Source organism: Bufo gargarizans, chromosome 3 (genome assembly GCF_014858855.1).
Source record: "Bufo gargarizans isolate SCDJY-AF-19 chromosome 3, ASM1485885v1, whole genome shotgun sequence".
Taxonomy (NCBI): Eukaryota; Metazoa; Chordata; class Amphibia; order Anura; family Bufonidae; genus Bufo; species Bufo gargarizans.
Genome location: NC_058082.1, coordinates 44,883,087 through 45,027,265, shown reverse-complemented (window position 1 = coordinate 45,027,265; position 144,179 = coordinate 44,883,087). Strand labels below are relative to the sequence as shown.

Sequence of the window (144,179 nt, the reverse complement as noted above, 5' to 3'; positions counted from 1 at the left end):
TGAAGCTTATCGTTGGTGCAAAGGAGCTACGTGAGAGGCAATGGGGGTCATTTATAAAGACCGGCTTTTTACGCCGGTCTTTGTTTCCCGGAGGATGCGTCTAATTTATGGCGAGGTGTGCGCCTGGTCCTGGCAGTCTGTGCGCGAGGAGTTAGCCTGCAGTTGTTCTTCGCCAACATTTACACCTGTGTCCAGGCCGTATGCTGTCCGCAAAAATGCGGTCCGTTTTTTTGCAGATTAGATGCGGCCCAATTTACTTATATTGGGCCCTTTTCTTCCATTCTATAGCTCCGCAAAACAAAACATGTCCTATACTTGTCAGTGAAAATCAGGACGTGTGCCCATTGAAGTCTATAGGTCCGCAAAAATGCGGAATTAAATACGTTTTTTTGCGGAAATGCTGAACTGTCCACAAAAAACGGATCCACATTTTTGCGGACAGCATACGGCTGTCTGAATGAGCCCTAAATCTGTCCGGGCCGATAAACCAGTCCCCTCCATGCCCCCACTACTCGCACTGTGCAGAAATGTCCGTGTGACAAAATATTTTTGCACTGGTGTTTAAAAAGTTACAAAAAAGGCCCTTACAACCTTTTTTACGCCAAGACCATGCGCAGCGCCGTTCATAAATGACCCCCAATATGACTGGTAATGGTGACTGTCAGACAGCTGCTTCTGGTGCTGGAAAATGACGGCAGAAGAAACAGCTGAGCTTCCAAGAGATTGAGACTGCGCCCAGGAGGAAGAGACTGCGCCCAGGAGGAAGAGACTGCGCCCAGGAGGAAGAGACTGCAACCAGGAGGAAGAGAGAGATATTGAACAACGGATGAAGAGACTGCGGATAAGTGGTCAGGAGCTCAGGCTATGCTACCAGTTGCTGTCATTATGCAAATCTTCTGGGCCGGTTTTAGAGGTGTGCAACCACCTAGCATGTGTACCCTGCATGACTGTATTTTTTGGACACTATGGCGGTCATTTTCAAAGAGCGGCTTTTCACGTTGGTCTTTGATAGCTCCTGCGATGCTGGAGGGGGCACCTAATAGAAGACTCGGGCAGTCTGTGTGCCTGGAGTGACAGCTACGCCGGCCTCTGACTGGAGTAGTTTGCGTTCCTCCTTTACCCCTGTAAATGTTAGTAAATTTACCGGGGCGGATATTCCAGGCTCCACCACTCCCAAGCCTAAAAAAAAGCCCATATGACCAAATTTAGTTGCACGGGCGTTAACTAAATCGCAAAACGGGGTCTTGGGAATTTTGTCACATCCAATACTAACATGGGCTTCTTAACAAATGACCCCCTATGGATGCTGGCCACAGTCGCCTGTGATTGGTCCTCTGTACCTCACTAGCATATTTGGATTGTCCCTGACCATGCTTCTGACTTCTGACTTTACCTCTGACATATCTTCTGGCACTGACCCTGTCTGGTATTGACCCTGTGTTTTGTCTCTTTTTCTGGTTCCGAATTTACTCCTTTATTTAGACTGGTTTTGGTTTGCGCTGTACCCTGATGTTCTGATTAGGTTTTGACCTTGTTCTGTCTGACTTCTCCCTCTATTTAGGCCTCATGCACTTAGATGGGGGATTGTCGCCCAGTTGGAGGCCGCTGTTTACGGTGGATCGTTTGAGGAAGAAGGGACAGTGGTTTGGTGGAGGCTAGGGAGTGCACTGTCCTCTCCCTGACGTGACAGTCTGTTGGGTATAAGCATAAGCTCCTCAGGATGCTAGTACATGGAAGGTTGGTTACCAGTAGAGTAAAGACAGAACAAGTGCAAACGACCAGCAGCTGAATGCAGCAGTGAGGGAAAAACAGATGACCTGAACATTGGCATATATTAACCAAAGGGGACGAGCCTCAATATGGCGGAGGTGCGTTTTAAAGTGGATTATGATATGCATGTAGCATTTAGTAGAAAAATGAAATTGTCAGGTATGACACTTTTCCTTGCAGATTAGTCTACTTTTTCCTGCGCTTGCCTTTGATTATGTCCCTTGCTGATGACTACAGATGCTTGAAAGATGTTGCCGCTGTGTCGGTATCTGTAAGACGCCGCTGCTGACAGTAATGGAGGGGGATTAATAATGTATTTGCATAATCTTAAACATCAGGGAATTCTCCAGTCTCCAACCCCTCCAAACCTGCTGGATTCTGTGTCGACATATCCGTATAAAAGGCAATCACTCATAGGAAGATCTGTAATCCCATTATTGTGGCAGACGGCCGCTCTGTGCCAGCTCTGACTTATGTTATCAGATCTCTCCTGGGCATTGGAACACATGCCAGTCTCTGTGTACAGGGTGGCATCTCCAGAGGCAAAATGTCTGCCTCTACGCTGCCAACTCACAAGGCGATGTTTGGTTCTTGCACTGAAGCCGCCGAGGGGAGGAAAGAGATGATGGAGCTCCTGAGTCTAAATCTTGTGTGGTCCTTGGTGATTCCCTTCAGCAAAGAAACTGAGGCCCAAACCTGCTGGGCTAAAAAAACGTTCTACGGTAGAGGCTCAGCCGTAATCCTCTGCGGCCTCTCTACATGTTATTGTCATCTAATTTCTACGAGGCGGCTGAAACCTTCAGATATAATCCCTCGCTGGACTGTGCAGTGTGAATTCAATAGATTTAAAGAAGAACTCTGTATGGAGTTATCAGGTCCATTAAACTATGCCTGTTGCAACTACTGTAGGTCCAGCTGCCTAAGGAGACCCCTCTATCGCATACAATAATCCAGTATTATAAATGGCACCTGATAGGTCAGGGGCCCGCTAAAGATTTTGAATTAGAGTCCAGGAGCTTCAAGTTACACTCTGCTCAAGTTTCTTAGCTTTGGTGAATACATTAAACTTTATAATATATCTTATTAGAAGAAAGTAAACATCTTCATCCCTGCAGAATCTTTGCAAATATTTACAAACCCTCCCAGTCACCCAAAAATCCATTTGGTGTAAAACAGTAAGTAACCGACAGGGAGAAGAGGGAAGAAGGAGATGCAGCTGCAGGTTCTCTCTCTTTATGTTAATCTGCATGCTGCGAGAGGGGAGCGGAAGCAAAAATGCGTCTAGGTTAAAACAAAAAGCAAAGGACAGAGAAGAGGTGGAAGAAGGAGGTGAAGCTGCAGGTTCTCTCTCTCTTTATGTTAATCTGCATGCTGCGAGAGGGGAGCGGAAGCTAAAATGCGTCTTAGTTAAAACAAAAAGCAAAAGACAGAGAAGAGGTGGAAGAAGGAGATGAAGTTGTTACACTCTGCTCAAGTTTCTTAGCTTTGGTGAATACATTAAACTTAATAATATATCTTATTAGGAGAAAGTAAACATCGTCATCCCTGCAGGATCTTTGCAAATATTTACAAACCATCCCAGTCACCCAAAAATCCATTTGGTGTAAAACAGTAAGTAACCGACAGGGAGAAGAGGGAAGAAGGAGATGCAGCTGCAGGTTCTCTCTCTCTCTATGTTAATCTGCATGCTGCGAGAGGGGAGCGGAAGCTAAAATGCGTCTAGGTTAAAACAAAAAGCAAAAGACAGAGAAGAGGTGGAAGAAGGAGATGCAGCTGCAGGTTCTCTCTCACTCTGTAAAGGCAAGTTCACATCTGTGTTGGAGGCTCCACAGATTTTGTCAAAAAATGCAGGCCTTTCTGAAAAAAAACGTGTTCCCCAGACAGACACTGAACAGATCTGTTTGCTCAGTTCATGTCAGTTATGTGCCAAATCCTGCTCTCATGTTATTTTCATTGTTCTGCTCCGATAACAGAAAAGAATAATGGAAATAATGAATGCTGGTGTGAACGAGCCCTAAGACTGCATCATGCTGTGGGAGGGCGAGCCTCAGATCCGTCTAGTGTAAAACTAAAAAGAAGACAGGAAGGAAAGGAGAGGACTTGTGCACCAGCAAGTTCACCCTCTTTGTGACTTTAAGACTGGATGACGTAAGTGGAAGGAAAAAAGAAATACATCTAATGTAAAACAGTAACAAGAAAACAGGAGGGAAGGTAGTGGGGGGATGGAGCTGCAGCTTCTCTTTTTGTGTTGCTGTGAGAGGGGAGGGAGAGCAGCAGGGGGAGACATCTGATCCATCCCACAAGAGAGAAACTGAGTGAGTTCACTATCTGCAACTGCCTAAGGGAGCTCTCACTGCTGCTCCCTGCTGGTTCAGTGTCTGCACACCACATGATGTCTTATGCAAGTCACAAAGGTCAATTTTTATGCCACTCAATCCACTAATATCAAGGGCACCCCAAACACCATCAGGCAGGAGACCCCCGAACCAGAGTGAAGAGTGTTCCCCTCCCTTCACTGTGTGAAGAGCCTGGGGAGAGCTGAAGCAGGATCGCCACAGTGAGTACTACCACCTCCATTCTCACTGCTGCCACCACTCCTATCCTCTCCGCCTCACGACTCCCCTGTGAGCGGCGGAATAGCATCCGTGCCCCTTATCCTAAGAGGTGCAGATGTCATGTGGACCCTCCGATGTCTACCGTATAACAGCAATGCCTGTTGTTGCGCTCAGCCCTAAGGCTTGATAATTGCACGTTGCCTGCTTCCTGACATACACTCACCTAAAGAATTATTAGGAACACCTGTTCTATTTCTCATTAATGCGATTATCTAGTCAACCAATCACATGGCAGTTGCTTCAATGCATGTTGGGTTGTGGTCCTGGTCAAGACAATCTCCTGAACTCCAAACTGAATGTCAGAATGGGAAAGAAAGGTGGGCTACAACAGCAGAAGACCCCACTGGGTACCACTCATCTCCACTACAAATAGGAAAAAGAGGCTACAATTTGCACGAGCTCACCAAAATTGGACTGTTGAAGACTGGAAAAATGTTGCCTGGTCTGATGAGTCTCGATTTCTGTTGAGACATTCAAATGGTAGAGTCCGAATTTGGCGTAAACAGAATGAGAACATGTATCCATCATGCCTTGTTACCACTGTGCAGGCTGGTGGTGGTGGTGTAATGGTGTGGGGGATGTTTTCTGGGCACACTTTAGGCCCCTTAGTGCCAATTTGCCATCGTTTAAATGCCACGGGCTACCTGAGCATTGTTTCTGACCATGTCCACCCCTTCATGACCACCATGTACCCATCCTCTGATGGCTACGTCCAGCAGGATAATGCACCATGTCACAAAGCTCAAATCATTTCAAATTGGTTTCTTGAACATGACAATGAGTTCACTGTACTAAAATGGCCCCACAGTCACCAGATCTCAACCCAATAGAGCATCTTTGGGATGTGGTGGAACGGGAGCTTCGTGCCCTGGATGTGCATTACTCAAATCTCCATCAACTGCAAGATGCTATCCTATCAATATGGGCCAACATTTCTAAAGAATGCTATCAGCACCTTGTGGAATCAATGCCACGTAGAATTAAGGCAGTTCTGAAGGCAAAAGGGGGTCCAACACTGTATTAGTATGGTGTTCCTAATAATTCTTTAGGTGAGTGTATATCGGGCACTCCGACGTCACATGCCTTATAGAAGGGGATTCTGACACTTCAAAGCATTATCCATTGCTCAGCAGAAATCCAGCATCAATGTCCTCTGTCATCACAGCTGGGCCAGATGCCGTGCTGAGCAATCACTTAATAAAATGCATCCCTAAGGAGGCATAATGGCTTGTCCAGCATCTGGATGTGCCTGAGGCCGTATGTCGGAATGAGCTTCAGCCCCTGTGGGTCCTTGGATGCCAGATTTGGCTGCCGTAGCCGTCCTGGCCTAACACTGCCTCCCCCCACAGGTCTGGAGAGGGAGCAGTCAGCGGCCATCTTCAAATAGAAAGCCAGATTTCCCATGCATTGCAGAGAGAGTGTGGGAACATGATTTAAGGTGTCGGTGTGAAAAAATATGAGCAATTTAAAACATGCATGGAGATGGTTTTGCTGCAGGGTGTAATAACCAGCACTGACCACTAAAACAGTTGGGTTCTTCTTCCGTTTTCACATTATTAGCAGCCCAGTATATATGGGGCTGGTGAACACGGAGGCGTAAATAACCGTTATGGTGGAAGAAGAGCATATATAACTCTATTTTCATTCACTGACAACAAGCAGAGGTCTTGACCACGTTACTGACGCGACACCTGGGTGACAGCCGCTCCCTGATCACTGGAGGGCAGTAACGGTCTGCATCCAGAAGCCGTGTTCATCGGGGAAGATACTGACGAGATGAAAGATCTTAGGGTTCTCGCTGGAGGAGTGGAAACTGGGGTGCGGGGACTGTGCAAGTATGGACTGTCCAGGCTGGGTCAGAGGTCCTCACCAGGAACAGTATATGGGAAACAGGAGGATGACATGAAGACATAATGTGAAGACGGGTCAGAACCAGGAGGTTGGACAGCACCACCTATGGTTAGTGGGGCACCTTCCAGTAAGAGCCTTCTATGCCCGGCAGCATACTGGGGACCCTGGCTTTCTCTTCTTAATAGACCATTTATTGGCCCATCCTGAGCTCCAGAATAAAGCCATGAATGACCAGCCAAAGTCTGCGCTGCACGCCAATGTCTGTTACCCCAACACCAAAACCTATTTCACTCTACAAGAGTCCCTGGGACTTCAAAGCGTAAGAGGAGCGTCCACTAAGCAGCAATTCTGCACTGATTAATTTCTTAAAATTGGTGTAAAGTAGTCGAAGCTTCATTTATCTAATATAGACCTCCAAATTGTCTGTGCTGACTTCTTATAACCACCACTAGATGGTGCTCAGGAGCTTACTGCATGTGATTTATACAGCCACCACTAGATGGTGCTCAGGAGCTTACTGCATATGATTTATACAGTCACCACTAGAGGGAGCTCAGGAGCTTACTGCATGTGATTTATACAGTCACCACTAGAGGGAGCTCAGGAGCTTACTGCATGTGATTTATACAGTCACTACTAGATGGTGCTCAGGAGCTTACTGCATATGATTTATACAGTCACCACTAGAGGGAGCTCAGGAGATTACTGCATGTGATTTCTACAGTCACCACTAGAGGAAGCTCAGGAGCTTACTGCATGTGATTTATACAGCCGCCACCAGATGGAGCTCAGGAGCTTACTGTATGTGATGTATACAGCCACCATTAGAGGGAGCTCAGGAGCTTACTTTTTGTGATTTACACAGTCACCACCAGATGGAGCTCAGGAGCTTACTGCATGGGATTTCTACAACCACCATGAGAGGGAGCTCAGGAACTTATTGCATGTGATGTATACAGCCACCACTATAGTGAGCTCAGGAGCTTACTGCATGTGATTTATACAGCCACCAGGAGAGGGAGCTCAGGAGCCTACTGTATGTGATTTATACAGCCACCACTAGAGGGAGCTCAGGAGATTACTGCATATGATTTATACAGCCACCACTAGAGGGGGCTCAGGAGCTTACTGATGTTTCCATCTAGTGGTGGCTGTATAAATCACCTACAGTAAGCTCCTGAGATCCATCTAGTGGTGGCTGTATAAGGGTCCATTAACACGTCCGTATGTGTTTTGCGGATCCACAAAACACGGACAACGGCAATGTGCGTTCCGCTTTTGAGGACCACACATCGCCGGCACTCTCATAGAAATTGCGGACAAGAATAGGACATCCCATGCAGTAAGCTCCTGAGCTCCCTCTAGTGGTGATTGTATAAATCACATGCAGTAAGCTCCTGAGCTCCCTCTAGTGGTGACTGTATAAATCACATGCAGTAAGCTCCTGAGCTCCCTCTCCTGGTGGCTGTATAAATCACATGCAGTAAGCTCCTCAGCTCCCTCTCCTGGTGGCTGTATAAATCACATGCAGTAAGCTCCTGAGCTCCCCCTCCTGGTGGCTGTATAAATCACATGCAGTAAGCTCCTGAGCTCCCTCTCGTGGTGGCTGTATAAATCACATGCAGTAAGCTCCCTCTCCTGGTGACTGTATAAATCACATGCAGTAAGCTCCCTCTCCTGGTGACTGTATAAATCACATGCAGTAAGCTCCTGAGCTCCCTCTCCTGGTGGCTGTATAAATCACATGCATAAAGCTCCTGAGCTCCCTCTAGTGGTGGCTGTATACATCACATGCAGTAAGCTCCTGAGCTCCCTCTAGTGGTGGCTGTATAAATCACATGCAGTAAGCTCCTGAGCTCCCTCTAGTGGTGGCTGTATAAATCACATGCAGTAAGCTCCTCAGCTCCCTAGCTCCCTCTAGGGATGACTGCAGGCAGACAGAATGTTATCAGTTTAATGAGAACACAGGAGATTGATTTGAAGCCGTATCACTATAAAGAAACAATAAGAAAAATAATCTGGACATAAAAAGACAGCCAGTCTCATAAAGGAGGACAGCTGTATATGGTGCCCAATAGCCTGTATAGGATATGTACCCAGATCACCCCCTGCTGGTGGTGACAGGTAAATGCTGCTCTCTACCATAAAGGAGGCAAACTCCCAAAATTAAATCATATAAATCCAGCAAAAATCAGTAAACATTGATATAAGGGGGTAACTGTATTGTATATATATCCAGCATGTTATTAATTAGACCCCTAAAATAATATTTTATTTGGTATACGTTAAAAATCCCTAAGGGATTCACTTATAAACTATAGGACATACATACACAAAGTGACCATAAACCACATCCAAAGAAGATATATCGTTATTTGGGGTAAGGGGAGATCGCTGTCCCTAAGTCTACCCCTGTCCTAAAGCCCTTTGCCCAGGGAGGGCTCCTGATGGTGGAGACCCCCTGTCCACGTGCCTATGCTGCTAGCCCTTCCTACTCCCTATAAGAGGTGAAGAGAGGCATGTGGACTGGTTTTGAAGGTAAGGGATTAGGATGTCGTATTGGTCAGCTATATAAATAGACTGGATGGGAATTAAACAATTAAAGACACACTGGTGATACGGACAGACACAAAAAAAAACACGAATATACGAACATACACTTATTTAGTATTGGTGTTATAACCATATACTATCTAGGGTTGACGTGGTAGTCAAACACCTCGCTTGCCTCGACGCGTTTCACCCACGTGTAGATTGTGGGATCATCAGGAGGTGTAATTATATATTACATATTACATGTGCAAGCCATTGTATGTGACTCAAAAGTTGCCAGTATAGGGCCGGGTCACATGAAATCGGTGCTCAAAACCAAATGCCGGCTTAGAGGCCTGAGTGCACCAAAGAAGAAAAGACGCTCTACCAGGGGTGGGGACATAAAGATATATCGATAATGATACTTATGCCTGTTTAGGACTCCATCACGTGTGATCCACATCTATATCCACATCCTATAAGGGACAGGAAACAGATGTATTCCACAGTCAAAATCAATGTATACACATCTAGATATAAGCGCATTCACTGGTAGGTGTAAACTCACGGTTTGGTGGGTATAATTGACCTCTGTTGGTCTCCTGTCATGGTAGCTTGACAAGGCATACACTATAGATAAAGTGCATCATTAATGGTGGGCATTGTTGCCAGTGCTCACAGAATATATATGGAGTTCGTGAGTCCTCTAGTTTCAAGTATATCCTACTTACATTGTGGAGTCTCTGCTGTGATCCATGTCCCCCCTGGTAGGCGAATTTCCACTGGTGCATCGGCTGTATTTAAAAGAGCCGCCACATCACGTCACTAATAGCTAAGTGGACGCCGGCTCTGCTCCATTTCCTGCTCATGGAACGCACGTGCGTTCCAAGCACCGGAAGTGCTCGCTCCTATGGGCTGATTAACTCAAACTCAGCCAGCAGCTCCTTCCTGGATGGTGGAACGCACGTGCGTTCCAAACACCGGAAGTGCTCGCTCCTATGGGCTGATTGACTCAAACTCAGCCAGCAGCTCCTTCCTGGATGGTGGAGCGCACGTGCGTTCCACGGGGCCACTTCCGGTCCTACAATCTTGCGATCTAATTCCCTACAGTTTCTTTAAAAATGGATGGGTATGTGATCAAGCAAGATAAACTATTTATCATATGATATTCAGTCCCTGATGGCTCAGTCCCACCTAGTTTTTAATCATGTTCAAGTATATGACTAATTACTCCATCATGGCTCTGATGGGACTTGGCAGGTATAGACTGCTGTCATTAACATACACTTGGCCATGGTATATGATCCCAGCATATAGAGACTGTCAATCATATCGGGGAAGGTTCATATTTTGGGCACCCAAATCAAATGATACCTCTTAACAGTATGGAGCACATGATTTAAACACTGAAAAGTATGTATTCCGGCATATGGTAAAGTAGATTTTATATGTGCATCCTATATAGAGATAACCAGAGTGCGTGGTTAACCTATGGACAGTGACCCGATATTGCGTCACTTATGTCCAATCTGATATGTTATTTTCATGCTTCACGCATGTGGTCTAATCTTCGGTACATTCCTTATCTTCACATGAAGCTAGGCTTATTTAAAGAACAGAAATAGGGAAATTACGGGCACTGTCATATCTCATAGAAAACAGGAAAATGTCAACCTTTCATTAATGCCAGTGGGTGCCTGAGAGTGAAATCTGTGTATCCACACACATTCCTTCTGCAGGATTTTCTTATCCCAATTACCGCCTCTGGGTGAAGGTGGTATGAGCTCCAGAACGGAGAATTTTAGACAGAGAGGGTCCCCTCCATGTACATCATTAACATGAGAAGCCACTGGAGTGATTTTTTTATTATTGACGTCATTTATGTGTTCACAGACCCTCCTGCGTAGTTCCCGTATCGTTTTCCCTATGTAGTCTTTCGGGCAGGGGCATTGGCAGATATAGATAGCCCCTTTACTGCGACAGTTACAGAAGTCCCTGATGTCAATTGTCAGTCCTGTGGCACTGCAAGTTATAGCCTTAGCCGTAGATATATACTGGCAGGCTTTACATGCGCCACATCTAAACATCCCAAGGGGTTTACGTTCCAGCCAAGTACCCTCCCTGGCAGGTGGAACGTAGTGACTATGCACCAGGCGATCTTTAAGGCTTTTGCCCCGCCTGTAACAGACACCCGGTTTTTGGGTTAGGACGTCCGACAGGTCCTGGTCCATCCGTAAAATGGGCCAGTATCTGTCAAGTATTCTCCTCACCTCCTGATTCGCAGAGTCATAGGTGGAAACAATACGGGGTGGTTGCACGGTATCTCCATCTCTTAATTTTGGGACTAATAATTTACTACGATCCTGGGATACTGCATGTTTAAATGCCAGGTTCAACGGTTGCTGTGGGTAGCCTCTTTCTCTGAACCTGGATTGTAATTTCCTGGCTTCGTTGAAGAAGGCTTGATTATCCGAACAATTCCTCCTTGCACGGAGATATTGTCCCCTCGGTATCCCTCGTTTAAGGGGAACCGGGTGGTGACTATCCCAGTGCAAGAGGGAATTGGTTGCGGTCGTCTTCCTAAACATGTTTGCAGTAAGCCTATCACCCTCAATCGTGATACGTACATCCAGGAAGGCAATTGATTTAGAGTCAATTTCTGATGTAAAATGGAGGCCCACATTATTAACATTAATGTCAGTGATGAACCTATTGAATTCATCCGATCCACCCCTCCAGACCAGGAACACGTCATCGATATATCGTGTCCAGACCAATATCTTGTCTGTCCACCACATGTCCTGGTCTGGAAAGATATGGGTGTCCTCCCACCAGCCCAGGAAGAGATTGGCATATGAGGGGGCACAGGGACTCCCCATTGCCGTCCCCCTGAGCTGGTGGAAGAACCGCCCATTAAATAGAAAATAGTTGTGGGTCAGAACAAACTCAAGCAGCCTGAGTACAAAGGCATTATGTTCCCTACAGAATATCCCCCTAGTCGCTAGGAAGTATTCCACGGCGTGGAGTCCTCTATCATGAGGTATTGAGCTATATAGGGACTCCACGTCAATACTGGCGAGTAGGCATCCCGGGTCCAAATTGATGGTGTCAATTTTATTGAGGAAGTCCATCGTGTCCCTAGTGTATGCCGGTAGGGACACGACGAACTGACTCAGGACACGATCAATGTAGATTCCACTGTTTTGAGTGAGTGAATCCACCCCTGAGATAATTGGTCTACCTTTTAGTGGATTCGTACCCTTATGGACCTTGGGGAGGCCATAGAAGGTCGCTGTACTTGGGAACATTGGCAGGAGAAAGTCATATTCCGTGGGTGATATTACTTTATTGCAAATACCTTCATCCAGTATATTTTTTAATTCCATCCTAAAGCGTATAGTAGGATTAGATGTTAAAGTACCATATCCCCCTCTATCTTTGAGGAGGTCCATACACATCTGCACATACAGGGGCTGGTCCAGGATCACTAAATTTCCCCCTTTGTCAGAGGGCTTTATGATGATAGATTTATCCCGTTCCAGCGACTGTAATGCAGACATTTCCTCCCGTGATAGATTATATTCCCTGGGTCGTATCTTCTCGATTTTCTCTAGATCTGATATTACCATCTGTAAGAAGATATCTATGCATTCATAGTTATGAGGGGGCGGCATCTTTTTACTTTTTAGCTTAAGGTCCGTATATGGTCCATGTCCCGGGTTTCTTCTATTCTCCTCCCCAAGGTCCATCAATGTCTGGAAGTCCGCATAATCGGATATATCCAGACCCAGACTGTCGCATGTTTGTTTATTGGATTGTTTGAAGAACTTCTGCCACTTGAGTCGCCTGGCAAACAAGTGTAGGTCCTTGGTCCAACTGAAGAGGCAGAAGTTCGCGGTTGGAACAAACCATGAGCAGGAAATGGAGCAGAGCCGGCGTCCACTTAGCTATTAGTGACGTGATGTGGCGGCTCTTTTAAATACAGCCGATGCACCAGTGGAAATTCGCCTACCAGGGGGGACATGGATCACAGCAGAGACTCCACAATGTAAGTAGGATATACTTGAAACTAGAGGACTCACGAACTCCATATATATTCTGTGAGCACTGGCAACAATGCCCACCATTAATGATGCACTTTATCTATAGTGTATGCCTTGTCAAGCTACCATGACAGGAGACCAACAGAGGTCAATTATACCCACCAAACCGTGAGTTTACACCTACCAGTGAATGCGCTTATATCTAGATGTGTATACATTGATTTTGACTGTGGAATACATCTGTTTCCTGTCCCTTATAGGATGTGGATATAGATGTGGATCACACGTGATGGAGTCCTAAACAGGCATAAGTATCATTATCGATATATCTTTATGTCCCCACCCCTGGTAGAGCGTCTTTTCTTCTTTGGTGCACTCAGGCCTCTAAGCCGGCATTTGGTTTTGAGCACCGATTTCATGTGACCCGGCCCTATACTGGCTGTGTCTGTCCGTATCACCAGTGTGTCTTTAATTGTTTAATTCCCATCCAGTCTATTTATATAGCTGACTAATACGACATCCTAATCCCTTACCTTCAAAACCAGTCCACATGCCTCTCTTCACCTCTTATAGGGAGTAGGAAGGGCTAGCAGCATAGGCACGTGGACAGGGGGTCTCCACCATCAGGAGCCCTCCCTGGGCAAAGGGCTTTAGGACAGGGGTAGACTTAGGGACAGCGATCTCCCCTTACCCCAAATAACGATATATCTTCTTTGGATGTGGTTTATGGTCACTTTGTGTATGTATGTCCTATAGTTTATAAGTGAATCCCTTAGGGATTTTTAACGTATACCAAATAAAATATTATTTTAGGGGTCTAATTAATAACATGCTGGATATATAAACTCCCAAAATGACTCATGACTGCTGGGCTGGTAGGAAGCAGCAGGCTCTCTTCCCCCATCGCTCTCATGTTATACGCTGGCACCATCCTTGTACACGGCCTCCCCTCTAAGCATGTGATCCCAGGGACGGGCACACGTCAGGAATTCTGCAGACTGCTGTGAAATGTTGCCTGAGGCAAAGCACTCGCTCAAGGTGTCCTGGGCTACAGCCTTGTGTATAGCGGTTATTACCATGAATTAGTGCAATATGTTTTGGTGACATTGTAGCATCTCTTGAAACACTCTGTGCTGCTGTGGGAATGTCTATTCTTCAATCTCAGCCGTGCATTATAATAAGGTTGGTCTAGCTGGATCCATCAGCAACACGGCCAGGCTGCAAACCTTGAGAGGTGAAGAGAAAAATGTGACAGCGTGCCTTCCACCCCCACTTATCAATGCTGCTGACGCATTTCATAGCCCTTATAGATCACTGCATGCAATATGTGAGGACTGGTCACCTCTCCTGATGTGTCTGTTCTCATAAATACTTGTGTTCCCCTTGACATAGCAATTCTGCACCATCTTGTCTTACAACCTCTGCATTGTGCTGTCCCTCAGTTATTCCTCCTGGAAATGTACAAGTAAATGTACGACTGTGTGTTATCAGTTGGAGGTGTGTCCTCTCACAGTCTGCCATTGTCCGATTGTGTAGCGACACATCCTTCTAGCAAGAGGGATGGTAACACCCACCTGTCAGTACAGTCATTAAATTACTAGGAGGAGTAACGGAGGAACGGCACAACACAAAGGTCTAAGAAAAGGTGCTTTGGAATTGATATTTCATAGGGAATACAAGTATTTACTAAAACAGACTATTAAAGGGGTTGTATGAGATTAGATAAAGGAATCTGCTTTTTTTTATTTTCCCAGAAACAGCGCCTCTCTTGTCCATGGGTTGAGCCTGGTACTGCAGCTTATCCCCATTCAGGCGGATACTAACTACAGCCCATAGTCAGTGGTTTCTAATCTCAATCAATCCTTTAAAACAGCAATAAGACTGGAACGCAGCTTTCCGTGATGGAGAAGGAGCAGCTGACATATTAGTGCCACTCCATTTGCAGTGACCCAGTGGATCCCTGCTAAAAGTGCTGGCCTATATATCCCAAATGGCTGCGTATGGACAACAAACAAACGGTGGCAGTCTTAGTCTGGTTTCCATGGCATAGGGCTGGCCCCGGCCCCTGGTTAGTGGAGTTGTCTGAGCCCAAAAAGAAGCCTAGTCCAGGAAACACCATTCCTGTGACCGAAAAGCTGCCAGAGGACAAGCGGACAGAGGACTGCCGCTGAGTGAGAGCGATCAGACACCTTAGAAGGTTTAGAGCCACTTTTCAGGTCCACACTGGGTTCAGACAGTAAGGTGCCGCACGTTTATGGCAATAAGGCTTTACTGCTTGTGGATAGGGGATATTGCTTCAGCGCCCACCACACTTGGAGAAGGACTGGCCGTCCAAATCTAAGATCCACACCCCTCAGCCTGGGAATTGCAGAAAGACCTAATGAGGATGGAATTGTACGCCTGTGGGTATTTGGCAGGACTGCAAAGTGAACTTAGTGTGAGACTACTACTACCATCATTGCTACTGCCAATACACAACTGTTGGAGGAAGCCTACTCTGTAACAAACTTCAGAACTGTGTCTTTTCTTGCTATATGAACTACTACTCCCATTATCTATTCAGTAAAGAGAGACTTTATTGAATGCAACCAAACGGGCCTGGTCATTGACTCCATCATATCTGCCTTCCCCCCATCCATGCCTACTCTCCGTCCTTGCACCCTACCAACCATCCACCATCAAGAGCACACCAGCCACCACCAGGCAGAAGACCCCAAAAGTCCAAGGTGTGTCCTGGGGGAAGAATGGGTGCACCCTTCCCCCCCAACATGTCGACACCTTTTTTTTTACAGATAATGTAGTAGATGTCAACTGCAGTCCTATGTAACGCCACAAGTAACACAGTGATAACTCTTTGAGTACAGATAATTTAGTAGATGGATGGGAGGCCCTAGAATTCAGAACACGCAGAGTGTCGCCTGAGTTCCCCCCCAAACCCTACCATGAAATAAATATTTGGATGGACATTACATATATTGGTACACAAAATACAGTAGAATACAGCAGCACATACCCCTTACATCCAATCACGTCTCCTCTGATGTAGACTCATTCCTCAACGTCTTCATTCGGAGATTAGACCGCCATGATACCTTCTTTCAGCCGCGTCTCGTCTCTACAGAGTTTATCACAGATTTTTCTTTAGATTCCTTACTTTACTATCGTCCTCTTCCTCCTGGTGCCTCAGCACTGTCATCCTGCTGTGTAGCTGGCCAGCTAAAACCTGTCCTAGGTTGCTAATATAACTTGTGTGTTTATACAGCTAGACCTGCCAATTACCTTAATATAGTTCTTATGTTTGTGTGTTAAAGACAAAAGCAGAATTATTTATAGTGACTTGATGTTTGGATGTCATAAAACTGTTATATATTGTGTCCACAGAAGCAGAAAAGATAATATGCCTTTTCATTATATGGATGTAAGGTAAGCTCAATGACACAGCAGAAACAACAGAAAGCATAGAGTTAAACTGTTGTTGCTGGGCAGGAGTCTTGACCAATCACAGCCAGCCTCACACAGCAGGAGTTTTGACCAATCACAGCCAGCCTCACATACAGCCTGTGTGGGAAATTCCCCTAGCAGGAGCTGCTAGAATCATTACACCAGAGGAGAGGAGCTGAACAAACATTCACTCCACTAAGAGCTGGGTTTTATGGAAGCAGAGAGGCCAAAATAGGTATTTAGAACAGTTATATAATGTTCCTACTGTTAATATAGTGAATAGAACTGCATACTGAACTGGTTATATGTGTGTTTACTTACAGTTCCACCAATTGCAAACTACAAATTCAATTGCAAACTACAAAGTTCACAATTCAAATTCCATATTGCAATCCAAATTGCATACAACCATAACAGATCATACTCAACCAATCTGCAAATAGTTACTCCTAACTGCATACTGCAAATTGCGACCAAATTCTGCAAGTAGAACTATTAGTTAGACCTCAGATATATCTCTCAGAGAGATAATAAAGTGCTTAAATAACTTAAAGTGAGAGTACAGATACTCAAGAGAGAAATATATCCACCATTTTATGTTGAATGACAAGATTGAACAGTTAAACCACCATCTTATGCATACCGCCATTTTGTGATATATTTTCAACACGTGTTATGTACATGGACTATCTGCTGCGGAGGCGGCAGTGTTATATATGAAGAAAAGTTGAAGTTAATAAAGAAGTTATTTCAAGTATTTGGTGTGCTCTTTAAACCTACTGTTTCCATAGAACGGCGCTAGAGGAATTACAGAGTAATAGACAGTCTGGTTAGACTAAAAGTCAGAGATACCAAAATTCTTCTAATGCCACAGCGCAAAAGGCACTTCATAGTGCTGCGCCTGCCACAGTGGAACTATTACCCTCAGAGGGCGAAGTGAGAGCGCTCCTCAACTTGCACAGTAAAGAGCGCATTAGAGCAGCAGAGCACCAGCATATACCGCTGCGCAGCAACTGTTCCCTGACCACGTACTGCAGCTAGCTAGTTTCCCGCCACTAGGCCCAAGGTCTGCAGCAGTGTATCCAAGCCAGTGCATCGCAAGTTAGCACAAAGAATCGCAAGTCAGCACAGAACATCGCAAGTCTGCACAGAGCATCGCAAGTCAGCACAGAACATCACATCACAGCAAAAAAAGACACGTCTCCTTTAAGACAGACATTTTTTCCTGCTCTTCAGAATAAGGTCAGAGCTTTCCTTATTACTTATCATTGCACATAGGTTTTGGTATAAAGTGACATTTTTGTGTTCAGGAATAAAAGACTTTAAAGTAAAACAACGGACAGTTTGTAGTACACAGACTCTAAAGTATTTAAAGTGAAAGTCATTTATTTCTGCATTTTGTCAGTATTGCATTTAAAGTGAAAGTCATTTATTTCTGCATTTGTCAATATTGCATTTAAAGTGAAAGGTCCTTTAATATTTGTATTGATTGTTATAGCATTTGAAGTAAAATGTCTGAGCCTGGTATTACCATGCCACTGTTAGAGGATACAAAGATAGATAGAGTAGAACAAGGAAACCTGTCTGTGGTAGAAGAGTCTGATGCAGCATTAGTCTTGCCTCAAACAAATATAGCCCAAACAGATGAACTAAGACGTTCATCAAGTGCCAGAAAACTGACCCCAAAGATGCTGGAAAATTTGGAGAAAGAAGCAGCATTAAAAGAGAAAAAGTTTACCCAGTTGTATGATAGGTGGAAATCATACATTAAAGACATTCGTAGAAAGCTAAAACAAGAAAGTATACAAAGTAACTTGAGTGATATGGTAGAGACGGTAGAAGAATCTGAATCAGAGCTTATGGCAGCATATGCCAACCTGCGGTCGTTTACGACACCTTCCCAGGATATTGTAAGGAACATGGACACGTGTACTGCGATCACTAAAGATTTAGTAAAGCTCATGAGAGAACTTGCTAGCAGAAGTGCAATCCACATATCAGAGTCCTCAAGTATTTCAGCACAAATAAAGGAATTACCTGAACTTGCTGTCAAGAGAGCAGAAATTGAGATGGAAGCTGCCATCGAGGCACAGCGCTGTCAAATGGAAGCAGCGCTGTCAAATGGAAGCACAGCACCATCAAATGGAAGCTGAAATGGAAGCACAGCACCAACAGATGAAAAGTCTGGAAAGGCAGAAAGAAGTTAAGATCATAGAAGCCAGATTCAGAGTACATGAAGAGGATATGAATCAGAGTAGTCATAGGTTGAAATCTGTACTAAGTGAAGAGGCAGACTCCTACTTTCCTACATACTCCCAGGAGAATGGAAGGAAATCTCCAGCACTTAGTGAGGAAATAACTCATTATCCTTCCATCCCTGCTCAGAAAGACAAAGAGAGGCCTAGTCCAGTGTTAAGAAAAAGGTGTGTGGATTTAACCTCTATCTCTACCGGAAAAGAAGATGAAAGGGACTTACCTAATTCAGAACTAAGTGAGAAAATAGAACCGGATCATTCTATTCCTAGATGCCATGGCAATGCTCAGGAGAATGGTACAACCATTGTCCCAGCAAGACCAGAGATAACAGTCCTAGCTAGCCTTCCCGTTCCAGAACCTACTGTATTTTCAGGTGATGTCCTGAAGTTCATAGAGTGGAAGGCAAGTTTTGAAATGATCATTGAGCATCATTGCTTCAGTCCAGTCGATAAGTTATTCTACCTTCAGAGATATGTTGGTGGTGAAGCAAAGGAAGTTCTTGAAGGTAACTTCTATAGAAAAGACGAAGACGCCTAGAAGCAAGCTTGGGAAAAATTGAATGCAAGATATGGTCATCCTTTCTTAGTATTGTGGGGATCCGCTCTGGTAGGCAGTGATAGCGAGTGCAGTATAGAGGCAACACAGACCGGTCTTGGTGTAAAACACGATGCTTTGTTTATTCACATGGTGCAGAAAAGTGAAAGGTGGTGCAGTTTATAGGGAGGGTGGTCACACACAACAGAAAAATAATAGCTTAATCACAGCAAGTTCCTGAATGGGCCCCAAACCTGCTGCAGGCTACTTGAGGCCTGTTTCTGTCACATAAAGCGAAATCAATTTAAAGCCAGGAGTAATGTCACCTTTTTTCTCCTTGGTGAAGTAAGTCCCTGGGTCTGGCTTTTAGCCACAGAACACGGATCCCTCCTGGGTTCAGCTGCAGGATCCTGCACAGTCCTTTACAGGCCTCAGCACACAGCACAGCTCACCTCCACTTCTCACTCTAACAGCCAGAGAACAAAAAAACCTCCACATTGCACACCACACCCTTGTTGCTGGTCGGGTTTTAACCCTTCCCTGCAAAACCTGGCCTGGACCGTGGGGAGACAGGCACCCACCCGCATTTCTGCCTGTTCCCAGTAAGAGCTGGCCCGGATCCGCTGTTTTAACAGCATAACCGCTGTAAAATGCACTTTTCCGGCTCTTACTCCACTGGGGCCAGGACCCCCGGTGGCATGTACCTACCGTCTACCACCGCCCCAGGTACTCTCCTACATATCCCCCCCTTTGTTGAACCCTGAAGGGTTGCACACCCTGTTCAATCCTGAGAGGTTGGACACATATACAACAGTGTACCTGGGACAGGGCATCGGCATTCCCCTGTAAGCGGCCTGCCCTGTGTTCCGACACTGAACTTTAAATTCTGTAGGGACAAGAACCATCTGGTGACCCGGGCACTCCCCTCCTTGGCCTGGCTCATCCACCGGAGAGGGAAATGATCGGTCACCAGACGGAACCTTCTCTCTAACAGATAGTACCTAAGGGACTCGAGGGCCCACTTAATGGCCAGGCATTCTCTCTCTACCACGCTGTACCTGGTTTCCGCTGGGGTGAGTTCGCGACAACAGGGTATTCCTCCCCACTGATTTCCTGAGAGAGTACTGCCCATAGGCCTACTCCAGAGGCGTCCGTCTAAACGACAAATTCCCGTGTGAAGTCGGGTGTCACCAAAACCGGGGACCCACACAGAGCCATCCCTGCTCATCCCAGCGGATCATCACCGCCTTCCCCCCCCTTTAAAAGTGTTGTCAACGGGGCCGCTACTGTGGCAAAGTTGGGGATAAAAGCATATAATATCCTATCATCCCTAGGAACCACTTGGTGGTAAAAGGTCCGGGCCAGATCTTGATCGCCTCAACCTTGTCTACCTGGGCTTTGACAATTACCCGCCCAATCACGTATCCCAAGTACCGGACTTCCTCGAACCCGATCGAACACTTTTTTGGGTTGGCCATCAGTCCGGCTTTTCTAAGTGAATCGACTACGGCCTGTACCTTGGGCAGGTGACTCTCCCAGTCCTGGCTAAACACGATGATGTCGTCCAGATATGCCGAAGCATATGGACGATGGGGCCGTAGGATGACATCCATCAATCGCTGGACGGTGGCTGGAGCGCCATGTAGGCCAAAGGCCGTTTTCTCCTTTGCCTCCTCCGTGAGAGGCACCTGCCAATATCCTTTTGTGAGGTCGAGGACCGAGAAACAGCGAGCTTTCCCTAACCGTTCTATGAGCTCGTCTACCCGGAGCATGGGGAAGGCATCGAATTTTGACACTTCGTTGAGCTTTCTAAAGTCATTGCAGAAGCGCAGAGTACCATCAGGTTTTGGGATGAGGACTATGGGTCTGGCCTACTCGCTCCTTGACTCCTCAATGACCCCTAACCTCAACATGGACCTTACTTCTTCTGAAATGGCCTGTCGCCGGGCCTCCGGTACACGATATGACTTTAACCGTACCCTGACGGGTTTGGTGACAATGTCATGTCGGACTACCGAAGTTCGACCAGGAAGTTCAGAGAACACGTCCCTATTTCGACTCACCAACTCTTTGGCTTCCTGAGCTTGTTTGTTCAACAGACCACCCGCTATCTTTACTGCAGAGGTGCCCTCCAGTACCTCGGGTGGGGCCGGGATCTTCCCCGCAGACAAGACCGGGCTTGGGCCGTCCCCAACGAGACACTCCCTATCTCTCCACGATTTCAGTAAATTTACATGATATACCTGTTCTGGCTTCCGCCGACCTGGCTGGGATATCCTGTAATTCACTTACCCTACCTTCTCTTTCACCTCGTAGGGACCTTGCCATCGGGCCAAAAACTTACTGTCATTGGTGGGGACTAGCACCAGTACCCGGTCACCCGGGTTAAATGTCTGGACCTGGGCACTCCGGTTGTATACCTGGCTCTGTGCCAGTTGGGCGGCCTCAATGTTTTCCTGGATGATTGGTAGGACTGTCTCTATACGGTCCTGCATCTTTTCTATATGCTCTATAATACTCTTGTGTGGGGTAAACTGTTGCTCCCAGGCCTCTTTAGCGATGTCCAGCAACCCTCTTGGACGTCGACCGTATAATAGCTCGAAGGGCGAGAATCCCGTAGATGCCTGAGGCATTTCTCGCACTGCGAACAATACGTACGGCAGCAACAGGTCCCAATCCTTTCCGTCTTTGGCTACGGTTCTTTTGAGCATAGTTTTTAAGGTTTTGTTAAAGCGCTCCACCAGTCCGTTGGTTTGAGGATGGTATACGGATGTGTGTAACCGTTTAACCCCTAAAAGCTTGGAGAGCTCCCTCCTTACCTTAGACATGAAGGGGGTCCCCTGGTCGGTCAGGATCTCTTTCGGAATCCCCACCCTTGCGAACATACCCATGAGTTCTTTAGCTATGAGCTTAGCCGAAGTATAATGTAGTGGGATCGCTTCAGGATATCTGGTGCCCTCTGGCCGACTTGTTTATGGGGCCTACCAGATCCATCCCTATTCTTTCGATGATGGGCATGGGTACTAGGGGACTGGGATAGTGGGGCTGGTGGCTCGTCACCTGACACACTGGACAGGATTGGCAAAACCTTTTGACCTCCTCATAAACCCCGGGACAATAGAACCTTTGCAGAATCCTCTCTTGTTTTTTTTTTTTATGCCCAAATGTCCTCCCAGCACGTGGGAGTGGGCCAAGTCCAGTACCATACGGCAGTATGGCTGGGGTACCACCAGCTGCTCCACTACCTCCTGCTGCACCTTGTCCACCCTGTACAGCAGGTCCTGGTTAAATGCCAGATGGGGAAACACTGAGTTGGCCCCAGGGTGCTGAGCCACCCCATTTACCACTGTCACCCCTTCCCTCGCCCGCAATAATGTCGGATCCTGGAGCTGGGCTGTCCTGAACGTGTCACGGGATACCTCCAGGTCCGGATTTGCCTGCCAACAACTTTAGGGGAAACCTATCGGGATGACACTCTACAGGTTATATGGTGACCCCTATGGCTGGTATCCCCGCACTGGGCCCGATCGTCGTCCGTCTCTAAGGGAAGGCATATTGCGCTTCCATAGATTCCAGAACAAAGAAAAAACCCTTCCCAGTATAGCGGCATAAGGGATTTGGAGTCCCACTCCGACGACATGCTGCACCTCTCAGCCCAACACGGACAAGGTAACCCTGGCAGTGGGGTATTCCCGGCGGTCCCCATGGATACAGACAATGGACAGGGTTTGCTTCTCTGGGAGTGTCTCAGACACTAAGGACTCATGCACGAGGGTCACCAGGCTCCCTGCAAAGCATTAATCGGATGCCCATTGACCAAGACTTGACACAGGGGCAGCATATGCAGCGTCCCACTACGTGTGTGTGGGCACTGCTTAAAATCACTTTTTACTTTATTAAAAGCACTAGATTGTAATGTATGATTTTGTATCTATGTATCTGCAAAATCCCTGTTATCAGGCCTATTAGGTGTAATTTATACATCCCACCACTAGATGGGGATAAAGTTCAGGTCCTATACATATATATATATATATATATATATACTCAGGTCAGGCCTTTCGGGTTGACCAATGCTCCTGCGGTGTTCCAACACTTTGTGAATTACATTTTTCATCACCTGGTGGGGAAGTTTGTAGTCCTGTATTTAGATGACATTCTAATGTATTAGAAAACACATCAGGATCATGTGAGACAGGTGTTACAGATCCTAATGGACAATAAATTGTATGCAAAATTAGAGAAGTATGTTTTTGCTGTACACCAGGTGCAGTTTTTGGGTTACCTGCTGTCATCTTCAGGTTTTCAAATGGATCCAGAGAATGTTTGTGTTGTATTGGAATGGGATCGACCCGAAAATCTGAAGGCTCTTATGAATTTTTTTGGTCTCACCAACTATTACCGAAAATGTATTAAGAATTATTCGACAATCACAATAGTAAAACCCTTAACTGACATGACTTATAAAGGGACGGATGTCTCAGTGTGGTCTGATTCGGCGTTGCAAGCCTTTTCTGCAATTAAGGAGTGCTTCTCTTCTGCCCCTATATTGGGGCAGCCAGATGTATTACAACCTTTCATTGTAGAAGTGGACGCTTCCAAGGTGGGGGTAGGAGCAATTTTGTCGCAAGGGCCGTCACCTGGTAAATTGCGACCATGTGCATTTTTCTCTAAAAAACTCTCTCCCGCTGACAGAAATTATGATGTGGGTAACAGAGAGTTACTGGCCATTAAATTGGCTTTTGAGGAATGGCGTCATTGGTTGGAAGGGGCAATTCATCCGATCACTGTGTTCACTGATCACAAAAATATGGCTTAACTGGAGTCGGCCAAACAACTGAACCCGAGACAAGCCAGACGGTCATTGTTTTTCACCAGATTCAATTTTACTGTCACCTATCGTCCTGGGGTTAAGAACGTCAAGGCAGATGTCTTGTCATGTAGTTTTCCTGGAGGTGGTGATTTTGAAAATCCGAGTCCCATACTGTCCAAAGGGGTGGTGATATCTGCTCTTTACCCTGACCTTGAGGTGAAGGTGTTAGAGGCTCAGGGTTAAGGACTATGTGTCAGTCTGTACCACCTGTGCGCGTGCTAAGGTGACACATACTCGGCCTTACGGATCTTTACTTCCATTACTTATCCCGTCCAGACCATGGACTCATGTATCCATGGATTTTATCACTGATCTACCTAACTCTTCAGGAAAGACATTTATTCTGGTGGTAGATGATCGCTTTAGTAAAATGGTGCAGTTTATTGCTTTACCCGGCCTACCTAATGCTAATACACTTGCACAAGTATCCTCTGACGTGGTCTCAGATCGTGGGACGCAGTTTGTTTCCAGATTCTGGAAAGCGTGCTGTACTCAACTGGCTATACAACTGTCCTTTTCTTCGGCTTTTCATCCTCAGTCAAACGGACAGACGGAGCGCACTAATCAGAGCCTGGAGACTTACTTGAGATGTTTTGTATCTGGGAACCAGGAGGAGTGGTCTTCCTTTTTGTCTTCGGCAGAGTTTGCCATAAACAATCGTAGTCAGGAGTCCACTGGTGAGTCGCAATTTTTTGGGGCATATGGGTTTCACCTGCAGTTTGGCACATTTTCTGGTTCTGATACTTCTGGTATCCCTGAGGAAGAACATTTTCGTCATCATTGTCATCGATATGGCGAAATATTCCAAATAATTTGAAGAATATGGGTAACAAGTATAAACATGTGGTTGACAGGAAACGTAAGAATGGTCCGGACCTAAGTGTGGGTGATTCTTTGTGGCTGTCCACTTTAAGTTGAAGGTACCATCTTTGAAGTTGGGTCCAAGATTTATTGGTCCCAGGCCCTGAAAATTCATAATGTGTTTTACAAATCTTTGTTGAAGAGATATGTTGAACCTTTGGAGCCGTCGTCCTTGCCACCCGCTCCTGTCATGGTGGACGGTAGTTTGGAATTTCAGATCGCCAAGATAGTTCACTCTCGAGTTCTCCATAGATCCTTTCAGTATCTTGTCCACTGGAAGGGTTATGGACCAAGGGAGAGGTTGTGGGTATCAGCATCCGACGTGAATACCAGTCGCTTGGTGAAAGCCTTTCACAAGTCTCACCCGGATAAAGTCGGTCCTGGGTGCCCGGAGGTCACCCGTAGACAGGTTCCAGGAGATCAGAGAGACTGGCAACACGTGGGTTAATCTGACTGGTTCCTTGTGGATCATTTGTGTCTGTGTTGTTTTGGTAATGACCACACCTCTTGCAGGTGTTGGTTTGGTCATTTAACTTCCCCTATTTACTACTGTTTACCCTTTTTGTGGGTGCGGTTTATAGCTTCAGTTTCTGGACTCTGGGCCAGCTGGTTGTTGGATCTCAGTTAAACTCCTGACGCTGCTTTTGCTCCACGTGAAGTTAAGTGTCGTCGTCCCTATTTGTATTTTGTTTGTTGTATTTCCCTGTCTTTGGGATCTAGGCCTGAGGGAGACACCTGTTCATCCTTCTAGTGGAGGAATAGGTTTTCTCAAGTCCTGTCACTATACAATGGACCTACAGGGCGTGTTAGGGCTCTGTGTATGAACTTTCCTACCTCCGGGGTCAGTTCATGCTGATCGCTAGTCAGGACTTGGATTGGGGTTGTTCTAAGAGGTGACCTTCTCCTCTACCCTAGTTTCCAGGCCTAGTTCCTGTCCCCTTTCCTCCTGTGCTCGGTGTTTCCCACCCACACCGCATCTGTGACAGCTATAAACTGTGGTAATGGCAGACTGCATAACTAGAGATTGGATGTTATACACCTGTTGTAATGGAAGACTGCATGGCTAGAGGCTGGATGTTATACACTGTGGTAATGGCAGACTGCATGGCTAGAGGCTGGATGTTATACACTGTGGTAATGGCAGACTGCATGGCTAGAGACTGGATGTTATACACTGTGGTAATGGCAGTCTGCATAACTAGAGACTGGATGTTATAGACTGTGGTAATGGCAGACTGCATGGCTAGAGGCTGGATGTTATACACCTGTTGTAATGGAAGACTGCATGGCTAGAGGCTAGATGTTAAAAACTGTGAAACTCCATATGGTGTATATAAAATAATGTATATAATGTCCTGTGGGGTGATATAAGGCGATACATTTGGTATATAATCTCCTGAGTGGTGATATAATGTAATAAGCGTGCAATTGCATGGCTATGTCTGCTTTGTGGACTGGAAACTGCGGATTTGCAAAGCATGGACGCCGGCCGTGTGCACCCTGCATCGCAGTTTGGACCTATTGATTTCAGGGGGTCGGTTTCCTCATGTTGCGGCCAAAGATAGGACATGCTTCCAGGTCTGTGCAGCCGTGCTGCTAAAGATAGGACATGTCCTATTTTTGGTCGCAATGTGTGGATCGAGGAGCCATTGCGGTCAGTGGTCCACGCTGCGGTGTGGGTGCACATGGTTGGTGTCGGTGCTTTGTGGACTGCAAAATAGACATGGCTCTTTGAATACACCCTGTGTTATATAATCTCTTGTGTGGTGATATAGTGTAAGAAATGTGGTATATAATGTCCTGTGTGGTGATATAATGTAAGATATATAGTATATCATGTCCTGTGTGGTGATATAGTGTAATATATATATATATATAGTATATAATGTCCTGTGTGGGGATATCATGTAATATATATAGTATATAATGTCCTGTGTGGTGATATCATGTAATATATATATATATATATATATATATATATAGTATATAATGTCCTGTGTAGTGATATATAGTATATAATGTCCTGTGTGGTGATATCATGTAATATACAGTACAGACCAAAAGTTTGGACACACCTTCTCATTCAAAGAGTTTTCTTTATTTTCTTGACTAGGAAAATTGTAAATTCACACTGAAGGCATCAAAACTATGAATTAACACATGTGGAATTATATACATAACAAAAAAGTGTGAAACAACTGAAAATATGTCATATTCTAGGTTCTTCAAAGTAGCCACCTTTTGCTTTGATTACTGCTTTGCACACTCTTGGCATTCTCTTGATGAGCTTCAAGAGGTAGTCACCTGAAATGGTCTTCACTTCACAGGTGTTATGGACTATTGATACAAAATGGATACTTGCTTGTTGAGCTAAGATGGCGGCCAGACATTCAGCCTACACCTATAAACTAGAATCTTACTTTGTGTTTTTATCATGTGTTTCTTTGTGGTTTCCGTTCAGCTCAAGCAAGCAGCTACAAAGAAAGAAGTAACGGTTTCACCCAGGAACAAGGGGGGGAGGGAGAAGGAATTTCCTCTGGCCGTCAAGGTTACAGAAAAGTAGAGAGTTCATAGCCAATAGAAAATATATACTTTATCTTTCACCCCCCCCCCCCCTCACTCCCTCCTCTCGTGAAACCCATGTTGTTTTCAGAAATAAACCAGAGATACTGATTAACTCCATGTAGTGAGTTGTCTGTCTGATCTCTCCGTGCACGTATCTTAATTAATTTGGAGCAGTACATCAAATCAAACTGGCAGCTTTGTCAGAACCAGAACAATTTTGGCACCCAACGTGGGGCTCGAGGATTGGACCCTCTGTTCCCGTACCCCCAGAGACCAGACGAGGAGAGGCGCACTAACGGACACCGGGATCGCAACCCGTGATATGAGGTAGGAAAATTGAGTCATCCTTGCCTATAAAGTGTCCCCTGGTGTAGCCTCTTGGTGTTCGTCTGAGGGAGGGGTGCGGAAGCAGTCTGGGACGTCCTCGAGGGCATGAAAGTAAGAACCCCATATGTTTTCTTAAAGTCTTGATGTACTGTGTTGTGCCTATAAGTTGTGAAGACCCTGTTGACAAGTATCATTGACTGAGACACGGAGTTCTCCTGTGTTCCTGTATCGGAGTTCAGCCCGGTGTCTGACTCAAATCTCCATAAAGGGGACGATCACAGATGGGTGGAGAGCGGTTCGCGGTAGCCCAGAGTGTGCTGACCGGAACTCAAAGGTCTTCACGTCCAGTGATTACTCTATGCAGAGGTCTTTAGGCGGCTTCAGTAGGTACGAGAGATAATGGGAAATGAGGAAAGTGTCCCGAAGGGTTACTGTTCACCTGAACAGTACGTGGCGGACAGGAGAGGCAAACGTTTCATAAAAGGATTAAGTAAGTTGGAGAAGAGTTAAAGGTGTCTGTAAAGGAGGCATCCTCATAAAAGGATTAAGTAAGTTGGAGAAGAGTTAAAGGTGTCTGTAAAGGAGGCATCCTATGTAGTGCTACCTGGCAAGTGTTGTTAAACGAGAAGAGAGGGAAGTTAGAAGATGATTAATTGACAGACATGGTCCGTGTGTGGTTGGACTGTAGTAAAGAATTTGAACAGACCGGGGGGGAACTAAATTTTGATGAGAAAAGACAGAGATATTTCTGTAAGCCTGGTGTTGCATTGATACATGAATTGCCACCACCCTATAATGGCGCCGGGAAGAAAGCAGGTGGGTGGACCTGCAAAACATGTGGTCAACAGAATCCCTCCTCCCGTGATACGTGCCTTCCCTGTGGGGTTCCCCACCCACAAAACCACACCTTGGTAACTACTCCCCGGCACGTCCCATCACTTCCCGTGTTAGCTACAGCGCCATCTTGTCCCCAGGCAACGCCCATGAACGGACCTTTAATATCATTCGGTCCGGACCCCCCCCGTCACTCCTATGTCACCCTTGCCCCTTCCTACTACCTTGTACCCGATGATAAACCCGGACGGTACATTCATGCTACCCCACTCACCTGCCACCCTTACTCCTATAATGGTAGGGGGGCAACCTGATGAAGCAGAACAGGGGGATGCAGACGGTGCTGCAGAATCCACAATGGGCATACAAAATGCACCGGGTAATATGCAGACTCCTTCGCGGGGTACCCCGACAGACTACGGTGATCCGCCAACTTTACCCCTGGCACCACAGTGGACTGTACCCATGACCGTGCGCCCATCACGACGTTCACAAGATCAAATACTGCAGGGTCAGATTACAGAGTTACAAAAGAACTTACAGAAAATTGAGCAGGGAAACCTTGAGACACTGAAAGAAGCCCTAGCACTTAACCGGCCACAGGGACCACCAAAATATGTGTCTTTCACCCCACAACAGTTATTCACCATAGTGAATTTACTGCCTGACCCTGAGACCCATCCCATGCCCTTTTTCAGGAAGCTGTCCCAAGTGCATCAAACCTATGGGTGCACATGGTCGGACCTGCAAAGTATAGTGGAAAACAAGACAGGTGAATACTCCACACTGATAATGGATCAAATCCACATCCCTGAACTTAAAGGTGCTAACTTTGACCCCCGGGATCATGAGTCTGGAGAATTCTTTATAGAACAACTACAGAAATGGACAAAAGCTAAATTTGCAGATCATTCCAAGCAGATCATTCACCACACTGCAGGACAGCTGCGGGGGATCAGTTGACCCCCACCTTTTTTCTTTTCACAGAAATGTTAGTTTCTGCTGTGTTAGTTTAAGCTCCTCTTTCTGATAAGAAACTGTCTCGCTTCTTGGTCTTTGTGGTTTTCACTCAAATTATGTGACACCCACGGCTGCCGGATGTCTGACAATAAAATTCTGCACTGATTTATATGAGCAAGGGGATTCGCTGCAAACCATTTTGCACCTCATCCCCAATACTCTCTGGGCCAGAGGACCCCAGGATATTGGATACCTCAGTGTCCCACCAGTCACTGTGACCCTGAAGGACCCCAAAGTCCTACCATACAAAGAGACTGGACCCAGTAGCCAGAGAAGCCCCTTCCTGTGTCAGAGCTATCCATGCTGCCAGCTCTCTTCTAAACGTCACATCTGACGTTGTGCTGGGTCATCCCCTCACTATTCTGGCTCCCCATGACATTTCTGCCATCCTCCAGCAGACTCAACCTAAACACCTCACTGCACAGCGCCACCTCCGGCTTCCGTGTAGTTTGCTTCTGCCAGATAATGTCGCCATTCAGAGGTGCCACATCCTCAATCCTGCTGCACTCCTTCCTCTTCCAAGGGGGGAGTATACTGGAGAATCTGAAGATTTTATTGATCTACAGGCACACTCGAGCTGACACCTCTGAAGCCAGAGGAAAGGCCCTAGCTGACCAAGCTGCGAAGGAAGCAGCAGTGAAAGAGGAAAGAGTCCAGTCAGACCAGATTATGATAACACAGGAAGACCTGGAACAAGAAGAAATCACATAGGACCTCCTGAAACAAATACAGAAACAGGCCACGCCACAAGAAAAATTGGATTGGCTAAAAGAGTCAGCCCAAGAAGAGAAAGAATCTGGACTGTGGACCCAAGGAAGGAGAGCATCTCTGCCCAAAGCTCTCTATCCTCTGATAGCTTCAATAGCTCATGGGCCCACCCACCAATCTAAGACCATCATGAAAGAACTAATAGACAATGGCCCCAGGGATAACCCCTGTCCTGGTGAGGCATACTCAGTCTTGCCTCATCTGTGCGCAGTGCAACCCGGGAAGACCTGAGCCTACACCAACCAAATGTCTCCCCAAAGCCCAGTACCCGTTCCAACGGATTCAAATTGACCACATCCAGATGCCAATGTGCCAAGGGTTTCAATATGTGCTAGTAGTGATAGACTTGTTCTCTGGGTGGCCAGAAGCCTACCCCGTCCGAAACCAGACAGCAACCACTACTGCAAAAAAACTGATGCAGGAGCTTGTCTGTAGGTTCGGAGTACCTGAGGTCATTGAGAGTGATCAGGGCCCAGCATTCACTGCTAGATTAACCCAAGAAGTCTGGAAGATGGTAGGGTCACACTTAGCCTATCACACACCCTACAGACCCCAAAGCGGCGACAAAGTCAAACGACTGAACGGGGTACTGAAGTCCAAGATGCTGAAAATGACTGGGGAGACAGGGCTCAGTTGGGTACAATGCCTGCCAATAGCACTATTTTCAGTTAGACACACCCCTAGGCCTCCACACCAAATTTTGTTTAGGACACGGCCTAGGATGGGACAGTACTTCCCACAGCAATTGCAAATGCATTATGAATCTGTTGCTAAATATGTGATTGCCCATAGTAAACAATTGTCTAATATATGTGCACAAGTTTTCTCTTCCATTCCAGATCCTGACTCCCTAGAGGGAATACACACTCTCAAACCTGGAGAGTGGGTGCTGGTCAAGAAACACGTTAGAAACACCCTCGAACCACGATACGAGGGGCCGTACCAGGTGTTGCTGACTACCCCGACCTCTGTGAAACTCGATGGAGGCTTACCTGGATCCACGCCTCACATTGTAAAAGAGTAAAGGCTGTCCCGACGATCCTGGAACAATAAGCCATGAGGATTCACATACTGATCATGACTTTGACAGTGGGCATATCAGCAGTGTTCACACCACTGGGTGATGAATGGGACAATTCACTGACACGGCACCATCAAATTCTAGTCCAGGGGTTGAGACACTCAGAGATTGTTGGATCTGTACCCACAGTCCCGTGAGTTCAACCAGTATGCCTTATGTTGCAATTCCCGTGGACCTTTCTGAACTGATTGACCTGTCTAATTCTACCATATTTCTCACTAGCATACACCAAGTTAAATCCAGTACAAACAAGGACAGGGAAGTAGCCTTACCTGTTGCAGGGTGGGCAGATGCCCCATGGCTCATGATAAACAGATCAGGCCCCTCGGTAGATTATAGCTCTACTCCTTGGCAAGAGGGACACTGGGCTAATGTCACATGTTTTCCTAGCTGGACACACTGTTATTGTCTCCAAGTACAAACCAAAGGTATGACATTTAGTCCACACATACACTCAGGTTGCAATGATTCAAAAACAGACAGCCACGTGCAGTGTATTGGTGTAGATGCTGAGAACGGAAAGGATCTGCCCTGTAACAACCGTACTGTACAGGATCTCCTGACAGGTATATTAGCTAACGACACCGAAAGTCAGTCAAAAGGATATGAGTTGGCGAAAGGGACACAATTAGCCAAACTAATTACCCGATTATTCAATGGCACAGCAGTAGCAGTTCCAGACGACATATACTTAGTTTGTGGACACAAAGTGTACAAATGGTTATCCGAGAATGTCACAGGACTGTGCACCATCGCCAGGCTTACTCCTGCCACCTTTATAGTACCACACTCTGAAATTGGCATAAATGCAGTACCTAAACACACCTTGTATCATAGGGCCAAAGATAACACACCCAGACCAAATGGCAAGCCACATGTAGTAGAGATGAGCATTACCAACCAAATTGTTAGTTCCATCTTCATATATCCCATGATAGCGCAGATGTGGGATCATCTGGTAGTAGCAACAGACCTGGATGACCAAATATGGGAAGATGATGAGACTTATGAATACCTCAAACATTGTGCAAAACCAGTTAATCATTGTCACCAACCAACACACATTAGTTCTAGATTATGTTACAGCTAAAGATGGAGGTATGTGCCAGGTTGTGGGACCCTCTTGTTGCCATTACATAGACCCGCAGGGTAATTTGCAAGTTAAGGTGGGTATAGAGAAAATGGCGGATTTAAGAGATAAATGGCTGGACGCGCATAAAGCTGATAAAGATACATGGTGGTCTGATACCTTCTCTTCCCTTAACCCCAATAACTGGTTCAAAGGTATTGGGGGTTGGCTCATGGGAATTGTCCAGGTAATATTGCAGGTAGCCCTAATAATATTGGTGATATATGTAGTGATTAAGCTCGTTCTTATTTGTGTGACCCGCTTTTCAAAAAGAATGAAGAAAACTGATGAACGACCTATTATGCTCCTCTACGATGAGGAAGGACAGAAGGAAACATCGTTCAACACAGCTCCCCCTCCTCACAATGATGCCTGGCTGAGATAGGGTGAGATGAATCCCAGGGTATTACCACAAGTCCGAGCAACCGGGAGCCTACCTATAAGGGGTAGGTTGTCGCCACTGCGGGTGAAGAGGATACGAATGGTATGCCCAGGGGATTCGCTAGGCGAAGGGAAAGTCTACAATCAAGTCTCCAAGGGGGGACTGTTATGGACTATTGATACAAAATGGATACTTGCTTGTTGAGCTAAGATGGCGGCCAGACATTCAGCCTACACCTATAAACTAGAATCTTACTTTGTGTTTTTATCATGTGTTTCTTTGTGGTTTCCGTTCAGCTCAAGCAAGCAGCTACAAAGAAAGAAGTAACGGTTTCACCCAGGAACAAGGGGGGGAGGGAGAAGGAATTTCCTCTGGCCGTCAAGGTTACAGAAAAGTAGAGAGTTCATAGCCAATAGAAAATATATACTTTATCTTTCACCCCCCCCCCCCTCACTCCCTCCTCTCGTGAAACCCATGTTGTTTTCAGAAATAAACCAGAGATACTGATTAACTCCATGTAGTGAGTTGTCTGTCTGATCTCTCCGTGCACGTATCTTAATTAATTTGGAGCAGTACATCAAATCAAACTGGCAGCTTTGTCAGAACCAGAACACAGGTGTGCCCTGTCAGGTTTAATAAGTGGTATTTCTTGCCTTATAAATGGGGTTGGGACCATCAGTTGCGTTGTGGAGAAGTCAGGTGGATACACAGCTGATAGCCCTACTGAATAGACTGTTAGAATTTGTATTATGGCAAGAAAAAAGCAGCAGTAGTAAAGAAAAACTAGTGGCCATCATTACTTTAAGACATGAAGGTCAGTCAGTCCGAAAAATTGGGAAAACTTTGAACGTGTCCCCAAGTGCAGTCACAAAAACCATCAAGCGCTACAAAGAAACTGGCTCACATGCGGACCGCCCCAGGAAAGGAGGACCAAGAGTCACCTCTGCTGCGGAGGATAAGTTCATCCGAGTCACCAGCCTCAGAAATTGCAGGTTAACAGCATCTCAGATTAGAGACCAGGTCAATGCCACACAGAGTTCTAGCAGCAGACACATCTCTAGAACAACTGTTAAGAGGAGACTGTGTGAATCAGGCCTTCATGGTAGAATATCTGCTAGGAAACCACTGGACAGGCAACAAGCAGAAGAGACTTGTTTGGGCTAAAGAACACAAGGAATGGACATTAGACCAGTGGAAATCTGTGCTTTGGTCTGATGAGTCCAAATTTGAGATCTTTGGTTCCAACCACCGTGTCTTTGTGCGACGCAGAAAAGGTGAACGGATGGACTCTACATGCCTGGTTCCCACCGTGAAGCATGGAGGAGGAGGTGTGATGGTGCTTTGCTGGTGACACTGTTGGGGATTTATTCAAAATTGAAGGCATACTGAACCAACATGGCTACCACAGCATCTTGCAGCGGCATGCTATTCAATCCGGCTTGCGTTTAGTTGGACCATCATTTATTTTTCAACAGGACAATGACCCCAAACACACCTCCAGGCTGTGTAAGGGCTATTTGACCATGAAGGAGAGTGATGGGGTGCTGCGCCAGATGACCTGGCCTCCACAGTCACCGGACCTGAACCCAATCGAGATGGTTTGGGGTGAGCTGGACCGCAGAGTGAAGGCAAAAGGGCCAACAAGTGCTAAGCATCTCTGGGAACTCCTTCAAGACTGTTGGAAGACTATTTCAGGTGACTTACCTCTTGAAGCTCATCAAGAGAATGCCAAGAGTGTGCAAAGCAGTAATCAAAGCAAAAGGTGGCTACGTTGAAGAACCTAGAATATGACATATTTTCAGTTGTTTCACACTTTTTTGTTATGTATATAATTCCACATGTGTTACTTTATAGTTTTGATGCCTTCAGTGTGAATCTACAATTTTCATAGTCATGAAAATAAGGAAAACTCTTTGAATGAGAAGGTGGGTCCAAACTTTTGGTCTGTACTGTATATAGTAGAATGTCCTGTGTGGTGATATATAGTATATAATGTCCTATGTAGTGATATCATGTAATATATAGTATATAATGTCCTGTGTGGTGATATATAGTATATAATGTCCTGTGTGGTGATATAATGTAATATATATAGTATATAATGTCCTATGTAGTGATATAATGTAATATATATAGTATTTAATGTCCTGTGTGGTGATATCATGTAATATATGCAGTATATATTAAAGGATTCGGTTTTTGTTCATTCGGGTTTCGGCACCAGTGGTACGTTTAACATTTATTGCAATGCGTGAAGGCAGATCTGATGAAATTGGAGAAGGATCCACATCCAGTCAAGGTGAGAAGAAAAAATTGGAAAAACATGCATTGACTAACCTTATAAATAATAAGGATATAATCATAAAGCCGGACGATAAAGGCTCAGGGATTGTGATCGTAGACAAGGAGGACTACGGAAGGGAAGTCCTGAGACAATTAGTGATACCCATACTTACGTAAAAATTGAATATGATCCAACAGCAGAGTTAAAATCTTCACTTTATAGAATTGTGACAGAAGCCCTAGAAAGAGGGACTATTCACAAAAAACTTGCTGATTTTCTTATAGTAGATTACCCTAGGGTTCCTGTGATGTATGTACTCCTCAAAATCCATAAAAGTCTAAGTGATCCCCCCGGCCGCCCTATAGTATCGGGATGTGATTTGATTTTTCAGTTATGCTTGATCAACTGTTGCGCCCATATGCACAATCAGGTAGATCTTTTCTTTTAGACACTACATATTTTTCTAAATAAAACCCAGAATCTAGAAGTCCAAGGGACTAATTATTTTCTAGCCTATATCCCTACTGAAGATGGTCTTACTTGTGTCCAGGAGGTCTTAGTACAACAACAAGACTTCACAGAGGATGAAAATTGTCTCATTTTGGATCTATTAAATTTTGTTTTGAAAGTAATTACTTTCCCTTTGAGGAGGATTTCTAGGTGCAGATATCTGGAACTGCAATGGGATGGAATGTGGCACCGACTTTGGCAGTGATCTATATGAACTCCCTTGAGGAGCGCTTTGTATACACACTCCAAAGACAGCCTGATAGGAAGCTTAGATTGTGAGCCCCACTGGGGACAGCTGGATGCTAATGTCCGTAAAGCTCTGCGGAATATAGTAGCGCTATATAAGTGCATAAAATACTAAATAATAGGACCCGTCTCAGTGTCCCCTCTGTATTAATAGTATGATGACCCGCTCTGTGAGTGCTGTTTTTTTGTGGGGTCAACTAGGGAGATTTTTTTTTATTTTGGGCGGTGACATAATTTTTTTGGTAATTTTTTTAGGATGGCTAAAAACGTTGAATCCTGCAATTGGCAAAGACACCCATTTTACCTACAAAAATTACCCCTCTGGGCAGCAAGCCCCGGTCTTAGGCCTCATGCACACAACTGTATGTATTTTGCGGTCCGCAAAAATTACGGATGATGTCCATGTGCACTCCGTATTTTGCGGAACGGAGCAGCTGGCCCCTGATAGAACAGGACCTTGTCCGTAATGTGGACAATAATAGGACATGATCTAATTTTTTGCAGAACGGACATACAGTAAGTAAACAGAATGCACACGGAGTAACCCATTGAAATGAATATAGAAGAAAAAAACATAGGGAGTCCAGCTTCCAAAAAGTGGCGTACTTTATTCCAAAAATATATTAAAATTCAACATGGCAACCCGGCCTACGCATTTCGGATATGCTAATACCGATCCTTACTCAAGAGATCCAAAACGCGTAGACCGGGTTGCCATGTTGGATTTGTAATATATTCTTGGAATAAAGTACGTCACTTTTTGGAAGCTGGACTCCCTATGTTTTTTTCTTCTATACTCTCAAGTGCGCCTTCAATCCCAGCGCAGTCCGTGCATCCATTTCAAGTGGAACCAGGTGAGCGCAGCTTTGGACTTTTCTCTTTTGCTTCTTGCTACATTGAAATGAATGGTTCCATATACGGTCCGCAACAAAAACAGAACTGACACGGAAAGAATATACGTTCGTGTGCATGAGCCCTTAAAGGGGACCTTTCACCGCTCCTCACATGCCTGTTTTAATAGCTCCATGCATTCCCCATGTAATAACAATCCTGGAGCATCTATTCTTATGTCTGTATGTTGTGCCGTTCCTCTATTATTTCTACTAGAAGTTATGAATGAATTGCTAGCAGTCTGCAGTAAGGGAACAGGGGGAGGTAACCAGTTGGGGGCGTGTACCTGCACAGACTGACTCTATCCAATCAGTGCTGCCATTGTCAGACTGTGCAGGGACACACCCCAACTGGTTACCTCCCCTCTGTACCCTTACTGCAGACTGCTAGCAATTCATTCATAACTTCTAGTAGAAATAATAAAGGAACGGCACAACATACAGACATAAGAATAGATGCTCCAGGATTGTTAGTACGTGGGGAATACATTACTCCTATCGGTGGCACAACTACCACTCTCCTCCTCCCAGCTCTCCCCTGCACGTTCATACAGGGAGACGCATGGCTCAATTTTTGTGATTGGTTGTGGCCCCAGTGGTCAGACCGTACCAATCTAACAGTGATCCCCTGCCATGCACTTGGCTATAATTGGGATCCGTGTCAAAGACTCCAGCAGTACACCCCCTGTCCTAATAGGTCCTTGTTACAGACCCGTAGTGTAGTCTGTGCACCATTGTGCACTGTATGTTGTATGGAACATGGCAGCTTTCTTCCAAGGACAGCGCCATTCTTATCTGTGGCCACGTCTGGTATTGCGACTCAGTCCCACTGGAAGAAAGTGATCCTAATCCAGCTTCTGGAGGTAAATGTTTCCATTCACTGACAGTAAGTGCATACTATTTGCAAAGTGACATCTATGCACCAAAATTGTCTGGGTCAGGGCTATGTGCAAGCGGCTAATTTCTGTGATACAACTGAACGCTGGGATATAAATGGCCGCGGTGCTGGTATCTGCCCATGCTTGCCGTACACTTCACGGTCACGGTGCGATGAGATCCAGATCCCCGAGCATTAAAAAACTGAGATGCTTGATAATTACCGCAAGTCAGTCCTCGGAGAGAGAGCCGAGGTGCGCTGCCGGAGCTTAGAACTCACCTGTAAATCAAAAAGATAATTACAACGCGGAGCAGAGAAGCCGGTGCAGAGGCATCTGATCACAGAATGCAATTAATGGCGGCGGCGGAGATCGATGAGGATGCGAAAGAAAGATCCCAAAATTATACAGCGGCGCCACGTAGACATCTCATCCACATCATAATGCACACCTCAGCTGCTGCAGAACCGCATAACTCTGCCGTGTCTGTCCCACTGCCCAATCTGGCTGCTAATATATCGATGAATTAAAACCTTTTCAATATACTCCTGTAAAGGTTTTACGAATGACGGTGTCTTGGGCAGGTTGGATTTCAGCATGCTCAGTCATTTCATTCTTGGGGAGATGAGCCGCCTGCCTGAGGTGTCTGACAGCGCCTTTCCCTCTTTTCTCATCCACGACAGATGAGCATGCATTTCTATGGGGGGCCCCAAGTCCCCAACCCTCTGCACTACAGAGGGCAGTTCAACCATCCCATGTTCATATGACATTAGGTTACATTATTTGACTCCTAAGATTAATATTTCGGATGCATTAGCCTCTCAGATGACCGGTAGGCACGGAGGCAGGCCAGGCGGTATCTTCTATCAGTGACCGCTGCAGGGGACCCCATAGGCAATCGTTTTGTTGCATCTTGCACGAGCTGGCAATATTTGCATGTAGCTATACCATGGGTCCCCAGAATGAATTTTACTGCTGGGCCCCTAGGCCTATAGTGGTAAATCTTATGTGTATGGCCGGTTTAATACCCCACCCCTCCTTTGGTCCCAGGGGCCTAGAAACGGGTTTGTGACATTTTCACGCCAGAAAACAAATATAAGGGATTGTTAAATGACCCCCACCGTGTGCAATAAAAAACACCAAGGCCCCTTTCACACGGGCGAGATTTCCGCGCGGGTGTAATGCGTGAGGTGAACGCATTGCACCCGCACTGAATCCGGACCCATTCATTTCTATAGGGCTGTGCACATGAGCTGTGATTTTCACGCATCACTTGTGCGTTGCGTGAAAATTGCAGCATGCTCCTCTTTGTGCATATTCCACGCAATGCAGGCCCCATAGAAGTCAATGGGGCTGCGTGAAAATCGCAAGCAAGTGCGGATGTGGTGTGATTTTCACGCACGATTGCTAGGAGACGATCAGGATGGGGACCCGATCATTATTATTTTCCCTTATAACATAGTTATATAATAGCATTCTGAATACAGAATGCATAGTACAATAGCGCTGGAGGGGTTAAAAAAAAGAATAACTTACCTTAATCCACTTGCTCGCGCAGCCCGGCTTCTCTTCTGTCTTCATCTTTGCTGTGCACAGGAAAAGAACCTGTGGTGACGTCACTGCAGTCATCACATGGTCCGTCACATGATCCATCACCATGGTGATGGATCATGTGATAGACCATGTGATGAGCGCAGTGACGTCATCAAAGGTCCTATTCCTCAAAGAAGAAGAGAAGCCGGGCTGCACGAAGAAGTGGATTAAGGTGAGTTAAATTATTTTTATTTATTTTTTTAACCCCTCCAGCGCTATTGTACTATGCATTCTGTATTCATAATGCTATTATTTTCCCTTATAACCATGTTATAATGGAAAATAATAAAATCTACACAACACCGATCCCAAACCTGAACTTCTGTGAAGAAGCCCGGGTTCGGGTACCCAACATGCCGATTTTTCTCATGCGTGTGCAAAACGCATTACAATGTTTTGCACTCGCGCGTAAAAATCTCGCATTTTCCCGCAACGCACCCACATCTTATCCGGGCCAAAAACATGACGCCCGTGTGAAAGAGGCCCAACTCAAAACGGTTGCAAGAAAAAAAATAAAAAATCATATATGCGGGTATTCTTGAGGTTTTTTTGTGGTTAAAAAAAAAAAACGCCAGCGCAAATTTGTGTGTGTAAAGGGGTTGTCCGATCCTGCAAAAGAAGTGACTGCTGGGAAACTGGGGGACTCTGATCCAGCTGGTACAGAGACTATTACAGGCTATCCAGCGCCACCTACAGGTAGCTTTACGCACTGCACATCTCATCAGCAGGTGCTATCATCTGTCGAAAAAATGTCACCTGTCAGGTTTTAGTTTCCGCCAAATTCGACCGATGATTCGTCACTTGGCGCAAGCCCGCTGTGTGGCTCCCTGATTGGTCAGCTTAGTGGGATCCATCCAAGGATAAAGTCACTGACCGGGTCTGAAGACTTCGAGGGCAACCAAAGAATAATTGTGAACCAAGTCCTGCAGAAGCCCCGGAGCCGCACAGCTCCACGCATTGTGTAGTGGCCAGGGCTGGTTACTGCAGCCTTGAAGTGTGTTACCAGCTCTGTCCACCCTCGCTCCTCCTACTTCCTGTACTAGCCCCTCCCTCTTCTTCCTGATTGACAGGGCCAGGTGAGATGACTGTACAGGAATTTGGTCAATCATGGAGAGGGAGGGGCTGGCAGAGGAAGCAGGAGGAGCGAGGGTGCACTGGGTCCCCTGGCCCCACCCTCGATGCACTTAACTGCTCATCTGCATAGGGATTGAAGCAACAGATCGCTAAGTGAAAGGTGTCATTAAAGGAGTGTTCAAGGATTGACGCCGGACCTGTGTGCCACTTCAGCCATTGACTGCCACCACTGAGATCAGTCATTGGCTGCAGCGGTACATGTGACCCCGTCCGTAATTCTGTCCGTCCGAACAAATATGACAGAGGCACTGATCCTAAGTGTGAACAGAGCCTGAGATTTCGCTTCAAAGCATCCGACGACAGGGGGCGGGGGCAGCCAATAGCAGGCCACGACAGGAACGAGCCTCCCTAGCGTCACCCGCGATACTAGGGAGGCTCGTTCGCGTTGTGGCCTGCTATTGGCTGTCGCCTTCGCCGGATGTTTTGATCCACGGGACGGAGAGATTCAGCGGCGGCTGTGCTGCGTGTACGGGGTAAGTATGACCAGTATGAGGGGCCCGGGAGTTATGGGGGGGCGCTATAGGGGTTGGATAACCCCTCTGATCCTGGTGCTGGCACAGAGCCCTCACAGACTGAGCTGAGGGAGTCCGGCACTAACTGAAGCCACGGCTGGGATGGAACATAACTCCGGTGAAGGCCACTGAACTCCCAAGGTGCTGCGGTCAATAGTAACTGCGGCATCTAGACAATTAGGGGGGCAGAGCTTCTTTTGCCACCATCGGCCATGACCTAACAAATGTATAACATGAAGCATGCTGCAGGGCATGTGTGAGTGCAGATGGAGCTAGATGGGTGGAGTAGTAGTTGTACTTACAGTTCTGAAGCTCCCTGGGCTCATGCAGTGATGGTGAGGTCGCACTGGTTCTTCCCTTTGGGGTACACTGTGGTTCTTGGGATCCTCCTACCTGATGGCAGTTGAGGTGCCCTCGGTGTTAATGGGTTTTATGGTGCAAGGCAGGGTCCCTGTTGTCGTGACAACAATACCATATTTACGGATCCTTTACATCCATTATAGTCTATGGGTCCGTGATAAACATGTACCCAACACAGACGCCATCTATGTTTCACGGACTATTTATAGGAGATGCTTTGAAATGTAAAACCGACACACGGACCCAACACGGAAACCTTCACGGATGGATCACTGACCGTCTTGTCACAGATTTCATCGCAGGCACTGTCCTCATATAGAGGGTGACACCAGCCCCATCTAGTGGTGGCTAAGAGTACGGCCTGTGATTACCATGTGCAGGCAGAATACACAGCACATTACACAGAAATATAGGATCTGCAGTATAATGGGATTCTCGGAGCAGAATGTCTCCTAGTGAGAAGAAAAACAGTCAAAGGTTAATAAAGTATATATTTTTCCATAAAAGTGGTTCTATTTTTGTATAAAAAGCCACACACGCACACATATGATATCACGCTGTGCTCGCCGGCCCCTTGAATGGAGCATAGCCGCGCCCAGGCCAGTGATGCTAGTCGTGCGGTAAACACTGAGAAGGCTGCAGCGCTACTGCCTTCTCAAACAGCTGGGGTCCCGGGTGTCGGACCCCCGCCGATCAGATGCTGATGATCCATCCAGAGGATAGATCATCAGGTTAAACAAAGTGCAGAACCCCTTCAATGCATATAAAAAAACACGGAATTGTCTTTTTTCTATTCACTCCTGCCCCCCAAAATAATAATTGTTAATCAATAAGTTCTTTGTACCCCTCAAAAGTGCCACCAATGAAAAGTACTTGATGCTCCGCAAAAAAAACAAGCCACGTATGGCTACAACAGCGCGAAAGTGAACGGGCTCTGCCTCCGGGAAAGCAGCGATTATTGCCCAAAAGTAGTAAAAAACACACTAATTTACACCGATCCCTCAGGGCTCGTTCACAGGACTGTATGTATTTTGCCGGCCCCTAATAGAACAGCGCTATCCTTGTCCGTAATGCGGATAATAATAGGACATGTTCTATTTTTTTGTGGAATGTAAATACGGAAACGGAATGCACACGGAGTAACTTCCGTATTTTTTTGCGGACCAATTGAAATGAACGGCTCCGTATACGGTCCGCAAAAAAAAACGGAACAGACACGGAAAGAAAATACGTTTGTGTGCATGAGGCCTTATAGTGAGGCCCTTCTACCCAGGGTCCGGGTCCTACAGGCTTTGCAGTGATACGTCTTCCCTTATAGCAGGCGTATTGGGGCCCCCCTGTGTATCCTGCAGGGTGATCAGGACTGGTGACAGGTATATTGGGGGTCCCTCCACTGAGTCTCCCCCTAAGAGGTAACATGTTTAGGCTTCCCCTGGTGTCCTGCATCCCCCCCCCCCCTCACATGTGGTGTATATTGGGGTCTCCCCCCTCACATGTGGTGTATATTGGGGTCTCCCCCTCACATGTGGTGTATATTGGGGTCTCCCCCCTCACATGTGGTGTATATTGGGGTCTCCCCCCTCACATGTGGTGTATATTGGGGTCTCCCCCCTCACATGTGGTGTATATTGGGGTCTCCCCCCCTCACATGTGGTGTATATTGGGGTCTCCCCCCTCACATGTGGTGTATATTGGGGTCTCCCCCCTCACATGTGGTGTATATTGGGGTCTCCCCCCTCACATGTGGTGTATATTGGGGTCTCCCCCCTCACATGTGGTGTATATTGGTGTCTCCCCCCTTCACATGTGGTGTATATTGGGGTCTCCCCCCCCGCACATGTGGTGTATATTGGTGTCTCCCCCCTTCACATGTGGTGTATATTGGGGTCTCCCCCCCGCACATGTGGTGTATATTGGGGTCTCCCCCTCACATGTGGTGTATATTGGGGTCTCCCCTCACATGTGGTGTATATTGGGGTCTCCCTCCTCACATGTGGTATATATATTGGGGTCTCCCCTCACATGTGGTGTATATATTGGGGTCTCCCCCCTCACATGTGGTGTATATTGGGGTCTCCCCCGCACATGTGGTGTATATTGGGGTCTCTGGGTGTCAGGGCCGCTCTCCGGGGTCACCCCGGGTATCCGGGGGTCTCCTCCCCCCACCCGGAGGTGACGTCACGGTGACAAGCTCCCCTCCTCCTCCTCCTCCTTCTCTCCGCCTTCTTCGCTCACACACAGGAGAGGACGGAGCTGACACCATCAGAACCGGACACGGCTGCGGTAGATTCGGGCACAGCGGTAAGTGTCCGCGGGGGTCCGGCTCTGGGGGCGCAGTATGTGGGGGGGTCAGGTGCGGGGGAGGGGGGCGAGGCAATGGGGGAGATGCTGCTGAGGGGAATATGGGGGAGGGGCGCTGTGAGTCCGGGGTCTGTGTGTATGATTGGGGGCTGATCCATCCATACGGAAAATAAACCTGTAAATATGGGGGGGGGGGGGGTCCTGTTATTAATATGGGTATGTAATTGGATAGGACCAGATCTGGGGGATGTGTGGTAGGTCCCAGCTGTGCGGCGCGCTGAGGTGCTGGCGTCTGGTTGCTGACAAGGTGGTGTGCAGTTTGGCGCGTTGAGTTGTTGGTGGCGTCCGGTGGTATGAGTCTAGTTATTGGTGGCGTCCGTCAGCACACGTTGAGCTTTTGGTAACACCCCCGGCCCTTGGCGCCAGTTATCGGTGGCGTCTGGCGGCATGGGCCGGGGGTACCGGTGGCGTCTGACGGCATGGGCCGGGGGTACCGGTGGCGTCTGGCGGCAGGGGCCGGGGGTACCGGTGGCGTCTGGCGGCAGGGGCTGGGGGTACCGGTGGCGTCTGGCGGCACGGGCCGGGGGTACCGGTGGCGTCTGGCGGCACGGGCCGGGGGTACCGGTGGCGTCTGGCGGCACGGGCCGGGGGTACCGGTGGCGTCTGGCGGCACGGGCCGGGGGTACCGGTGGCGTCTGGCGGCACGGGCCGGGGGTACCGGTGGCGTCTGGCGGCCTGCGCTCAAGTAAAAAAAAATGTAGATGGATAACATTATTCCTGTCTCCGCATCGGGTCACCTCACTGCTGTGCATGCGCCTCCTCTCTCCATTCACTTCTATGGCAGTTCCATAAATTGGAAGCCTGCTCCCATAGTGGTCAGTGGGAAGAGCGGCGCATGAGCCGGAGACCCCCTGATCTTGACATAGGTGGGGACCACATCTGTCGGAGGCTTATGGAACATCCAGTGAGCTTCAGTGGGGACAGGAACTGATGGGAGTAACGACAACTTCTGTACTGCGCTGCAGCGTATGTGAGCGCCACGTAATGGATAAAGTGATGCGTCTATGGTGTTTACTGGGATGCTACGCGGTGGCGGCGCGGGCTGGGATGCTACGCGGTGGCGGCGCGGGCTGTACTGGAATGCTACGCGGTGGTGCCTCGGGCTGGGATGCTACGCGGTGGCGGCGCAGGGTGTACTGGAATGCTACGCGGTGGCGGCGCGGTGTGTACTGGAATTCTACGCGGTGGCGCCTCGGGCTGGGATGCTACGCGGTGGCGGCGCAGGGTGTACTGGAATGCTACGCGGTGGCGGCGCGGTGTGTACTGGAATGTGTGTGCTGTTATCATACGTGATGTAATATGTGCTCCTCTACCACACTTGCTGCATAAAGTAATCTAAGACTCTTCCAATTCCAGATGAGTTGAGTGGTGATATGGGGAAGTAAGACCGTATAGCGGTGTAGCGCTCAGCGGTGACGGGGGGGATAGCGGTGTAGCGCTCAGCGGTGACGGGGGGGATAGCGGTGTAGCGCTCAGCGGTGACGGGGGGGGATAGCGGTGTAGCGCTCAGCGGTGACGGGGGGGATAGCGGTGTAGCGCTCAGCGGTGACGGGGGGGGATAGCGGTGTAGCGCTCAGCGGTGACGGGGGGGATAGCGGTGTAGCGCTCAGCGGTGACGGGGGGGGATAGCGGTGTAGCGCTCAGCGGTGACGGGGGGGATAGCGGTGTAGCGCTCAGCGGTGACGGGGGGGATAGCGGTGTAGCGCTCAGCGGTGACGGGGGGGATAGCGGTGTAGCGCTCAGCGGTGACGGGGGGGATAGCGGTGTAGCGCTCAGCGGTGACGGGGGGGATAGCGGTGTAGCGCTCAGCGGTGACGGGGGGGGATAGCGGTTGTAGCGCTCAGCGGTGACGGGGGGGATAGCGGTGTAGCGCTCAGCGGTGACGGGGGGGATAGCGGTGTAGCGCTCAGCGGTGACGGGGGGGATAGCGGTATGTTGTGTCTTGTGAGATGTAGCTGATTATACTGCTATGTGCGGTGTATCTACACCAGGGAAGGGCAGTATGGATTTGGCCGTCTGGCCACACAATCCTCTGAGAAGCCGGTGTGAGCGATCAGTGTCAGTGTGTTTCACTAGATGTTGCCGCTTATCTCCAGGACAGATGCCAATCCATCCAGTGGGACCCTGGTTTCCACTAGCGGGCACCTGTAGGGCGGTTATAGACATGTGTTTCCTAGCAACCGCTCCATTTTATGTCTGGGTGACCCCTGTCTGCTACACGACAGACTGCCTCCCAATGCTTTACTGGTATTCGGAGGCTGGCCGAGGTGGGAGGCAGGAGGTACCTCTTTCCGGGCGACTTCTAGCCTCTAAAGCAGGGGTGCACAACCTGCGGCCCGGGGGCCACATGCGGCCCTCGATATCATTCTGTGCGGCCCCCAACCATCTGTTGACAGACATGTATGACTATGTCTTGTGGCTGCTCACATGCATTTTTCATGTATTCTCCCATTAGAGGTGAATCCTGGAAGTGTAACCAGACATTTATAGTATATACTGTATGTACAATATGCAATAAATACAGTATATCAGTTGGTAATACCCCTTTAACTTTTATTTTTCGGCCCTTGGGATTCCTTCAGTCTTAAAGTGTGGCCCCCGACCAGAAAAGGTTGTGCACCCCTGCTCTAAAGTATGAGCAGGGTTCCTCCAGCTCTCTGCTCTGAGCGAGGACCCCTCCTTTATAACGTCCATGTACCCTGGTAGATTTGCAATGAATGGAGCACCTGGTCGAGCCACTCCATTCATTTCAGCAACAGAATAGGGAATGAGCGTCTGATTGGCGGCTGTCTGACCAGCGGGGCCCCTGCCGATCTCTAGAACGGGGCCCGTGTTCCTCCCGTTTTGATCGGAGCGGTGGATACGCGTTCTCTCGCCATTCATCTCTGTGGTATTGCCAGAGAGGACGCTCGCCTATCTCCCATAGAATTGAATGGCGCGGCAGCTCACATGCATGGCCGCCACTGCATTCAAAGGAGGGGGGGGGGGGGGGGCACGAGTGATCGTCAGGGGCCCCAGCGGTCAGGGCTCCATATGAGGCGCTGATATAAGCAGCGGTAATATGTCATGTCACCATGATCACCGCTGGATGACACCGGGGAACCGTAGATTGCGCGCTGCGAGTCGAGGGGCGACAGACTGCAGGTAGAGCGTTCCTTTCATCTTCTTGCTTGTGTGATTCCGGCCCCGGGTGACTCGTCTTCCAAGTGGAGGAGATCGGTGTTAAGCGCCTGCATTATTGATGAGCCCCCAGGATGCCCCTTCCCTGGAGCAGCTCGGAGGCAGCAAGGAGCGATCCCGAGGCTGCCTGGTGGGAGAGCGCTGCCCTTGGAGCAGTGTATGCAGCCCCCCCCACTGCAAGGTGCATGTCTGTGGCCGTCTCTGAACCTTTTGTTCCGGCTCCTCCACAGCTGTGTTTGCACCTCTCACCATTGTGTCCTCATTCCTCCCGACTGCCTTAATGGGATTTCAATGCAGTTGTCGAGTTACACGGAGCCCTTTGTGTCGTGAAGGATGTTGCAAAATGTGCAGCCCCTTCAAAGGAGCCAAGCCGGCGCGGCGGCGGCTGCTGCTGCTGCGCTGACCTCCCGGGAGAGGCGGCGTGTAATGTAATGCAGCTCCTGGATGCCTGTAGTGTTGCCGGATAATTATCCATCCTGCTCTCTGCGCCGAGAAAACACAGATTCGCATTTGGTATTCGGCATCCGCAGCGTGCGGCTGATGAGGCTGACAAGCAGTGCGTCCGCTCGCGGGATCCTCGCACGTGTCCGAAATGATTTATCATTGTGCGTTTCAGCCATTCCTGCCTGGGGTGTATCAGGGATGAAGAGACGGGGGATGCAACGCGCTTCACGGCCATGATAGAGGCGCAGGCTGCAGAGGTGCAACCAACTTACATGCCAGCGCCATCTGTTCTTCTCTATATTATTCTACCCCCACAAGGGCAGCAGACGTGGCGATTGCCAGCTGAAACTATTTTGGGCAGAACGCTGCAGAGGAATGGAGGAGGAAATGCACAGTCTGAATTACCTTCTGCAGCCTCGCGTTACGTCACCTGTATGTCCTGCTGCCCTCTGCTTCCTAATGCCACTTGACGTGCAGGAAATGCCCGCTCAGCCGATCACTGGAAACCGAGCATGAGCTGGTTTAATAGTAGTTTCGCTTTGCTGGACAATCCCTTTAACCCCCCCCCCCCCCTCGCCCTGAATCGCAGTAGTACGTTGCTGTTATGGCACAGGGGCTCAAAAGCCTTGTTTGCGACATCATTTGCGGTATTATACAGCTGGCACCCTACTCTTTAGGGTAGGCGTCACTATTGACGGTGGTCAGACGTCCCCCTCAGCCGCTGACACTGGCTCGACAGTGGACGGAGCGGGTTACTGCAGTATGCACTTCAGTGGGCGCCACACCGCAGTGATCGGCTCCATCTACGGCACGATGGACGGAGCTGCTGCAGAACAGCTGATCGGTGGGGTTTTTCTGCCATAGACGAGATGTTGGGGTTGGATCTGCTGATTTACAACGGGGTCTCTCGACAGTGTAATGGACAAGCCAACACTGACAGAAACCAGGTTCGGACATGTTGGATTTTCCTCTTTCTAGAGATGTCGTTGAGGGATATAGTCACTGGTCAAACTATGTTTTATACCTTAAAGGGGTCGTCTAACATTTTGAAACTGATGGATAATTAATCGATATGAGATTGGCGGGGGTCTGACTCCCCGGACCCCCAACGATCAGCTGTATGAAGAGGCTGCGTTGGAGCTCGGGCCTCTTCCTAGGCCGGTGATGTCACGTTCATCGATCACATGGCCAAGTTACAGCTCTGTCCCAATGCAATACCAAGCACAGCCACTATCCAGTGTATGGCGCTGTGCGGAGGCTGCTGCGCTCACCAGAGCTCCGCCGGGGTACCGGAAGTCAGACCCCCCCACCCCTCTCATATTGATGACCTGTCCTGAGGCTAGGCCGCTAATATGTAAATCCTAGAGCACCTCTTTAAGCCGTCCACCAAGAGTTATTCCTCTAACCCCCTCGTACACATGCAGGCTTGGCTCGGAGCGGTGCCGGACACCTGCTGGTGGCGTATTTCCAGTGAGAACAAAGGATCTGTCATGTCGAAATTGAACATGCCTGACCCTTTGTTACCCTGACAACTGCCGTTTGGGGGGGCATGCAGTAAAAAGCGGATTGACAGGCGTTGAGTAAATCCTAAAACAGTGTTATTATAGTTAGTGAGCCTATAAAACTAACATGGGAGCAACGCGTTTCGTCAGCAGTCCACCAACTTCCTCGGGGGGCTGGTTCTGCTGAGATTAGAAGGTTTGGCCTTATATCATGCAATGGGTATGGGCACCTCAAGGTTTTCTTTACACACAATGGCCTGTCCTAAGTCCTGGAGCTCCTGCAGAACAGAAGACCGTCAGGGGTGCTGGTCCCACTGATCAGATGAAGATGGCCTTCCCTGAGGACAACTTCTGCAGGATTGAGTAGACCTTAAATGATTTCCTGATGGATGTTCTTGCAACGTTTTGTTTGCAATGTACGACCTTGGTCAATCTCAATGTCGCACCATGTGCGCCTTCCTCTCGGCTTCATTAGAGGGAGTTTATTCCAGGACTATGGGACCATCCCAAACCTATTGAAGCCTGAAACCCATGGTGACCTTGAAGCTTGAAACCCATGGTGGCTATGGGACCATCCCAAACCTATTGAAGCCTGAAACCCATGGTGACCTTGAAGCCTGAAACCCATTGTGACTATGGGACCATCCCAAACCTATTGAAGCCTGAAACCCGTGGTGACCTTGGAGGTATAGCTGGAGCCACGTGTTCCATTGGGTTTGCAGTGAGGGCGACCCTTGTTGGCTGAGGACCAGAAGGCCCCTACAGTTAGGACTTGTGAAGATATTGTGAGGCCTTCTCTCTCTGATAACAAGTCTTGGTAAATCTAGCTCCAGCACCACGAAAACGTTGCGCGTCTGTGACCTGTAGAAATTTCAGTTCACGAAAAACGATTCAGCATGAAAATCGGCCGGCGCTCTTCCCACTTGCTATAGTAGTACTTGGCAGAGCGCGTGGGATCCTGTTACTGATGTAACGTTATCACCGCCATCCACAAGAGCCTCATAGAAATGGATCAACTTCCCATTCCCAAATTCTCTCGTAAGCCGACGCGCTTGTGTATCGGTGGGTGGACCACAGTCCCATCCAGAGACCACGGCGCACAATACACTGCGCTCTCGTCCTCTGCTTGTACTAGCCCCTGTGTCTGGTATCTCAACTTGTCCCGAGTAGCCCCATGTACGAATATGCCACAGGGCCCCATTACTCTGCTGTTTTTTGGGCCCCCTACTGATTCTAAGGTTAGGCTGTCAAAGTCCTGGAGGACCCCGTTCATTTGGGATATCTGTGCAGTAGGCCAACCAGTGAGCACCATTTCATCCACTTACTAGACCCAAAGGTTGACTGGTGGTGGTGAACCTTTACCTCTTGTCCTCATCAGTGGTCGTGGTCTCCTGAGATTTATAGGCGTGCAGAACTAGCTGGGATCCCATATTATTATTTTTTTGTATGTCCTAATATCTTAGCTTTTTCAGCTGTTCCTTGACATTGAGTAAATCTGCAACTTGACTGACTTCTTAAGGGCTCATGGACACACCCGTATGTATTTTGCATTCACAGATCCACCAAAAATACTAATGCCCGTCCTTGTCCACAAAACGTGTCCAAGGACAATAGGACATGTTCTATCTTTATTGCAGAACGGCCATGTGGACATACAAAAACGGAATGCACATGGAGTCCTTTTTTTTTGCAGACCCATTAAAGTGGATGGCTCCACATACAGGCCGCAAAAAAACAACAACTGGAACGCGCAGTTTACCCCATTGGCCTTGCGCGCAGATAGCACACTAAGGGCTTGTTCACACAACCGTGTGAAGCCCGTGCTGTGGACTTCAAATTGAGGTCTGCAATGCATGGGCACCGACCGTGGCCCAGCCGCATGGAGATCGCGCACCCTCTCACTTGAATGGGTCCGCGATCCGTCTGTTCCGCAAAAAGATAGAACACGTTTCATGCCTCCGCACTGCAAAGAGATAGAACGGAACCCCAGAAAGCACTCCGTAGTGTTCCGTTCCGCATCTCCGGATTTGCGGACCCGTTGAAATAAATGGGTCTGCATTCGTGATGCGAAATGCACACGGAACGGTGCCCGTGTATTGCGGATCCGCAAATGCGTTCAGCAATACGGGAACGGGCAGCACAAGTTCATGTGAATGAGCCCTAAACCATTGATTTCTGTGGGGCCGTGCACACATCCGTATTTTCCGTGAATCCACGTGTCTGTTCTGCGATTCTCGGAGCGTGCCCTGTTCTTGTCTGTATTTGCCGAGGGGAATAGCCGCTTCTGTTGATGGGAGTGAGAAAAATCCGGAGCGCACGCGGTAGGCCTCCATGTTTTGGTTCGGTTGTGTTCGCGAGGCGTAACAAAGTCCTTCCCTTCTGTGTCTTTAGTCGGGGCCGCAGACTATTTTCGTGTTGGTGGTGGGGGGGCACATACAATAAGTTTTCATCCCCCTCATGGGCTTGGCAGAGGTAGCGTGCACCCTCTCGAGTAACGTTTGGGTATCTGGAGACCGTTTAATCTTTTAAAGCTTTGCTTGCGTCGTCTTCCATGTTCTGTCCTCCGGGTCCGGTGTAGCTAGCGGAGCGGGCGATGAGCGCGGCGCTGGTGAGGAGGCAGGTACAGCTGGATTCGGATGCCGCAGGACGCCACAAGTCCTCCCTTTGTCTCATCGTGCTTCACAGCTGCCGTTTGACCTTCCGCCCGTCGCCTGATATCTGATTGTCCGTTCACTGCCGTCTTCGCCTGCTCTCGGCGCCGCGCTCTCTGTATCCAGCTCTCGTCTGAACGTTTCAGTAATTGCAATTATATTCATCCTGATGGGTTATTGTTATGGAGCTTTTCAGATTAATGAGTAACGCTGCGCACGCGGCGTAAGATGGAAATGAGCAGCACAAAGCTCGGCGATGTCCTGACGCTGCGTACGTGTTGTCGGATAAAGCTGTCTCGACCCTGTCACTAGGAATTGGCTGCTAGGAATTGGCTGTTAATTTAAAGGGGTTGTGCATGGTTAGGAAGCACATGGCTGCTTTCTTGAAACGGCGGCGCGCCTGTGCACAGGTTGCGTATGGCATTACGTTCACTTCAGTGGGCATGAACTGCAATACTAGACGCAACCCATGAACAAGCGTGGCGCTAGAAGAAAGCATTTGGTGCACAAGCTTGTTTTAGAAATGGAGACCGCCAGGTGCCCCAATACAAACCGAGGTATGAGGTTGCTGCTAATGGACCCCTCTTGGGAAGGGGGGGGGGGCGAGTAAGGCCAAACACATTACACGCAGCGATCTCCTCCACAGTATGGTGTTGCCCACAAAGAATAATGTAGGTGTCCGCACCAATGATCTGTAGCCGATGAGCGGTTGTAGTTGGCGGCCCTTTTACACGGGCCAGTAATAAACACTTGTTAGCGATAATCTGCCTTAAGGGGCATTTACTTACTGAATATACATTAAAGAAAGGAGGAGATGAAGAAAAAAAGACAATGTCTCCCGGAATCCAAATCAAACTCTATACAGACACTGAATGAGCAGGGAATGCTGAGGTATTCCAGCTCTGAAGCCTGCAGAATTATGAATGCAGCTCTGGAGGACAGTACAAGGTATACATTATACTGTGCCTGCGTCTGATTTGTTGGCTTCTCCTCCATTAGCTGATTGTAAATGTGAAATTACTTTGGAGGCGTTATTGTGGGACGACAGCCGGATTTTTAGAACCCCGCGTTGTGCGGTACGCGCCGTGGTGTTGGGACCACCCTGCTCTCGGTCTAATTCGCCAGCATCCTGGATGACTTTTCATTTTGCCTGCTTGCATGTGTGGACAAATTGGAGATTAATCCCTTCTCCCGGAACGTGCGCCTGCGTGGTCGGCATACCTAACAGTCACGGAGCCCGGCTGCTTGTCAGCATTTACCAGGACTTTTGGGGGGGAGATATTTCTACGGTGGCCACTAAATGTGCGCAACCTAGATCCCGGCGACCTGGAATTGAGACCTGCGTCAGCACAATGCAAGTGGATCCTGACAAGCCGCCGTAGATCCATAAGCCCTGGCCAGTGTCAGGTCTGCATCCAGGGGGCGCCTCATATAACCCTGCATTGATCGCTGCGTACCTTGTGCGAGCTGTAGAGCCGCCGCTACCGATGTTTCTTTCATATATTTGCTTGTGTCATCAGAGAGATGTTTGCAGCATCTTTTGTGCTGGCGTAGCACCCGCAGTGACCCTGATCGCCCGCTCTGAAGGGCACGTGGGGTGTATTATGGAGACTAAACCCAGACACGGCTGCGTCCATGGTCACCTCAGTTGTAACTGAGGGCTTCATACTTACTAGCCCTGGATTTCCACTGTAGGTGTACACACAGACACGGCCGTCGCCTGGACGTGCAACGCTAGAGATATCTGGTGACGTCATTCTGGCTGAGACACGATGCATGTGCAGCCTTAACAGGGTTTTACCCTCGGGATAGGTCATCGGTATCTGATCGGTGGTGGTCTGACCCCCAGGACCAACATTGATCATCTCTTCCTCAGTCATGTGGAGGCTGAGCTGCAATACCTAGCACAGCCACTATGCAATGTGCGGCGCTGTGAACAGGCTGCAGCAGTCATACCAGTTGCTGTGATCCTTCTCAAACAGCTGATCGGTGGGGTGCCACCAGTAGGTCATCTGTATTGATTTCCTGGAAAAAACCTTTAAGCTGAACCCACTGGTTAACGCCGACCATCTAATATTTATGGGGTCTCCTCTGTCCTCAACTGAATATAAGGAGAAGGATTGGGCAGCGGATTTTCAACATGTCTGATCCTTTTATTGCCGGGCAGATGGCTGTGGTGCCGACTTTCTCCCTATACAGGACACGTGCATGCTCGGCCAAGCGTGCACTTGTGTGGAGGGTTCAGGAAAGAGGGCTGAGAATAGGGGAGGGGGTCCTAATAAAGCCCTGTATGGTGATCTCCATCCAAACCACATGTTATGGTGACTCCACTCATCCAGGGAGGCCGAGGACTGTTCTCCGTCAGGGTGCTGGACGTCGCCATGGCTTGTTATATATATATATATATATATACTCTCCGAAGTGCCACCGACAATAAGTGAGGCTCATGGCCGACGTTCCACAGTGGTAGACGTCGAGGGATGATCAAGACGTCATCCTCTGAATGTCTACTGATCTGTAGTTACATCATGTCTTGTGCTCCAGTCACAGCCAAAGCTGTGTTTTAAAGTCTCTAGCTGAAGGACCACCTTCTCCTATTTACTAGAAATTTGAGAGTGACACTTGGATTTCTGCTGCAGAATTGCCGATTGATGTGCCGCTGATCCGCACTTATGTCTGTACATACCGTGCACTAGGTTAACGTAAGAAAAACAGGATCATCTTCCTCCGTGGCACAAGACAGGTGGTGTATTTTTTTTCATATTTCGCCCAGTTTTCACTGCCTTCCCATTCAGAGTGCCAACCACTGTGTATCCATTAGTGCCAGCCTCTGAGGGTTCTCCGTGCTCCCGTCTCCTGACCTTTTGAGGGTTCTCCGTGCTCCCGTCTCCTGACCTTTTGAGGGTTCTCCGTGCTCCCGTCTCCTGACCTTTTGAGGGTTCTCCGTGCTCCCGTCTCCTGACCTTTTGAGGGTTCTCCGTGCTCCCGTCTCCTGACCTTTTTGAGGGTTCTCCGTGCTCCCGTCTCCTGACCTTTTGAGGGTTCTCCGTGCTCCCGTCTCCTGACCTTTTTGAGGGTTCTCCGTGCTCCCGTCTCCTGACCTTTTTGAGGGTTCTCCGTGCTCCCGTCTCCTGACCTTTTGAGGGTTCTCCGTGCTCCCGTCTCCTGACCTTTTGAGGGTTCTCCGTGCTCCCGTCTCCTGACCTTTTGAGGGTTCTCCGTGCTCCCGTCTCCTGACCTTTTGAGGGTTCTCCGTGCTCCCGTCTCCTGACCTTTTGAGGGTTCTCCGTGCTCCCGTCTCCTGACCTTTTGAGGGTTCTCCGTGCTCCCGTCTCCTGACCTTTTGAGGGTTCTCCGTGCTCCTCAGGTGCTCCCGTCTCCTGACCTCTGAGGGTTCTCCGCGCTCCCGTCTCCTGACCTCTGAGGGTTCTCCGCGCTCCCGTCTCCTGACCTCTGAGGGTTCTCCGCGCTCCCGTCTCCTGACCTTTTGAGGGTTCTCCGTGCTCCCGTCTCCTGACCTTTTGAGGGTTCTCCGTGCTCCCGTCTCCTGACCTTTTGAGGGTTCTCCGTGCTCCCGTCTCCTGACCTTTTGAGGGTTCTCCGTGCTCCCGTCTCCTGACCTTTTGAGGGTTCTCCGTGCTCCCGTCTCCTGACCTTTTGAGGGTTCTCCGTGCTCCCGTCTCCTGACCTTTTGAGGGTTCTCCGTGCTCCTCAGGTGCTCCCGTCTCCTGACCTCTGAGGGTTCTCCGCGCTCCCGTCTCCTGACCTCTGAGGGTTCTCCGCCCTCCCGTCTCCTGACCTCTGAGGGTTCTCCGCGCTCCCGTCTCCTGACCTCTGAGGGTTCTCCGCGCTCCCGTCTCCTGACCTCTGAGGGTTCTCCGTGCTCCTTGGATGCTCACATCTCCTCACCTTTAAGGGTTCACACAGCAGGAAGACCCTCGGATTTCCACCGCAGAGTTGCATTGAGTGCCAAAGGGGAAGAAAAACGGCTTGGTGTATTCCCTTTGGTACCAATGGGCTGAAGATTTCGGGGAGGACTATGTGACCAGCTCAGCTGCAGGTGAAATTTCCACTGTGTGAACATACCCTTAAATAAATCTCCACAGTTACTTGGTGAGGACTTGTCTTTGCCGAGTATTTTGTATTGTTTTCTTCTCCATTCGCACCCAAAGTAAAAGTAAGTTTTGTGAAAAGGAAGTTTACTTACAGATCTATCAATATGACATTGGTGGGGGTCTGGGAACGCCCTTGTAGGTCTGGTGCAGTAGATGGAGCTCTAGGGGAGTTCCTCTAAACTTTAAGGCTGTTTTAGCCAATGCAGTGCTGACCAATTCCAAGTGGTGGGCAGCAGAATGTTTGACTGCAGCTTTGGATGTGACTGGAGTATAAGTATGTGTGATGTACACATGTGGATCTGGCAGCCGTCGTCCTGTCCCTTCTCCGTAGGTCTCTGTCCTGGTTCTGCTCTGTAGGATTTTTGTCTTAATTCTGTGTTTTTGTGTTTTTTTTTGCTTCCTGTCTTTCTGAAATCTCTATTTCTTTAGCCGTTCAGGTTTTTAAATGTCAGGGAAGTATTAGAAGGCTACTTAAAGGTCATACTCTGGGTATTAACTTGTATCGCAGAGAATGAATGTCTCCTGGACGGCCGAGCGATGGACTTCTCCGGCCGCCAGTGACCACATCTTCACAAAGCGTCACCGCCGGCGTCCGAAGACCCTGGACTCATTAGGCTGCGATAGAGACCTTTTCCTTGGAGATACGGACTCTGCGCTGCCTCCTACACGAGCGAGTGACTGCTGTGACCCACTGCTGAGGATAACTGTAAGAAAAAACAAAAATGCCAGAAAATACGGCAAAAAAAAAAACGGATTTTAAGCATGCTGTGCTAAAAAAAAACATTAGATAAGTGAAGGGAAAAAAGCAACACAAAGAAAAAAATCACCATAAAAAGGCAAAGCAAATGAAGAAAAAACAATGCAAGTGACAAAAAAAATCCCCCAAAAAACAATGCAAGTGACAAAAAAAATCCCCCAAAAAACAATGCAAGTGACAAAAAAAATCCCCCAAAAAACAATGCAAGTGACAAAAAAAATCCCCCAAAAAACAATGCAAGTGAAGAAACACAAAAAGGCAAAGCAAATGAAAAGAAAAGAAAAAGCAATGCAAGTGAAGAAATAAAGCAACACAAGTTAGGCCTCTTTAACAGTACCGTTTTTTTTTTCCGTTTACGGGCTGTTTTTTCCGTTCCGTATACGGAACCATTCATTTCAATGGTTCCGCAAAAAAACGGAATGTACTCTGTATGCATTCTGTTTCCATATTTCCGTTCCGTTGAAGGATAAAACATGTCCTATTATTGCCCGCAAATCGCGTTCCGTGGCTCCATTCAAGTCTATTGGTCCGCAAAATAAAACTGAACGCATACGGAAATGCATCCGTATGTCTTACGTATCCGTTCCATTTTTGCGGAACCATCTATTGAAAATTTTATGTCCAGACCATTTTTTTTCTTTTCTATGTAATTACTGTATATGTCATATGGAAAAGTAACGGAAACACAACAGAAAACAAAACGCAATAACGGATCCGTGAAAACGAAAAAGCCATATGGTCGGTGAAAGAGGCCTGCGGGGGGAGGGGGGGGGAGCAATGCAGCTGAAGAAAGAAAAATGCACGTTTGTATTGCATTTGCTAAATCGCATAAACTTCCCGCCAACATCTGGCGGTGCCGTTATTTTGCCTAAAGTGTCGAACACTTCTTAAAAAAAACAAAAAAAAAAAACACCCTTGCAGCACCTTTCTCCATTTTTTTTATCTTGTTTCGCCCCCAGTGTCAGTCTTGACTGTGGCCCTTGCATTGTATTCTGTACCCATCCTGACATTACGGGGTCATGTTCTTGGCCCTTCTGGAACGGCACAGAAAAGGGACTATTGGGGGCTCGCGGAAGGGATCGCCGGATGATTGCGGGCTATGTCATGTGACCTCAGCGTTCACATGACGGTAACCTGTGACTTTACACCGCGGAGCCGTCACGTGTGCTGGCGCAGTATTGTGCGGGCTTCATGGAATGTGAGGCCAGTGTCAGTAGGCTGTTGTAAAGGGAGCTCTGGTGCCCGACGCCGAGGGCCCCCGGGGCGTATTTTGCAGATTTCATTGTGGGAATTTCTTATAAAGTAGATTTTGCTTCCTCGGCCCGAGCTTCTGGTTTATTACGGAAGCCGATCTCTGCGGAGGTGAAGCGGCCATCCTGCCTGTGGGTGAACTGGCAGCAAGCAGAGGTGTGGTGTACTCCTGACCCCTGCGCGCCCCCCTCCTGTGCGCAGAGACGCCCTGAGGTTATTCAGCCTCGTATAATGGAGAGCTCAGTGGCTTTCTATAAACTTCACGTTCATTTCTGCTTTATTTTCAAGACCTCTGGTTGCTGTAAATGAAAGCAGGCACATTTAGAGGTTGAAAATCGAATTATTTTAGGGACGGCTCACATCGCGCTTCAGCCTGTGATGAATACGCCAGAACCTATGCCGCCGACAGCTGTGACGTATCCCGCTGTATGGGCACACTATATACGTTTTACTGTATACCGCTGCATGGTCAACGACTCTTCCATACTGCTAAAAAACAACAATGGTCTACTGGCGGAGGCCAAAAAAATGCCATCTTGCCTCCCGCCGGGTGAATGAGGCTTATGGATATGTTGGGCTGTGTTCACATCAGGGTTTTGCCATCTGTTTAATGTATAAAAATAAAACGTATACGGTAACGGATGCTTCAGACAGACGCCGTACAGCGGCATCCGTTCACCATAGAGTTCCATTGTAAAGACAGATTGTTTCCCCAAGGTATAAGTCAAACAGATGGCAAAAACATAATGTGAACCCGGCCTAAGACAGAGGAAGCTTCTAAGAAGGATGTGCCGCCATTGTCATTACAGGAGTTTAATATCATCTGTTTGGTGGCACATGGTCGAGAGCCTGTCCACGTAAATCTATATGTCCAGTCACATGGGAGCATCGCTAATATTATTCTGGTCTACGTTGTGCAGTATTATAGTAGTTATATTCTTGTACATAGGAGGCAGTATTATAGTAGTTATATTCTTGTACATAGGAGCAGTATTATACTAGTTATATTCTTGTACATAGGAGCAGTATTATAGTAGTTATATTCCTGTACATAGGAGCAGTATTATAGTAGGTATATTCTTGTACATAGGAGCAGTATTATAGTAGTTATATTCTTGTACATAGGAGCAGTATTATAGTAGTTATATTCTTGTACATAGGAGGCAGTATTATAGTAGTTATATTCTTGTACATAGGAGGCAGTATTATAGTAGTTATATTCTTGTACATAGGAGCAGTATTATAGTAGTTATATTCTTGTACATAGGAGCAGTATTATAGTAGTTATATTCTTGTACATAGGGGCAGTATTATAGTAGTTATATTCTTGTACATAGGAGCAGTATTATAGTAGTTATATTCTTGTACATAGGAGCAGTATTATAGTAGTTATATTCTTGTACATAGGAGCAGTATTATAGTAGTTATATTCTTGTACATAGGAGCAGTATTATAGTAGTTATATTCTTGTACATAGGAGCAGTATTATAGTAGTTATATTCTTGTATATAGGAGGCAGTATTATAGTAGTTATATTCTTGTACATAGGAGGCAGTATTATAGTAGTTATATTCTTGTACATAGGAGCAGTATTATAGTAGTTATATTCTTGTACATAGGAGGCAGTATTATAGTAGTTATATTCTTGTACATAGGAGCAGTATTATAGTAGTTATAGTCTTGTACATAGGAGACAGTATTATAGTAGTTATAGTCTTGTACATAGGAGGCAGTATTATAGTAGTTATAGTCTTGTACATAGGAGCAGTATTATAGTAGTTATATACTTGTACATAGGAGGCAGTATTATAGTAGTTATATTCTTAACCAAAACTCTTTTTATTGAGAGTGCATATGGTCTGGACAAAAAATCATGCATCAATATAAAGCCATTCGCAGATGGCAGCAGCATAATGGGTGCCAATATTCTCACAGACCATGTCAGATCTACTAACATAGTGAGTATAAACAATTTAGTAACAACGAATGAAAGAAAAGACACAGACAAGATTGGAGGGTGGGGGGTTGGGAGGAGGGGTAGAATTGGGTGGGTAGAGGAGGAGAGGGAGTTCTTCCAATTCACTCGGGGTTGCGGTATTTCTCCCATGGTCGCCACAGTTTGAGAAATTTGGAACGTGTGCGAGTTTCCCAATGGGCTAATTCCTCAAATCTAAACAGTTGATCTGTTTTCTCGGTCCACATTAACATTGAGGGTGGTGAGTCATTCTTCCAGAGAAGGGGTACCAACAAACGCGCTGCAGTAAGAAGCATGGTCGGGAGGTCAGCTTTGGCAGGAGTAAGGGAATCGTTGGGACACCAGAGGAGTACTAGTTTTGCATCCAGACGTACCTTAGAGGCGCATATCCGGTTAATTGTGTTCTCTATTTGAGACCAAAAGGGGCGAATTTTACTACAAGACCACCATATATGTGACAAAGAGCCAACTTCTGTTCCACACCTCCAGCACTGCGATGGAATGTCAGGGTTGAGCCTATGTAGGAATTCTGGCGTTTTGTACCAGCGGGTCAGTAACTTGTAGGAATTCTCCTGAATTTTGATGCATCGGTTGAAGCCATGTGAATGGGCTAAGATGAAGGCCTTCTCCGGCTCAGTCAGTTGGATTGTGAGCTCCTTTTCCCAGGCAGACATAAAGTGCAGTGCTGGAGGAGCAGAAGAGAGCAGCTCCCTGTAGAGTGTCGAGAGGGGCTTTTTCGGTAACTCGGGAACACAAAGCTTCTTTTCTAGCCAAGTAGGTGTATCATCAGTGGGGGAAGGTAGCTTGAGGGCTTTAACATCTCGGCTAAAGGCCCCAATAGAAAGGAAGGAGAGGGCTTTAACCTTTGGCAGAACCTGAATCTTGTCCCATGCCAAGTCCCCAGACGTGGAAGCTATATCTTGTAAGGTAAGGTCAGAGAGTATGCTCCAGACTCCGGAGGGTCTGAGTATATCGGGGTGGATATAGTTCTGTAGTAGATGTAGGGGGAGGTGGATATTAGGGAATCTGATGTCTCGGGATTTATACAGTTTGGCCCATTCCACCAACATACCTTTCCAAATGGGAGAGGCAAACTCGTTATTCGGGGTGCATGTGCGGATTCCCCATAGGATAAGTCCTTCTTTGTAGGTGAGAAGAGCACGTTCCAGTTGTACGCAAAGATTCGGGGGTTGGCGTGAGAGGAGAGAAAAGCACCTGTTCAGGAGCGACGCTGTGTAATAAGTTTGGATGTCGGGCATACCAAAGCCCCCAAATCTCTTTTCTCTTGTCAATATTGAGTACGCTATCCTAGAGGACTTGCCCGCCCACATGAACAAAGAGAACACACGGCGTATTTCCATAAAAAAGGAGCGGGGTAGCCAAATTGGTAGTGTCTGAATTAAATATAGAAGTTTGGGTACAATGAAGGCTTTAAGGAAGTTCTTCCTTCCCATCCAGGAGATGAAGGGGAGTTTAAGGGACTGTAGATGTGTTCTAATATCTTTGAGTAGGGGGCCATAGTTCAGACTAAATAGGTCATCTTGGTTAGCCGAGATTCGTATCCCTAGAAACTTAATATCACGGGGGGCCCAAGCAAAGGAGGTGGCGCGTTTAAGGTCCTTGACTACATATGATTTGCATGAAACATTCAGGGCCATGGATTTGCTATAATTAATCTATAGTAGTTATATCCTTGTACATAGGAGCAGTATTATAGTAGTTATAGTCTTGTACATAGGACGCAGTATTATAGTAGTTATATTCTTGTATATAGGAGGCAGTATTATAGTAGTTATATTCTTGGACATAGGAGCAGTATTATAGTAGTTATATTCTTGTACATAGGAGCAGTATTATAGTAGTTATATTCCTGTACATAGGAGCAGTATTATAGTAGTTATATTCTTGTACATAGGAGGCAGTATTATAGTAGTTATATTCCTGTACATAGGAGCAGTATTATAGTAGTTATATTCTTGTACATAGGAGCAGTATTATAGTAGTTATATTCTTGTACATAGGAGCAGTATTATAGTAGTTATATTCTTGTACATAGAGGCAGTATTATAGTAGTTATATTCTTGGACATAGGAGCAGTATTTATAGTAGTTATATTCTTGGACATAGGAGCAGTATTATAGTAGTTATTATTCTTGTACATAGGAGGCAGTATTATAGTAGTTATATTCTTGTACATAGGAGGCAGTATTATAGTAGTTATATTCTGTACATAGGAGCAGTATTATAGTAGTTATATTCTTGTACATTGGAGCAGTATTATAGTAGTTATATTCTTGTACATAGAAGGCAGTATTATAGTAGTTATATTCTTGTACATAGAAGGCAGTATTATAGTAGTTATATTCCTGTACATAGGAGCAGTATTATAGTAGTTATATTCTTGGACATAGGAGCAGTATTATAGTAGTTATATTCTTGTACATAGGAGGCAGTATTATAGTAGTTATATTCTTGTACATAGGAGGCAGTATTATAGTAGTTATATTCTTGTACATTGGAGCAGTATTATAGTAGTTATATTCTTGTACATAGAAGGCAGTATTATAGTAGTTATATTCTTGTACATAGAAGGCAGTATTATAGTAGTTATATTCTTGGACATAGGAGCAGTATTATAGTAGTTATATTCTTGTACATAGGAGGCAGTATTATAGCAGTTTTTTTGTCAGGGATACGTGTGGTTCCCACCAACAGCATTAAAAGTCCAGTTCAGCATCCTACCAAATAAGTCTTTTACTGAAATCCTCTAAACCTGCATAGAGACAGAATCTAAGGTACTGTGATCAGTTTATCATAGAACAAAACAAATACATGCAGGGTATAAGACAGTAAGCAAAAGTAGTACCTAACCAGTCATGGAGCACTGAGTTGCAGCAGTAATAGTAATACACTGTGTGTGTGTGTGTGTGTGTTAGTGTTAGGGGTGCAACGAAATTCCGGCAGCCGAAAATGGGCCTAATCCATTTCGGCCGATATGGTTATATACAGGGCTTTTTTTTCTGGCGGAACGCACCGAAACGGCGTTCCGCCACCTTTTGACATCGCAGCCTGCCATGCTCCAGCATGGCAGGCTGCGATGTATCAGCGGGGAGGGACTGGGAGGAGGAGCTGGGGGCCGGTGCGTTCACTGTGCTCCGGCCCCGCCGCTCCAGTAGTTATAAAATGTGTACAATTAATAAGGATTCTATTCATGAGGCCCCCTCTGCAGTAGAACATTCAATATGGCCACATCCTACTCACAGGGCTGTCATCTTAATGCTGGCCGGCCGGGCAGACGAGCGGCAGCGTCACGACTGATGTCATGTGCCCGGCCTACTTTCTGAATGAAGGAGGCGGCGCAGGCATGTGACATCAGTCGTGACGCTGCCGCTCGTCTGCCCGGCCGGCCAGCATTAAGATGACAGCCCTGTGAGTAGGATGTGGCCATATTGAATGTTCTACTGCAGAGGGGGCCTCATGAATAGAATCCTTATTAATTGTACACATTTTATAACTAGTCTGTACTGAGCGGCAATGGGGGGGGGGGGGGGTCTGTGGATGGCACTGTTATGGGGTGGGTGGGGGTCTGTGGATGGCACTGTTATGGGGTGGGTGGGGGTCTGTGGCTGACACTGTTATGGGGTGGGTGGGGGTCTGTGGCTGACACTGTTATAGGGTGGGTGGGGGTCTGTGGCTGGCACTGTTATGGGGTGGGTGGGGGTCTGTGGATGGCACTGTTATGGGGTGGGTGGGGGTCTGTGGATGGCACTGTTATGGGGTGGGTGGGGGTCTGTGGATGGCACTGTTATGAGGTGGGGGGGTCTGTGGATGGCACTGTTATGGGGTGGGTGAGTGGGGGTCTGTGGATGGCACTGTTATGGGGTGGGTGGGGGTCTGTGGCTGACACTGTTATAGGGTGGGTGGGGGTCTGTGGCTGGCACTGTTATGGGGTGGGTGGGGGTCTGTGGATGGCACTGTTATGGGTGGGTGGGGGTCTGTGGATGGCACTGTTATGGGGTGGGTGGGGGTCTGTGGATGGCACTGTTATGAGGTGGGGGGGTCTGTGGATGGCACTGTTATGGGGTGGGTGAGTGGGGGTCTGTGGATGGCACTGTTATGGGGTGGGTGGGGGTCTGTGGATGGCACTGTTATAAAATCATAAAAAAAAAAATATTTTAAAAGTATTTGGGCAAAAAGGCAGTTTCGGTTTTTGGTCAAGGGCATCCTGAATTTTCGGTTTCGGACCAGAATTTTCATTTCGGTGCACCCCTAATATATATATACTTGCACTGTATGTATTCTGTGTGCGGTTTAGTTGGTTGCTTGTACGTTTTCCTGTCTCATTAGATGTTTGTTCTTTCGCAGGGATATCTCTATCGGACCTTTTCTAGGACAACGATCTGAAATGACAGCGATCTGATCCTTTCTTCTTCTGTCTTCGCCTCATTTGATCTTCGGCTCCTTCTGTATCCGCTGCTTTCAGGTCTGAGCAGGATCCAGGACCACTTGTCTTTGTAGAACAGGTAAGTCGTCCCATTTTGTCTTTATTGCAGGTTTATTTGATTGACGTGTTGTTTATTACCGCTCATCCTGGCTTTAGAAATAGATGAGATGTCGCGTTTGACCTAAATCATTAGGATGATACGAATCTAGCGGAGGTCGGAGAAGGGGGGGGGGGGGGCGCGCTACATATTGTGTAGGGGATGGAGATCTTCCAGGAGCAGCTGAGGGGTCGCATTGTTTTTATTTACCTGAGATAATCTAGATCGGGCATCAGCAACCGCCAGTGAAACTACGACTCCCAGCATGCACAATAGCTTGTCTGTTCTCAGATCTCCCATAGAAGTGAAGGGAGCTTGCTGGGAGTTATAGTTTCACAACGGTTGGAGTACCAGAGGTTGCTGTTCCCTGATGTAGATGATCATCTCAGATTGATAAAAACAAGGCGATCCCTCAGCTTCCCCCTAAAGATCTCCGTCCCCCCTTTTGTGACCTCAACTTGCAGTACCGTACATTACCTGAGGACAGACGTGGCGCTGTTTTTAGAAGAAGGTATCCTTGGTATTCGACTTATTTGAAATGGCCACGAAAGCTAGATCTGTGGCTGCTGAATGCAAGTAAATGAGTCTGGGGAAGGGTCTTCTGTTCCAGGTGGTGGGACGAACTGGACCTGGGGTCTTTCAGCTGCTGGAACCTGAAGTTTAATTGGGATTTGTTCACATTTTCCGGATTTGTTGCGGACATTTCTATGATGTAAAATCTGCTCCATGCATATTATTGGAGTTGCGCATGGATTTAGCGAGGGTTACGTGTGATGCCGCCATCCGCAGCTGCTGATGGTGAATGTGGTTCAGCAGAAATGCGGAAGGAGCGATTATCTGCAGACTGTCAGGCTGCGACATCCTGCGGACGTAACGCCACTGCATTCACCATCATTAGCTGCCACGTATTAGAGCCGACTACTAGTGTAATATACTGGTCGGACGGTGTAATCCAGTCCATGAGAGCTGCTGGGAAGGCGCAGACTTGGGCCTCATGAACACGACCGCGGTCCGCAAAAAAAAATACATATGACGTCCGTGTGTTGCGGGACGGGACAGCCGACCCCTAATAGCGCAGTCCTATCCTTGTCCGTAATGCGGACAATAATAGGACATCTTCTGTTCTTTTGTGGAACGGAAATACGGAAACGGAATGCACAACTTCAGTTTTTTTTTGTTTGTTTTTTTGAGGACCCATTGAAATGAATATGAACGGTTCTCAAAAAGGAACGGACACGGAAAAAGAAAATACGTTCGCGTTCATGAGCCCTTAGACCTGAGAAGTAATGTAGATGCTACCAAGCAAATGCTGTTAGACTGAGGAAAAGGAAGATTTAGCTCAGCGGATATGTCCTGTCTGCTGCAGCTCTCTCTCTATCACAGCTCATGAAGCTTGTCCTGTCTGCTGCAGCTCTCTCCCTATCACAGCTCATGAAGCTTGTCCTGTCTGCTGCATCTCTCCCCATCACAGCTCATGAAGCCTGTCCTGTTTGCTGCAGCTCTCTCCCTATCACAGCTCATGAAGCTTGTCCTGTCTGCTGCAGCTCTCTACCTATCACTGCTCATGAAGCCTGTCCTGTTTGCTGCAGCTCTCTCCCTATCGCAGCTCATGAAGCTTGTCCTGTCTGCTGCAGCTCTCTACCTATCACAGCTCATGAAGCTTGTCCTGTCTGCTGCAGCTCTCTACCTATCACTGCTCATGAAGCCTGTCCTGTTTGCTGCAGCTCTCTCCCTATCACAGCTCATGAAGCTTGTCCTGTCTGCTGCAGCTCTCTCCCTATCACGGCTCATGAAGCTTGTCCTGTCTGCTGCAGCTCTCTACCTATCACGGCTCATGCAGCTTGTCCTGTCTGCTACAGCTCTCTACCTATCACTGCTCATGAAGCTTGTCCTGTCTGCTACAGCTCTCTCCCTATCACGGCTCATGAAGCTTGTCCTGTCTGCTGCAGCTCTCTCCCTATCACGGCTCATGAAGCTTGTCCTGTCTGCTGCAGCTCTCTACCTATCACTGCTCATGAAGCTTGTCCTGTCTGCTGCAGCTCTCTCCCTATCACAGCTCATGAAGCTTGTCCTGTCTGCTGCAGCTCTCTACCTATCACTGCTCATGAAGCCTGTCCTGTTTGCTGCAGCTCTCTCCCTATCACAGCTCATGAAGCTTGTCCTGTCTGCTGCAGCTCTCTACCTATCACAGCTCATGAAGCTTGTCCTGTCTGCTGCAGCTCTCTACCTATCACTGCTCATGAAGCCTGTCCTGTTTGCTGCAGCTCTCTCCCTATCACAGCTCATGAAGCTTGTCCTGTCTGCTGCAGCTCTCTCCCTATCACGGCTCATGAAGCTTGTCCTGTCTGCTGCAGCTCTCTACCTATCACGGCTCATGAAGCTTGTCCTGTCTGCTACAGCTCTCTACCTATCACTGCTCATGAAGCTTGTCCTGTCTGCTACAGCTCTCTACCTATCACTGCTCATGAAGCTTGTCCTGTCTGCTGCAGCTCTCTCCCTATCACGGCTCATGAAGCCTGTCCTGTCTGCTGCATCTCTCTCCCTCCCTATCACGGCTCATGAAGCTTGTCCTGTCTGCTGCAGCTCTCTCCCTATCACAGCTCATGAAGCTTGTCCTGTCTGCTGCAGCTCTCTCCCTATCACGGCTCATGAAGCCTGTCCTGTCTGCTGCAGCTCTCTCCCTATCATGGCACATGACGCTTGTCCTGTCTGCTGCAGCCCTCTCCCTATCACGGCTCATGAAGCTTGTCCTGTCTGCTGCATCTCTCCCTATCACGGCTCATGAAGCTTGTCCTGTCTGCTGCATCTCTCCCTATCACGGCTCATGAAGCTTGTCCTGTCTGCTGCATCTCTCCCTATCACGGCTCATGAAGCTTGTCCTGTCTGCTGCAGCTCTCTCCCTATCGCGGCTCATGAAGCCTGTCCTGTCTGCTGCAGCTCTCTCCCTATCACGGCTCATGACGCTTGTCCTGTCTGCTGCATCTCTCTCCCTATCGCAGCTCATGAAGCTTGTCCTGTCTGCTGCAGCTCTCTCCCTATCACGGCTCATGAAGCCTGTCCTGTCTGCTGCATCTCTCTATCGCAGCTCATGAAGCTTGTCCTGTCTGCTGCAGCCCTCTCCCTATCACGGCTCATGAAGCTTGTCCTGTCTGCTGCATCTCTCTATCGCAGCTCATGACGCTTGTCCTGTCTGCTGCAGCCCTCTCCCTATCACGGCTCATGAAGCTTGTCCTGTCTGCTGCATCTCTCTATCGCAGCTCATGAAGCCTGTCCTGTCTGCTGCAGCTCTCTATCGCAGCTCATGACGCTTGTCCTGTCTGCTGCAGCTCTCTCCCTATCACGGCTCATGAAGCCTGTCCTGTCTGCTGCAGCTCTCTCCCTATCACGGCTCATGAAGCCTGTCCTGTCTGCTGCAGCTCTCTCCCTATCACAGCTCATGAAGCTTGTCCTGTCTGCTGCATCTCTCTATCGCAGCTCATGAAGCCTGTCCTGTCTGCTGCAGCTCTCTATCGCAGCTCATGACGCTTGTCCTGTCTGCTGCAGCTCTCTCCCTATCACGGCTCATGAAGCCTGTCCTGTCTGCTGCAGCTCTCTCCCTATCACGGCTCATGAAGCCTGTCCTGTCTGCTGCAGCTCTCTCCCTATCACAGCTCATGAAGCTTGTCCTGTCTGCTGCATCTCTCTATCGCAGCTCATGAAGCCTGTCCTGTCTGCTGCAGCTCTCTATCGCAGCTCATGACGCTTGTCCTGTCTGCTGCAGCTCTCTCCCTATCACGGCTCATGAAGCCTGTCCTGTCTGCTGCAGCTCTCTCCCTATCACGGCTCATGAAGCCTGTCCTGTCTGCTGCAGCTCTCTCCCTATCACAGCTCATGAAGCTTGTCCTGTCTGCTGCATCTCTCTATCGCAGCTCATGAAGCCTGTCCTGTCTGCTGCAGCTCTCTATCGCAGCTCATGACGCTTGTCCTGTCTGCTGCAGCTCTCTCCCTATCACGGCTCATGAAGCCTGTCCTGTCTGCTGCATCTCTCTATCACGGCTCATGAAGCTTGTCCTGTCTGCTGCAGCTCTCTCTCTATCACGGCTCATGAAGCTTGTCCTGTCTGCTGCAGCTCTCTCCCTATCACAGCTCATGAAGCTTGTCCTGTCTGCTGCATCTCTCTATCACGGCTCATGACGCTTGTCCTGTCTGCTGCAGCTCTCTCCCTATCACGGCTCATGAAGCTTGTCCTGTCTGCTGCAGCTCTCTCTATCACTGCTCATGAAGCTTGTCCTGTCTGCTGCATCTCTCTCCCTATCACGGCTCATGAAGCTTGTCCTGTCTGCTGCAGCTCTCTCTCTATCACTGCTCATGAAGCTTGTCCTGTCTGCTGCAGCTCTCTCTCTATCACTGCTCATGAAGCTTGTCCTGTCTGCTGCATCTCTCTCTCTATCACTGCTCATGAAGCTTGTCCTGTCTGCTGCATCTCTCTCCCTATCACGGCTCATGAAGCTTGTCCTGTCTGCTGCATCTCTCTCCCTATCACGGCTCATGAAGCTTGTCCTGTCTGCTGCATCTCTCTCCCTATCACGGCTCATGAAGCTTGTCCTGTCTGCTGCATCTCTCTCCCTATCACTGCTCATGAAGCTTGTCCTGTCTGCTGCATCTCTCTCCCTATCACGGCTCATGAAGCTTGTCCTGTCTGCTGCAGCTCTCTACCTATCACGGCTCATGAAGCTTGTCCTGTCTGCTGCATCTCTCTCTCTATCACTGCTCATGAAGCTTGCCCTGTCTGCTGCAGCTCTCTACCTATCGCTGCTCATGAAGCTTGTCCTGTCTGCTGCAGCTCTCTCTCTATCGCAGCTCATGCAGCTTGTCCTGTCTGCTGCATCTCTCTATCGCAGCTCATGCAGCTTGTCCTGTCTGCTGCATCTCTCTATCGCAGCTCATGACGCTTGTCCTGTCTGCTGCAGCTCTCTCCCTATCACAGCTCATGAAGCCTGTCCTGTCTGCTGCAGCTCTCTCCCTATCACAGCTCATGAAGCCTGTCCTGTCTGCTGCATCTCTCTCCCTATCACGGCTCATGACGCTTGTCCTGTCTGCTGCATCTCTCTCCCTATCACGGCTCATGACGCTTGTCCTGTCTGCTGCATCTCTCTCCCTATCACGGCTCATGAAGCTTGTCCTGTCTGCTGCAGCTCTCTCCCTATCATGGCACATGGGGCGTGCCCTGTCTGCTGCAGCTCTCTCCCGCTATCAGTAATTATCGGCTTTTAACTGTAGATGATGGCAGTAGATGGATGAAACTGAGCATGTGTGACCACCTTCAGGATGTTACTGAGCTAAACAGAATGAGGAAAAGAACAAACAGCAGGTGGCGCTATGCAGATGCCCCCTTAATGCCAAGCTAAAAAAAAAAATCCATTTTAATTTCAGCACCCCCTTTTTTATTTTCTTGTGCTAGTATAAGAATTTGTTTTAGGGCGAGATTGTTTTTTATGTTCTTTGTTTGGCGGTGTATGTAAATTAGGGCGCAATAAGCTCAAAGATTAGAAAAAAAAATCTATTTTCTTTGTCTCCTCGCGTTTCACACTTATCCACTCGTGTGGGGGCCTAGTAGTTGCCGTTTTTTTGTTTTTCGTGCTATGTAAGCGCATCCTGAATGATTAACGAGCCGTAGTCCATATGATGCAATCGTATCGCCACGTTGTAAAGGGCATTTATCGGTGAGGTCTTGGAGGCAACAAAAAAAGACCCTTACTTTTGAGGAGCCATCAATAAAACTTAAATCGCATATAGCGCTGAGATACAGCAATGGTACAAACCGCGGTGCGTCCGGGAAACCGGTTCTCCGCCAGGTCAGTACACAACCTTCCTAGGGGAAGCTGCGCCCCCGGTCATGGAAGCTTCCCTGGTAGTCACATCTTCACACTTACATTATAGAGAAGTGCCATACCACGCCGTTATCTGTGCCGCCATCACACAGGTCACTCATCTCGGCCATGTAAGCGGCGGTTGGGGGTGCGCGCTGATACATAGACAGCCGAGTGGGGCGTTCTATGCGGTTTCTGCAGCTCCCATAGAAGTGATCGTGATATGGGTAATATTGATTGGGAAATGGAGCTGTGCTCCTGACCTATGGTCCTGAGACCTGGGTCTACACGGGGAGGCCATTTCTCTGCTCCATGGCTCCACCTTCCCATCAGCTCATTACTTCTCATAATCCAAGACCCCCCCTCAGCACCTAGTCCGCCATGGCACCCACACCTCATTAGGTTTTTAACGTCAAATAAGGGAAGCCATTCTGGCCTGGAGAATTTGAAAGGGTGCTCCACCATTCATGGGATAGATCAATCAGGGATGACCAACCTGCGGCCCTCCAGCTGCTGCAGAACTACCACTCCCAGCGTGCTTGGACAGCCTACAGTTGTTAGGGCAAGCTGGGAATTGTAGTTTTGCAACAGCTGGAGGTTCGCAGGTTGGGTATCCCTGGGATAGATCCTAAAAATGAAGCTTGTTTGCTATTTCATGTTAAAAATCCAACCCGTGTTAGTTATGACTTTTACTCGGTATGGCGCCACCTGGTGGTCATTTACTTACACAATATAGTGCCACCTGGAGTACATTTGCTTATGGAGTATGGCTCTACCTGGAGTACATTTGCTTATATAGTATGGCGCCACCTGGAGGACATTTGCTTATATAGTATGGCGCCACCTGGAGGACATTTGCTTATATAGTATGGCGCCACCTGGAGGACATTTGCTTATATAGTATGGCGCCACCTGGAGGACATTTGCTTATGTAGTATGGCGCCACCTGGAGGACATTTGCTTATGTAGTATGGCGCCACCTGGAGGACATTTGCCTATGTAGTATGGCGCCACTGGAGGACATTCTTATGGCGGCCACCTGGAGGACATTTGCTTATGTAGTATGGCGCCACCTGGAGGACATTTGCCTTATGTAGTATGGCGCCACCTGGAGGACATTTGCCTATGTAGTATGGCGCCACCTGGAGGACATTTGCCTATGTAGTATGGCGCCACCTGGAGGACATTTGCCTATGTAGTATGGCGCCACCTGGAGGACATTTGCCTATGTAGTATGGCGCCACCTGGAGGACATTTGCCTATGTAGTATGGCGCCACCTGGAGGACATTTGCCTATGTAGTATGGCGCCACCTGGAGGACATTTGCCTATGTAGTATGGCGCCACCTGGAGGACATTTGCCTATGTAGTATGGCGCCACCTGGAGGACATTTGCCTATGTAGTATGGCGCCACCTGGAGGACATTTGCCTATGTAGTATGGCGCCACCTGGAGGACATTTGCCTATGTAGTATGGCGCCACCTGGAGGACATTTGCCTATGTAGTATGGCGCCACCTGGAGGACATTTGCCTATGTAGTATGGCGCCACCTGGAGGACATTTGCCTATGTAGTATGGCGCCACCTGGAGGACATTTGCCTATGTAGTATGGCGCCACCTGGAGGACATTTGCCTATGTAGTATGGCGCCACCTGGAGGACATTTGCCTATGTAGTATGGCTCCAACTTGTGTATTTATGTAGTATGGGGCTGCTTGGGATTCATTTACATTTATTGGTGCCACCTGGTATACATTTACCCACATAGTATGGCGGTGCTTGGGGCACATTTGCTTATGTAGTATGGTGCCACCTGGTGCTGGTGGTCACACATGCTCGGTCGCTCTCCCCGCAGCCTGGTCTCTGTGTAGTGATCCTCTAGTTTTAGGCTTTCCGCCTGCTTGTCCGGAGGAGCAGGGCCTCTGCAGTAGATGGCGGTATAGCTGAGAAGATGGTGCCGGACATTGTACGTATGAAATCTTTACTTTTCCTCTGACTCTGAGGTACGGTGTGCAGGCGGGAAGTGCTGTGTGGCCTTAGCCGAAATGAGAGGCGCTAATCTGGTTGCCATGGCTACATCCATCATGTATGCATTTACTACGTGTATGACTAGATTACATGATACATGATTGTGGATGTTACCGTGACATCCAAAATGATATCCACCATTCAGACAACTTAAGGCCTCATGCACACGACCGTTGTTGTGTCCGTTTTTCCGTTTTCCGGATCACGGAACAACGGAACCCTTTTTATACTGTCGTGTGCATGAGGCCTAAGTGTAGTGCTCCTTTTAAGTCGGTCGCGTTGGCAGGTGCAGTTTTTGTCCGTTCCGCCTCCATTCTCTCGGTTATATATCCGTTCTATTCTTAGGGGTCACGTACCGCCATCTCCACGTGCTGCCAGCTTGGTCTCCACGCTATGTCCGCAGCTCCCTGGTGTCAGCAGATGGATAGTTCACCACTTAGTGATCGCCTGCAAGCACTGGGGACACGATGTAGGAGCAGCCACCGGCTGGTATGAGGGCGGGCAGCGTGTGCGCCTCACAGGGCACTGCCAGGGCCTCCGGAGCGGAGGAGGAGAGCGCCCTCGGCTGTACGCTGCTGACCTCTGAAGTGGTTTCCCAAGCTTCTGGTATTGATGACCGGGGGCCAAACACCTGGGACCCCCCATCCTATGGACAGGTCATCAATATTTTTCCCTTGAAATGCCCCTTTAAGTTCTCCTTCATATTTATTGTTGAAAAAAAAGTGAAAAAAATTAGTCGAGATGTTTTTTTTTTTATAGCGGCTTTTATTTTATTTTATTTTTTTTACTTGGTATTTATTATGTACATACATTTTCCCTGCTAAGTCCAATAGAGATGGGAGCGCATCTCCATACTACTACTAGTGGCCGTGGCCTGTATTACAGTTCTCTCCCATTTACTACCAGGCACAGCTCCATACTACTACTAGTGGCCGTGGCCTGTATTACAGTTCTCTCCCATTTACTACCAGGCACAGCTCCATACTACTACTAGTGGCTGTGGCCGGTATTACAGTTCTCTCCCATTTACTACCAGGCACAGCTCCATACTGCTACTAGTGGCTGTGGTCGGTATTGCAGTTCTCTCCCATTTACTACCAGGCACAGCTCCATACTGCTACTAGTGGCTGTGGTCGGTATTGCAGTTCTCTCCCATTTACTACCAGGCACAGCTCCATACTGCTACTAGTGGCTGTGGTCGGTATTGCAGTTCTCTCCCATTTACTACCAGGCACAGCTCCATACTACTACTAGTGGCCGGTATTACAGTTCTCTCTCATTTACTACCAGGCACAGCTCCATACTACTACTAGTGGTTGTAGCCGGTATTACAGTTCTCTCCCATTTACTACCAGGCACAGCTTCATACTACTACTAGTGGCTGTGGCCGGTATTGCAGTTCTCTCCCATTTACTACCAGGCACAGCTCCATACTGCTACTAGTGGCTGTGGTCGGTATTACAGTTCTCTCCCATTTACTACCAGGCACAGCTCCATACTACTACTAGTGGCCGGTATTACAGTTCTCTCTCATTTACTACCAGGCACAGCTCCATACTACTACTAGTGGCTGTGGCCGGTATTACAGTTCTCTCCCATTTACTACCAGGCACAGCTCCATACTTCTACTAGTGGTTGTGGCCGGTATTGCAGTTCTCTCTCATTTACTACCAGGCACAGCTCCATACTTCTACTTATGGCTGTGGCCGGTATTACAGTTCTTTCCCATTTACTACCAGGCACAGCTCCATACTTCTACTAGTGGTTGTGGCCGGTATTACAGTTCTTTCCCATTTACTACCAGGCACAGCTCCATACTACTACTAGTGGTCGGTATTGCAGTTCTCTCCCATTTACTACCAGGCACAGCTCCATACTTCTTCTAGTGGCCGTGGTCGGTATTGCAGTTCTCTCCCATTTACTACCAGGCACAGCTCCATACTACTACTAGTGGTCGGTATTACAGTTCTTTCCCATTTACTACCAGGCACAGCTCCATACTTCTTCTAGTGGCCGTGGTCGGTATTGCAGTTCTCTCCCATTTACTACCAGGCACAGCTCCATACTACTACTAGTGGTCGGTATTACAGTTCTTTCCCATTTACTACCAGGCACAGCTCCATACTTCTTCTAGTGGCCGTGGTCGGTATTGCAGTTCTCTCCCATTTACTACCAGGCACAGCTCCATACTTCTACTAGTGGCTGTGGCCGGTATTACAGTTATCACCCATTTACTACCAGGCACAGCTCCATACTTCTAGTGGCCGTGGCCGGTATTGCAGCCCAGTCCCTTTCACAATCGGGCACATTTACTGCCAGTGGGATGAAGCATTCACTGTGGCCCCTCTGTCAGCTGATTGGGGAGCTGGAACTTGAACCCAAAGATCTGTCCTAATAATTGCACATCGCTGTTGTAATCCTGTAAAACCCTGTTAAATATCTTACTTTATTTAATAATTTCCTTATTGCTATTAATCTAGTTATTATCTCTAACGAGCCGTCGCCCCCGGGGGCAGTGCCCACCATCACACGCCGCCCTCATATCTCTGGCTAGGAGACAGTAAGGTGTCATTATTTAATCATCGCTGTCTGAGAGCGTCCTTCGCTCCGCACCCGGTGTGGTGGTCGCTGTCTGGTGTATGCACGGTTGCTTGGTTACAGCAGAGGATTGTGTCTCTTGTCATTGGTGTATTGCAGACTCCCTCCGCTCCCTCTTCAAGAACCTTTCTCCGCTCTTTTTTTAAAGGGAAATCGACCTCCTTTTGTAGAGCTCTTTCCTTCCACTTATATCTTTTAATAAGATTGCTGGTGGGGAAAAAAAGCCTTAAATTACTGAAAGTTAGACCATCGGTGTACTGACGGTGATGCAGTGTTTAGGCATCTGCTCTAATGTGTAGTGAACAAGTCTAGCGCCCCAGCAGGGGACATGAGGAATTGCACTGAGTCCTCCGCTGTCTAATACATTTGGTGCTTTTCCCAGAAGTTACACTATTTTCGTTCAGAAAGTTGTGCCTTTTTTAGTTGGTATGCCAGACATCGTCCATCATACACTAGAGTGACGGTACCGTGCGGGCAAGTGATCAAAGTAACAATGATCACCTCGGGGTTACAGGCAGGTATTATTATAGGCAGTATTATAGTAGTTATATTCTTGTACATAGGAGCAGTATTATAGTAGTTATATTCTTGTACATAGGAGGCAGTATTATAGCAGTTATATTCTTGTACATAGGAGCAGTATTATAGTAGTAATATTCTTGTACATAGGAGGCAGTATTATAGTAGTTATATTCTTGTACATAGGAGCAGTATTATAGTAGTTATATTCTTGTACATAGGAGGCAGTATTATAGCAGTTATATTCTTGTACATAGGAGCAGTATTATAGTAGTAATATTCTTGTACATAGGAGGCAGTATTATAGTAGTTATATTCTTGTACATAGGAGGCAGTATTATAGTAGTTATATTCCTGTACATAGGAGGCAGTATTATAGTAGTTATATTCTTGTACATAGGAGGCAGTATTATAGTAGTTATATTCTTGTACATAGGAGCAGTATTATAGTAGTAATATTCTTGTACATAGGAGGCAGTATTATAGTAGTTATATTCTTGTACATAGGAGGCAGTATTATAGTAGTTATATTCCTGTACATAGGAGGCAGTATTATAGTATTTATATTCTTGTATATAGGAGCAGTATTATAGTAGTTATATTCTTGTACATAGGAGCAGTATTATAGCAGTTATATTCTTGTACATAGGAGCAGTATTATAGTAGTTATATTCTTGTACATAGGAGCAGTATTATAGCAGTTATATTCTTGTACATAGGAGCAGTATTATAGTAGTTATATTCTTGTACATAGGAGCAGTATCATAGTAGTTATATTCTTGTACATTTTTATTTTTTATTTTTTTTACTGTTCATTGACAGGAGTTGCAAAATCTTTAATAACTGAAATCTTGAACCGTTAGGATAGCTGCCAGTGTCTTAGATTTGTAATTTTTTTCTGTGTATCTGCAGTAGGTCAGGAGCGGACCTCACGCTCGTGTCGCTGCTCCAGTTTGTGTTCTGCAGCTTCCTGCTTTTTATTCTGATTCTCTCCCCAGGGTGGTGCAGCGTATGTGCCGCCATGCTGGGCTGTACTGCAGTGTCCCCTCACTGCTATCCATCAGGATGCTCCTGCAGATCATCTTCACCATCCATCTTATGTGTCAGGGGGTTTCATGTCCTACCAGGTGCAGGCGTCTCGGGGACAATGCACAGAATCCCATGTAAATACTCGCCCTCCCCTGTGCTTAATGTGTGTCACCTCCATCCGCCTTCTGTATGTTGTCCCTTGGAAGGATGCAGCCTGATAAAAAGTGGAAGAATTTTCTCCTTCGTATTTTCACATCCAGACACCATTTTAGGAGTTTCTGCAGCAGCCGAGGTGTGCACTAGGAGGTACTGCAGCAGCCGAGGTGTGCACTAGGAGGTTCTGCAGCAGCCGAGGTGTGCACTAGGAGGTTCTGCAGCAGCCGCGGTGTGCACTGGGAGGTACTGCAGCAGCCGCTGTGTGCACTGGGAGGTACTGCAGCAGCCGCTGTGTGCACTGGGAGGTACTGCAGCAGCCGCTGTGTGCACTGGGAGGTACTGCAGCAGCCGCTGTGTGCACTGGGAGGTACTGCAGCAGCCGCTGTGTGCACTGGGAGGTACTGCAGCAGCCGCTGTGTGCACTGGGAGGTACTGCAGCAGCCGCTGTGTGCACTGGGAGGTACTGCAGCAGCCGCTGTGTGCACTGGGAGGTACTGCAGCAGCCGCTGTGTGCACTGGGAGGTACTGCAGCAGCCGCTGTGTGCACTGGGAGGTACTGCAGCAGCCGCTGTGTGCACTGGGAGGTACTGCAGCAGCCGCTGTGTGCACTGGGAGGTACTGCAGCAGCCGCTGTGTGCACTGGGAGGTACTGCAGCAGCCGCTGTGTGCACTGGGAGGTACTGCAGCAGCCGCTGTGTGCACTAGGAGGTACTGCAGCAGCCGCGGTGTGCACTAGGAGGTACTGCAGCAGCCGCTGTGTGCACTAGGAGGTACTGCAGCAGCCGCGGTGTGCACTAGGAGGTACTGCAGCAGCCGCGGTGTGCACTAGGAGGTACTGCAGCGTTGGACCCCCACTGGTCTGATACTGAAGTCCTATCCTGAGGATAGACCATCAATATTGAAGTCCTGAAATACCCCTTTATCCTGCTGCTTGGCTTGAGCCTTTCTACATGTGCAGACTGATATAGTTGGATTCATTGAAATCTCCAGGACCCTTTAGGCTAGGACCACGGGTGGGCCTCCTGCGGCACTCCAGCTGTTGTGAAACTACAACTCCCAGCATGCATATTTGCTATTCTCTACTCTGAACTCTCAGAGAAATAAATGCTGGGAATTGTAGTTTCACCTCGGCTGGAGTGCCGCAGGTTGCCCACCCCTGACTAGGCCACCAGTGTGTGATTGATGAGGGTCCTTCCTGCTGACAGGACCCCCGCCAGTCGCACACAGACGATGGGACTTACTGACCTCTTCTGATCTGGAGTTTGTTCAGACAATCGAAATTGATTTGGTGAGTTTGGCCAATGGTAATCTTATGTGAAGGAGGAAGGGGGGGTCATAAATATTTTAGATACAGGAAAGTCTGTTTCCATCCAAATATAGATAGTACCCTTGGCCTAGCCATGGTATGAAAACATAAAACAACCGCCATACTTTACACCACAGACTGTATCCAGTGAACAATAAATTAGTGCAAAATAGAGAATAGTGTTTTCTTATTTCACAACTAAATAAATAATATAATATTACCGCTCCCCCTGTATTGGCGGTATGAAGGAGGTGGTAGTGTAATAAACTCCGCCTAGGTGGTGACATCACTGCTGTGGGCGGAGTTAGGCTGGTGCAGGAGGAGGAAGGCTCATCCAGGCTGATCTATGGAACTTCTTAAAGGGAAGCGGTCACCGGGATTTTGTGTATAGAGCTGAGCACATGGGTAGCTAGATGGCCGCTAGCACATCCGCAATACCCAGTCCCCATAGCTCTGTGTGCTTTTATTGTGTAAAAAAAAACCAATTTGATACATATGCAAAATAACCTGTGATGAGTCCTGTCCCTGGCTCATCTCAGGTTAATTTGCATATGTATCAAATTGTTTTTTTTTTACAAAATAAAAGCACACAGAGCTATGGGGACTGGGTATTGCGGATGTGCTAGCGACCATCTAGCAACCCATGTCCTCAGCTCTATACCCAAAATCCCGGTGACAGGTTCCCCTTAAAGCTGAATAATGGATACTAAGCAGGTGGCTCACTCAGGTTTATCACGATCGGTGCACAGGTTCAAAGAAACACCCCTAGTTCTGATTGATATATGAATATGGAATAGAACTGGCACTCAGAACATTGGGAATTCACGTGGGACCGAGATGTATGGTTAAAAGTTTTATTAAACAATATACCCTGTGAACACTGGGTTAAAAAAATACTTATAAAATAGAACAATAAAAACATCTATTTGAACACACTGCCCATGTAATTCTCTATGCCAGGGAAAGCTGCATCCGTATCTTCCCCAATGGGTCCGACTCGTTGGATCGCAGCCGTCTGTGGCAAAGTGAATCAGGGCTGATTGTATCCCAATGCGGTATACAAATAGCAAATAGTACGTGCATGCAAATCAAATGTATAATCTAAAATATAAATACACTGTATAAAAGATGTCACAATGCAAATGCTGGCTCGTTCGGGTGTTTTTTCTTAGTGTCGAGATTGTCCATCCGCTGTAATTGTCTCAAAATACCGAGTGTACTGGATATTGTTTCAGTTGTCCAGCAGGTCTGTGTTACACACTTATTTAGATCGTTTTTGTTGTTCAACAATATGGTGCAACTCCACTTGTCTTAGAATTGTTTGTACTCACTGTGGTCTCAATGTAGCCATCCCGCGGGAGGGTTACTGCCGTGGCGTCCCACGCTTCCACCTTTCTCCGCTGTAGCTGTGGTGTTTCCGGTTCTGTCCAAGTCTCGTCTCTGATCTCGCGACAGACCTATCTCAGCAGCTATACTTTCGCGAGTCCTACACCAATTCTTGTAAAAGTTTACCCACTGAAGAAGAGATCAGACATCTTGAAACGCGTCTGGGCGTAATACCTCTGAGATATACATCCCGGCGGTGCATGGCCGTGTACTGAAAGACAAAAAATTCATCTATCACAAAGACGTGGTTTTGCCACATACGCTACAAGAATTGGTGTAGGACTCACGAAAGTATAGCTTATTTAATATAAGTATAACTTATTTTATAAGTATTTTTAACCCAGTGTTCACAGGGTATATTGTTTAATAAAACTTTTAACCATACATCTCGGTCCCACGTGAATTCCCAATGTTCTGAGTGCCGGTTCTATCCCCTTTAAAGCTGATCACAGGATTTTGGCACAACCTGTATACCCCCTTTAAATGGCAATTACAACTACTGTTGGAGACATTTAAGTCTACGTGTTTACAGCCATGTGTGAATGATATCCAATGCTGCACCTTTGTAATCTGCAGAGTTTAGGGTTGCTGGCCCTTTAAATTCGCACCGCCATCCATCTTTTCCTGAATGGTGCTCGCTGGTTTTCCTCCTTCTTCCATCCATCTTGTCATGTTACTAGGCTCAGCATGTCTGACTATTCCTAGACTACTAAAGGGACCAGCTGCGCCCGCTGGATGATGGGTGTTCTCTCTGCCGCAGCACTTCATCATTCAAGTTTTCTAAAAGTATGCAAAGTTTTTTTGTTGTTTTTTTTCCTCTTCATGTGCCAGACGCTAGAGAAGTGTATTTACTTATATAGTGGACTGCTTATCCGTCATCCCCATTCGTAGGGTAACGCTGTTACTGCATCTACAGGGCTCGGTGTACTAAGGCGTGATAAATACTCATTTAGACGAGTAGAAAATCGTTACAGTTCAGACACTAATGACTCATGTTGGATGATGATGGTGTAAATGTGTGTAGTGACTGAGTGATTGTACTGGGAATGCTCTTTTGATGCTTGTAAAATCATTTATACTGATGAATAAATTGTTTTTATTGAATGTAAAGGTAAATCATGGGGTCTTGTTGGGAGCGCTTTTTATGTAGCGTTTTTTGCGGATCAGTCATGTATCTGCAAAAAACGCTACCGTTACCATAATACAACTGAGTGCATCCGTCATGAATGGATCCGGTTGTATTATGTCGGATCTCCATAGCGGACTTGAAAACACTAATGTGACAGTAGCCTAATTCGTTAGTGTCTAAAGTAGAAAAATCCTCTATTCAGCAAGTACATCATTTAATAAATTCTTACATGATTATCCATGCTGCCCCCAGTGCACAGCAATATAACTACTATAATACTGCTCCTATGTACAAGAATATAACTACTATAATACTGCTCCTATGTACAAGAATATAACTACTATAATACTGACCCCTATGTACAAGAATATAACTACTATAATACTGCCTCCTATGTACAAGAATATAACTACTATAATACTGCTCCTATGTACAAGAATATAACTACTATAATACTGCCTCCTATGTACAAGAATATAACTACTATAATACTGCCTCCTATGTACAAGAATATAACTACTATAATACTGCTCCTATGTACAAGACTATAACTACTATAATACTGCTCCTATGTACAAGAATATAACTACTATAATACTGCTCCTATGTACAAGAATATAACTACTATAATACTGCCTCCTATGTACAAGAATATAACTACTATAATACTGCCTCCTATGTACAAAAATATAACTACTATAATACTGCCTCCTATGTACAGGAATATAACTACTATAATACTGCTCCTATGTACAGGAATATAACTGCTATAATACTGCTCCTATGTACAAGAATATAACTACTATAATACTGCTCCTATGTACAACACTATAACTACTATAATACTGCCTATAATAATACCTGCCTGTAACCCCGAGGTGATCATTGTTACTTCGATCACTTGCCCGCACGGTACCGTCACTCTAGTGTATGATGGACGATGTCTGGCATACCAACTAAAAAAGGCACAACTTTCTGAACGAAAATAGTGTAACTTGTGATAGTGACACTGCCGCGTCATTGGCGTCTGATGAGATCTCCCTTCTCCAGCGCAGTGTAAATCACGCCATTCGTCATATATACAGTTTCCCTCACGAGGAGGTCGGTGTCATTGTCCTGTCCGTTGTTCAGACCTGGTGGTAACTTCTACGTTGAAGGAGTTAGGACGCCATCTGTGAAGACCAGGCTTCTTTATTCCCAGCATAAACAATCATTGAGTCTTGCTTTATTTTCCTTATTTTTATTTGCTGGTTATCCTCGCTGCCCTTTTGACATCCGCTTTTATCTGGGAAGGCATGCAGATGGCCGCCGGGTCACAGGGTGTCCTCAGGTGACCTCACAGCAGAGATCTTAGGAGATCAGTGCAGGTGCCCCCGTCCAGCTGTATGGTGAGGAGAACCTTATCTCCTCTGCCACGCTCTGCACACAGTATGATTAGGTCTTCTGATGTCACTTAAGATATCCCCTTATCCACAGTCAGCAGAGCTGCCGCAGTGTTTCATGGATCAACCGCGGCTCTTCAGGATTTCCCATAAATCTCGGAGAGGAGCGAGTGCATTTATTTATTTTCCTCTAATATTGACTAGAAGGCTGAGTCCTCCACCGCCGTGCCTTGAGATGTTCTGGAATTCTGAGACTCGGCAAAAGAGGACTAGACATGGTGATCACCAGTGCCCGTCATGCCCCTGCCAGGTTCTTGTTGGCCCGCCAGGCTTTGTGGCTAGATGTGTTCCGTGAATTCTTGTGTGCATTGTTCCATTATCCTTATTTATTTCATTGTGTTTCTTGTTTTCTTGCAGAGATTCCCGTCTTCCACCATGAATCCGGTTTATAGCCCTGTCCAGCCAGGGGCTCCCTACGGAAATCCAAAAAACATGACCTATGCAGGTAAGAAGGAAGGGGTGATGGGTCTATACAGCAGAAGTGTTTGGCGGTGGTGGCCGGTGACTTCAGTAGAAATGACTGCCATATTGTACATCCAGCACATGTGAATGGACATCGTTATTTTCAGGGGAGCAGTTCTTTGGCCGAGGAGTGAACCAAGGTCAAATGTTTGAAAGACCACTATCACCAACGCCTACTTGAGAGAGCGGTTAGTTGGCCGACAGTCGAACCCAGGTCAACTGCTTGGCAGACCACTATGCCCACCACTATACTACCAATGATACTGGCAATTCTATTCGGGGTCTGCCCTTTTGTGCAAAGTTCCTTAGCGTAGGGGGCGCATAACTGCCTGAACCATGTAACTGAAGTCTTGTTGTGGAGGTTGGGTTGCAAAAACGTCATCTTCTGTTCAGAGGGAATATGAGGTTTAATCCTACCTTCTTTGTGACGTGAATAGTGGCCTTATTGTATACACCCTTCTGGACATGCATTGTACATGGACAGCTCAAGTCAGGATTTTAAAGATGGCGTCCATTTGGGAGCTGAGTGGGCGTCAGAAGCCTGCTGTTCTACACACGCCGGTTATGGACCTTTTAACCCCTCAAATGCAGTGGTAAGTTGCCCCCCACGGCATCAGAGCAGAGTTTCTCTGGGAGCTCTGTGCTCCCGAGGACCAAGCGGCAAATACTGTGCTGAGATCGAGGGAGCCTTTGGCTTGCTATGGCAGCCTTGGGAATTCTGAAGGCTCTGAGGTATGCCATAGTGAAAAACAAAGGGAGCCCGAGGGCCTGATCGGAACTTAGTGAAAATCCCATAGGCTGCAATGGTAAATTATTGCAGTCTATGGAAGAAGGGAACAGGCGATGTTAAAGTCCCCTAGGGGTGCTTAAAATAAGTGCTAAAACAAATGGGAATGAAGAGTATTTAAAAATAAAGCTCAATATCATTGCCGCATTACAAGATGCCCATACTTTTAAAATACCGTATGGTGAGCGACATTAAAAAATCTAAATGTCTAATCTGCTGTTTTCCATTGCTTCACCTGCCCTCCCCTAAAAAAAATAAGTCCTTAATAAACTACAGCTCGCCCTGCAAAAAATGAGCCCTCACACAGCTGTATAGACGTAAATATAATAAAGTAATGATGGGCAGAATATGGTGATGTAAACAAATAATTCGTTTTTAATGTTTAAGTATTAAAATAAGAAAAACTATAAAAATGTGGTATCGCTGTAATCGTATTGTCCCAGAGAATGAAAGAAATAGCTCAGCTTTATCGCATAGGGAACGCTGTGAAAACGAAACCCATTATACTATGGTGGAATAGCATTTTTATTTTTTCATTTTCCAACTCCACCCCACTTGGAATTTTTTAATTTTTTTGTCCAGTTTCTCACTACAATATTAAATGGCGCTATTATAAAGTGCAACTTGTCCCACAAATAACAAGCCCTTGTAATCGTATGTGAACGGAAAAATAAAAGTAATAGCTCCTGGGAGGCATAGAGTTAAAAACAGAGTCATTGGGTTCTTTAGGGGTTAAAATTCCCATTTAGAATTGGCCATTTACAGGTTTTTTTTTAAAATCCTAAAGACCCACTGCAGTCAGCCTCACTTCCAGGGAATGCTCGAGGTCATGGTGTCACAGCAGCTGTAAACCTCCAGATTGGTGTAGCGATGCTTCACGAGAAAAACGTGTCCTCCAGGAAGAAGTAAAAGTGAATTTCTACTGGACGTAGCTTTCCTCTGAGTTCTGCTTATTCTTGGAAGAGAGCTGCTCTTATCGACGCAGAAAAAATCCTGCACCAGGAATTAAATGAATCAGTAACATTATTAGTGGGAAAAAAGGAGAAGTTTATTGGGGAAACTGTACAATTAAAAGGAGGCTCTAGGACCCCATAGGCCACCTCTAGCCTGGGTAGGAGATGAGATACGGCCTCTACCCTGGATGCAAGATGAGATACGGCCTCTGGCCTGGCTAGGGGATGGGAGGCGGCCTCTGGCCTGGCTAGGGGATGGGGGGCGGCCTCTGGCCTGGCTAGGGGATGGGGGGCGTCTTCTGGCCTGGCTAGGGGATGGGGGGCGGCCTCTGGCCTGGCTAGGGGATGGGGGGCGGCCTCTGGCCTGGCTAGGGGATGGGGGGCGGCCTCTGGCCTGGCTAGGGGATGGGGGGCGGCCTCTGGCCTGGCTAGGGGATGGGGGGCGGCCTCTGGCCTGGCTAGGGGATGGGGGGCGGCCTCTGGCCTGGCTAGGGGAGAGCCAGGGGAGAGAACATTATCCTGCTGAAATATTCCACTTGGCAGCCCTGCGATGAGAGGAACACATGTGGCGGCACATATTACCTAGCGATTATTGTCCCTCTTATCACTACTAGGGGCGACTGACTGTCTTATGCGATGGCTTCCCAGATCATCCCACCAGCAACTGGGGCAGTATTTCACAAAGGCAGGATTGTACTTTTCTCGCCAAGAGGTACAATACCCAAAAGTAGTCTCTGACTTAGAGAAGGTACCCCCAATAGGTGGCACTAGAGAGACAGTTTAACTTCTTCCTGAAGCAGAGCAGCTGGAAAGCCACAGGTAGCAGACTGTGCTCACACAGTGGTCATCGACGGTTTAAAGAGGACCTGTCACCTCTCCTGACATGTCTTTTTTACTAAGTCCTTACATTTCCCAAGTAATAAGTGTTGGAACATCTTTTCTTATAACCCAGTGCAGTAACATCCCTCAGGGGCGTGTCCCTGAGCAGTCTGACACTATCCAATCGGTGCAGTCAGTGTCAGACTGCAAACCCCTCCCACCCACACTGGTAACACCCAGGCGGACCTTAATTGCAGACTGCTGGCAATTCATTTGTAAACTTCTAGTAGGAGTAATAGAGAAATGGCTCAACATAGTCATAGAAATTAGAATTATGGAGCAAGTAGTTACTAAGCCAGACATGTCAGGAGAGGGTCCTCTTTAACCCCTCGGACTATGACTGCCAGCTCTGCACACCTGGTCCTCGCAGGGAGCCGGTCCTGGTATGTAGTAAAGCATTTGTCCTTTATGCCCTACAGTTATGGAGGGCGGGCAGGTCTTCCTGCTGTTGGTATTTTCCCTTTTTGTTCTGTTCCTGCCCGGCTGAGAGGTTTTGCTGAGCTGGAATGCGGAGAACGTTGTGTTCTTTGTAAGGTCGGCCGCACAATGTGCTGATCTCTCACTAAATGCCATCACTTTCTTAATACATTAAGAACAGCATGTACCCAGGCGCAGGCAGAGTACGGAGCTGAATGCCAGTGCCTCATTCGGGCACCCAGCGTGGCGTGGAGCCGTACCTGTGCACAATCATGAACTCGCTTGTGAAGGTGTCACGGGTTTGTTTGCATCTGATTGATATTTGCTTATCGTAGATTTAACAGTATTCACCTCCAGTATAATGTTGAGGTCATGGCAGTCCAGTGGGTCAAAGCGTTCATCCAGATAAAAGATCAGTTTTGTTTTTTCAGGTGAGCAGCAAAAAGTTGACTGGTAGTCGCTTATCTTTCCGGCCTTTTGTTTGTTGGCAGCATCATGGCGGATAGTGATACCTTTTATTATATATTGTATTTTTTACCCTATAAGATGCATTTCTTTCCCCCCAAAAAAGTGTGTGTGGGGAGGGGGTTAATGTCAGTGCGTCTTATGGGCGAATACTAATGATCGCTTTCATTATGGAACTGGAGGACCAGGGAGCAGTGAATAAATCGCTCCCTGTGCTGGCTCTTTACTCGCCGCTCCCTAGTTGTCTGCGGACACTGTGCTGTGACCTGCATGCAGCGTGAGGGTGTAGGTGTGCTCTGTGACCTCACTCTGTGCGACGTCAGATCACAGCACAGCGTGGCAGGAAGAGTGCGGCGTCCCGAACAGGAGAGGCGAGTTGATTTTATATTTTTATTTTTGTCTGATCTGTGGTCTGATTAACATTGGGGGGAATGATATGAGGTCTGATTTAACACTGGGTGGTCTGATCCCAGGTCTAAATAACATTGGGGGTCTGATCCCAGGTCTAAATAACATTGGGGGTCTGATCCCAGGTCTAAATAACATTGGGGGTCTGATCCCAGGTCTAAATAACATTGGGGGTCTGATCCCAGGTCTAAATAACATTGGGGGTCTGATCCCAGGTCTAAATAACATTGGGGGTTTGATCCCAGGTCTAAATAACATTGGGGGTCTGATCCCAGGTCTAAATAACATTGGGGGTCTGATCCCAGGTCTAAATAACATTGGGGGTCTGATCCCAGGTCTAAATAACATTGGGGGTCTGATCCCAGGTCTAAATAACATTGGGGGTTTGATCCCAGGTCTAAATAACATTGGGGGTCTGATCCCAGGTCTAAATAACATTGGGGGTCTGATCCCAGGTCTAAATAACATTGGGGGTCTGATCCCAGGTCTAAATAACATTGGGGGTCTGATCCCAGGTCTAAATAACATTGGGGGACTGATCTAAGGTCTAAATAACATTGGGGGTCTGATCTAAGGTCTGACTAACATTTTGGGGTCTGAGCTGAGATCTGGGTGGCACCAGGATGTACTATGGGTAGAAGACAAGCCTGCAGAGGTAATGGGCAAAGTTCTGCTGGAAACCTTAGGCCCTGGAATCATGTGTGACCAGCACCACCTACCTGTGTGCCAGATCCCGCAGGACACCTTTAGAGGTCCTTGACGGGTCAGAACGGTCTTGGCAGTAAGAGGGGGAGCTACTTGCTGGTGATTAGGTAGATTATCTGTGCTGTGAAGGGTTAAGCCCCCTATAGGCTCCTCATCCTGGCTGCAGTCCTCCTGATCTCATCTAGACACAGAGCTGGTCTGGAATGTTAATGCCTCTGCAGTGGAATGATTTATACCGTCCCGTCCTGGTGTGCGGCCCACAGGAAGCGAGTATTACACCGGCGGCTCTCTCTTCATATCAATGAGCCTTGAAAGACTTCTTAAAGGAGCTGTTTGTTTTCTTAGTTCCCCTTCAGTCTTCTCTCTTTAGGTTCTGCTCTTTCACCTCCTATCATCCCTTTGTTTCTTCAGTGTCGCACTGCACTTTCCTTCCTGTCTATGCCCTTCCTCAAGTAACCGGCGTCTGTCCTTCAGCGGTTTTTGTCTGGCTGATTTCTGGTGTATTAGGGGCCGGATCTCTGCCAGACCCCGTTATAGTCGGTGGGATCTGGTGGGAAGGCGGTGGTATCCGGCAATGCCGGATCCGGAGAACTCCTCAGACTGATCGCTGCTGCACACGTGAAACTGGGCTTATTCATCCCCAGCCCTCTCACTGCGGTCTCTCATCTTCATCCCCAGCCCTCACATGGGTCTCTTTTCTTCATCCCCAGCCCTCACATGGGTCTCTTTTCTTCATCCCCAGCCCTCACATGGGTCTCTTTTCTTCATCCCCAGCCCTCACATGAGTCTCTTTTCTTCATCCCCAGCCCTCACATGGGTCTCTTTTCTTCATCCCCAGCCCTCACATGGGTCTCTTTTCTTCATCCCCAGCCCTCACATGGGTCTCTTTTCTTCATCCCCAGCCCTCACATGAGTCTCTTTTCTTCATCCCCAGCCCTCACATGGGTCTCTTTTCTTCATCCCCAGCCCTCACATGAGTCTCTTTTCTTCATCCCCAGCCCTCACATGGGTCTCTTTTCTTCATCCCCAGCCCTCACATGGGTCTCTTTTCTTCATCCCCAGCCCTCACATGGGTCTCTTTTCTTCATCCCCAGCCCTCACATGGGTCTCTTTTCTTCATCCCCAGCCCTCACATGGGTCTCTTTTCTTCATCCCCAGCCCTCACTTGAGTCTCTTTTCTTCATCCCCAGCCCTCTCATGTCGGTCGGTCTTTTTCATCCCCAGCCCTCACGTCAGTCTCTTTTCTTCATCCCCCAGCCCTCTCACGTCAGTCTCTTTTCTTCATCCCCCAGCCCTCTCACGTCAGTCTCTTTTCTTCATCCCCCAGCCCTCTCACGTCAGTCTCTTTTCTTCATCCCCAGCCCTCTCACGTCAGTCTCTTTTCTTCATCCCCAGCCCTCTCACGTCGGTTTCTCGTCTTCATCCCCAGCCCTCTCACGTTGGTTTCTCGTCTTCATCCCCAGCCCTCTCACGTTGGTTTCTCGTCTTCATCCCGATCACCCTCATATCGGTCTCATATCTGCCATGACTTCTCAATATAAATCGCCGGAACTGCCTGCCGGATTTGGCAATCCAGACGCAAACTGATGGCATTTGTCAGACGGATCCGTCTGACAAATGCATTGAAATACCGGATCCGTCTCTTCAGTGTCATCCGGAAAAACGGATTCGGTATAATTTTTTTTTTTTTTTCATTTTTAAAGGTCTGCGCATGCACAGACCGAAAACCGGATTTGTTTTGCCGGAACATTTATTGCATCTAATACGCTTCAATGTAAATGAATGCCGGATCCGGCGTTCAGTATTTTTGGCCGCAGAGAACTGTAGCATGCTGCGGTATTTTCTCCATCCCAAAAAAACGTAAGAGGGACTGAACTGATGCATCCTGGATGGATCGCTCTCCATTCAGAATGCATTAGGATAAAACCGATCAGTTATTTTCCGATATTTTGCCCCTAGGACAGAACTCAATGCCGGAAAGGAAAAACATTAGTGTGAAAGTAGCCTAATCCTTCTCGGGAATTCCTGACAGAGGGACTGAGCTCCGTCGTCCTTCCCGCTCCCACCCGCCAGTGTCTAATAATAGTCTCTGCAGATTTCGCTGGCGGGGATGGATACGGAAGCTGGCGTCTCAGTGGCATTACCGCAAGGGTTACACCGCCTGCGGGGGAGCGTAGCGTTCTCACTCTCTTGCAAGAATGTAATGGATTTGTCAGTGATGTGTTACAACTCTGTTACATGTTTTATTCTGTTGTCATGGTAACGGTGTATAGCTCCATCCGCTCACTATAGACTCCTCTAACAGAGTGCAGGGGCTCGGAGATCTTCTTCACGGATCCGACTCTGGAGGCTGCTGACGGACCTCCCAGCTGCAAGGATCTGACCAGTTTGCATTTTACCAGTCTTATGTTTTGCGACGATGAGTGGTATCCATGAACGAGACCACGACAGGACCACGTGTTCAGAGCCACTTTCACATTTTATGGTGGTTGGAAGCCACAACCTTCTTGGCTCCTCTGTATTATGAATGTAGGGACTTGAGACACGTCTCCAGGCTCTTGAGGATGGCCGGTGCCTAGGTCATCGGCTTCACTCTGTGCTTAGGATAGGTCATCGGCTTCACTCTGTGCTTAGGATAGGTCATCGGCTTCACTCTGTGCTTAGGATAGGTCATCGGCTTCACTCTGTGCTTAGGATAGGTCATCGGCTTCACTCTGTGCTTAGAATAGGTCATCGGCTTCACTCGGTGCTTAGGATAGGTCATCGGTTTGCACCTGACACCCGGCACCCCCACCGATCCGCTGTTCTCTGCAGCCACGGTTTCAGGAAGCAAACTAGAGCCTTGACACCACAGCGCCAGGCACCGTGTAGTGGCTGTTTTTGGGTACTGCAGCTCATGGTGAATAACACAACTTCATTATCCAGTCTCCGTGCTTTCATGGACCCTAAATTTAATTTTCCACGACTTGGGCGCCTTTCATTTTGGTATGTGGAAACACTTGCGCACACACAACCCCCACAATCTGCCCCCCCCCCCCATCCCCTTATGAAACCTGATAACAGCTGCATCGTTGTTGAGTGTTTCTTGCTTTACTGTTTAATTTGCTGCTCTATCGATATTTCACCACCTCGGCTGACGATCGTCTCCTGTTGCGCTCCTCCCTGGCATTGATTGCCCATATGTCTATAGTATGATGTGAACGTGAAAAGTGCTGCCACACGTGAGCCGTGATATTGATGGAGGGAACGGGGGAAAGGGTATATCCGCAGGGGACGGAACACAATCCCTTGTGTAGGTCGATGCAAATTTTACAGCAAATCTACATCAAAATGTGCAGGTTTTATCTGCTCTGCGAAGAGTGAAATCTGCGATGACGATCCCAGAAAGGCTGACATGCTGCGGATTGAGGTCCGTTTATGCCTGGATATTTTCCGCAGTGTGTGAATTAAATTGCTTAGTCTTTTGTGGTTACTGGAAAACGCTGCTAATTTTATTTATTTTTTCTGTCCACAAATCCAGAGAGTAGCATTTCTATCTGTGGATGTAGAAAAAGTGTCAATCCTGTGACTATAAGTCTTTTAGGTACAGAATAGAAATATAGTCCTCATTTATAGGTGAGAGGTTTAGTCAAAATTGCCCAATTTTGAACAAAAACATCAGGGAGATTACTGAAGTGATGGGCGGCACTGCAGCGACGTATGGTAGAGGTCCCAATGTGTGTTCAGACCTGGTCCTCGAATAACTACAGACCCAGACTACATTCAAGAATAAAGACCCCAGAATAAACACAGATTAATTAGATACCAGAATGTCCTGCCGGCTTCCCGGGCCAGAGCCCGCAATGTCCTGCCGGCTTCCCGGGCCAGAGCCCGCAATGTCCTGCCGGCTTCCCGGGCCAGAGCCCGCAATGTCCTGCCGGCTTCCCGGGCCAGAGCGTAGCACTTCTATCTGTGGATGTAGAAAAAGTGTCAATCCTGTGACTATAAGTCTTTTAGGTACAGAATAGAAATATAGTCCTCATTAATAGGTGAGAGGTTTAGTCAAAATTGCCCAATTTTGAGCAAAAACATCAGGGAGATTACTGAAGTGATGGGCGGCACTGCAGCGACGTATCGTAGAGGTCCCAATGTGTGTTCAGACTGTCCGTGCGGCTCCCGGGGTGCTCCAGAATGACGTCGGAGCGCCCCATGCGCATGGATGACGTGATCCATGTGATCACGTCATTCATGCGCGTGGGGCGCCCCGGGAGCCGCACGGACGGTAAGTATGCTGCTCCCCCGCTCCCCACTACACTTTACCATGGCTGCCACGACTTTAGCGTCCCGGCAGCCATGGTAACCATTCAGAAAAAGCTAAACGTCGGATCCGGTAATGCGCAGAAACGACGTTTAGCTTAAGGCCGGATCCGGATCAATGCCTTTCAATGGGCATTAATTCCGGATCCGGCCTTGCGGCAAGTGTTCAGGATTTTTGGCCGGAGCAAAAAGCACAGCATGCTGCGGTATTTTCTCCGGCCAAAAAACGTTCCGGTCCGGAACTGAAGACATCCTGATGCATCCTGAACGGATTTCACTCCATTCAGAATGCATTAGGATAAAACTGATCAGGATTCTTCCGGCATAGAGCCCCGACGACGGAACTCTATGCCGGAAAAGAACAACGCAAGTGTGAAAGAGCCCTAAAGGGGTTATCCAGTACTAAAACAGTGGCCCAGACCTGCTCAACCCAGGGTGAGGGTGATGCTTTCTTGATCCCCGCTGCTAGATCCGGTCTCTTGGGCTCCCGGCCACGCAGTTCCGCTCCCACATAAACATTCGTTGACGGGGGCACAAATGACCGCTGAATGTAATCGCAGGACTTAGAACGGAAGGAGCGCCATATGGCTTTTGCAGCACAGATTTTGATGGATTGGTTTACGGATGCCATTGGTTTTCATTGTGGGGGCTCATTTTTTGCTGGAAGAGGTGACTTTTTCATTGGTACTATTTTGGGGTGCATGAGACTTTTTGATGACTTGGTATTACACTTTTTGTGAGGCAAAGTGACCGCAAAATGGCTTTTTTTGTCACTATTCTTTAATATTTTACGGCGTTCACGTGACTGGGTGGATCATTTGATATTTTTATAGAGCCGGTCGATAAGGACGCGGCAATACCTAATGTCGTTTTTTTTTTTCACTTGAAACTTTACATTTAAACTTTACGTTTTCATCACTTGCGCCCAGTAGTCCAGCAGGCGGCCCGATGCGCACAGTATCATAGTAACCTATGATGCCGTGTGCTCCCATGCGCATGATCAGTGCCGCTCCGGGACATATGGCCTGCTCACGGACCTTATGTCTCGGAGGGAATACGGTCGAGTGCATGAGCCCTTAGTGCCATTCGCTGCAGTGAGACGACCCCTTGTAGTGTGCCCTAGGGCTCATGCACGCGACTGTGCTGGGTCTGGAAAAACATGGCCTGCGTGTTGTCTGCATCTCCCGAATGCGGACGACCCTCGCTGCATTATAAATCGCTATGATGCAGTGAGTTCTTGTCACAAGCTCAGTGGTTAGCGCTGGGGTCCTGGGTTCGAATCCGACCAAGGACAACATCTGCATGGAGTTTATGTTCTCCCCGTGTTTGCGTGAGTTTCCTCCGGGTTCTCCGGTTTCCTCCCGCACTCCGGACATCCTGATGGGGGACTAATGAGCCCCCCTGGATTGTTTCAGCCGTGTTTTTTTATATTTTTATATTTTTTTATTATGGGGACCCATTGTAACAATGCTTATTCTTGTCCTCCAAACAGACAAGAATAGGACATGTAATATTTTTTTATTTTTATTTAACGGACATACGGATGTGGGCAGTATCCGGCGTGCTGTCCGCTTTTTTGCAACCCTGTTGAAATAAATAGGTCCGCCTCTGATCCGCAAAAAAAAGCGAGCACAAATACAATCGTGTGATTAGGGCCTAAAGGGGTTGTCTGGGGTCAGGATATTGATGGCGTGTCTCCGCAGGAGCACAAACTCACCATCTCCCACAAATCACCGGCGAACCAGCGCCAGATAAAACGTTGCCGTCTGGAACAGATCCAAGAGCGTAATACACGAAGGGGGCACTCTCAGAAAAGCAACGCGTTTTGAGTTTCATGATCCTTTTTCACAGCCGTTGGCATCTTTTATAAGGCAGGGTAGTGCGCACGAAACCGCGTGCGCCATCACCGGCCCGTATCTGTATAAAAAGCGGGGGGAAGTGGGTGAGGGCTCGGAAATAATTCAGTGGGGTGAGCAGAGAAGAGTCCCCGGCAGGGCAGAGTGTTTCAGGAGAGGCAGGTCCTGATCTCTTTAGGAAGCCAGAGACAGAAGCTGCACAGCAGCACAAAGTATTTCAGGATAGGAGTGCACTGTTCTAGGAGTCTGACACCTCTCCCCCACAAGAAGGTGAAACTGTGGATCGAACATCCACGTTATGCATTCATCTTATAGCAGGGATGCTCAACCTGCGGCCCTCCAGCTGTTTCAAAACTACAACTCCCAGCATGCCCTAATAGCTGTAGGCTGTCCAGGCCTGCTGGGAGTTGTAGTTTTGCAACAGCTGGAGGGCTGCAGGTTGGGCGTCCATGAGCTATAGCTTCTCAGTATAATTAAAAGGGTTTTACGAGATTTTTAACTGATGACCTATCCCTTGGATCTGATGATCAGTATCTGATCGGTGCAGCACAGAGTGTTTCAGTGTGCCGATTTTGTGCAGGGCAGTGACTTGACCACTCGTGGTAATGTTGTTGAGGAGAGGTGCTGCCAGGTAGTGTTAAGTGGGACACTGCAGGTGGATCTTAGCAGCCCAGCAGCACAGAGTATGTCAGGGACAGTAAAACAATGACCTCGGCCTCCACCACTCCGTGTTTTATCTTGTAAAGCAGAGTTGTTTCCGCGCACGTAGCTCTGCATTAAGTGGAGCGACTCTCGGCTCTGGATCCTCTTTATAGTTTTATTGATTTTCACCACTGACCTGCGAGACCTCAGAAATGCAGCCCGAGTGTAATGAAAATCTCCTCGAAGCCTCGCAGGGCCCCAGGCGGCCATCATTCCTCCCCGGTACACGAGGACAATCGGAGAAGTGCAGCCGCTCGCTCTCCCAGGAGCTGGACGCGAGGAGAGACTGCTAATAATGCTGGGAATTGGGGACCTCTGTGCTGGTGATGAGGGCCCCGTTGGGGGTATATATGGACTGCCTCTGGGGAGGACGAGAACTAAAGGACCTTTAAGTGTCCGCAGACTAAGCTTCGGGTAAGAGCTGAGCCCCCCCAGCACTACGTGGCTCATTGTCACCACTGCTCGTTGCTTTGTATTTGAAGCCGCTATCAGTCCAGACAGTAAGTGGATATAACGCTGCAGATACAGATCGGGGTCGCCGTGACCGATACCTTATCCGCCGTCGCTGCTGCCGGCCTGATATTTTAATAAAGCTGTATTTTTAGCGTTAGTAGATATAACCCTTTACAAATTCTTCGTACCTCCTTTTTATGATCACACTTCTCACCTACTTTTGTCTTTGCCTCCAGGTTACCCTGCAGGATACCCCACAGCTGCCCCTACCTATAATCCCAACATGTATGCCACCAGCAGCCCAGGCTATGCCCCAGGTAAGACCGCCATCCGCTGTACACGGTGTGCTGCCGGGGGAGACACGAGCATCCTCCATGTATAATCCTTCTTGTCTGAGAGGAGAGGGAAAGGCTGTTAGAACTTTACAATTCACCTGCAGCATCTGAGGAGGGAGCGGTGGGGGGTGAGGAGCAGCTGGAGCAAAGGATATCAAGCTGTGATATGTAATAGAATCTGTTGGGAAAGACTTATCCTGTACTGATCTGAGTTACATCCTGTATTATACTCCAGAGCTGCACTCACTATTCTGCTGGTGGTCACTGTGTACATACATTACATTACTTATCCTGTACTGATCTGAGTTACATCCTGTATTATACTCCAGAGCTGCACTCACTATTCTGCTGGTGCAGTCACTGTGTGCATACATTACATTACTTATCCTGTACTGATCTGAGTTACATCCTGTATTGTACCCCAGAGCTGCACTCACTATTCTGCTGGTGCAGTCACTGTGTACATACATTACATTACTTATCCTGTGTTACATCCTGTATTATACTCCAGAGCTGCACTCACTATTCTGCTGGTGCGGTCACTCTGTACATACATTACTTATCCTGTACTGATCCTCAGTTACATCCTGTATTATACCCCAGAGCTGCACTCACTATTCTGCTGGTGGAGTCACTGTGTACAGCCGGGGACCCTTTCTGCTCCTGCTACAGTTCGGGAGCAGGAGCTGTTGTCCCTCGCCGTGTGGTGCTCTGGGCAGAAACACAGCTGATCTCAGAATCGGCTATGTTTCTGCTCAGCAGGGGAAGGGCCACAAAGCTGCCTCTGGGGGCCGCAGGTTGTGCACCCCTAATGTACATAGTGACTCCACCTGCAGAATAGTGAGTGCAGCTCTGGAGTATAATACAGGATGTAACGCAGGATCAGTACAGGATAAGTAATGTAATGTATGTACAGAGTGACTGCACCAGCAGAATAGTGAGTGCAGCTCTGGAGTATAATACAGGATGTAACTCAGGATCCGTACAGGATAAGTAATGTATGTACACAGTGACTGCACCAGCAGAATAGTGAGTGCAGCTCTGGAGTATAATACAGTATGTAACTGCATGATTTTCCTAGTCTATGACGTAAAGTCACGGTTTTATTAAAGACACGGAGACGAGTATTGCTATCCCTTTCTTTACACCAATAGCAGCAAAGAATACATTTTACAAAATGAATCAAGAACAAGTAACCATAGTAACCAGGTCCCTCCCCTGACAGCCCCCTATAATAGGCAGCTCCTCCTCTGGACCTTCCTCTTTCTTTGAGACTCTGACACCAAGGCCAGAATTACAAACAGGAACCAGGAACCGAACCCTGAACTGGAACCGTACACTGGAGGAAAAATCGCCTCCGCACCAGCAAAACTGCACGATGGGGCCAACTTGTGGAAAGGCGAATCAAAGATGTAATAAGTCGCAGTCGGTAGGAACTTCAACCTGAAAGGAGAAAACAGAGAATATAGGGAAATAAATAGAGCGTAGACACCAAACTCGCTGGCCAATCAAAATCATCTAGATGCATGAAGAATAAATAATATCAATAAATAATACAAATATAAACTTACATCATAATAAACAAGGGAGGGAAAAAAGGGTGGGCAATACTTGCCTCCGTGTCTTTAATAAAACCATGACTTTACATCATAGACTAGGAAAATCATGCAGTTTTACATCAAGACACAGAGGCTCCTATTGCAAGTTTAAAGCTGTTCAATCATGGCTGAAAAAACATGAGGGGGAGGACGAAAATAAAATTCCCTGAATGTCGTCACTCTAGACCAATCAGCTAGGCGTGAAGATGTCCTCAAAACGAGCCCCAGAAATCGCCAAAGAGGTCGCAGACAAATCTCTCGCCGAATGCGCGGTGAAAATGGAAGTATCCACTCCTGCCAGGGACGTAACCCACTCAGTCTGGAGACTGGGCCGAAAGGATGGCGAATGGAAAGAAAAAGTTGAGGAACCGTAGGAGACCGATGAACCCTCGTCCGCGATTCGTACTACCGTAAACAGGCAACCGGACAAAGAGCCGGCGCAGACAGGAAACTGGGATACGATACCGATCTGATGTTGGTCGTAGTGCGTCTGGAAATGTTGACGGTGATGCCTTCAGGAGTAAAGGATCTGGCATCATGATCAAGAGCCCGGACGTCAGAGACCAGTTTGCACGAAATAAGGCAAAAGAGAGTCACTAACTTGGCCGATAACTGCCGCAAAGATAGGTCCGGATTATTGGGCCATGAAGAAAAGCAAGACAATACGGAAGGAACATAGTAGTAAAACGAGAGACCCACGCAATAAACGACAAACCGAAGGATGCTGCCCAGCAGGGGTGCCCTCAAAACCCTGATGCGTGGAAAAATGGCAGATCTAAAGAGGTTACTAGTCTGATAAGACTAAGGAAGTGAGGAACTGTAAAAGGTGTCTCACAGGTGCCGAAACGGGATCCAGGTCCCATTCCAGGCACCAGCTAGTCCAAGTTCTCCAGGCTGCCCTATAAGATTTTCTGGTGCTGGGAGCCCATGCATTGTCCAGGAGGCGTCTAGTTGCGTCCAAAATGCCCTCGACCTCTCTGGGCGTCCTGAGATCCGGCAGGCTAGCAACTGAACGTATCCGTCCAGTAGGAGCTGGTGGTGTTGCCCCTGAGGGTCGCGGAGAAGCTCCACTTGGCAGAAGAAAAGGCACGTCTACGATGAGTTCCAGAAGAGCTGGGAACCAGGCCTGAGCCCCCCAGAATGGGACCACCACTACCAGATCGGCCGACTGGCGACGTGTCTGAAGTAGCATCCTCGGGATCATAGCGAAAGGTGGAAACGCATAGAGAAGTGAATCGGACCAGTCCTGCAGAAAAGTTCCAATACTACCGGATCCGGGCGCCAGCTGAAGAAGCGAGGGAGCTGAGTGAGTCGCGAGGCGAACAGGTCTGTGACGAGAGGACCCCAAACTAGTGATATTGCGGAGAAGACCATCGGAGCCAGCTTCCAATTGCTGCCGTCCAAGAAGTATCGAGAACTCCAATCTGCCCGACTGTTGTGGAGAATGTACTCCGCCTGGACCATGATATCCTTGGATAGGCAGTAAAACCAAAATTCTTTCGCCAAACGTGCTAGAGTCGCAGAGTGGGTTCCGCCCAGAAGGTTGACGTAACGTACGGCTGAGACATTGTCCATACGAAGTCTGATGCATGTGTGGGCAATCCCATTGGTGAAACTCCGAATGGCAAAGGAGGCGGCCAGAAGCTCCAAGGCATTGATGTGGAGAAGTGTCTCGACTTCTGACCAACGGCCGCCGCTAGAGATCCCGTCGCAGTGAGCCCTCCCAGCCCTGGAGGCTTGCATCCGACTCCACTGTGAATTCGGGCTGGAAACCGAAAATTGCTCTGCCGTTCCACGCCTCCAGATTGTTGTTCCACCAGTGGAGTTCCTCTCGGGCTTCCGAATCCAGGCCCACCGTATCTGCAAACGCAGCACCGGAACGAAGGTGTGCTATCTTCAGACGCTGAAGTGCACAGTAATGCAATGGTGCCGGGAAAACGGCTTGAATAGAGGGGGAGGTGACAGAGCATGTCGAAGTTCTTTGCGTATAGAGTGTAACTTCGTTGTCAGGAGGCTGAGTGACTCTGCAATCGAGTCCACGGTGAATCACAAAAACTCTATCTGTTGTAACGGGGTCAGGCATGATTTCTCCAGATTGAGGAGGAATCCGAGGCGTGAGAGGAGATCCGAAGTCCAATGAAGGTGTTCTAGTAGGGTCGTTCGGGACTGATGCATAAGGAGGATGTCGACGTCCAGATATACAATCAGCCGCACTCCCCGACTGCGTAGCCATGACATGGCGGGACGCATCAGCTTTATGAATCACCAAGGAGCTGATGACGGGCCGAAGGGTAGGCAGGTGAAACGCCAGACCTCTCCTCTCCAACGGAAGCGCAAGAGGTCCTTGGATGGTGCGGAAACTGGAACCATCAAGTAAGCGTCCTTGAGGTCCAGTTTCACCATCCAGTCCCCAGGAAGATGATGATCCTGGAGTAGGTGAATCCCCTCCATCTTGAATAACGAACCACTGTATTCAGAGCCCGAAGATTTATGACCGGGCGCATCTGACCACCTTTCTTCTGCACTAGGAAAATATTGCTGAGGACACCCTCGGGGGAAAGGGGAGCCCTCTCGATCGCTCATTTGCAAAAGATGCCATTTGCAAAAGACAAGAGACATAAGTTCCCTGTCTAAGAGTGCACTGTGACAATAGAAGAGGCGGTGGAGGGGGAACTAGGTCTGGGGAGTCTACTAGCTCGATGCGGAACCCTTTGACCGTGGCCAAGACCCAGGGGTCTGATGTGATGGCTGACCAGGAATGGAAAAAATGACAGAGTCTGCCCCCGATGTAATGTTCCGAAAAAACCCAGTCTGGGGAAGGACTTACCATAAGGTCTCCTGGAGTTGGGAGTTCCTCTGAACGACCTGGAGCGCCACTGGCCACCTCTGGCCGGGAAGAAGGGTGTTGGGTTCCTCTGCTCTTGGAAGGGAGGTCTTTGGTTGAAGGAGCCTCTGCCCACGCTACGGGCGTGGAAACTGGATCGGCCGGACAGGCGGCCCCTGCTACTGCCGGCCCTAGTGGAGACCCTTCCCTGAAAAACTTCCCTCATAGAGGACTGGGCCTTATCGAGGGCCGTAAATACCCCCACAAAACGACTCAGATCCTTAATGAACGAGTCTCCGAATAAGAGGCCTTGGGCGTCTTTGCCTGCCTCAGTTAGGGCCAGGTTGGCCAGTTCAGGGTCCATTTTAAACAAAATGGTTTTACTCCGTTCAATCGCAACGGAGGTGTTGGTACTACCTGCGATGCAAATCGCTCTCTGGACCCAGCCCCTAAGTTCTTCCGGATCTACCTGAGAGCCTTCTGCTCTGGCAAGCAGTTTGTCCTGGCAACTGCGTAGAGCGGAATCCAACCCTTTTTATAGGGGTTCCAGCCGGACTTGGAGAGGAACTGCGTGACTTTGGGGTGAACGACAGGAGTCTCGCACACTCTATTGGGGACTAAAGGTCTGGGGCATTCCTCCCTCAGCTTACTACGTGCCTCCTTACTGAGGGGGCGACGCACCCAGTGCTCTAGGTATTTACCCACGTGATCGGCCGGGAGCCACTCCGCCGATCTTTGGTGATGGAGGGCATCTGGATCAAACATAGGCTGACCCGCTAGGTCTACCAGGGGGGTGGCTACATTATTGACGGAGGAGGAAGCACCGTCTTTGACCAGCGAAGTGGAAGGAGTGGGGCAGGCTGGGGCCGAATATTGATAAGGGGTTTCCTCCTCCGAATCATGATGTGCATCCGTGAAAGCCTCCTCGTCTGAACCCTTTTCGGAGCCAGACTCGCTGTCATGTTGCATTTCCATATACGCGCCCGTTCTGCCTGGCACAGTATGGCTCTCTTACGTGAACTCTGCACGTTTTCAGGGGTGGCCGTATGCACATCAGTCATTGTCCTCTGTAATACAGGAGGATCTAAATTGGTAGGCTGCGGAGCATTAATAGGGGCGGTTTGTAAATTCCCTCTAGGAGGGTGAGCAGACAAGGCCTGAGAAATGCTCTGGGATAAGATGGTAGACATAGAGCCCATGGCTGCCATGATGGCACTAGAGACAGAGCGCTGGAGCGCCAGCGCCTGATCATCACTCCCGGTGTGCAGGGTTCCCTCAGGGGATGAGGGGGGGCTATTTGCGTTGGGAAGGGGGTCAGAGCGAGGCATAACTATGACTGATAGCCCAGGGGGGAACACAGTACAGGACCAAAAAAAAAAATGAGGGGCAGGAGGACTAATAGAGGGGCAGGAGGACTAATAGAGGGGCAGGAGGACTAATAGAGGGGCAGGAGGACTAATAGAGGGGCAAGAGGACAAATAGAGGGGCAGGAGGACTAATAGAGGGGCAGGAGGACTAATAGAGGGGCAGGAGGACTAATAGAGGGGCAGGAGGACTAATAGAGGGGCAGGAGGACTAATAGAGGGCCAAGAGGACTAATAGAGGGCCAAGAGAACAAAATAGAGGGGCAGGAGGTATACTTATACAGGGTTAATCACCCTGGACGGCGCAGCAGGATGAGACGGAGCTAACCGGACGAAAAGCAAGCCGAGGGAAAATGGCCGCCGAGATCTCGCGAGAGGGCGGCCCTAAGAGGCCGACGAAATTCCGCGAGATCCCGGGGCAACCGTGCAAGAACATGCGCGCAAAATGGCCGCCAAAATCTCGCGTGCGGCCAGAGTAAAGGCCGAATGAGAGGAGCAAGATGGGTGCCGAGATCTCACGAGATCCCGCGGTCGACCGGGAAAGATGGAGGAAGGGAAAGCGGACAGCGCAGAGAGATAAGGGACTGCTAAAATCTGCAGATAAGAGGGGCGGGTGGGACCGGCAGCAGGGGTAGCGGAGGCTACAGAGTGGGAGCAAACTGCAATAAGGAAAAACAAACCATAATGCACACTGAGAATAATAGACACCTCAAGAGGTATCATACAGGTGCACTGATCTGGTGGCAGCAGCAAGGAGAGGAGCGGCCTGTTATAGGGGCTGTCAGGGGAGGGACTATGGTTACTATGGTTACTTGTTCTTGATTAATTTTGTAAAATGTATTCTTTGCTGCTATTGGTGGACAGTAAAGGATGAGATAGCAATACGAGCCTCCGTGTCTTGCTGTAAAACTCAGGATCAGTACAGGATAAGTCATGTAATGTACACAGTGACTGCACCAGCAGAATAGTGAGTGCAGCTCTGGAGGATAATACAGGATGTAACTCAGGATCAGTACAGGATAAGTAATGTATGTGCACAGTGACTGCACCAGCAGAATAGTGAGTGCAGCTCTGGAGTATAATACAGGATGTAACTCACGATCAGTACAGGATAAGTAATGTATGTACACAGTGACTGCACCAGCAGAATAGTGAGTGCAGCTCTGGAGTATAATACAGGATGTAACTCAGGATCAGTACAGGATAAGTAATGTAATGTGTGTACACAGTGACTTCACCAGCAGAATAGTGAGTGCAGCTCTGGAGTATAATACAGGATGTAACTCAGGATCAGTACAGGATAAGTAATGTATGTACACAGTGACTGCACCAGCAGAATAGTCAGTGCAGCTCTGGAGGATAATACAGGATGTAACTCAGGATCAGTACAGGATAAGTAATGTAATGTGTGTACACAGTGAGTGCAGCTCTGGAGTATAATACAGGATGTAACTCAGGATCAGTACAGGATAAGTAATGTATGTACACAGGGACTGCATCAGCAGAATAGTGAGTGCAGCTCTGGGGTATAATACAGGATGTAACTCAGGATCAGTACAGGATAAGTAATGTAATGTGTGTACACAGTGACTTCACCAGCAGAATAGTGAGTGCAGCTCTGGAGTATAATACAGGATGTAACTCAGGATCAGTACAGGATAAGTAATGTATGTACACAGTGACTGCACCAGCAGAATAGTCAGTGCAGCTCTGGAGGATAATACAGGATGTAACTCAGGATCAGTACAGGATAAGTAATGTAATGTGTGTACACAGTGAGTGCAGCTCTGGAGTATAATACAGGATGTAACTCAGGATCAGTACAGGATAAGTAATGTATGTACACAGGGACTGCATCAGCAGAATAGTGAGTGCAGCTCTGGAGTATAATACAGGATGTAACTCAGGATCAGTACAGCATAAGTAATGTATGTACACAGTGACTGCACCAGCAGAATAGTGAGTGCAGCTCTGGAGTATAATACAGGATGTAACTGAGGATCAGTACAGGATAAGTCCAGGTTGTCCCCAGCTTTCCCAGTTACATATATAGCCATAGTGTATTTAGATGCTGGGTGGGGGTTGCCCTTTAAGTGACGCTCACACACGAGGACACAGCCGCATGTTCTCTCTCTGAGACTATAATTAGACTTCTGTGTGCTCGCCCGCGTCACCGCGCTGCAGATAAGTCATGTGTGCCAGAACTTTACATTCTGAAATTAAATATTTTATGAAAACCATTTCCACATGAGGGCACTTTTTAGAATTAAAAGGCAGCCTTGCCGTTATGCGGCATCTGTACGGAGGTGCAGTCAGGGCTCCCCTCCCCCCATGCCGTTCAGCTACAGCAAGATGCTGACATCCAGGCATTGTTAGCTAATCTGCAAACCACAATAAACCGCGTGACGCTGTCGGGCTGCAGCCGCTCCACATCTCAGCATTTTAAGTGGGACAGTCACATGAAGCGGAAAATAGAACCGGCTCCCTGCCTGCCGCAGGATTGTATGTCACTGGTTACGTCCTTATGCCTCCTTCTAAAAACCCTCCACAGAAACCCATACCGCACTGACGGCTTCATTCTTTTATCCATGGGGTTTTCTCCAGTGTTATAATTCCTCGTGTAATACCTTGTGTGGGCTCACTATTATGTCATCATCCATTACTTATCCTGTACTGATCCTGTATTATACTCCAGAGCTGCACTCACTATTCTGCTGGTGCAGTCACTGTGTACATACATACATTACTTATCCTGTACTGATCCTGAGCTACATCCTGTATTATACTCCAGAGCTGCACTCACTATTCTGCTGGTGCAGTCACTGTGTACATACATTACATTACTTATCCTGTACTGATCCTGAGCTACATCCTGTATTATACTCCAGAGCTGCACTCACTATTCTGCTGGTTATCTGACATGGGAATATGTTTCTTTTTATCTTGGGCCTGAATTTTTGTCTTGTCGTAATACTTCTCACAGCTGGGGGTTTGTTATACTTGGATCCGGTTTTGGGAACACATCAAGCAGCAGTAATTGGGTATGATCAGGAATGATGTTCAGGCTCTGGGTGTAAATTAAAGTTGTTCAGTTCACGGATTGCAAGCAGAGATCTTGAAAATTATAATGACTTGAAAACACAAAGGGGGTTGATATGATGACCCGTGGGCTGATGTAATACTTTATGGATGTGGAGATCACCATGAGCCATTGTGCTTTATCCCCTCCCCCTCTACGGTATCGGTCATCACATGTCATAAAGGCCGAGCCAATAGGAAGTCGCTCGTTTCCCGCTTCCTTTATTAGTTCCTGTCGGATCTAGAACAAAACCACTGGACATATGCAGAATGTAGGATTCCTCAAATACACTGCAGCGCTACTGGGTGACCGCGTATTATACTGGTCACCGGAATGCTGGCGGGCATCCTGCTAGACTCTACTGGGTGTAGTCTGATGGCAGACCTGTCCCCAACCCCCCAACTGCCATAGCAAGCAATGGGCACACTGCAGTAGCATCACAGAGGGGTCTAACGGGGGGAGACGGAGCTTTGACTAAGTGGTCAGCATGGTGTACAGCATCTAAGAGGTTAAATGACCAGGGTTGTATTGAGGCGTACTACAGCTGCCCTTCACGAGTGATGGCTCCTTAGCCCGCACCGTCACTTGCGATTACAGAATTTCATGGAAACAACCCTCTTACCATAGTTTAGGGCCAGGCACGGGGCGCGCAGGGGCAGGGCCAGGCACGGGGCGCGCAGGGGCAGGGCCAGGCACGGGGCGCGCAGGGGCAGGGCCAGGCACGGGGCGCGCAGGGGCAGGGCCGGGCGCGCAGGTGCAGGGCCAATTCCATTTTTAACCTGTCTTCCCTCCAGTGGGTTGGAGCGTATCTGACACCTGTATTGCTGATATGGAAAAAAGCATCCTATGGCTGCTACGGTGTAGAAACCATACTGTAACACAATCGTAGAACATATATAAGAACTGTTTACTTTCCGCCTTGAGGTTTTTTGTTTGTTTTTTACATCGTGCTGTTCAGAGCGTCTATAAGATAAAGCGAAGCGGCGTCTGGTGACCGCGTGTGATTGACGCTCGGGGGCCACACTGATGAAGCCGCGCTTGAATTGCACTTTTTTAGGAATCCTTTTGTCTGTCATTCAGAAATGACAGTCTGTGTGTATCTGCCAGCAGCGGCAATGTGAGCCCTCACCAAGCTGTCATTGCCCGAGTGATGCCAATTCTGGATGGCAGCGAGCTCCCTGGCAGTCATGATCTGCGCTCATCCAAAACCCACTAAGTTGGATGGCGGGTGTTTGAGCAGGTGCCCAGTTTTCTGCTCCTTGCCCCGTGTGCCTGGCCGCCCGGATCGCAGCCCCTTGCCCCGTGTGCCTGGCCGCCCGGATCGCAGCCCCTTGCCCCGTGTGCCTGGCCGCCCGGATCGCAGCCCCTTGCCCCGTGTGCCTGGCCGCCCGGATCGCAGCCCCTTGCCCCGTGTGCCTGGCCGCCCGGATCGCAGCCCCTTGCCCAGTGTGCCTGGCCGCCCGGATCGCAGCCCCTTGCCCCGTGTGCCTGGCCGCCCGGATCGCAGCCCCTTGCCCCGTGTGCCTGGCCGCCCGGATCGCAGCCCCTTGCCCCGTGTGCCTGGCCGCCCGGATCGCAGCCCCTTGCCCCGTGTGCCTGGCCGCCCGGATCGCAGCCCCTTGCCCCGTGTGCCTGGCCGCCCGGATCGCAGCCCCTTGCCCCGTGTGCCTGGCCGCCCGGATCGCAGCCCCTTGCCCAGTGTGCCTGGCCGCCCGGATCGCAGCCCCTTGCCCCGTGTGCCTGGCCGCCCGGATCGCAGCCCCTTGCCCCGTGTGCCTGGCCGCCCGGATCGCAGCCCCTTGCCCCGTGTGCCTGGCCGCCCGGATCGCAGCCCCTTTCCTCTCGCCCCGTGTGCCTGGCCGCCCGGATCGCAGCCCCTTGACCCTCGCCCCGTGTGCCTGGCCGCCCGGTTGGCAGCCCCTCGCCCTGTTTTTCTGGCCGCCCGCTCTGCTCATGCTTTGCTTATTGGCGGTAACGCTCCGCCCATTGTGTGTGCCCGATGTCAAAACCGTTTTTTTTTTTGTATTTTGGTTATAAGCGACCCTCCTGATGAAACAAGCGTGGCCGCAGACTCCTTCTTCGTCCTGTGCCAACGAGGGCACGTTCCACCTTCCTGTCGATTCTGGGACCGAGAACAGGACTTATCAAGCTTCTTCTGCCGCATTCAGTAAATACAAGACTTTCTTTCATTTCTTTTTTTTTTTTTGTCTTGTTTTCCACATCATTACATAGAGAAGTGCTGACGACGGAGCTCTCTGGGTTTCTGCCAACAACCATAACTATTATACGCAGCACCACCTTGTCTGGGCATCCTGCTCTGTGAATAGAATGCCAGAATTGCAGTATAGACTGACACAATCATGCATAACAGTAGGAGAGAGGGAGTGACTTAGGTGTGCCTGGTCGTTACAGCGTGTGTATCGCTAGCTCAACATGTTACTTTCACACTAGCGTTCGGGGCTCCACTTGTGAGTTCCGTTTGAAGGCTCTGACAAGCGGCCCCGAACGGATCCGTACAGCCCCAATGCATTCTGAGTGGATGCGGATCCGCTCAGAATGCATCAGTCTGGCACAGTTTGTCCTCCGCTCCGCTGGCAGACACCCGAACGCAGCTTGCATCGTTCGGGTGACCGCCTGGCCGTGCGGAGCCAAACGGATCCGTCCAGACTTACAATGTAAGTCAATGGGGACGGATCCGTTTAAAGTTGACACAATATGGTGCAATTTCAAACGGATCCGTCCCCCATTGACTTTCAATGCAAAGTCTGGACGGATCCGTCTGACTAACTTTCAGACTTAGAATTTTTTCTGAAAGATAGTGCAGACGGATCCGTTCTGAACGGATCTGATCGTCTGCATTATAGGAGCGGATCTATCTGCAGACACCAGACGGATCCGCTCCGAACGCAAGTGTGAAAGTTATGCGTCCAGTGAGCCCATGACAGTATGGAAGGGGTGATAAAGCAGCCATTAGCAAGTGGTAGTGTTCAGCCAACAGCTACATATGAGCGCCGTCTTCTAGATAAGACTGTATATGGAGGTAATACTGACTCCCACCACTCTTCTCACTGCATATGGATTTGTATAGTTATTGTGCTCGATGAAAGCAATGTCTCCAGTGAGCTCCCCCTGGTGGTGGCTGTATAATTCTGTCTCCAGTGAGCTCCCCCTGGTGGTGGCTGTATAATTCTGTCTCCAGTGAGCTCCCCCTGGTGGTGGCTGTATAATTCTGTCTCCAGTGAGCTCCCCCTTGTGGTGGCTGTATAATTCTCTCCCGTGAGCTCCCCCTTGTGGTGGCTGTATAATTCTGTCTCCAGTGAGCTCCCCCTGGTGGTGGCTGTATAATTCTGTCTCCAGTGAGCTCCCCCTAGTGGTGGCTGTATAATTCTGTCTCTAGTGGGGCCCCCCTAGTGGTGGCTGTATAATTCTTTCTCCAGTGAGCTCCCCCTTGTGGTGGCTGTATAATTCTTTCTCCAGTGAGCTCCCCCTTGTGGTGGCTGTATAATTCTGTCTCCAGTGAGCTCCCCCTAGTGGTGGCTGTATAATTCTGTCTCCAGTGGGGCCCCCCTAGTGGTGGCTGTATAATTCTTTCTCCAGTGAGCTCCCCCTTGTGGTGGCTGTATAATTCTGTCTCCAGTGAGCTCCCCCTAGTGGTGGCTGTATAATTCTGTCTCCAGTGAGCTCCCCCTAGTGGTGGCTGTATAATTCTTTCTCCAGTGAGCTCCCCCTAGTGGTGGCTGTATAATTCTGTCTCTAGTGAGCTCCCCCTAGTGGTGGCTGTATAATTTTGTCTCCAGTGAGCTCCCCCTAGTGGTGGCTGTATAATTCTGTCTCTAGTGAGCTCCCCCTAGTGGTGGCTGTATAATTCTTTCTCCAGTGAGCTCCCCCTAGTGGTGGCTGTATAATTCTGTCTCTAGTGAGCTCCCCCTAGTGGTGGCTGTATAATTCTGTCTCTAGTGAGCTCCCCCTAGTGGTGGCTGTATAATTCTGTCTCCAGTGAGCTCCCCCTGGTGGTGGCTGTATAATTCTGTCTCCAGTGAGCTCCCCCCTTGTGGTGGCTGTATAATTTTGTCTCCAGCCCCCCCCCCCCCCTCCCCTCCCTAGTGGTGGCTGTATAATTCTCTCCCGTGAGCTCCTTCTAGTGGTGGCTGTATAATTCTGTCTCCCGTGGGCCCCCCTCGTGGTGGCTGTATAATTCTGTCTCCAGTGAGCTCCCCCTAGTGGTGGCTTTATAATTCTGTCTCCAGGCGCCCCGCCCCCCCCCCCCCTTCTTAGTGGTGGCTGTATAATTCTGTCTCCAGCCCCCCCCCCCCCCTCCCCTCCATAGCGGTGGCTGTATAATTCTGTCTCCAGTGAGCTCCCCCTAGTGGTGGCTTTATTATTGTCTCCAGTGAGCTCCCCCTAGTGGTGGCTGTATAATTCTGTCTCCAGTGGGCGCCCCCTAGTGGTGGCTGTATAATTCTGTCTCCCGTGGGCCACCCCTAGTGGTGGCTGTATAATTCTGTCTCCCGTGGGCCCCCCTAGTAGTGGCTGTATAATTCTGTCTCCCGTGGGCCCCCTAGTGGTGGCTGTATAATTCTGTCTCCCGTGAGCTCCCCCTAGTGGTGGCTTTATTATTGTCTCCAGTGAGCTCCCCCTAGTGGTGGCTGTATAATTCTGTCTCCAGTGAGCTCCCCCTAGTGGTGGCTGTATAATTCTGTCTCCAGTGAGCTCCCCCTAGTGGTGGCTGTATAATTCTGTCTCCAGTGAGCTCCCCCTAGTGGTGGCTGTATTATTCTGTCTCCCGTGAGCTCCTTTTAGTGGTGGCTGTATAATTCTGTCTCCAGTGAGCTCCCCCTAGTGGTGGCTGTATAATTCTGTCTCCAGTGAGCTCCCCCTAGTGGTGGCTGTATAATTCTGTCTCCAGTGAGCTCCCCCTAGTGGTGGCTGTATTATTCTGTCTCCCGTGAGCTCCTTTTAGTGGTGGCTGTATAATTCTGTCTCCAGTGAGCTCCCCCTTGTGGTGGCTGTATAATTCTGTCTGTCTCCAGTGAGCTCCCCCTAGTGGTGGCTGTATAATTCTGTCTCCAGTGAGCTCCCCCTAGTGGTGGCTGTATAATTCTGTCTCCAGTGAGCTCCCCCTAGTGGTGGCTGTATTATTCTGTCTCCAGTGAGCTCCCCCTAGTGGTGGCTGTATAATTCTGTCTCCAGTGAGCTCCCCCTAGTGGTGGCTGTATTATTCTGTCTCTAGTGAGCTCCCCCTGGTGGTGGCTGTATAATTCTGTCTCCAGTGAGCTCCCCCTGGTGGTGGCTGTATAATTCTGTCTGTCTCCAGTGAGCTCCCCCTTGTGGTGGCTGTATAATTCTGTCTCCAGTGAGCTCCCCCTTGTGGTGGCTGTATAATTCTGTCTCCAGTGAGCTCCCCCTAGTGGTGGCTGTATAATTCTGTCTGTCTCCAGTGAGCTCCCCCTTGTGGTGGCTGTATAATTCTGTCTCCAGTGAGCTCCCCCTAGTGGTGGCTGTATAATTCTGTCTCCAGTGAGCTCCCCCTAGTGGTGGCTGTATTATTCTGTCTCCAGTGAGCTCCCCCTTGTGGTGGCTGTATAATTCTGTCTGTCTCCAGTGAGCTCCCCCTTGTGGTGGCTGTATAATTCTGTCTCCAGTGAGCTCCCCCTAGTGGTGGCTGTATAATTCTGTCTCCAGTGAGCTCCCCCTTGTGGTGGCTGTATAATTCTGTCTGTCTCCAGTGAGCTCCCCCTAGTGGTGGCTGTATAATTCTGTCTGTCTCCAGTGAGCTCCCTCTAGTGGTGGCTGCAGGCGAACAGTTTTCTCATGTCCAGTGTTTCCCAACCAGTGTGCCTCCAGCTGTTGCACAACTACAACTCCCAGCATGCCTGGACAGCGTTTGGCTGTGCGGGCATGCTGGGAGTTGTAGTTTTGCAATAGCTGGAGGCACACTGGTTGGGAAACACTGCTCATGTCTATACCGGGGTTCTATATTTAGAGATTGCATCTGCACAAAATTTAGAGTCTATTTACAATGGAAAATAAAATCTGCTGTTTTGTTAACTTTCTCTTTTCTCCTTTTTTAGGGTACACCGCCGGAACCCCATACAAAGTCCCACCTGCCCAGAGTAATAGTGCCCCACCACCATACTCTCCATCTCCAAACCCCTACCAGACAGCAATGTACCCCATCAGAAGTGCCTACCCTCAGCAGAATTTATATGCCCAGGTAAGACCACCACAGCTTTACATGCAAGGGGCTCAGGAAATTATCTATTTGTCATATCTGTCTTATCCATCTAACTATCTCGTATCTGTGCGAGAGAGGGGGATGGGGAGAGAGATGTTGGATATGTAATAGACAGATCTGAGCTAATCCTATAGATATGTGGCTCCATTCTATAGGCGTACTCTATGGTGAGGGATTGAGCGCCACCTACAGTCTATTAGAAGCACAGCACACGGTGACTATGCTGCGACTCTGTGTGTGTGTGTGTGTGTGTGTGTGTGTGTGTGTGTGTGTAGCCTGCAGAGGATCGTGTGCTGGGGGTGGGGTCACTTCTGTCCTGTAGCCTTAAACTGCGCATACAGCTGAGGGTTTGTTACAGTTGTATCCATTGCTCCATGAGCTGTACAGATGAATGTTTGTCTCCTGTCCAGAAGTTTTGCTACAGTGTATCAGTCTGAAGTGTAGACTGTCTAGCTCCCAGTCAATTGCCACACCATTCAGAAGACTGGGAAAGCCTGGTGCCCTCTGCTGACACCCTGCTTCCTCTTTGACGCCTGCAGTCTGGTTCAAACGGTTCTGTATGTGTTCGCGTATCTCTGATGCATGTAATTTCCGTGTTCCCCAGGGTGCGTACTACACCCAGCCTGTGTATGCGGCACAACCCCACGTCATCCACCACACCACTGTGGTCCAGCCAAACAGCATTCCTTCTGCAATCTACCCCGCCCCTGTAGCTGCACCGCGAAGCAATGGAGTCACTATGGGAATGGTCGCTGGGACTACCATGGCCATGTCAGCAGGTAAGCTACATAGAATACCCATCCAGATGTTCCCAAAAAACTACAACTCCCAGCATGCTGCAGGCTTCATTTATGGTTTCAAATAACTTTATTGACTCCCTAGAGCCACAACAATGTAGAATTGTGCTGCAGACCATGTCCGGATAACCGCTATTATCTGTATTGATTTTCTTCCATCAGGTACATTGCTGACCACACCTCAGCACACCGCCATAGGAGCACACCCCGTCTCTGTGCCAACCTACAGAGCCCAAGGGACCCCAGCTTACAGCTACGTACCCCCCCACTGGTAAACCTGCTGGCCTGTCCGTGTAAGTACCAACTGCAGCCATTGTGCTGATCATAAATGATGCAAGGATGACCTCTGCTGGACAGTTAGCGAACAACCGGACTCTCGCTATCATTTTGTGTATTGTGTGACAATCGCCACCTGCAGGGGCCTTGTGTGGCACTAATTATGGACTACCCATGTGCCCCTATTGTTGTGGAGTTTCGGCTTATTTCACCTTTGCTAAGTGCAAAGTCTACGTCCCCCAGTTATTAAAATTGTATTGTCCAAATGCTTCTAAAATCTGAAATAAAGCAACACGCCATAGGGTTGTCATGAAAAATCTCATACAGTCTTGTTGCTAAAGCTGTATAGCGTCTCCATGGTAACAGACTACAAACAAACCCTGTGTAGTCTGATCCTGTAGTCCTACTCCCTTCTGTCTGTCCTTCACTTCTTGCTAACCTACCAAACCTATGGCGACAGGGTCAGACTACACAAGGTTTGTTGTCTGTTACCGTGGAGACACATACGTCTGTATAGGAGCTGTACACAGAAAACGACTGGAAACTCTTTATGAAGACCAATGACTCCATCAAACCACATTTGACCGCAAAGGTTGGACGTAGGCAGTGACCTCGTATAGCTCACACTAGAGATGGTGACATCAGAGATCGGTGATGTCACTTAAAGGGGATTTCCAGTCTTACAGAAATAAAGCTTAATTACTGTATAATAAATAAAGTTCTGCAATTTTCACACAGGTTTTGTTTCAGCTCCTCACCGTTTTTCAAGATCACTGCTTGCTGTCAGTGAATACTCTTAACTCTTGGCTGTCTTGCAGGTCCGGAGTAAAACCTTGTATGCAAACTGCTCAAGTCTTACATCGGTGCTGGAACAACCGGCCGACGGCACCAAGTTTGTCTACATGAACAAAACGACGAAACACAAAAGTGCAACGGTCACTTTAACTAATCTTTAGTGTTTTTTTTTGTTTAGTTTTTTTTAAGTTTTTTTGAAAAAAGCTGCTTTTTCTGTAACCTCTTTGGTTTTTCCCACACACCACCGCAGGCACAGCGTCTCCTCCACCATTTATCTAGACGCTCGTGCCGTCACAGGTTCCTCCACCTTAACCATCGTCGTAACTTTGTTTTCATCGAAGTCATTTTATTACACTAGACATTTCAAATATTTTTTTTATTTCTCCAAGAATCCTTTCATTAAAAAAAAAAAAACTGTCTTCCAAAAGCTAGAATTATGTCTAAACGATAACAGCATTGAGAACAGTTTAGTTTTTTTTTGTTTAGTTTTTTGTGATGGTTGTCATAAGAAAACTGCAATTTTTTTTTTTTTTGTGGTTTTTAAACGTGCAACGAATTTCAAGGCTGCTATACTAGTTTTTTTCATGTGGAAAAACTATCGGTATTATAATAAGAAGTTGTGTAATAGCCACCAGTTTGTGTAAAAGCACAAAAACACCTTCGTGTCTGTTATTTCATCGTTTTTTTTTGTTTTTTTGGAGGGCGTAAAAATCGCTATAGGGAGACTTCTACACTACCACAAATGTGCTGGGCAACCAGACAATCACAAATACACCCGCACCACTACTAAGTACCCGACATCTGGCGATGACGGCGGGCGCCAGGGGCCGCTCACGGTCAGGTTTTATTCTAGTTATGACATGTTGTATTTGTGAGACGTGTTGCAGTAGAAAGCCTGAGTGTTCTGTAGATAGAACAATACAGTTTGCATGTGTTTTTAGGCATTGAAGATTATTTAGTCATAAACCGCTAGTCCTCGGCAGCGCACCGGGGGGGGGAGGAGAAAAGACATTTTTTTCGAAAAAACGACTTCTCCTCACATCACCGGACTTGACGGTCACACGTTTTGATATTTGCCTAATCTACAGATAAGCAAGTATACAAAGCCTTAGTCTACGCCGTATTATTAGCCGGTTCCCGACTGTAGCCCAGTATTTATTTAGCAACGTCTTGTACGTGACTCCGCCCTCTGTCCCTCCCCTAGCGCACAGTCACTCTGTTACCTCAGCTTTGCACTGGATTTCCTAGACATCAGAATCGTAGAACCTCACATCCCAACTGAGCAATTCTGCAGTGATTATTATATATATTTTTTGTTTATATATTTTAGCACTGGGAAACAAAGCAATATATTTCATAATTGAAAGGAATCATCTAGCAGGATTACTATTTTTTAATAAAAGGTAGAATAAAAAAGAAGCATTACTCACCTCTCTGATCTCCTGCATTGACTACCCAAGTCTCCACTTCCTGCTTTTGGCTCATCATTCTGAAAATGCTAGCTCAGCCAATCAGTGCCTGCCGTGGTAACCCGCCTCAGCCAGTGATTGGCTGAGCAGCCATTTCCTGTATGTTGAGTGAGGAGCAGGAAGTGGAGACCCAGTAAGCATCGTAGGGGATCAGCGAGGTGAGTAATGTTTTTTTTGTAACCCATTCTGCCCCATATATATCTAAAATAAATTTTTTAATCCCTCTGGATGACCCTTTAGTGTAGAGCAGTGATTTGTGCTGCAAAACGACAACTCCCAACAGGTTTTGCAGTGTGGAGGTGCAGACCAGAATCCCATCAAGATTCACAGCTCTGGATGTAACTGGAGCATAATGTATGATGGTGAAATTGGTCAAAACCGGTAGCTAGAAATTTACTGCAGTGCTATGGTTGTGGATTCAAGTCCACCCATGGGCACCTGCAAGGAGTTTGTATGTTCTTTGCATGTTCTTAGGAATTTCCTTCAGGTATCTCCCCCCGCCCCCCCAACCATCAAAAACATCTTGGTAAGTTTATCAGCTTCCAGTGAAATTGACCTTGAGAGGGACACTTACCTTTTATAATAGGTCATTAGATCTTGGGTTGTCAGTGACAACAACCCTCGTCATTTGTAAATTGCATGTATGTAATATCAGGAAGCTGATGCTTCCCTTCACACTGGCGGCCATGTTTGGGGGGGTTGCCGGCGCAGGTGACTGTGGCTATAATGGGACGGCCTGGAGGAAGGTGTCGCAGGAACATAGGCAGAATTTGCATTGGTCCTGGGAACAGGCAGTGACATAATAGCAATAAATTCTTGCATTTCACCTGTTCAGATTCTCCCAGCTGGAAAGGTACTGTAGACGTACGCACAAACTTTTGCAAAGGTACATGAGTTCATAAAAATCAAGGTGTTGCGTGTAAAGGGATCGGGGATAAAGCAATACATTATGTGGGCACCGCAAGAAGTTTTTTTTTTTGTTTCCTCTTTAGTTTCTAAATGTAGGATTAAATTAGTGGATTTTCCCAAAAATGTAAAAAAATGCCTAAATATAACCTCTATCTATAAGCTCCCTGTGTCCTGTTATTACTTCTGCAGTATATATGGGCCTCTAACATGGGGGCAATCACTAACCAAAGGTATAAAGAGTTATCACTTCTCTCCACTGCCTGTGTGTCAGTTTTCACTGTCTCTGGCATTCTATTCATTGCTCGGGGATCAGTGACAGCAAAAGAGTGTTGAAAACTGTTGAAATGATGATGAACCGTGAATGTCGTTGTAGGGGGGACAGTGTAGGTGTTCTGTAATGGTGGGTAGCAAAACGTTAAACGTAAATTGCGGTAGATTTATTGGAATTAAAAGGAGAAATGTCAGTGTCTGCTGGAAACTTAAAGTGGTCCTACACAAAACATGGCGGGGGGGGGGGGGGTGTATTATAGAAGGGTTAGGGTTATAGAAGGGACCCCATCCTGATTGTTTCTTAGAGGGTCGCGTCTGGATTCATTAGCGGAAATAGTTTTCAGACCATCAAATATCAGATTAAAGGAATGTTGCCAGTTGTAGTGGAAAGCTCCTTTTAAAGGGGTTGTCCAGGTTCAGAGCTGAACCCGGACATACCCCCATTGTCACCCAGGCAGCCCCCATGACTTGAGCATCGGAGCAGTTCATGCTAAATCGCACAGGGCAAAGGCATTTTTAGGAGTTCCTGTGACGTACCGGGCTCTACATGGGGCTGCCAGGAAGCCCGGTGACGTCACCGGCACTGATGGGTGGCCTTTAGTGCTGCCCTAGCCAGTAAAACGACTAGGGCAGCGCTAAAGCCCTCCCATCAGAGTCGGTGACGTCACCGAACACATGGCCGGGTGGAAGCTTCCACCCGGCAGTGTGTTATGATAAACAAAAGGCTGCCTGGGTGAAAATAAGGGTATGTCCGGGTTCAGCCCTGAACCCGGACAACCCCTTTAAGAGTTTTATACAATAGAATCGACTATAACTATATTATACCATATTACACCTAACTAGCTAATTCTACACCGATCATTAGGTCACACGTTAAGAGCGTAGAGACCAAATTCTGGTGGGGATCAGTTGCACTCAAAGGATGACCCCTCTAAGTGCCAATCAAAAATTAGCTCCACCCACTAGGAGCCAAACTCCTGCTGTCTATTAGGAGTCAGACCTGTAAGGGTCATGTGACTTCCTTTGGCCCTGCTTATTGGCTGAGATGGCTCACAGGAGAGGAGGGGCATTTGTGAAGAGCTACATCCATCCCCCCCACCCCCTTGTAGGTTTCCTTTAAGAAACTGTTACAAATCCATCACTGTAATCATGAGCGTATTATACAGGGCGGTAGATGTTCTATGGCACTGGACAGTGTTATCTTCTAGGATGTCAGTATTTTGGGGCAACTCCAGCACAGAAGGGGGCAATTAATGGCGCCGGCCATACCCGAGGCAACATGTCCTCCAAAAGACTGGAGTGTTATGAATAAAGCTGCAGTGGTCGAATCAGTTACTGTAGTAGTAAATTCAGGTAGTTATGATTGTTCTGTCTGGTTGTATATGTCCACCTTATGTCCTTCTGTAAATGTCTTTGTAGGGTCCAGAATTCCCTTCCTCCTTTCGTTTTGCCACCTCTCCATTCACAGCCGCTGTGAGACCGGGTCAGGGGAGACATTTTTAATGGTAGATGTATAAAATCAGTGCGTAAGAGCTCCCCCTAGTGGTGGCCGCAGCCTGCCAGAATTTTGGCTGCATGAAAACGAGAGGATTTGAGCCTCCAGCCCGCCCCCTAGGAAGATATATTATGGAGTTAATAATGAGCAGGGGTGGACATTTACTTTAAATTTATATAGATTTTCTGCAAATCTGTACCACTGCTTATAGTAGACAAGCCCGATCTTTAGAGGAGGCCATTTACCTGCAGGTGCTCGCTCACACAGACCGCTCTGCTTTCGCGCGTGTTCTCCGCATTTGGAGACTCCTCAGTGGTATTCACTTTATTATTGGCCGTGTTCGACCCATATTCATCCTACCGTTCACCCTTCTCTTGATCTATGTCCATGTTGGTATTTGAGGGTCACACAGGAGCAGGAAAGGGATCCTCCTAAGGGCCGAGACGTGTCGAGTACTGACCAAATACAGAAGCGAAATAAGACAAAGAAAACCATTCCTTTATATTTTCGCACAAGACTGAAAAAACGTGAAAGTGTTCTCCAGCCTGGGGGTCTCCCATTGGTTACTAAACTACAACTCCTATCGTGCCCTGACAGCCACCATTGCTAGTCATATGTGTCCCATTGAATTTCCAAATATGGATGATAACATGACCACAAAGCTGCTACGGGACCCATCCTGCATCGGGTTCATACCGCTCCTGTGTTTCAATATGAAGAATTTTATTTTATTTTTTAACTTTTTCAATTTTTGGAAAGGTAAATAATAAAGGCAAAGATGGTTTCCGTTCAGTAAAGTGAATCTGTCGTCGCCGTTTAGCGGATTACTGCGCTGGATAGGGTTTTGGAACAGCCATGCAAACATCCCTCTATTGATGTGGACCGAGGCCTCAGTAGGGAGAGAATCCAGTATGGAGGAGCCTATTGGGTGATGTCAAAATGGGTCTCTCCCCTACATTCTCTGCCCTGCCTTCATTGACCGTTTCAATATACTGAGCAATCGTGGGACTGCACATGCGCAGTACTCTCCAGCCTATGTCTATCATATGTATGCGGTGCATCACTAACCCAGGCAGAATAATGCTACGCATACGCAAAATTGAACACAGACTGGACATCACGGTCTACGCACAAGATTGGACATGGGCTGGAGAGTACTGTGCATGTGCAAAAATGGATACATGGTGGAGACTACTGCACTTGAGCAAGATCGGGCACGGGCTAGAGCGTGCTGTGCATGCGCATAAATGGATACAGGGTGGAGACTGCAGTGCATGTGCAAAAATGGGACATAAGGGGACATACTCTATAAGATTTATAGAGTACTGTAAATGCGCAAAAATGGAGAGATTGGAGACTACTGCGCAAGATTGGACACAGGCTAGAGAGTGCTGCGTATGCACAAAAATTGATACAGGGTGGAGACTACTGCGCATGTGCAAGATTGGACACAAGCTAGAGAATGCTGTGCATGCACAAAAATTGATATAGGGTGGAGACTACTGTGCAAGATTGGACACAGGCTAGAGAGTGTTGTGCATGCGCATAAATGGATACAGGGTGGAGACTACAGTGCATGTGTAAAAATTGGACATAGGCTATAGAGTACTGTAAATGCACAAAAATTGAGAGATTGGAGACTACTGCGCAAGATTGGACACAGGCTAGAGTTCTGCGTATGCACAAAAATGGATACAAGGTGGAGACTACTGCTCATGCGCCAGATTGGACACAGGCCAGAGAGTGTTGTGCATGCGCATAAATGGATACAGAGTGGAGACTACAGTGCATGTGTAAAAATTGGACATGGGCTATAGAGTACTGTAAATGCGCAAAAATTTAGAGATTGGAGACTACTGCGCAAGATTGGACACAGGCTAGATAGTGCTGTGCATGCGCAAAAATGGATACAGAGTGGAGACTAATGTGCAAGATTGGACACAGGCTAGGGAGTGCTGCGCATGCACAGGATTTCTGCTGCGATGAGTGACGTCAGACAGCGAGGCGCAGGGAATGCAGACGGGAGACTGAGCAGCTGCAGTTATTGGGGGCCACCCACTGGGAACTCTTGGCCCATTTGCAAATTGGATAAAACCTCTTTACCTCCGTCGCCCCCTGTCCATTAGAGGTGTGATTGCTCGTCTGTCTCACACTGACCGGACGCTCTAATTAGTTCAATGGTGACAACGGCTCCGACAGAACATTGAACACGTCGCATCTTATATGAAGGGGGTTCAGAAGTAGTTGTATCGGTGCAGTACAACATATATCCCATAACTACACTGACCCTTATCTATATATATATATGATAATAATAAAACTATATATTTGCTTTAAACATACTGTAATGGCAGGACTTGAATGAAAAACGCATATTCATAGTTTTCTTGGCCCGAATGTTAGCGTCTCGGGGAACACGTGAACACTTCATGAGACTGATCGGCTTGTATTATGACGAGTATTTTCTCTTGTATTTTATGAGCAGTTAGTAATTTTGGTTTTTGCGTTTTTTTTCTTTTCTGTTAAGTAATTTATGACACTTTTCTTTTCTTTTTTTTTTTTTTAACCGTAAGTGTTATTTAAGTTTTGTTTGAGCAGTTGATGTTTATTATACTTATCTAGAGGAAATTTGTGCTTACAATTCATTTCAGAACACAAGACTGGGGGGCTTTCTAGTTTTGGGGCAGGAGCAGTGAATTATTAGATTTATTTATTTTTATTATTTTTTTGTTCCAACCGTATTGCCACTTTTGCAACCACAAAACCCGAAGCCTCTGTGGAACCGATCAATAATAAAACCCAATGGTGATCAAATTCAGCTCTGTAGAATACTGGGGTGTCCGGGTATTATACTGATGATAGGGATTGGGGTGGATTCACACGCGGCAGATTTGTTGGACTTCATCCAAATGGGGCTTACCGAAAACTGTCTGTGCAGAAACGACAGCAATCGCTTCTGAGAAAGTGATTTTCAGTCCCAGAAGAAAAAAAAATCTTCTGTGTGCACGTTTACTCTTATTCTTCTAGTATAACCAAGGAACTTACGCCGGGTCACCTGCCTATTCTCTGTTTTGCACCTTGACCAGCAGAGGACAGTAGATTATTATCCGGAGTCTAGAACTGGGAAACATGGCTGCTCTCCTCCAAAAAACAGCACCACTCTCCATGGTTTGTGCATCAAATTGAAGCTCTACTGCGTTCACTTTGGTGGAGCTCGGCTGCAGTACCTGATACTACCCATAGAGGGGTGTGGCACTGTTTTCGGAAGACAGCAGCCATGTATACCGTACTTGGTAATATACAAAAAATATACTTTCTTCCACAAACGGCGCTTCATCCTCCAGTGAGTTGTGCTGTAATACTGCACACAACCTGCGGACCGGTGAGGCACTGTTTTAGGAAATGAACCATATTTTTTTTTAATCCTGGACGATCCCATTAGTTTTCTTTTAAAAAATTAAATGAGATCTTGAAATAGATTTTTTTTTTTTTGGGGGGGGGGTTTATTGGGTGGGATGAAATAAATTAAGCAAAGTGTCTTCCAAGTATTGACATCCGGCTGCTCCCGGAGATGAACTGTGAAGGCCCGACGGTTCTTGTTTGTGAATATGAGGTGTAAATCTGTTTCTGTTATTTTAAAGATCATTTCTAGATCTCCCTGAAACATTTAAGCCAAGAGTTTGTATCTGTACGATATTTACTGTAAGATGTAGAACATTCAATAACTATTAAAATGTTTCCATAAAACCAAATCTCCGTTATTTAAGAGCTCTACCGCCAGCGGTCAACTCGTGTCCAGTCCATGTTAGGTCGGATTCTAAGGAGATCCGACTAGGCCAGTGATGGCTAACCTCCGGCACTCCGGCTGTGGTGAAACTACGACTCCCAGCATGCGCCATTAATTTCGATGGAGTTCTGAGAACAGCCAAGCAAATGTGCAGAGTCGTAGTTTTACTGCAGTTAGCCATCACAGGACTAAGCAATTGTCTTGGCACTTCGACCAATATGAGGCCTAATGCACATGGGCGTACTGGGGCTTCATACATCCTCGGCCTATGTGTGGTCCTCACAAGGGTTTTAAAAAATTCTGTATGAATTGAGCAACAACGAAAAATTGTGCTTGCCCATCTGACACTAATTTGAAGGTAGTTTACCCAACCAGGCAAGTAGAGATGCTGTACACTGGGTAGGACACTTAGCCGTCTAATTCGACCTTACTGCATTATATAAGACAGATTATAAAGTTCTGAGTGTAAGACTCATCAGGAGTGTCTGTAGCATCAGGTCTCTGCCTCTCCTTCCCCTCTCAGATCCAAGCTGAAAAAAACCTGCCCTAAGACATGCCGTAATTGGTGACATCGACAGTCCTCAGAGGCAAGCTCATTGATGCTGTTGTGTCAACTGGTCAGAGTCTTCGAAGCCTTGCCATGCCACAGATGTAGATGTGATGGAATTGGGAAACACCGCAAAAAATGTCATGTTACTGTGATGGATGAAAACAGGGTATTCCGATAAACAATGTCTTGTTTCCCGTCAGTTGATGATGAAAATTGCAAAACTGGAATACTCCTGTAAGGGTGATTGGGAAAGCTGTGCAGATTGCATGACCAAGAGATCTTTGTTTTTATCCCTGTGACAAGTGGTGGCCCCTTTGTGTTCAATGCCCAGGGCTCTATGCACTGAGTGCTTCTACTCTGGGTGACAGGTCTAGCATCCAATGAGGAGGCGGCTGGAGTTGTCACTTAGAGGAGAGGGGCCACCTCCTGGGCATTTGCAGTCCTGGCATCGGGGTGATTAAAAATGTTGACATCTAAACCATGTAACCTACATCACCATCTCTCCGGGTACTTCTAGTGTATTAAAAATGGTGAATTTATTTGTAAGTGAATACAAAAGCATTTCCTAAAAAATATATTTGATAGAAATAATATATAAAGCATAACAATATAATGTGACGAGTGATCACCAGTAAAACAGATAAAGTATTTAGTCACATTGAAAAAATAGACTTTGATATGTTACAATTACATCTGTGTACAAATATTCAGGAAACCTGCTCCTGACATATATTACATACAATGTTAAGTTCAGTCGGACAGTCCATATTACACACAGTCCATTCATAGATCAATATGGTTATTCTACCGCTTCAATAACGGGGCCTGTGCTGCTGCCCTGTCTTGCTTGGGCACTGCAGCTGGTACCAGGCATTCCTCCTGGCATCCCACTTGCGGTGACTCCTTGGTACAGTTTACTGGTGATGGGATTGCACACCTTTTCCAGCTCCTTCTGCTGATGGACGTACTCCTCCTTTCTCAGCCAACTGGTTCTTGTCCGGCCATGATAGGGTCTCACTACATTTTTCCATAATGCTCTTCTTATCCGCAGGACTTTTCTTGTTCTTCACATTGTCATCTTCCACCACGCTCTTCCTATTGAAGATGTAAGCTTCCAGGCAGTTCTTAGCAGCAATCTTCTCTCTTTGGACATTATCATCCTCCTTATTCTTCCCAGCCTCCTGCATCATCTTCTCAATCTCCTCTTTGCTTAGTCTGCCCTTGTCATTGGTGATTGTGATTTTGTTCTGTTTACCCGAGCTTTTGTCCATGGCGGAAACGTTGAGGATACCGTTGGCATCTATATCAAAGGTCACTTCAATCTGTGGCTCTCCACGTGCCGCTTGAGGTATCCCGCTCAATTCAAACTTGCCAAGAAGGTTGTTATCTTTGGTCATTGCTCTCTCACGCGCAAACACCTGGATGAGGACTTCTGTCGGGTTGTCAGAAGAACTGTCATCACTCCTCCAGCTGAGAGTGGCGCCACATCTAGTAGCAGAAGATCCTGGACCTTCTCAGACTTATCGCCAGTTAAGATGGCAGCTTGCACAGCAGGTCCATATGCTACAGCTTCATCAGGGTTGATGCTTTTGTTCAGCTCCTTCCCATTGAAGAAGTCTTGAAGTAGCTTTTGCACCTTGGGTATACGCGTAGATCCTCCAACCAAAACAATGTCATGAATCTGGGACTTGTCCATTTTGGCATCTCTGAGAGCCTTTTCTACTGGATCAAGGGTTCCCCTAAAGAGGTCTGAACATAGTTCCTCAAACAAGCCCTAGTGATGGAAGTGTAGAAGTCAATGACCTCATACAGAGAGTCAATCTCAATGCTGGTCTGGCTGCTGGAGGAAAGGGTTCTCTTGGCTCTCTCGCAGGTCATCCTGAGCATTCTCAAAGCTCTCTTATTCTGGCTGATGTCCTTCTTTGCTTGCGTTTGAATTCTTCCACAAAGTGATTGACCATACAATTATCAAAATCCTCACCTCCCAGATGGGTATAACCAGCTGTGGCCTTTACTTCAAAGACCTCATCATCAATGGTGAGAATGGAGACATTGAATGTGCCCCCTCGTAAGTCGAAGATCAGGACGTTACGCTCTCCACGGCTTCCCATGTCCAAGCCGTAAGAAATGGCGGCTGCCATGGGCTCATTGATGATTCTCAGCACATTTAAACCGGCTGCGACTCCTGCATCCTTGGTGGCTTCACGTTGGGAATTATTGAAATAGGCCAGTACCGTAATAACAGCGTTTTTCACAGGCTGACCTAGATGAGCCTTGGCTGTCTCCTTCATCCTCAACAAAACCATGGAGGAGATTTCTTCAGGAGAAAAGGTTTTGTGTTCTCTTTTGTACTCCACCTTTTACTTTAGGCTTTCCCCCATCACTTACCACATGGAATGGCCAGTGCTTCATGTCAGACTGCACCACCGGATTGTCAAATTTACGGCCAATCAGGCTCTTGGCATCAAAGATGGTGTTCTGTGGGTTCATGGCCACCTGGTTCTTGGCCGCATCGCCAATCGGTCTCTCTGTGTCGGTAAAGGCCACGTAACTTGAGGTGGTGCGGTTGCTTATCAGCTGGCCGAGGAGAATGCAGCCAAAGTGAAGGAAGGAAATAAAAGGAGATTTGATCTTCGGGTAAGATACCCAGAATTGAGCCCTGGTGCCGACCATTTTTCGGGTCCGCATCCGAGCTGCAGTTGTTTGCGGCTTGGGTGCGGACTCATTCACTTCAGTGGGGCCGCAAAAGATGCGGACAGCACTCCGTGTGCTGTCAGCATCCTTTTCTCCGTTCTGTGGCCCCGCAAAAAAATATAGCATGTCCTATTCTTGTCCGTTTTGCGGACAAGAATAGGCATTTCTACAATGGGCCGCCCGTTCCGTTACGCAAATTGCGGAAGGCACATGGACGGCTTCTGTTTTTTGCGGATCCGCGGTTTGTAGACCGCAAAAAAACGGAACAGTCGTGTGCATGTAGCCTAATACTGAGGCTCTAACCTGGCTGGAGGCACTGATATACTTCACTTATGTTCCCACTCTTCCATTCAGTGAAGGCTCTAGGTCCCATTATACACACAGGTCAGCGCCAGAGTCTGTGGTGGTAGGGATATTACTCATTACCCCCCCCCCCCTCCCCCACACACACCCCCACACCAAATAGGGCTACATTTGGAGGCACTGCTGAGGTAAAGAAGTGGGAATAGTCATTGATATGGAGAAGCGATATGGCTCAGAGGGGCACCTCCCATTAGCTGGTACATGGGATTACTCACCTCCTGTTCCCCCCACTGGTTCAGGTTAAGGAAGAACCCCGGTCAGCCATTTACCGCAAAAGTCGCACGTTCTATTAAAAAGTCTCATAAGATAAGCATGGTCCTCACTGGAGTGAAATTGCGACTTTTTAAATAGTCCCAATAGTAAATCTGTCTAGAGATTCATTTACATAAGAAAACACGCCCACTTTCAGAAAACTGGCGAGCATAGTGCAGAGCAGAAAAAAGTCGCTAATTTGTGCGCAGTTTTAGCGTGTGGGACTTTTTCACTCCATTATTCTGACCTGAGCTAATGATAAATCTGGCCCATTGAGTCAGAGCCATGCGGGACAGAGCTGCAGAAAGGAGGACATCTTATGCCTATAGAAGTCTAAGGCAAGTGGCATGTGTAATCTTTATAACTAGGAGGAATAGATAAGCAGAGCTTCGAGTATCTATATCCTTAAGCTCAGCTAGTGAGGCTGGAGTGTATAAGAATAGATCGCCACCTGCTTCTCTTTATCTCCCGCACACAGAGCCGGTAGTTTTGCTCTGTGTTACTTATATATTCACAGAATCTAGCTAGTGATTGTAGTAAGGGATCAGTATATAGTTCAGGGTAGTGATAGTTAGAGGCCCGGTTGCACTTGTAGATTAGTTGTCAGGCCTGCATCTACTACTGTTGCTGCCCTGTTTGCTGCTTGGAAGAAATCCTTTCATCATCATCTGATCGGCTGTCTGTCATCTCCTGGAAGAATCCTGGATCCACAGTCATCTACAGGGGCCTCTGCACCTGGATCATATCGTCTGTTGTCTGGAGGTATCATGCACAGGACTATATATATATATATATATATATATATATATATATAAAAAAACATCAGATTGGTGCAGGATCTCTGGTTATTGCAATACTGCTGCGTTCTCCGTATACCGCATGTATGTACTATTATCATTCTTACTGTTATAAAGTTACTGTTATGACCTTTATGTGGTATCTGTAACGGATCTCCTGGCACCCCGACTGGGTACCTCCATTGATGAATTCTCCTAGTGCTTCCCGAGGACTCCAAGCACTCCACTCAACACTGTAACCACCACAGGAACAGCTCTTACAAGAGCTAGGGGTTATAGCCAGGGGAGTATACAGCGTATAGCAATCCCCACACACATGAGATGAGGCTCTATGTTGAATGTAAAACAGGAAGTCTTTATTCCAACAAGGGTACCACCCCTGTGGACCTGGTTGGGAACTGAGGACATAACATAGCAGCCAATCATTTACATTGTCTGTGATGCAATTAACAACACAATGGCATTGCCTGTGACATATTTAACGAACACAAAGGGTATTGCTTGTAATATATTTAACAAACACAATGGACTTAATTACTCACAGGCATAAAATACACATTTTCCAACACCGAAAACACCACATATCCCCATAAAAGTTACATCCCCTGATGGCCTCGATCTGGGTGAACAACCTATCCAAGAATCACCCAGATTGGTTCAGGAATTTCCTGGAAGTCTTATTTTTGCCCCACCGTGCACATGGTCACATGCCCCAAATAGTTTCAGTAGAAAGTCCACGGGGCACAAACAGCCTTTGAAAGCCAATATGCCCAAATAGTGTCACAGGGGCCATAGTCACAGAGTAAGAGGCTGGCAAGCAGGCCTCTCCAACTCCCAGTGACAAAGGTGCTTTCGTCACACATCTTCCCTCCCAGGGGGAGACTAACCAGGTACCTGACCTCCTGTTGGTCAGTACCTGAGTTAGTCGAGAAGCCCACCCACAACCAAGTACTGCACCTGTAATTCTCGGGTGTACAGCTTTGTTCGGTCTGTCCTAGGCTACAGAGGGTACTTCTGCTGCCCCTGGCCTCCCTTATGTTCCCAGGCATGGAGCTGTCGGTACGTGGTAGGCAGAGGCCAACTGCGCTCCGCCCTGGTGCCGGCGCATCTGCTAGGGTAGCCTGTGGGGTGTCAGGCTCTGGACAAGAAGATGGGGGAGGGCAGTGGCCAACTGCGCTCTGTCCAGATGCCAGCTCTTCCGCTGGTGTAGCCTGTGGGGAGTCAGGCTCTGGACAAGAGGATAGGGGAAGACAGAGGCCGACTGCTCTGCCCAGATGCCATATCTTCTGCTGTAAGGGGGTCAGTGGGTATAAACTTCTCCTCCACTACCCCCAGGACTCGGTTGAGCAGCTGCTGCTGGAGAGGGGGACCGGTTGTCCCCTCTTTCTGTAACGTACACGGCCGCTGGGGAATGGGACCAGGAGTCTCCACACCCTGTAGGATACACTGCCGCTGTAGAGAGAGACCGGTTGTCTCTTCTCCCTTTACAAAACACTGCCGCTGGGGAGTCAGACCGACTGTATGGACTCCGGGTAATGCTGCTTTGGGATTAACCGCCTGCTGCTACTGGGACCAGGGACCGTCAATCTCCTCTCCCTGAAATCCTGTCTGCTGCTGGGGAGAGAGACCGGTTGTCATCTCTCCCTGTAAGGTAAGCTGCCGCTGGGGAGTCAGACCGACTGTCGGAACTCCGGGTAACGCTGGCTGTAGTTGGGGATCTAGGCCGGCTGCCCAGCATCCCTGTAGGTTCGGTGGAGAGACTTCGGTCCCATCTCTACCTGCCGTCGGGAGGTCTTCCCAGAACCAGTCGATGAAGTTCCCTACTTTGGGAGCTGGTAGGGAAGCAGGGGGTATCGCCGCCCAGTCTTCCCAGTTGTAGGATGGCAGATCTGGCTCTGCTTGTTGGGTAGGTTGGGGCTGAACAGAGCTGAGCAGGTGGTGGTAGGTCTGTTCCAGCTCCCAATCCCTTGTTACCAGGTGGGTCATGTCTTTGCTCACCTCCCATCCATCAGCATAAACATGCATGCCCATCCGGTAGTCGTAGATGTCCCAAAACCTAGACTCCTCTGTGCTGCCAAGATCAATGTCTTCCTCCAAGGCCTCCCATAGTAACCCAGGTCCATCATCATACTTCCCTTCGGGTAAGATATGTTGAATGACATGCCACCTTAGGGCCTGGTAAGCATCCTCTAGCCAAAGCTTCTTTCATACCAGGCTCTGGAGCTCTGTTACCCACTCATCCAGGGAATGCTCTCCCAAGAGAGCCACCCGCATCGCCACACGCTTCTGTAGCCGCTGCTCATAACTGGGGAGACTCACCTCAGCGCTGCTGGGCATTTTCCAGGGCATCATACCAGACTTCCTTTCTGTCTGCATCCCTGTAGTCTGCGGCTGTCTCCTCATCATGGAACGCTGTCTGAAGACTAGCCGATTCTATCCTACCGTATCCAGGGGTGCTGTACGGATACTAGCGTTGCCCTCAATATACTCCACGAACGGTGTCTCCGAGCTGCTTCTCCTCGCACTAGGACGCCATCCGACCCCTGCCACCACTGTAACCGATTACCTAGCACCCCGACTAGGTACCTCAGTTGATGGATGCTCCTAGTGCTTCCCGAGGACTCCAAGCACTCCACTCGACACCGTAACCACCACTGGAACAAGGAACATGAACAGCTCTTACAAGAGCTAGGGGTTATAGCCAGGGGAGTATACAGCATATAGCAATCCCCACACACGAGACGAGGCTCTATGTTGAATGTAAAACAGGAACTCTTTATTGACCAGACAAGCATTGCCTTTTATACACATTTTCCAACACCCGTGGACCTGGTTGGGAACTGAGGACATAACATAGCAGCCAATCATTTACAGTTTAAACACAAAAACTTTACATTCAACAAACACAATGGCATTGCCTGTGACGCAATCAACAAACACAATGGCATTGTCTGTGACGCAATCAACAAACACAATGGCATTGTCTGTGACGCAATTAACAACACAATGGACTCTGCCTGTGACATATTTAACAAACACAATGGACTTAATTACTCACAGGCATAAAATACACATTTTTTAACACAGAAAACACCACATATCCCCATAAAAGTTACATCCCCTGATAGCCTCGATCTTGGTGAACAACCTATCCAAAAATCACCCAGATTGGTTCAGGAATTTCCTGGAAGTCTTATTTTTGCCCCACCGTGCACATGGTCACATGCCCCAAATAGTTACAGTAAAAAGTCCACAGGACAGAAACAGAGCCTTTGAAATCCAATATGCCCAAATAGTGTCCCAGGGGCCATAGTCACAGGGCAAGAGGCTGGCAAGCAGGCCTCCAACTCCCAGTATCTGTATGTATTCTTCAGCCTGTGAGATTAGTACAGTAATCCTTGTTAAGGCTGCTAACTATACTTCATAGGTAAGTCCCAGGAAGAGATCCTCCCTGTAATACTGAGGCTCTGACCTGGGTGGAGGCACTGATATACTTTATGTTCCCGCTCTTCCATTCTGCAAAGGCTCTAGGTCCCATTATACACACAGGTCAGCGCCAGAGTCTGTGGTGGGAGGGATAGTACTCATACCCCCCCCCCCCCCAATAGGGCTACACAGCCAATCAACACTCACGGTACCAAAAGCTGCTATGTGTCCATAGCAACAGTCCTGAACATTCACGAAGCTTCCTCTGCCGTCAGCCAATCACAGGAGAGCTTGGTGATGTGTCAATCAAGACTTCCATCTGATTCGAGAAAACAGAGTTTCTAGCCAATCAGATTTGCCGGTGATGTGACGTCACTGGGCGGGAAGCTGCTATTGGCTGGAGTTTTCTCAGTGATTCCGGCTGCTTCTCAGACGTTTCTAGAGATGTCAGGATGTTCCTTTCTGCGCTGAGTCTCCAGTTAATAATTCACTTGGCAGCAGCTGATGAGGGAGGGCGGCTCCCCCCACTCCTCCTAGTGGTACAGTCTGAGCAGAGGCGAGAAGCTGAGAGGAATGGACTGTAGTGGTTGGAGGGGGAGCGAAGCTGCAGTGTAATGGAGGATCTCTGAGTGTTCATTACATGGACTGAGAATCTAATAGGACAGTGTTAGGTCTAGGAGTCTTGTGGCTGATGTAGAAATACAGGTCGCCTGCATGCTCCACTTTTATCCCATCTCTGCAGTGGATTCACAGTTTGAAGCGCTGTGCATACGCACAAATGCAGAAAACATTACATACAGAGCTACGATACCTACCCGGTAATACAGCGCCACATACCTCTGTGGTGTATTGCGGATCCGCAATACACCCGGCCGGCACCCCCATAGAACTGCCTATTCTTGTCCGCAATTGCGGACAAGAATAGGACATGTTCTATTTTTTTCCGAAGCTGCGGATCGGAAGATCGGGGCCGCGCTCCGGAAATGCGGATGCGGAGAGCACATAGTGTGCTCTCCGCATCCATTCCTGCCCCATTGAGAATGAATGGGTCCGCACCCGTTCCGGATATTGTGGAACAGATGCGGAGCCATTCCACAGACCTGTGAATGGACCCTTACAGTGATGTCTCCTCTGTTCTCTTTCCTCATATTCTCCATTTGGACCAGACCACCATAATTTCCCATGGCCCGGCTGCTGCCCCTACTTGTCTCGACTGAGGAAATCGCCTCACCTCGTAGGCCGCGCGCCCTCGCCTCTGTATGATCTGTATATGCTGCAGAATTCCGAGGCCGAAAGTAGTTTGAACACTACAGGTCTGAAACGTAAAAAATATGCAGCTGTGTGAAGGACAGAAGAACAACAGGAGGTGCAATACACATCGAAATCTGCTATGTGAATCCTCCCTTAGGCTTATTTCGCATGAACTATACGGAAGGAGTCAGGGTCTGTCCAGGGAAAAACTGCATTAACCCTTTTAGCCCTTTTAGTTTTTGCATTTCCATTTTTTACTCTCTGCCCTCCTGGTATAATAACTTTTTTATTTTTTACGTTTACATAGGGATTTTTTTTTATTTTTTTTTTTGAGGGACAAGTTATACTTTCTCAAATCACCATTTAATATTGCATAAGATGTAGTGGGAAGAAAATTCTGAATCGGTTGGAACTGGGGGAAAAACCCACAATCCCACCAGTTTTTTATGGGTTTTGTTTTTACAGTCTTCTCTGTGTGGTAAAACTGACCTTTATTCTCTGGGTCAGTATGATTGCCACATATTTTTTTTTTCTTGTGTTTTAATACTGAAAAAAAACTTTGGGGAAAAATGAATTTTTTCTATTTATTCTATATTCTGGCCCCCATAACTTTCTTATAGTTGCGTCCACTGAGCTATGTAAGGGCTCATTTTTTGCGATGCAATCTGAAGTTTTTATTATTATTATTATTTTATTGGAGTCTGTATGACTTTTTGATCAATTTTATCCTTTTTTTTGTTGGAAGTGGAGCAATGAAAAAATTGTGAATCGGCCATTTGTTTTTTTTCCGTTCAAATGTTAACCGTGTGGGACAAATTTGTTTGTATTTAAATCGTTTGGGCATTTTGGAATGCGGTGATGCCTATAATTGTCGGGGTCCCAGTTGAAGTGTCCTTATGAGCGCTCAGAGAGCTGACACAGACACACTGCTGAATCAGATTCTCTCTACATTATTCCACCCATGTAAGGACAGATTGCAGAGCCTGTGTATACAGGGTCGGGGAGTTCTGAGCTCCCTGAGGGAGGACTGCGCAAGTAAATTGGTTACCCTTAAATGTAAAGGCAAACAGATACTGACAGTCTTGGTGCAACGGGACACTAAGGAAAGCATTTGCCAGGTCTATCGCTGTGAAACACGTAGCAGTGGATGGAACTTGTGACAGTAAGGTATGTGGGTTTGGCACTATTAGAGTTAGTAAAACTGTCACCTTGTTAACTTCTCTAAGATCGTGAACCATCCTGTAACTGACAGGCTGTCCCTTAACTGGTTTGTTCTTTTTTGGGGGGAACAGCGGGGTATTAGCGGGAGATACTGTTTTTATCAATACACCTGCTTGGATGGAAATCATCAAATTGACTGGCCACTGCTATGTCCTGGGCATGACTGAGGGGGGACTGCTTTACTTGAGGGGGCTGACATCCTGGCTTGATATGCACTGTGACCGGAGACACGGGGAGTTTCCCTATGTCTCAAGAACAGCCTGGTCTACAAGAGGTAATTCTGACGGTTTAGTTTCAGGCAGGGTCAGTGTCTCTTTTAAGGGACATAATACTTCCTCTGGGGCCCCAAAATCTACACGGGTAGTGCCATCGGGGTAAAAGCGTTTGTGGGCTCCCAGTGCTTGCAAAACATCAGTCCCTAAAAGAGGTTCTGGCAGGTTTTCTTTAACTAACAATTGGGTAACAACCGTACTGTCTTTTATCTTTAGATGGCTCAGATTCACGGACAAAAACTGTTTCTCCTGTAAATCTCACAGCCGGTACATAACAAGGGGTTAATTGATGTGGCCGCAAGAAACTCTGGTCTGCTACTGTTTTGGCCGCCCCTGTGTCAACCAGGAATGGTACAGCCTTTCTGTTTCTGAGTATACAACAATCTACCTCGTACAACTTCTCCTCTCCATCCCTCAGTTTCAACCTCACAAGCTACTTTTATCCATAGATCAACCACTTTTTCACATCCGTGATCCTTTATCCAACCAGAATGTGTTCTTCTGAATCTTTCCCAGCCTAGTTTCCTCAGAGCTTCCTCCCTAAATCAGGGTGCCACCGTACTAGTACTCCTAGGGTTAAGATTCCCATACTTCATCCCTGCCTTCTCCACCACTCCCTCCACATTCTTCAGACCCACTTTACCTCCCCTTTTCTTCACCAATGTTTTGGCTGTCTTATAACTTTCGGGTATACTAAAATTATTCCCCATTGCTCTTCAACTGTACCAGAACAACTATAGAAAGTAACAACATTCAGACGTCTATTTCCCCTCAGTTTCCTCAGGGCTTCCTCACTATATCACGTAGTGTGCTCTGTTTCTGAGATTTATTATCCTCAGTCTCCTCAGAGTTTCCTCTCTATATCACGTAGTGTGCTCTGTTACTGAGATTTATTATCCTCAGTCTCCTCAGAGTTTCCTCTCTATATCACCCAGTGTACTCTGTTACTGAGATTTCCCTTTCTATAATGTTCTGCAATTTTCCGAACACAGTAAAGAACAAACAAAATGTATACCGTGACCCCTAAAGCCAGACCAAAAACATCATCAATCAAAGTTACTCATGATCAGAAACTAAACCCGACAATCATACGTATTTTCAAATTTCAAGGTTCTTTATCAATATGGACTCGACTGTAAAAGGACTTTATATGTACGTTCCAGACAACCGGTCAGGGAGGCACATATATAATGTAAGATAAAGTCTCTTACCTTGCAGCGCAGTCTTTTATACCTGTCCATCCCAGTCCGGATTATCTAAGTTGTCGGGATCTACGAATGAAGTCAATGAAGTGTCCTTTGGTCGAGCCCCACTTTGGGCGCCAAGTTTTGTTGGGGAAAAACCCCCACCTCTATAATTGTCGGGGTCCCAATTGAAGTGTCCTTATGAGCGCTCAGAGAGCTGACACAGACACACTGCTGATTCAGATTCTCTCTACTTTATTCCACACAAGTATACATCTTTATAACACTACAGATAATCATAGACAAATCTGGCACATCGGCAAGGGGGCGGAAATCGAAACTAAAGATTTGATTTATTATTCATAAAAGGCAATACTTCCGCACCATACTAACCTTTGGAGTGTGGCTTAACTTGGCCGGTATTTTTTTATTTTTTGGGAAAGGTGGCACCCCTAACTCTAACAGGAGACCCGTGCAGCGCTTTGAGTAGGCTGCCGTAAAAAGGCGGCCGTATCGCCTAAGGCCACTTAGTGACCACCGGAAAAAGGTGTATTGGTGGTCACTAAAGGGTTAAAAAAAAATAGACCACCCCCACACGACTGTTACAGTCATTCACTTTCTAGTGGTCATGTACCGGTGTTCGCAACGTCATCACTGCAGGACAGCAACAGAGATTGGCTTGAGCACCAGAGAATTCTGCCAAATTTGTATCTGTCCCGGACATCCCCTTTAACTGCGATCTCATTTTGCATGACCAATTATCACTAAATAATAAATAGGTAATGTGGAAATAACAGTCCTCCATGAGAACTTAAAGGGGTTATCCCATCTCAGACATTGATGGTTCCAACTCTGGGACCCTCTCATCTCTACAACAGGCCCCTCTAGCAATATGCTGCCAGTGTCTGAAATGGGAATACTTATAAATCTTATATATAAATATTTCGGTCATTCTCTAAGGCTACTTTCACATCTGCGTTTTTGATTCAGGTTTTGAGATCCGGCAGAGGATCTCAAAACCTGAATTAAATGGATCAGTTTTGTGCCCATTCTTTGTCAATGGGGACAGAACTGATCAGGATGCATCAGTTGTGTTTTGGGGCCGGACACAAAACTGCTGCAAGCAGCGTTTTTGTGTACGGTTTACAAGACTGAACAAACCTGATCAGGCATGAAAATCAACAAATCAATGTTGCCTGGTCCGTTTTTTTTCGTTGCAGAAAAAAATAGATTAGGCGCCCATTGACTTAGGCCTGTTTCACACTTGCGTTGTTGTTTTCCGGTATTGAGATCCGGCAGAGGGAAAAAAATGGTTCCGTTTAGTCCTAATGCGTTCTGAATGGAAATAAATCCGTTCAGGATGCATCAGGATGTCTTCCATTCTGCATTCTGTTCTGTGACCAGCAAGCTGCAGTTTTGTGTCCGGTCATAGAAACGGAAAAAAACGGATCTGTCACTAAAAACAATGTAGGTCAATGACTTTCAATGTATTTAGTGACAGATCTAGTTTGTTCTGTTTTGATTTCACACAACCGCACCCTAACGGAACGGACACATCCTGATGTGCAAAATCAAAACGGACCCGTTTAATTCCGGTTTGGAGATCCTCTGCCAGATCGCAATACCGGAATTAACAAGGCAAGTGTAAAAGTAGCCTAAGTTCTATCTTCTTTCAGGAAAAAAGGTGACAATCAGTGTGACCTTTGCTTTCTTAGGCCTCTTTCACATGAGTGTGACGGATTGGCTCCGGATGCGTTCAGGTAAAATCGCACCATTTTGCAAGCAAGTTCAGTCAGTTTTGCCTGCGATTGCGTTCATTTTGTTCCGCTCGGGTGCGATGCGTTTTGATGCGTTTTTCATGCGCGTGATAAAAAACTGAAGGTTTACAAACAACATCTCTTGGCAACCATCAGTGAAAAACACATTGCACCCGCACTTGCTTCCAGATGCGATTCGTTTTTCACTGAAGCCCCATTCACTGCTATGGGGCCAGGGCTGCGTGAAAAACACAGAATATAGAACATGCTGCGTTTTTCATGCAACTTAGAACTGTTGTGTGAAAAAAAAAACGCTCATGTACACAGACCTATTGAAATGAATGGGTCAGGATTCAGTGCGGGTGCTATGCGTTCACGTCACGCATTGCAACCGGGGCCTTAGACGTCTTAGTGTCAGGCCCTCTTTCTCGCAAAGTGATGCGTTTCCTTCTCCATTATCCCGGTATAACATCCAGTGAGAGAAGCAAAGGCAGCCATATTAGTGCCAGCATTCCCTGAAACAGATAAAGGGAGGCCCACGAAAAAGTCGCTCACCTCCAGCGAAATGAATGAGCAAGGGGATTGTTTTTTTTCTTTTTAATTACCCACAAGTCACAAAAGATGCATGTGACAAAACCCCTGTTTTAGGAATGTCCAGACTCTTGTATTTCGTCTGCTGTTCATGTAGTTAACCCTATCTCGCCCTTTAAATGTACACAAACCACCTCATCTGCCTGTGACGCAGTTAGCGAACACAATGGACATTAGCGAACACAATGGATATTGCCCGTGACGCAATCCACAAACACAATGGGCATTGCCTGTGATACATTTAGCAAACACAATGGTCTGGGTCATCGACGGCATGGGACTATGTCCGGCCCCTTTATCCAATTATCTCCAGGATAGAGAGGAGAGATGTTACTGTTCATGTGGGAGTGTGTTATATCTTACTGTGTATTGATTGGTCACTGTATTTTGTGGGCCTGTTCCCCACGAGGGCCCCGTGTGAGTCACCCTTGCTGGAGGACTTGATAAAAGGCTGAGCTGTGGCCATCAATAAAGTTGATCGTTTTTACCCCCTTCCTGAAGTCCTGGATCCTGTTTGTGGGGGATTGGAAGCTATATATTCACAACACCTTCGGATTTACTTGGTTTTCGGGAGACGCTGTACGGATTTACTCAGCTGGAGTGTATCCGTAACAATGCGGAAAGTCCAGGTCTCTGCATCTTTGGGCACGGCGGATTCTGTCGGCTGATACGGTTTGCAGCTCTTCAGCAGTGACGCTGCGGATGGTGTTTGTGATGTTCTCCTTCAGTTCATCCAGGGGATGTGGATTGTTAGTGGACACAGATAAAAATGGCACGTGGACAAGTCTGGGGAACGTGGTGGCCTTGACCCCTCGCTCACAGTTCGCTCCTCCATAAACAGCTCATGAACGCGTTCAGTGAGGTGCGGCATGTTCCCCATCTTATTGGAAAAAGCAGGACGTTTTTTCTTCTGGTGTTAGTTGGTTGTAAAACTGTTCACTGATGTCTGGGTAAATTGCAGTTCCCGGACACACGTTATTTGGTACGGTTGGAGATATTGAAGGCGAGCTACTTTTTCGTGGGCCACCCCGTATAACTGAAGACATTTCTTCTGACCCCTTGGCTGAGCCTGCATGTATCCTGAACGTAAGGGTGGAGAAAGCCTCTGTCAGACATCTCTTGTGGCGGCGTATCTCCTCAAGAACGTCTGGTTCAGTCCCGCCATAATCATCCCGCCGGTATGGCTGAAATGCATCGCCGCAAGAATTTACATTTCTGATGTTGCTGGCAATATGTTGTTCCATTAAGTTTATGCATACAGACTGTTTAAGGGGGTTCTCCACCTGAATTAAATGAGCGTCAGATGAAGACATTCCTTATCTATCGGTCGTAGTAGGGCGTGTTGACGAACCCGGCTATGAGAAAGCCAAAGAAACGCATGGGCCATCCATATATTACATGGATAGGGATTCATCTCGATGGCCTCCACCACATAAAATATTTCCCTGTATACACAAGTCTAGTTAAAGTAGTACTCTGATTTAAAACCACCTCTTCTGTAGATGGCGAAAGTTTAGAATATCTCTTTAATAAAGCAATAAAAAATTTGGGAAGCTCTGGTTTTACGTCCTCCCAAGACTTCCTGCTCCTTTTCTGTCCTCGGTTTTTTGTTAATTCCGCCTTGTGCTGAAGACTTGATTCATTGTAGAATTCAGCGTCCATTGAAGTACCCTGACGCCGGATGTCGGCCATCCTAATTTTCTTCATGTTTACATGAGATGGTATTACAGAGTCGAGTCCCATAATTCTGACCATTTCCTACTTTCGATGTTGGCAACACATAGCTCATGGAGGAATCCGCGTGTGCTGAGCTGGCTCGGTGGGTATATAAGGTGTGCGATAGGCTGTCTGCACACATATCCCTCAAGGCGGTCATGGGTAAAAGGGACAAATTATCACAGTTACAAAGAGGGACGATTATTGGCTTTCAGGCCCCAGGTGGTGGTATTTTTGAAACTGTACAGTTTGTGAACTTTTTGTGTGTTGCTGTGGTAAAAGTGTATCATGAGTGGACAATTGGCACCATTGTGAATAAGCGACGGCGGAGCACCACGTGCCGTTGATGTGAGAGGTGAACGTCGGGTACAAGGTGCATGAGGGTAGACTGACGCTACAGTAGAGCAGCTCACCGCCAAAATGAACCAGGGGGCGACAACAGTTCGGTCAACCCTACTGCATGTGGGGCTCCGGAGCAGATGGATGGGCACTGTACCTCTACTAACGAAGTTTCATCCGCAGAAAAGGCTTCAGTTTTCGTGGCAGTATCTGAATTGGACTGCCCCAGATTGGCAAAGGGTTGTCTTCTCCAATGAGTCACGTTTTCTCCATCATTGCAAGGTTGGACGTTGGCGTCTCAGGCGAGAAACATCAGAGAACAAACACCCTGCAGCCATTGCTGGAAGAACACAAGCTGGTGGTGGCAGCGTTATGATCTGGGGATGGTTTTCCTCGCATTCTCTGGGCCACTCATCCATGTGGAAGGCGCTGAGTATGAATCCATCCTTGCAGATCACGTACACCCATACATGCTGATTGTCTTCCCTGGAGCAGATGGGATCTTCCAGCGACAATGTCACACGGCTAGAAACGTCTGAAATTAGTTGGAAGAGCATGACCAAGACTTCCAAGTACTACCCCGGCCCCTTAATTCCCCGGACTGGAACCCAATTGAGCAGTTGTGGGACCACCTTGACTGTTGTGTTTGCGCTATGGATCCCCTCAGGCCTCCAGGGGTGCACTGCAGTCAGCATGGCTCCACATACCTGTGTCAACCTCCTGTCTGTGCTGCACACGGCGGATACTCTGAACGGCCTCATTGTGACTGGTTTGTAATGCCGGAAACCAGTCATGCCTAGAAAGAAAGTTCTATTTTTATTTTAGGTTTCGAAATCTATCTGTTGAACCATCTTTGCTTAGGGTACTTTCACACTAGCGTTTTTCTTTTCCGGCATAGAGTTCCGTCCCAGGGGCTCAATACCGGAAAAGAACTGATCTCAGGCATATCCCCATGCATTCTGAATGGAGAGTGATCCGTTCAGGATGTCTTCAGGTCAGTCTTTTTGACTGTTCAGGACGGAGATAATACCGCAGCATGCTACGGTTTTTTCTCCGGCCAAAAATCCAGAACACTTGCTGGAATGCAGGATCCGCAGACCGAAAAAAATGTGAAAAAAATAAATGCAGGATCCGTTTTTCCGGATGACACCGGAAAGACTGATCCGATATTTCAATGCATTTGTAAGACGGATCAGGATCCTGATCCGTCTGACAAATGCCATCAGTTGGCATACGTTTTGACGGATCCGGCCGGCAGTTCCGGCGACGGAATCCTCTGCCGCAAGTGTGAAAGTACCCTTACTGAACTGCTGTCCTTTAACTCTTCAGTACTCCATGACGCCACTAGGGGGCAGCAAATACTTTTGCTTACTATCCATGGAAAGTTTCACGTTTCTGGTTAAAAACCTTTTAATCACTATCAGCCCGGAACATACAGTGTGTGAGTCGGGCAAAAAACAAATTCCCAGAAAACGGAATCTAGCATTTCAACCAGGAGGACGTGAAGGTCCCTTGTCAGAACAAAATCTTCTCTGTGGGTAATCCAGCAAAAAACACCTTACTTAAATCCAGAAATGCAGTTTTTATTTCCTTTTACAAAATTTTTTTTTTTTTAACCTGTAGCATAGTTGTCAAGCTTTAGAATTATTTGAATTCTGCCAAAATAATACTGTCATAATGTGCACATATTGCTGATTTAGAATGCCCAAATAATAACACTATACAATGACCAAATATTAATGGGGTGTGAAAATGATACCGCCATATACTGCTCAAATAATAACAATGCAATACATTCAGGGGTGCACCTAGCCTTTCTGCTGCGAAAACTGAAACAGAATAACACAGAAACACAATGTCCGCAAATCTATCCCTCAGATCAAAAAGAGGGACATTTAAAGAGAAAAAAGGGACAGAGGGACTTGGGTCAAAAATAAGGACTGCACCTCCAAAATAGAGATGGCCCAGCGGTCATTTCGCGATAAACGTTGCTCGTTTGCGATTCGCAAAACATGGCGATATTCGCACTCGAATATCGCCGAACTTTGACCCATGACACTTCCATCAGGTGGGACAGGACAGCCAATTGAGATGTTTCAGCACATGGACATATCCCCTACCCTATACCAGAACCCGATCTGGCAGCCATTTTACATTGGTTTTGTCAGTGTAGGGAGAGGTTGCATTTTGGAGCAGGGACAGTTAGGAACACCAAACACTAGCTAATAGGGCCACACAAGTCCTTTTATGGACTGGTATAGGTGTGCTATCGATAGTTGTGATATAGAGGGATGTGATATACTTATAATATACTTTCTAACATAGAAATGATATTATAGTGCATTTGTATTGTGCAGCAGTTGTGTGCGGTTCTGCTGCGATACTGCAGCTACACAGAGGGACAAACACTATTGGAGTAACTAATTGCAACGGGTGTGATATACCTGTTGCCCCCCAAAAAACTTCTTGAGGGCTGCGATACACCTGCTTCCACAAAATCCTGATTGAGGGCTGCGATGTACCTTCTTCCACAAAATCCTGATTGAGGGGTGCTATATACCTGTTTCCGCCAAATACTGATTGAGGGGTGCCATATACCAGTTTGTGCCAAATACTGATTAAGGGGTGCCATATACCTGTTTCCACCAAATACTGATTGAAGGCTGCGATACACCTGCTTCCACAAAATACTGATTGAGGGGTGCTATAAACCTGTTTCCGCCAAATACTGATTGAGGGGTGCTATATACCTGTTTCCACCAAATACTGATTGAGGGGTGCTATATACCTGTTTCCACCAAATACTGATTGAGGGGTGCTATATACCTGTTTCCGCCAAATACTGATTAAGGGGTGCCATATATCTTCTTCTACTAAATACTTATTGAGGGGTGCTATATACCTTCTTCTACTAAATACTGATTGAGGGCTGCGATATACCTTCTTCCACTGCTCTTCTCTACGGACTTAGGCAGAGAGTCATTTATAAAATGACAGGCAGAGAAAGAGGCAGACCGTTCCGCAGGGATGGCAGGGGTCGAGCAGGTGCATAAGGCCGGAGCCTAAGTGGGAAGTTGGAGAAGGCGCGTGCGATAACTTGAAAGGACGCACCAGAGTTGAATGGCTCACTCAGCCTTCCGCTTCTGCACCCTCCTCATCCTCTGTATCTGCACCCTCCTCATCCTCTGTATCTGCACCCTCCTCATCCTCTCTATCTGCACCCTCCTCATCCTCTCTATCTGCACCCTCCTCACTCTCTGCTGTGTGCACCCCCCAAAGACACCACCAACACCATAGCCCCTCCAATCGAGTCAGAGACCTTCCCGTTGCGCAGCCATTCTTGGCATCGGATGAGGAAGAGGAGGTAGCAACAGCCGCCACCCAGAGGTCTGACGACAGTACCCAAATCAGCCCAAGGTGGGTGGTCCCCGCTGTTGCTGCCTACTCCGAGATGTCTAATGTCAGTGGTGGTGAAGGTGATTATGATGACGTGTTGATGGATGTCGCGTGGGTGCCCACAAGAGAGGAAGAGGAGGGGAGTTCAGAGGGTGAGACTGAGCAGCAGATAGAGAGGAGAAGAAGGCAGAACTCGCAGTGCACAGGAGGCAAAAAGCAGACTGCAAATGTATCTGGAGCGAGCCAGCCACCATGCACGGTCACATCTGGCGCTCCCAGGACGCCGGCACATGGCTCCGCAGTGTGGGCTTTTTTTAATGTGTCAGCTGCTGTTAATAGTGTTGCCATCTGCAGCCTGTGCTGTCAACGCATAAGTCGCGATAAGCCCAACACTCACCTAGGGACGACCGCCTTAGGAAGGCACCTGGCCTCCCATCACCGAGTCCAGTGGGAGCAACGCCATCAGAACCCACAAAGCCACACTCCCGGCGCTCCACGTCCAGCCTCTTCTCCTTCTCCTCTCTCCTCCCATTTGTCCACCGTGCTGTCGTCGTGTTCATCTGGCACAAGGCAGGTTGCCGTGGCCCAAATGTTCGAGCATAAAAAAATATTGATGCCGGATAACCCTCTTGCCCAACAGCTGACCGCTGGCTTGTCGGAACTCCTAGCCCGCCAACTACTGCCATATAAATTGGTGGAGGCCTTTAGAAAATTTGTGGCCATTGGCACACTGCAATGGAAGGTCCCCGGAAGGAAATATTTCACCTAGCATGGCATCCTAGAGCTATATGGCCACGTTCAGCGGCAAGTGAATGTATCTCTGGCACACAGTGTCGGTGCCAAGATACATCTGACCACAGACACGTGGTCTAGCAAACATGGGCAGGGAAGGTACATAACTTTTACTGCCCACTGGGTGGACCTTCTGACGGCTGTCAAGCATGTAACATGTGGCACCCGTGTGGATTTGGTGTTACCGCCACGGATTGCATGCAGGCCTGCCTCTTCTTCTCCTTCTTCTCCTCCTCCTCCATCTCCCCCTCTCCTTTTCCACTGCTACCGCCTATTCCGCTCCACCCCCCCCAGCTCCCCAGAACCTATTCGACGTGCCAGGTGAGACGTTGCCATGCTGTGCTGCGGCTGTTGTGCCTGGAAGCCAAGAGCCACACCGGTCCTGCACTGCTTTCAGCTCTGCGGTCACAGACCGATCAGCGGCTAACCCCGCTCAATTTGACAGTTGGTAAACTGGTGTGCGACAACGGTGCCAATCTACTGAGCACGCCGAAACAGGGCAAAGTAACACACGTGCCGTGCATGGCACACGTCCTGAACTTCGTCGTGCAGCGATTCGTTGCCAAATACCCCGGGGTCCAGGACGTCTTGCGGCAGGCCAGGAAAATCTCTGGCCATTTTGAGATCACCAAACTGGCCAGTTGCAGCCAGGACGCCATCAGTGACATCGTACCTTACGCCTTCTTTCTGTAGCGTGCATTGCGTCGTGTCATTGATCAAGCCGTCGAGGAGGAGCAGGAAGATAAGGAAGTCGCAAAGCTGAATGAATTCCCAGGGGGGGGCAACTCCATCTGAGACAAGTCAGCGGGAGTCTGAAGAGGAGTCAGAGGAGGATGGTGGCTGGGGGGTGGAGGAGCAAGAAGAGCAGGCTTTAAACTTTTCGAGGATCCCTGGTGTTGTCCGTGGCTGGGGGGAGGAGACCGAGGACGACATTCTCCTGGGCGATGAGCAGGAGCCAGGGCGCTCCACTGCTTCCAATTTAGTGCAAATGGGGGCCTTCATGCTCCAGTGTTTGAAGAGGGACCCCCGTCTAAAAAGCATAAAGATCAAGGACCTGTACTGGGTGGCAACATACTTAGACCCCCGGTACAAACACAAAATGGCGAACATGTTACCAGCATCACAGAGGGCTGTCAGAATGCAGCATTTCCAGGCCTTGCTGCGAGAGATGGTGCATTCTGCTGGTGCGGACACTGGCAGAGGAATTTCCACCCACAGCGAACAGTTGCTGGTACCAATCCTACCACGCCTGCAAGAAGAGGGTGGTTTGAAGATGTGTTGGTCACTTCGGATATGAGATCATTCTTACAACCAACTCATCGACAGCCGCCATCCAGATCCAGCCTCAGGGAACGCCTAGACCGACAGGTGTCCGACTACATCGGGTTAACGGCCGATATGGACGCTCTGAGAAGCGAGGACTACTGGGTGTGCAGGCTTGACCTGTGGCCAGAGCTGGCACAATTTGCCATGGAACTCTTGGCTAGCCCCTAACCGAGTGTCCTGTCCGAAAGGACGTTCAGTGCAGCAGGGGGGATCTTGACCGATAAGCGCACTCGCCTAGCTCACGACAGTGTGGACTACCTCACATTTCTAAAAATGAATGAGGCATGGATCTCGGAGGAATTCAACACCTGTGATGACCACGTGTAATTGAATTTCCTCATGCCAGCCCACACATATCCGCCACCACACAGAACAAAGAATGGTCCTTGTCTTATGCATATACAGCCGCATAAAAGGCTTTTTATGTCAGGTGAATGCCGAATTTTTGGGGCCTGTACTGGCCGACAGTTACATATTTATCCTGTGACCGCCTAATGTACCTCCAGCCACAGAATCCAAAGTACTTTGCTGTCAGGTGAATGCCTATTGGCAAATTTTTGGGGCCTGTACTAGCCACATAATCACACCCCTGTCTCACTCCTCTGCCTCTCATTATGGTGGCATATAAACCGCATTCACCATAAGGACCTTCTAATGTCACAGGGTCATGTGACTGTGCCCCCCACCCCGTACTGTGCCCCCTTATACCTTGCATTGTGCCCTCTTACCACACCCTATACCCTGCAGTGCCCCTAGTCATTCCCTGTACTGTGCCCTCTTATACCCTTTTATCCGGTCACGGTATGGCGGTGTTATCAGGTCACTGTGCAGAGGTGTTATCCGGTCACTCTATGGCGGTGTTATCCGGTCACTGTATGGCGGTGTTATCAGGTCACTGTGCAGAGGTGTTATCAGGTCACTGTGCAGAGGTGTTATCCGGTCACTCTATGGCGGTGGTATCCAATATCTGGATGGCCATAACTGTATCCCTTTCCCTGCCCACGCCATCCTTTTTTAGACCTGGCATGAGCGGGAAAAATATGCAGATTGCGGTGCTAAGGACCTTTGCGCCACAATCTGTGTTAGAAATACGTCTAATGTTAAGGGAAATATGGCTTTCAGCCAGAACCTCATCCTGATGACCACACAAATATGCCTAATAATTGGACCCAGTGGTATTCACCTATTATGGCCAGTAGCAGTGTGTCCCTTGTTAGCATATCTAAGGCAGGAAGGGCACATTGTGAAAGCAGTTGAACAACATTCTCTTGTCCAAGAGATGGGGGGAGATATTTGGGTGGTCACAGGGTGGAGTCTATGGGGGGGGAGCTGGGACACAGGAAGATAGATATAGGAGAAAGTTGGGAGTGTGGCTTTCTGTCTTCTCTTTGCTGCGCCATATTCTGATCCCTATATCTTTTTTATATTTAGGTCTACACAGCTTTGTGAAAGCTTATTTTTTGCAGGGCGAACTTTATTTTTTTGATTGATGCCATTTTGGGGTGTGCATGACTTTTTGATCACTTTTTATAAAATTTTTCGGGGGAGACTAAGTGACCAAAAGCGGGCAACTCGGTCATTTAGATTTTTTCCATTTCGCCATTCCCCATATGTTCTAAACGCTTTTCTATTTTAATAGGAAGCGACGATACCAATGATCTTTATTTTTTTTATTGTTTTTTTTTATTTGTAAAACGAGGAAAGGGGGTGATTTTAAATTAAAATACTGTTTGTTTTTTTTAAATATTTTTCACACGTATTTTTAGTCTCCCTAGGGGACCTTAACATGTAAACATCTAATCGCCTATATCACAAGCCACAGGCAGGGCTTGATAAGAACTTCACTATGACAGGTCTCGGTGCCTTCAGGAGGCCCCAGGCTGCCATAGCAACAGAGCGGCCCCCGTCATCTGCTGTTTGGCCACTGGTAGAGCAGTGCTCTTGGTAAATGACTACTCAAATGCCATGGGCGCAATTGAACATAGGTTCTAAGTGGTTAAAAGTTCATAATTGGAGTTGACTCTGATCACGGACTCTGGGTGTCTGCTGTGTAAAATAGCAGAAACCCGGTGGCTATGGAGTCCCTTTAGCTCCTTAGGGTGCGCCATCTTCAAGGACCCCACATTCGCTGTACATGTACAGAGGCTGTCAGAAAAGGTTCAGTGACACCACCAGGGGTGCCCCTAGCCTTTCTGCCACCTGAGGCGAAAACTGCCAATTTCTTAACCTAATCCCTTTGCCACAATGAAAGTGCTCACGGCCCATGGCCCTTCCGCTGCCCCCCTCTTGCCCCTACCTGGTGCTGCCTCAGGCGATTGCCTCACCTTGCCTCATTGGTGGTGGACCCCTGAGTGACACAACCCGACAAATGAAAAAATGACAAAAAATACTGATGTGAAAACTACTCTACCTGAAGAGCTTTATGTTCATGACATTGACATTTGTCAAAAACATGGTCCGGAGGAAAAAGAACTGGATCTGTAATAGCGTTCACTTAAGGGCTCGTTCACATGAAATTTTTCTGAGTTCCGTATACGGTCCATATATGGAACCATTTATTTCAATGGTTCCGCAAAAAAAACGGAATGTCCTATTATTGCACGCAAATCACTTCGTATGTCTTCCGTATCCATTCCGTTTTTGCGGAACCATCTATTGAAAATGTTATGCCCAGCCCAATTTTTTTCTATGTAATTACTGTAAACTGTATATGGCATACGGAAAAACGGAAACACTACTGAAACAAAAAATTGAAAAATGTCCGTTAAAAACAGCCCGCAAAACATTGAAAAAGCCGTACGGCAGTGTGAACGATCCCTAAGGCCCCTTTCACACGGCCGAGTATTCCGCGCGGATGCGATGCGTGAGTTGAACGCATTGCACCCGCACTGAATACCGAGCCATTCATTTCTATGGGGCTGTTCACATGAGCGGTGATTTCCACGCATCACATGTGTGTTGCGTGAAAATCGCAGCATGCTCTATTTTGTGCGTTTTTCACGTAACGCAGGCCCCATAGAAATGAATGGCGTTGCGTGAAAATCGCAAGCATCCGCAAGCAAGTGCGGATGCGGTGTGATTTTCACGCGCGGTTGCTAGGAGACGATCGGGGTGGAGACCCGATCATTATTA

The 144,179-nt window shown here is 47.7% G+C and overlaps 1 protein-coding gene and 1 pseudogene across 2 annotated transcripts; one reads left to right on the top strand and one right to left on the bottom strand.

The window, feature by feature from the left end:
- Nucleotides 1–43,504: 43,504 nt before the first annotated feature.
- Nucleotides 43,505–113,729, top strand: FAM168A (family with sequence similarity 168 member A). 2 transcript variants are annotated; one of them, XM_044288194.1, is made up of 9 exons: nucleotides 43,505–43,587; nucleotides 63,888–64,045; nucleotides 81,862–81,949; nucleotides 94,124–94,204; nucleotides 105,126–105,254; nucleotides 109,159–109,301; nucleotides 109,927–110,101; nucleotides 110,282–110,412; nucleotides 111,214–113,729. In XM_044288194.1, the coding sequence occupies exons 3-8, from the start codon at nucleotides 81,880–81,882 to the stop codon at nucleotides 110,392–110,394; spliced, it is 711 nt and encodes a 236-aa protein (XP_044144129.1). In that variant the 5' UTR covers nucleotides 43,505–43,587; nucleotides 63,888–64,045; nucleotides 81,862–81,879; the 3' UTR covers nucleotides 110,395–110,412; nucleotides 111,214–113,729. The 2 variants fall into 2 exon arrangements, with proteins under 2 accessions (XP_044144129.1, XP_044144130.1); XM_044288195.1 differs by lacking the exon at nucleotides 105,126–105,254.
- A 6,740-nt stretch (nucleotides 113,730–120,469) lies between these two features.
- LOC122931352 lies at nucleotides 120,470–122,343 on the bottom strand (annotated as a pseudogene).
- Between the last annotated feature and the right edge of the window lie 21,836 nt (nucleotides 122,344–144,179).

Bases quoted from the DNA above. Each gene is read 5' to 3' on its own strand.
- FAM168A (XM_044288194.1), top strand. From the start codon at position 81,880: ATGAATCCGGTTTATAGCCCTGTCCAGCCAGGGGCTCCCTACGGAAAT. The intron at 105,255-109,158 runs GTAAATACAAGA...CTCCTTTTTTAG, and splicing joins AGCTTCTTCTGCCGCATTCA to GGTACACCGCCGGAACCCCA. The intron at 110,102-110,281 runs GTAAGCTACATA...TTCTTCCATCAG, and splicing joins TACCATGGCCATGTCAGCAG to GTACATTGCTGACCACACCT.